Source organism: Rhopalosiphum padi, chromosome 2 (assembly GCF_020882245.1).
Source record: "Rhopalosiphum padi isolate XX-2018 chromosome 2, ASM2088224v1, whole genome shotgun sequence".
In the NCBI taxonomy this organism is placed as follows: domain Eukaryota; kingdom Metazoa; phylum Arthropoda; class Insecta; order Hemiptera; family Aphididae; genus Rhopalosiphum; species Rhopalosiphum padi.
Window position 1 is genome coordinate 86551469 of NC_083598.1, and position 127086 is coordinate 86678554.

At 30.9% G+C, this 127086-nt stretch overlaps 8 protein-coding genes across 9 annotated transcripts; 7 read left to right on the top strand and 1 right to left on the bottom strand.

Moving 5' to 3' along the window:
• Positions 1 to 5564: 5564 nt before the first annotated feature.
• Positions 5565 to 6550, top strand: LOC132919118 (trimethylguanosine synthase-like). Its single transcript, XM_060980465.1, has 4 exons — positions 5565 to 5616; positions 5873 to 6004; positions 6072 to 6376; positions 6440 to 6550. The coding sequence occupies exons 1-4, from the start codon at positions 5565 to 5567 to the stop codon at positions 6548 to 6550; spliced, it is 600 nt and encodes a 199-aa protein (XP_060836448.1).
• A 2613-nt stretch (positions 6551 to 9163) lies between these two features.
• Positions 9164 to 9601, top strand: LOC132919119 (major centromere autoantigen B-like). The gene has a single exon (XM_060980466.1). The coding sequence runs from the start codon at positions 9164 to 9166 to the stop codon at positions 9599 to 9601; it is 438 nt and encodes a 145-aa protein (XP_060836449.1).
• A 288-nt stretch (positions 9602 to 9889) lies between these two features.
• On the top strand, positions 9890 to 10651 carry LOC132919121 (tigger transposable element-derived protein 6-like). Its single transcript, XM_060980467.1, has one exon. The coding sequence runs from the start codon at positions 9890 to 9892 to the stop codon at positions 10649 to 10651; it is 762 nt and encodes a 253-aa protein (XP_060836450.1).
• A 3874-nt stretch (positions 10652 to 14525) lies between these two features.
• On the top strand, positions 14526 to 21124 carry LOC132919122 (trimethylguanosine synthase-like). Its single transcript, XM_060980468.1, has 9 exons — positions 14526 to 14577; positions 14834 to 14965; positions 15033 to 15337; positions 15401 to 15503; positions 17131 to 17233; positions 19306 to 19437; positions 19862 to 20039; positions 20904 to 20977; positions 21070 to 21124. Exons 1-9 carry the CDS (start codon positions 14526 to 14528, stop codon positions 21122 to 21124), a joined length of 1134 nt encoding a protein of 377 aa, XP_060836451.1.
• A 59-nt stretch (positions 21125 to 21183) lies between these two features.
• On the top strand, positions 21184 to 22167 carry LOC132919123 (trimethylguanosine synthase-like). Its single transcript, XM_060980469.1, has 4 exons — positions 21184 to 21235; positions 21490 to 21621; positions 21689 to 21993; positions 22057 to 22167. The coding sequence occupies exons 1-4, from the start codon at positions 21184 to 21186 to the stop codon at positions 22165 to 22167; spliced, it is 600 nt and encodes a 199-aa protein (XP_060836452.1).
• Positions 22168 to 28233: 6066 nt separating this feature from the next.
• Positions 28234 to 31103, top strand: LOC132919124 (tigger transposable element-derived protein 6-like). The gene has a single exon (XM_060980471.1). It carries the CDS (start codon positions 29916 to 29918, stop codon positions 31101 to 31103), a length of 1188 nt encoding a protein of 395 aa, XP_060836454.1. The 5' UTR covers positions 28234 to 29915.
• Positions 31104 to 32887: 1784 nt separating this feature from the next.
• On the top strand, positions 32888 to 35884 carry LOC132922989 (trimethylguanosine synthase-like). Its single transcript, XM_060986754.1, has 8 exons — positions 32888 to 33013; positions 33250 to 33427; positions 34007 to 34081; positions 34505 to 34600; positions 34672 to 34837; positions 35094 to 35225; positions 35293 to 35597; positions 35660 to 35884. Exons 5-8 carry the CDS (start codon positions 34786 to 34788, stop codon positions 35768 to 35770), a joined length of 600 nt encoding a protein of 199 aa, XP_060842737.1. The 5' UTR covers positions 32888 to 33013; positions 33250 to 33427; positions 34007 to 34081; positions 34505 to 34600; positions 34672 to 34785; the 3' UTR covers positions 35771 to 35884.
• Positions 35885 to 49565: 13681 nt separating this feature from the next.
• Positions 49566 to 114081, bottom strand: LOC132920172 (homeobox protein caupolican-like). Of its 2 annotated transcripts, none has more exons than XM_060982342.1 (8): positions 113169 to 114081; positions 69474 to 69797; positions 60162 to 60274; positions 58227 to 58570; positions 55376 to 55709; positions 54306 to 54803; positions 53694 to 53813; positions 49566 to 50490 (listed from the first exon to the last, which is right to left on the bottom strand). In XM_060982342.1, the coding sequence occupies exons 1-7, from the start codon at positions 113442 to 113444 to the stop codon at positions 53720 to 53722; spliced, it is 1983 nt and encodes a 660-aa protein (XP_060838325.1). In that variant the 5' UTR covers positions 113445 to 114081; the 3' UTR covers positions 49566 to 50490; positions 53694 to 53719. The 2 variants fall into 2 exon arrangements, with proteins under 2 accessions (XP_060838325.1, XP_060838327.1); XM_060982344.1 differs by lacking the exon at positions 113169 to 114081 and adding an exon at positions 80997 to 81566.
• Positions 114082 to 127086: the final 13005 nt, after the last annotated feature.

Genomic DNA, 127086 nt, shown 5'->3' on the forward strand with positions numbered 1-127086 from the left:
GTTCATTGTACACGTTATCCCACTACGTCATATATTCCGTTTTTCCGCCGTGTTAGTCAAAACACAGGAAAAGAAACGACGGGCCATATATAATACGACACAATGCGAAAAATATCGGGTGCCTACAGACTATACAGTATCTTAACAAAGCATTTGGCTAATTGCATAATACTTATACGAACGAATAGCGTGTGCAAGATATTATGACATAACATAGTTATAATATGTATCATCATTTATGTATTAAGAACATAATTATTTACTTATAAGTATACATAATATACGCTAAATACGTAATTTATCAAGTCGACGGTCGCTACTCAAGAGAACGACTTACAAGATAATTAAGTACAAATTTATATATACATAATACACAAATATTATACATCTATACACCGTCATGTATGATACTTTATATCGATATACAGGTAGAAATCCGTTCAAGACAAAACGTATATATTATAAAGACGAATAAATTAAAATATACTTATTTTCGATATAATACGAGTATCACGAACTTGGATAACATCTCGTATATTAGCCTTTAATAATGTCTTGGTGTACCTACTCATATAATGCACGAATATATATATCCACTATTATTTTAAGATGTTATCTTAAGCATATTATACACACTCTAAACAGTTTCAGATGACGGAAATCGCAGCAGATAATCGTTCGAACTACTGCGGAAGAATCAGCTTTAGGCGTCACACAATATTAATAGCTCGGTATTATACCTCTCTATATTTATACTGTTTTTTTTTTATATATATACCGTTTAGGTTATAAGAAATCGTATTTAGAAACCACCTTCACTATATTATCGTCGTTATTATCGTACATCATCTCCGCGGAGAAATATTTTGTCCAGTATATACGTATTTTATAAATTTATAATGCACATTGGTATACGCATAATTTAAATTCATTTTATATGAAATGTAAAAGATATTATATATATATATATATATAAAACAAAATTATAATAATATATATTAAAATATAATTATTTATCGCTAAACAAATTTATGGCGTTTTAGCATGCTTCGGTCGTATAAATATAACTGTTATTATATTATATTATATTATTATAAATGTGTACATCTGAACAACCGACTACCGAGTGCAGTTTATTACGAATCTATATTATATAACACAGTAAAGTAAACGTGATAAATATTAAATTTTGTCCTTTTCTGTGTATAATCTTATGATATGATTTTAATATAACATTTGCAGTCTATATACGATGAAATTTAAAACGACGGCCGCACAAATGTTGGCAAAGGAAATGTTAACAAATCATGTCGCGTGTGGGTGCCGCTGGTATAGAACGGTTGCCCGGTAGCCGTGTACGGCGTATTATTATATACGTTTCTGCTGTCCGAATCCGATTTTACCGTGCAAACACACGATAATAATAATTATATATATTAAAAATACGATTTACAATCGAACGGAATTGTCGTTGGAATGTTTCTCTGACGCGCAGAATTCGACGTGATATTTATTGCGCTAATATTTCTAAGAGTGGTTTCCCGCCGCGTATTATATATTATACGGCTAATAATGCGTTTATATATATACGGAAATTATTCGAATTTAATATGCGCGTCGCTGTAATAGACGTTTGCCCGAGAAAATCCGTTCGTGTAAACACTGTGAAAACCAAAATTAACAATATATAGCATATATTTATATATATATATATATATATATGCATACATTATCATTTGATATACTTGTATACACTGTACACTGTGTCACTGTATATATACCGTACACAGGCGATAAGTGTCATGCGTGAGTGCGCGACCTGCAAACTCTTGAAATCAATAAGTCTATAAAACAGGGTTGAGAAATCATTATAATATTGCGATTTCGATGTTCGCAGTGCGCGCGTTACCTGAGTAGCAATTTTAACGTTCAATGTCGGAGCCTGATAACAGTTAATTTTAAAACAGTCATCCATAAGTCACGGTTTAAGAACCGCAATGAAAGACCGGCATGGTCACTCTAAGTGTTTTGGTGAAAACTTTAACTGTAAATAATTTTACGGTTTATATAGTCGGTTTTTCTGACACTGGATAGGTAGTGCCGAGAACTCGAGAATGTATAGAGTATAGACTATAGACTCCGATATCAAACTAACAACGAATTGTAAATTATAATAACTATATTTACCATACTATTTATATAAATTAAAATTATTAAAATTTAAATAACAGACAATTTTATAATAATATGGTTAAAATGTTATTTTTTTATGGCGTAATTGACGTATAATTATCAGGTAGTGTACTAGTGTAGTAGTGTTACAAATTCGGCACAACTAACGAATACCGCACGAAGCAAGTATATGGTACTATTAAGTATAGACAGTATAGTAGAACACTAGATTATAAGTAAAATAATTATATTATTACAGGATTAAAATAAATAATAGATGATACTTGACTATATTGAATACAAGATTCCTCGTAAGTTATCCTTACAGAAATTGAAACATTTTGTTTTTTATGAAAAATAATATTGAACAGTAAATTTATTCATGAATCTCTTACCATAATTATTAATAACAAACATATATCAATATTATAATATACTGGCTGAACACTATAAACAATTAAAATTATATTTGGCTGAATGAACGGTTGTCAGGTTCTAATTATTAAAATATCGCCCATGACGACGACAACAAACAACATTATTAACGCAATTTATATTTTTGTTTCTCATTGTCACTTCATATTTTTTTTCAATTCATACTCATTTACATTTCATGTTTAATTTCATTTCAAATTTTTTTTCATTTCGTTAGTACTGAGATCGCAAACGAGTCTGTGCAAAAAGAACACATCTTTGTTTTCTATAGTCACAGATTATTTGTAAAGCGGATCCATACTAACAATGAATCGGAATTATCCGAAAGCGATGAACGACACACCGAAATGGACGTCCATCAAAAACACGAATTTATTAAAAAAACCTAATTATACTACTCGGTCCGGAAATATGGTAGAAGTTATATACGGCCGCAACCAAAGCAGATTTTTTGACAAAAAAATTACTTTAGCTTGCACCTTCTTTGTGGCCAATAAAAAGTAAATACCTATTGTTAACAATAATTAAAAAACAATTTTTAGTATTTTATCCAACACGAATGTCGTTTGTTTCCGCCGACAACTAACTTTCCGTTTTCCACCAATACCTTTTTCTGTCGAATTAGAAATTTTTTTCCAACTCAGATACAAGTTCTGAAAATAAAATAAATGTTTATATTGGATATTTTTATTTTTCTGTTGGTATAAATATTAAATTCTTACTAATTATTATTAGCCAGATAGAAATTATTTTAATGGGGATTTATTTAAAGTTAATAGGTTTGGACTTAGGAGGAGAGTCCCTCATTTACCCTATTTCCGTCGAAATATAAAATTGATTTTTAAATTTTGTATACGTTTTTATAGGCATAATAGACGTCCGATTAGAAACAAATCTGCAGTAGTTGAAAATAAAACATCTAATGATGACTTCTATTCGGATAAACTTAAATTTTGTACTACAGCTATTGGGGATGACGAAAAAATTAATTATACTACGTAAGTAAACTAAACTATTTCATTGAGCTAATTAAATGATTAAATATTGTTAAAAATTCATTGTATTCGATTTTTTAATCCATCAATATCAAAATTGAAAATTGAAAATATGCTAAAATAATCAAACTATAATTAAAAAAATTTTTTTTAAATAATATAATATTAACTGTTCAGCATAAATTATTCATGTTGAAAATTATCACATAAGTATACATATATATATAATATGAATATTGTTCTTACTATATTATTGTTATAAATAAGTATGCTACAAATCATAATTAAATAAATTTGTTGAATATACCTATACTATATAATTATTTATATTGTACTATTACAGAATAAAAATAAAAATAAAAATTTGAAATTTTGGGCAATAACATTCTTAAATAAATCAATAAATATTAAATTTTTTTTTTTGTCACAGGGGATTGGACTATAACTTGAGAAATATTAATTCGATTCTTGAGGATCTAGGTTTTCTGTCTACTTTTAATGATGCGTATACTCGAACAGTTCATCCATTAAAAATAAAATGTTTTAATGTCGATAAACAGTTTAATACCGGATATGGTTCAAATTTTTATACTGCGAATAAACCAGAAGTAAATATATATACTTGCTTGTTAAATAAAATATTTAAGCGAATAATTTTAGATTACATCACAAGTCTCGGGTTAATTGTGAATAAAATACTTAGATTAGTGATAGAAAAATTATGAGTGGTGAGTGTTAGGCACATAACTATAATCATTTAGTCTTTTTACATAGTTATATTGTTAGTCTTAAGAGTAGATGTTACATTTCAATAAATTTTTACATTTTAGCAATTTTTATTTGAATGGAAAATTAATAGTTTAGAACAAATTTAATATTTATAGTTATGCAGTTATTTTTTATGTTAAACAACATTTATAAGTGCAGTATAAAGCTTGCTCAGTGGGGCCGATTACAAGGGATATTATAATATATATATGTTAATTTGTAATATTACTCGCTGTATAAAATTAAAAATAATAAAATTATAATAGTTTATGAGACTTGATGTTCAATATTTATTTATATCTTAAATTACTATACAATAATCTATCTTACCAATATTATTATCTCTATATAATTTATTTTTAAATTTAAACCGTTTTTTGAGAATAATTGTTATTATTATTTTTTTTTTTATTTTAGAATAGATATAATCAAAACGGAAAATATCAGAAGCCGATAATCTTTGAAAAATTTCCAGAAACTTACAACTATAACGTATATAAAATATATTTTTAATTTAATAATAGTTTTAAACATTTATTTTTCTCGGTTGCACTCTCGGGTAAAATTTAATAATTCAATTATTTGACAACTATTTTGTGGATAAATTAAAGAATCATTTCAACTTTCTAAGTAATATTATGATATCCGAAATTTAATGCATATTATAAAATAATTTTTTTAAGGTTTATAATACTTAGAACTTTTTGATTTAAGTAACGAGATTAATAAGAAATTAAGAATATTATGTTTTGTTGTTTATATTTTGAATACAATTCTTTACAGACTTAAAAAATATAACATAATAATAACATATAATTAAAATTAGTTATGGAAAAAAAATGTTTGTAAATTATTTTTTTTTTATGATTTTGATTTTTAATTATAATTTTTAACGTTATTTGTTATATTTTAGAATTTAACAGGTAATCCAGATAATCAAAACGAAAGACATCAAAATTCAATACCATATCAAAAATTCCCAGAAAAACATTATTACAACAACAATTATGTACCTATAAAATATATTTTAAATTTAATAATAATAATTTTATAATTTTTTTTTTTATATTTTTCTCTTAGATTCATTATCAAAAGTCAACAATTACTAAAAACAACATTAACTCACAACCATTAATTTATACGAAAAAACCGAATTATTATCAACAAAAGCCAATCCCTTCAAAATATTGGGATATGAGATACATGCTGTTTTCTAACTTCGATCAAGGAATTGTGTTGGATGAGGGTAATTAAATTATATTATATGTAACACGTTGACTGCACATAATATGATATTTTCATGTAATTTTTTTTTTAAATAATATATGTATTTGTATTGAAATTATATAGAAACAATAATTGGGTAGGGCATATGCATTTATATTATTTAGAAATATTCCTTGACTATTTATTCGTCGCTAATATTTTAGCACTCACGAGCCACTAAATAGTGAATAGGATAAATGTGTTAAATTTTTTTTAAATCATATTTAATTTTACAGAGAGCTTTTATTCGGTTTGCCCCGAGATCTTAAGCTACCACATTGCAAAACGTTGCACTAATAATGTAGTGGTAGATCCCTTTTGTGGTGCTGGTGGCAATGTCATTCAATTAGCGAAAACCTGTAAAAAAGGTATTTTTATTAGTATTATTATTATGTAACATAATGTTTAGTAAATGTTTTAATAACTTGTGTTTAGTTATAGCGATTGACATCGACCCGGAGAAGATCAAGTTGGCACGGCATAATGCTAAGATATGCGGTGTTGAGGACAAAATCCACTTTATGGTCGGCGACTTTTTTTCGATTTATCATACGATAAAAGCTGATGTATTGTTTATGTCTCCGCCGTGGGGAGGACCCGGATATGCAATCAACAAAGTTTATAGCTTAAAGTCTATGTGTCATAGTCATTTTGGAGGAGGTTTTGATATTTTTAAACTCGCCAAAACTGTTGCACCAAATATTGCATTCCACATGCCAAAAAACACCGACATATCTGAAGTAAAACACGCACGATTATTGGTCTTAGGTATATACATTAAACTTTATATTATAATATTTCAGTGTTTGCGTTTGGCACAAGATTTCGGGAAAGTTGAAATTCAACAAAATATCATTAATGGTAAATTAAACTCAATCACAGCGTTTTACGGAAACTTTAATTGGAGTAACTGACAGTTGTCGTTACTCCAATTGAAAACATTGTTTTTATATTTCTCAATTATTATGCTTGTTCGTTAAAAATACCGTTTCTTCGTTTTTTCTTGGTAATTACCTTGTTTATTATTTTGGAGCAATTGCTTTTATATTTTATTAATTATTATTCTTGTTAAAAATTCAGTTTTTTCATTTTTTTCTTCGTTATTACTTTAACGTGTATTATATTGTATCAATGTCTTAAATATTTTATTAACTATTATGTTTGTTTTTTAAAAACGCAATTTTTCGTTTTTTCTTCATTATTATTTGAATGTGTTTATATATTTTATTTATAATTTTTTTTGTTAAAAATGCAGTTTTTCGTACTTTTTTATTATTATTTGAATGTTTTTATATTATTGTGACAATAACTGTTTGTATATTTTATTAATTATTATTCTTGTTAAAAATCCAGTTTTTTCATTTTTTTCTTCGTTATTACTTTAACGTGTACATATTGTTACAATTTCTTATATATTTTATTAACTATTATGTTTGTTTTTTAAACATGCAGTTTTTCGTATTTTCATCATTATTATTTGAGTGTGTTTATATTGTAACAATTGCTTATATACTTTATTTATTATTATTATTTTTTAAAAATGCAGTATTTTCGTAGTTTCTACATTATTATTTTAATATGTATATTATTGTAACAATAATTTTTTATATATTTTAATAATTATTATGTTTGTTAAAAATGCAGTTTTTTTATATTTTCTTCATTATTATTTGAATGTGTTTATATTATTGTAAAAGTAATTTTGTATATATTTTAATAATTATTATGTTTGTTAAAAATGAAGTTTTTCGTATTTTCTTCATTATTATTTTAATGTGTTTATATTATTGTAAAAATAATTTTGTATATATTTTAATAATTATTATGTTTGTTAAAAATACAGTTATTTTATATTTTTTTCATTATTTTAACGTGTATTTATTGTAACAAATTAATAGTATAATAATTTTATATTTATTTATTTAAAATATAAATATAAAATGTACCTATTGTTAAAAAAGTTATAGAAAATTAAAAATGATACCAGAGGTATACATGATGTAAATCAATTTGAAATGTAATTTTTCTCTTTCTGTAGGTATGTAAATATTAAGAATATAATACTGAAATAGAAGAATAAAATACTAAATAATATTATAGGTCATAAACTAATGTCTTTACTTAAATTATTTTGTTTTATTTAATAATTATAAAAAAAATTATAAATGAAAAGTAGTGCATTGGAGAGAAGCTTAATTTAAAAAAATATAAAATGTTAACTATAGTAGGGGCCAAATGTATGTGTTTTTGGTGTCACCGACGACAAATTAAAACTTGATATATACGTTATTTTAAAATATAACGTTTATTATAGAAATTTCTAAAGAACATATTGATTTTTTTCAATTATGGATCGACTGGGTTAAAATCTTTAAATCACGAATAGGTAATTAGTTTAACCTATCCAATGACGAATACACTTATGTCACTTAATTGGCACCTACTTGTTACTAGACAGCAAAGCGACTTCATTAGTTTTTTTTATATTGAATAGTATATAAAAGAAAATTACTATAAACAAATTTCATCCGATAACTAAATGCAAGTTTACTTTGAACATCGCTTATACAATATAATACATGATTTAATATGCGGAAAACTATATGCTAGTTAACGCCGCGTGTTCTATATAAATACAACACAATACGGTTTTACATTTATTTTGCACGTTTGTGCATAGTCGTATTGACGGTGTAATTATCACAATAGGTAATTATAATAAAGTATAATATGAAATAACAATTTATGATATTCAAGTTCATAAATAAATATATAATATTATATCGTTGTAGGCGTTATTCGCAACGGATAAATTTCATAGTCCGTAATAAAATTAAAGATAAATGTGTATCATTACGTCATGTTTATAAACGGAAGAAAAATATTTATCTTTATAAAAATGTATACAAAATTATTATTATTGATAAATCGATCAATTCAACTGTGATAACAATAAAAATTAATTGTCGGATGGTTCCGCGGGGCTTAATATTAGAATGCCTATGGCGGTAACTTTAGATTTTGATAACTGCGAATCTGTTTTTACGTGTTGTGTTACCTATAGTTGTACAGTCAACTCGCGATATAACGAAATTCGATACAACGAAAATCTCGATATAACGAATAAAACCACAGGTCCCTTGAAAATATCACGGTATAACGAACAAATGTAATGTATTTTGGTCACCTCGATGTAGCGAAGCGTTTTTGATCAAAACTCTTGCGATGTATTTAATTAATTAAGATAAGATACATGTCTCTAGTGTATAACTCCATGAAAAATATATAAAAATAAGTATGTTGCTATTACCACATAATAGATTACGAAGTTTTTCTGATGATTATTATGCGATAGTACACTTAAGTACAGTATCGCAATTAAGATAAGACTTATGTCGATTAGTGGCTCTATGCAAAATGTACGTAACATATCGGTACCGTTTTAGTTCTGTTCGTTGTGTGAAACGTGACCGTACGTTCAAAAATACGTCGCGTTTTACGAGTTATTACGATTTTTACGAATTATTATGAGTTCAAAACGAAAGTGTTTGTCAATTTCGGACAAGAAAACAATTATTGAAGAAATCGAGAGTGGTAAAAAGAAAAAAGAAGTCACAGATAGTTTTAAAATTCCGTTTTCGTCACTTTCTACAATTTTGAAACAGAAAGAAGCAATTCTTAATACAACTGACGCACAAAGTAGCCGGAAAAAGAGACGACTAAGTGAGTTTCCCCGTATAGAACAATGTTTATTCACTTGGTTCAATCAAGTTAGGCAGCAAAATATTCCCGTGAGTGGTATTTTAATCAAAGAAAAAGCTAAAAGTTATGCTGAAATGTTTGGAATCTCAGATTTTACTGCTAGTGACGGTTGGTTATCTAATTTTAAAAAGCGTCATAACTTGGTATTCAAAAAAAATTGTGGAGAAAGTGCAAGTGTCGATGAAGGTATCTGTAACGACTAGCAGATGATACTTCAAGACTTATTATGTGAGTACGATCCGAAAAATGTGTTCAATGCTGACGAGACAGGACTGTTTTTTAAATGTTTACCTGACCGAACACTAACGTTTAAAAATGAAAAGTGCCATGGAGGGAAACTTAGTAAGGAGCGAGTTACTTTACTTTTTGCGGTAAATATGGATGGATCGGGGAAGTTAAGGCCTTTATTTATAGGCAAGTCTGCTAAACCTAGGTGCTTTAAAAATGTCAAATCTTTGCCTGTGACGTATAGAAACAAAAAATAATCGTGGATGACAACCGAATTGTGGAACGAATGGCTTGAAACATTCAATAATGACATGCGAAAACAACATAGAAAAATTATAATTTTTGTTGATAATTGCACTGCACATAACAACCCCCCAACTCTCTCTAATGTACGAATTGAGTTTCTTCCAGCAAACACAACCTCGAAACTCCAACCTCTGGACCAAGGCATTATTAAAAACTTCAAACTTTCTTATCGAAAGGAAATTGTATTTGAATTTTTGGCTTGCTTGGATAATAATGATTCTCCGAAAGTAATCGTCTTGACTGCTATAATGATCAGCCACAAATCTTGGAACAATGTGACTACACAAACAATTCGTAACTGCTTTAGAAAATGTGGATTTGTGAAAACTATTGATAATGAAGAAGAAGAATTCCCTATCACTTTAGAAGTTGACACTCAACATAACACATTATCTACTGTTCTAGACGATCAATTGACGTTAGAAGATTATGTTGCTATCGACGATGATTTAGCTGTTTGTGTGTCTCTTACAGACGATGAGATTTTTGCCAGTTTTAATAACGAAGAAGGTAATGACGAAGAAAATGACGAAGAAGAATCTTTTGAAGACCCCATCGTAACATCGAAGGAAGCCAAATTAGGTCTTCGCGCCGTCTTAAGTTATTTACAGAGATATGATATTGACGATAGTGTGTTTTCTAGCATTTTAAATCTGGACAATACTATTGATAAGGTAAACTCAAGCAGTTGCAAACAATCAAAAATATCTGATTTTTAAAAAAAATAAATACACACATGTATAGCGATTTATTATAATATGTACATTTTAAAAGCAATATTATTATTAAAGCATATTTTTATTAGAAATATTATTACATACATATTTATATTGAAATTAAACAATAAATACATGCTTATATGACTCATATATTTTATACATATGTATATTGTATACGAATAATAAAATTATTAAATAAATATGTACATACATATGTATTTGTATTTTATTGATTTAAATTTTGAATTTTTGTTTTAAATCTCGTTATAACGAATTCAATTAGTATATTCTCTTGATATAACGAATTTCGATGTAACGAACTTACGATAAAACGGATTTTTTTCTCGGTCTCTTGAAATTCGTTATATCGCGAGTTGACTGTATTTAGTTTTTATAGTTAGGTACTAAAAGTTGATAATCAAGAATTTTTCAATGACATTTAGTACAATACAAATTGAAATGGCCATACAAATCGATAATATTTGTACCGTATTGACTCCGATATCAGACTAACAACGAATTGTAAATTATAATTACTATATAAACCATACTATTTATATAAACTAAAATTATTAAAATTAAATCAACTGACAATTTTATAATAATATGGTTTTATGGAGTAATTGATGTAGGTACTGTCCCAAATTAACGAATACCGCGCGGTAGCCAGTATGGGGTACTATTAAGTATATACAGTATATAGTAAAACACTAAATTATAAGTAAAAAAATTATATGATTACAGGATTAAAATAAATAATACATGATACTTGACTATATTGAATACAAGATTCCTCGTAAGTTATCCTTACAGAAATTGAAACATTTTGTTTTTTATGAAAAATAACTTTGAACAGTAAATTTATCCATGAATCTCTTACGATAATAATTAATAACAAATATATATTAATATTATAATATACTGGCTTAACACTATAAACAATTAAAATTATATTTGGCTGAATAAACGGTTGTCAGGTTCTAATTATTATAATATCGCCCATGACGACGACAACAAACAACATTATTAACGCAATTTATATTTTTGTTTCTCATTGTCACTTCATATTTTTTTTCAATTCATACTCATTTACATTTCATGTTTAATTTCATTTCAAATTTTTATTCATTTCGTTAGTACTGAGATCGCAAACGAGTCTGTGCAAAAAGAACACATCTTTGTTTTCTATAGTCACAGAATATTTGTAAAGCGGATCCATACTAACAATGAATCGGAATTATCCGAAAGCGATGAACGACACACCGAAATGGACGTCCATCAAAAACACGAATTTATTAAAAAAACCTAATTATACTACTCGGTCCGGAAATATGGTAGAAGTTATATACGGCCGCAACCAAAGCAGATTTTTTGACAAAAAAATTACTTTGGCTTGCACCTTCTTTGTGGCCAATAAAAAGTAAATACCTATTATTAACAATAATAAAAAAACAATTTTTAGTATTTTATCCAACACGAATTTCGTTTGTTTCCGGCGACAACTAACTTTCCGTTTTCCACCAATACCTTTTTCTGTCAAATTAGAAATTTTTTTCCAACTCAGATACAAGTTCTGAAAATAAAATAAATGTTTATATTGGATATTTTTATTTTTCTGTTGGTATAAATATTAAATTCTTACTAATTATTATTAGCCAGATAGAAATTATTTTAATGGGGATTTATTTAAAGTTAATAGGTTTGGACTTAGGAAGAGAGTCCATCATTTACCCTATTTCCGTCGAAATATAAAATTGATTTTTAAATTTTGTATACGTTTTTATAGGCATAATAGACGTCCGATTAGAAACAAATCTGCAGTAGTTGAAAATAAAACCTCTAATGATGACTTCTATTCGGATAAACTTAAATTTTGTACTACAGCTATTGGGGATGACGAAAAAATTAATTATACTACGTAAGTAAACTAAACTATTTCATTGAGCTAATTAAATGATTAAATATTGTTAAAAATTCATTGTATTCGATTTTTTAATCCATCAATATCAAAATTGAAAATTGAAAATATGCTAAAATAATCAAACTATAATAAAAATTTTTTTTTTTAATTAAATAATATTTACTATTCAGCATAAATTATTCATGTTGAAAATTATCACATAAGTATACATATATATATAATATGAATATTGTTCTTACTATATTATTGTTATAAATAAGTATGTTACAAATCATAATTAAATAAATTTGTTGAATATACCTATACTATATAATTATTTATATTGTACTATTACAGAATAAAAATAAAAATAAAAATTTGAAATTTTGGGCAATAACATTCTTAAATAAATCAATAAACATTAAAATTTTTATTTTGTTACAGGGGATTGGACGATAACTTGAGAAATATTAATTCGATTCTTGAGGATCTAGGTTTTCTGTCTACTTTTAATGATGCGTATACTCGAACAGTTCATCCATTAAAAATAAAATGTTTTAATGTCGATAAACAGTTTAATACCGGACATGGTTCAAATTTTTATACTGCGAAAAAACCAGAAGTAAATATATATACTTGCTTGTTAAATAAAATATTTAAGCGAATAATTTTAGATTACATCACAAGTCTCGGGTTAATTGTGAATAAAATACTTAGATTAGTGATAGAAAAATTATGAGTGGTGAGTGTTAGGCACATAAATATAATCATTTAGTCTTTTTACATAGTTATATTGTTAGTCTTAAGAGTAGATGTTACATTTCAATAAATTTTTACATTTTAGCAATTTTTATTTGAATGGAAAATTAATAGTTTAGAACAAATTTAATATTTATAGTTATGCAGTTATGTTTTATGTTAAACAACATTTATAAGTGCAGTATAAAGCTTGTCAGTGGGGCCGATTACAAGGGATATTATAATATATATATGTTTATTTGTAATATTACTCGTTGTATTAAATTAAAAATAATAAAATTATAATAGTTTATGAGACTTGATGTTCAATATTTATTTATATCTTAAATTACTATACAATAATATATCTTACCAATATTATTATCTCTATATAATTTATTTTTAAATTTAAACCGTTTTTTGAGAATAATTGTTATTATTATTTTTTTTTTTATTTTAGAATAGATATAATCAAAACGGAAAATATCAGAAGCCGATAATCTTTGAAAAATTTCCAGAAACTTACAACTATAACGTATATAAAATATATTTTTAATTTAATAATAGTTTTAAACATTTATTTTTCTCGGTTGCACTCTCGGGTAAAATTTAATAATTCAATTATTTGACAACTATTTTGTGGATAAATTAAAGAATCATTTCAACTTTCTAAGTAATATTATGATATCCGAAATTTAATGCATATTATAAAATAATTTTTTTAAGGTTTATAATACTTAGAACTTTTTGATTTAAGTAACGAGATTAATAAGAAATTAAGAATATTATGTTTTGTTGTTTATATTTTGAATACAATTCTTTACAGACTTAAAAAATATAACATAATAATAACATATAATTAAAATTAGTTATGGAAAAAAAATGTTTGTAAATTATTTTTTTTTTATGATTTTGATTTTTAATAATAATTTTTAACGTTATTTGTTATATTTTAGAATTTAACAGGTAATCCAGATAATCAAAACGAAAGACATCAAAATTCAATATCATATCAAAAATTCCCGGAAAAGCATTATTACAACAACAATTATGTACCTATAAAATATATTTTAAATTTAATAATAATAATTTTATAATTTTTTTTTTATATTTTTCTCTTAGATTCATTATCAAAAGTCAACAATTACTAAAAACAACACAAACTCACAACCATTAATTTATACGAAAAAACCGAATTATTATCAACAAAAGCCAATCCCTTCAAAATATTGGGATATGAGATACATGCTGTTTTCTAACTTCGATCAAGGAATTGTGTTGGATGAGGGTAATTAAATTATATTATATGTAACACGTTGACTGCACATAATATGATATTTTCATGTAATTTTTTTTTTAAATAATATATGTATTTGTATTGAAATTATATAGAAACAATAATTGGGTAGGGCATATGCATTTATATTATTTAGAAATATTCCTTGACTATTTATTCGTCGCTAATATTTTAGCACTCACGAGCCACTAAATAGTGAATAGGATAAATGTGTTAAATTTTTTTTAAATCATATTTAATTTTACAGAGAGCTTTTATTCGGTTTGCCCCGAGATCTTAAGCTACCACATTGCAAAACGTTGCACTAATAATGTAGTGGTAGATCCCTTTTGTGGTGCTGGTGGCAATGTCATTCAATTAGCGAAAACCTGTAAAAAAGGTATTTTTATTAGTATTATTATTATGTAACATAATGTTTAGTAAATGTTTTAATAACTTGTGTTTAGTTATAGCGATTGACATCGACCCGGAGAAGATCAAGTTGGCACGGCATAATGCTAAGATATGCGGTGTTGAGGACAAAATCCACTTTATGGTCGGCGACTTTTTTTCGATTTATCATACGATAAAAGCTGATGTATTGTTTATGTCTCCGCCGTGGGGAGGACCCGGATATGCAATCAACAAAGTTTATAGCTTAAAGTCTATGTGTCATAGTCATTTTGGAGGAGGTTTTGATATTTTTAAACTCGCCAAAACTGTTGCACCAAATATTGCATTCCACATGCCAAAAAACACCGACATATCTGAAGTAAAACACGCACGATTATTGGTCTTAGGTATATACATTAAACTTTATATTATAATATTTCAGTGTTTGCGTTTGGCACAAGATTTCGGGAAAGTTGAAATTCAACAAAATATCATTAATGGTAAATTAAACTCAATCACAGCGTTTTACGGAAACTTTAATTGGAGTAACTGACAGTTGTCGTTACTCCAATTGAAAACATTGTTTTTATATTTCTCAATTATTATGCTTGTTCGTTAAAAATACCGTTTCTTCGTTTTTTCTTGGTAATTACCTTGTTTATTATTTTGGAGCAATTGCTTTTATATTTTATTAATTATTATTCTTGTTAAAAATTCAGTTTTTTCATTTTTTTCTTCGTTATTACTTTAACGTGTATTATATTGTATCAATGTCTTAAATATTTTATTAACTATTATGTTTGTTTTTTAAAAACGCAATTTTTCGTTTTTTCTTCATTATTATTTGAATGTGTTTATATATTTTATTTATTATTTTTTTTGTTAAAAATGCAGTTTTCGTACTTTTTTATTATTATTTGAATGTTTTTATATTATTGTGACAATATCTGTTTATATATTTTATTAATTATTATTCTTGTTTAAAATTCAGTTTTTTCATTTTTTTCTTCGTTATTACTTTAACGTGTACAAATTGTTACAATTTCTTATATATTTTATTAACTATTATGTTTGTTTTTTAAATATGCAGTTTTTCGTATTTTCTTCATTATTATTTGAATGTGTTTATATTGTAACAATTGCTTACATATTTTAATTATTATTATTTTTGTTAAAAATGCAGTATTTTCGTATTTTTTTCATTATTATTTGAATGTTTTTATATTATTGTGACAATAATTGTTTATATATTTTATGAATTATTATGTTTGTTAAAAATGCAGTTTTTTTGTATTTTCTACATTATTATTTTAATATGTATATTATTGTAACAATAATTGTTTATATATTTTATGAATTATTATGTTTGTTAAAAATGCAGTTTTTTCGTATTTTCTACATTATTATTTTAATATGTATATTATTGTAACAATAATTTTGTATATATTTTAATAATTATTATGTTTGTTAAAAATGAAGTTTTTCGTATTTTCTTCATTATTATTTTAATGTGTTTATATTATTGTAAAAATAATTTTGTATATATTTTAATAATTATTATGTTTGTTAAAAATACAGTTATTTTATATTTTTTTCATTATTTTAACGTGTATTTATTGTAACAAATTAATAGTATAATAATTTTATATTTATTTTTTTAATATATAAATATAAAATGTATACACATCTAATATATTTGAATTTCGTGTTAAAAAGTTATAGAAAATTAAAAAGGATACTAGAGGTATCCATGATGATTTAAATCAATTTGAAATATTTGTCTAGGTCAGTGGTTCCCAAACTTTTTTTCCGCGGTGCCTTTTTTGGACCCAATTTTTACCCACGGTGCTCTGCTGTGAATAACTCGAAAGACAGAACAAAAAAAAATTTTCATTGATAACCAATTTTACGTAGACTACGGTGCCCCTAGGGGCACCGCGATGCACAGTTAGGGAACCGCTGGTATATAGTATTTGGATCTAATACATGTCGTATGTTGTATGTCAATATTGTCAATTGCACCGAAAAATATCAAGAAGAATTCCTAAAAATACATATTTTGTGTACAATATTAATGTCAATTGCCATTAATTTTAGAACTTATAGTGTTACAGATAAGTTGTGATGATCATATTTCGTAAATAAGTAATTTACAAATATGTTTGGTAACAGGGGTTGAACGTTTGGTCACATTGATCCAAAAGCCAACACGTTTTGGTACAAATAAACACAACGTTTGGGCACATAAAATAAAAGGTCTTTTCGTTTTTACCTGGTAAATTAGAGAACGTTTGGGTACACTTTATAAACACGTGATCTACAATAGTGGTACACTCATGTCTCATATACTTTATCTCCAAACCAGTTAATATCAAACTCATATTATTATGATTATTCTATGATTATTATCGTAGTATACTCGACTACGAATTTTGTCGGAAAATAAAGTAATTAATACAGATAAGTAAATAAATAAAATAAGATTAACCAAATATATTGACAAATATTTTAATAAAATATGGCAAAATAAAATAATTAAAATATTAACTATAACAAAAATAAATATAAACGTTTTTTGGAGACTAAGAGCCATCCTCCTCGCGGTATCTCCTGGATAACGCTATAATAATATAATAATAATAAAATTTAAAGTAAAAAAGTAAAAAAAGTGTAACTAAATGTGGAATTATTTAAAAAAATGTTATGTACCAAAACGTTTTATTGAATTTATGGGTCTGAAAAAATTTGTAACTAAACGTGTGTTCCCAATCGTTCTACAAAATACCAGGTAAAAATGTAATTTTATGTTCAAACGTGTTACGGCCATGGTAACTTTAGATTTTGATAACTGCGAATCTGTTTTTACATGTTAGATAACCTAGTTTTATCTAGTTTTTATAGTTATTAAAAATTGATACTCAAGACATTTTTCAATGACATTTAGTACAATCCAAATTGCAATGGACATACAACTCGATAATTTTTGTACAGTATAGAGTATAGACTATAGACTCCGATATCAAACTAACAACGAATTGTAAATTATAATAACTGTATTTACCATACTATTTATATAAATTAAAATTATTAAAATTTAAATAACAGACAATTTTATAATAATATAGTTAAAATGTTATTTTTTTATGGCGTAATTGACGTATAATTATCAGGTAGTGTACTAGTGTAGTAGTGTTACAAATTCGGCACAACTAATGAATACCGCACGAAGCAAGTATATGGTACTATTATGTATAGAAAGTATAGTAGAACACTAGATTATAAGTAAAAAAATTTTATTATTACAGGATTAAAATAACTAATAGATAATACTTGACTATATTAAATACAAGATTCCTCGTAAGTTATCCTTACAGAAATTGAAACATTTTGTTTTTTATGAAAAATAACATTGAACAGTAAATTTATTCATGAATCTCTTACCATAATTATTAATAACAAACATATATCAATATTATAATATACTGGCTGAACACTATAAACAATTAAAATTATATTTGGCTGAATGAACGGTTGTCAGGTTCTAATTATTATAATATCGCCCATGACGACGACAACAAACAACATTATTAACGCAATTTATATTTTTGTTTCTCATTGTCACTTCATATTTTTTTTCAATTTATACTCATTTACATTTCATGTTTAATTTCATTTCAAATTTTTTTTCATTTCGTTAGTACTGAGATCGCAAACGAGTCTGTGCAAAAAGAACACATCTTTGTTTTCTATAGTCACAGATTATTTGTAAAGCGGATCCATACAAACAATGAATCGGAATTATCCGAAAGCGATGAACGACACACCGAAATGGACGTCCATCAAAAACACGAATTTATTAAAAAAACCTAATTATACTACTCGGTCCGGAAATATGGTAGAAGTTATATACGGCCGCAACCAAAGCAGATTTTTTGACAAAAAAATTACTTTAGCTTGCACCTTCTTTGTGGCCAATAAAAAGTAAATACCTATTATTAACAATAATTAAAAAACAATTTTTAGTATTTTATCCAACACGAATGTCGTTTGTTTCCGCCGACAATGAACTTTCTGTTTTCCACCAATACCTTTTTCTGTCAAATTAGAAAATTTTTTCCAACTCAGATACAAGTTCTGAAAATAAAATAAATGTTTATATTGGATATTTTTATTTTTCTGTTGGTATAAATATTAAATTCTTACTAATTATTATTAGCCAGATAGAAATTATTTTAATGGGGATTTATTTAAAGTTAATAGGTTTGGACTTAGGAAGAGAGTCCATCATTTACCCTATTTCCGTCGAAATATAAAATTGATTTTTAAATTTTGTATACGTTTTTATAGGCATAATAGACGTCCGATTAGAAACAAATCTGCAGTAGTTGAAAATAAAACCTCTAATGATGACTTCTATTCGGATAAACTTAAATTTTGTACTACAGCTATTGGGGATGACGAAAAAATTAATTATACTACGTAAGTAAACTAAACTATTTCATTGATCTAATTAAATGATTAAATATTGTTAAAAATTCATTGTATTCGATTTTTTAATCCATCAATATCAAAATTGAAAATTGAAAATATGCTAAAATAATCAAACTATAATAAAATTTTTTTTTTTAAATTATATAATATTTACTGTTCAGCATAAATTATTCATTTTGAAAATTATCACATAATTATACATATATATAATATGAATATTGTTTATACTATATTATTGTTATAAATAAGTATGCTACAAATCAAAATTAAATAAATTTGTTGAATATACCTATACTATATAATTATTTATATTGTACTATTACAGAATAAAAATAAAAATAAAAATTAGAAATTTTGGGCAATAACATTCTTAAATAAATCAATAAACATTAAAATTTTTTTTTTGTTACAGGGGATTGGACGATAACTTGAGAAATATTAATTCGATTCTTGAGGATCTAGGTTTTCTGTCTACTTTTAATGATGCGTATACTCGAACAGTTCATCCATTAAAAATAAAATGTTTTAATGTCGATAAACAGTTTAATACTGGTCATGGTTCAAATTTTTATACTGCGAAAAAACCAGAAGTAAATATATATACTTGCTTGTTAAATAAAATATTTAAGCGAATAATTTTAGATTACATCACAAGTCTCAGGTTAATTGTGAATAAAATACTTAGATTAGTGATAGAAAAATTATGAGTGGTGAGTGTTAGGCACATAAATATAATCATTTAGTCTTTTTACATAGTTATATTGTTAGTCTTAAGAGTAGATGTTACATTTCAATAAATTTTTACATTTTAGCAATTTTTATTTGAATGGAAAATTAATAGTTTAGAACAAATTTAATATTTATAGTTATGCAGTTATTTTTTATGTTAAACTACATTTATAAGTGCAGTATAAAAGAATAATTGTTAACATTATTTATTTTTTCTTATTTTAGAATAGATATAATCAAAACGGAAAATATCAGAAGCCGATAATCTTTGAAAAATTTCCAGAAACTTACAACTATAACGTATATAAAATATATTTTTAATTTAATAATAGTTTTAAACATTTATTTTTCTCGGTTGCACTCTCGAGTAAAATTTAATAATTCAATTAATTGACAACTATTTTGTGGATAAATTTAAAAATCATTTCAACTTTCTAAATATTATTATGATATCCGAAATTTAATCCATATTATTAAATAATTTTTTTAAGGTTTATAATACTTAGAACTTTTTGATTTAAGTAACAAGATTAATAAGAAATTAAGAATATTATGTTTTGTTGTTTATATTTTGAATACAATTTTTTACAGACTTAAAAAATATAACATAATAATAATTAAAATTAGTTATGGGAAAAAAAATGTTTGTAAATAAATTGATAATTATTTTTTTTTTTGATTTTAATTTTTAATAATAATTTTTAACGTTATTTGTTATATTTTAGAATTTAACAGGTAATCCAGATAATCAAAACGAAAGACATCAAAATTCAATATCATATCAAAAATTCCCGGAAAAGCATTATTACAACAACAATTATGTACCTATAAAATATATTTTAAATTTAATAATAATAATTTTATAATTTTTTTTTTATATTTTTCTCTTAGATTCATTATCAAAAGTCAACAATTACTAAAAACAACACAAACTCACAACCATTAATTTATACGAAAAAACCGAATTATTATCAACAAAAGCCAATCCCTTCAAAATATTGGGATATGAGATACATGCTGTTTTCTAACTTCGATCAAGGAATTGTGTTGGATGAGGGTAATTAAATTATATTATATGTAACACGTTGACTGCACATAATATGATATTTTCATGTAATTTTTTTTTTAAATAATATATGTATTTGTATTGAAATTATATAGAAACAATAATTGGGTAGGGCATATGCATTTATATTATTTAGAAATATTCCTTGACTATTTATTCGTCGCTAATATTTTAGCACTCACGAGCCACTAAATAGTGAATAGGATAAATGTGTTAATTTTTTTAAATCATATTTAATTTTACAGAGAGCTTTTATTCGGTTTGCCCCGAGATCTTAAGCTACCACATTGCAAAACGTTGCACTAATAATGTAGTGGTAGATCCCTTTTGTGGTGCTGGTGGCAATGTCATTCAATTAGCGAAAACCTGTAAAAAAGGTATTATTATTAGTATTATTATTATGTAACATAATGTTTAGTAAATGTTTTAATAACTTGTGTTTAGTTATAGCGATTGACATCGACCCGGAAAAGATCAAGTTGGCACGGCATAATGCTAAGATATGCGGTGTTGAGGACAAAATCCAGTTTATGGTCGGCGACTTTTTTTCGATTTATCATACGATAAAAGCTGATGTATTGTTTATGTCTCCGCCGTGGGGAGGCCCCGGATATGCAATCAACAAAATTTATAGCTTAAAGTCGATGTGTCATAGTCATTTTGGAGGAGGTTTTGATATTTTTAAACTCGCCAAAACTGTTGCACCAAATATTGCATTCCACATGCCAAAAAACACCGACATATCTGAAGTAAAACACGCACGATTATTGGTCTTAGGTATATACATTAAACTTTATATTATAATATTTCAGTGTTTGCGTTTGGCACAAGATTTCGGGAAAGTTGAAATTCAACAAAATATCATTAATGGTAAATTGAACTCAATCACAGCGTTTTACGGAAACTTTAATTGGAGTAACTGACAGTTGTCGTTACTCCAATTGAAAACATTGTTTTTATATTTCTCAATTATTATGCTTGTTCGTTAAAAATACCGTTTCTTCGTTTTTTCTTCGTAATTATTATACCTTGTTTATTATTTTGGAGCAATTGCTTTTATATTTTATTAATTATTATTCTTGTTAAAAATTCAGTTTTTTCATTTTTTTCTTCGTTATTACTTTAACGTGTATTATATTGTATCAATGTCTTAAATATTTTATTAACTATTATGTTTGTTTTTTAAAAACGCAATTTTTCGTTTTTTCTTCATTATTATTTGAATGTGTTTATATATTTTATTTATTATTTTTTTTGTTAAAAATGCAGTTTTTCGTACTTTTTTATTATTATTTGAATGTTTTTATATTATTGTGACAATAACTGTTTGTATATTTTATTAATTATTATTCTTGTTAAAAATCCAGTTTTTTCATTTTTTTCTTCGTTATTACTTTAACGTGTACATATTGTTACAATTTCTTATATATTTTATTAACTATTATGTTTGTTTTTTAAATATGCAGTTTTTCGTATTTTCTTCATTATTATTTGAGTGTGTTTATATTGTAACAATTGCTTATATACTTTATTTATTATTATTTTTTTTAAAAATGCAGTATTTTCGTATTTTTTTCATTATTATTTGAATGTTTTTATATTATTGTGACAATAATTGTTTATATATTTTATTAATTATTATGTTTGTTAAAAATGCAGTTTTTTCGTATTTTCTACATTATTATTTTAATATGTATATTATTGTAACAATAATTTTTTATATATTTTAATAATTATTATGTTTGTTAAAAATGCAGTTTTTTTATATTTTCTTCATTATTATTTTAATGTGTTTATATTATTGTAAAAGTAATTTTGTATATATTTTAATAATTATTATGTTTGTTAAAAATGAAGTTTTTCGTATTTTCTTCATTATTATTTTAATGTGTTTATATTATTGTAAAAATAATTTTGTATATATTTTAATAATTATTATGTTTGTTAAAAATACAGTTATTTTATATTTTTTTCATTATTTTAACGTGTATTTATTGTAACAAATTAATAGTATAATAATTTTATATTTATTTATTTAAAATAGAAATATAAAATGTACCTATTGTTAAAAAAGTTATAGAAAATTAAAAATGATACCAGAGGTATACATGATGTAAATCAATTTGAAATGTAATTTTTCTCTTTCTGTAGGTATTTAAATATTAAGAATATAATACTGAAATAGAAGAATAAAATACTAAATAATATTATAGGTCATAAACTAATGTCTTTACTTAAATTATTTTGTCTTATTTAATAATTATAAAAAAAATTATAAATGAAAAGTAGTGCATTGGAGAGAAGCTTAATTTAAAAAAATATAAAATGTTAACTATAGTAGGGGCCAAATGTATGTGTTTTTGGTGTCACTGACGACAAATTAAAACTTGATATATACGTTATTTTAAAATATAACGTTTATTATAGAAATTTCTAAAGAACATATTGGTTTTTTTCAATTATGGATCGACTGGGTTAAAATCTTTAAATCACGAATAGGTAATTAGTTTAACCTATCCAATGACGAGTATACTTCTTGTCACTTATTTGGCACCTACTTGTTACTAGACAGCAAAGCGACTTCATTAGTTTTTTTTATATTGTATGGTATTTAAAAGAAAATTACTGTTCGAACGCGGATCTACTAAAGCGCATTATCGCGACTTATCAATTTCCCCCCTCCCTCTTCGAAGTTCGCCATCGTACCGAAGCCGTGAGTGCTAATTTTATATAAGCTGTGCCGCCATCGGCCAGCCTTTATATTAGATATTACACTTTTTTCCTGGCGTTCGGGCCTGACGCATCGTTGCGTCTGTTCGCCGCCTTGTGCCGGGTTGTGCGGCCAAACCGCGTGTGTGGTAAATGCGTTTGCATACATATTTTAAGCCGTTGTGGCATTTTGCGAACTTATACGCGTTCTTTTCCAGCGGTCGACCGCAACGGTCGATATACCTTTTTTGCCGGTCGTGGCATCGCGTATCGTCACCGCAGTTGTGCCTTTTTCGCGTCTTGTTCGGCCACGTGGTCGACGAGGTTTTTATTTTTTGTGCGTTGTTGCCATAAAATCACGCATAGTTGCGTTGCTGTGCTGGTATTCATACACCAAAATTAATTATTATATTACATTCGTGTGCGTCGTGTAACGTGCTGTCCGAGAAAACAACGTGTTTAGACGAGCTCTTCTGTGTGTTGTCGCCACAGAATCTAACACGGTGTTTTTCGTCACCTGGTGTGACGCGTGCATCTCAATATCATCATCATTGTTCCAGCGTTCCGGACCACTAGGCAGAGCTCGAGCGGTGTCGGTATCGTTAACCTATTTTTTTGTATTTTCATTAATTGTACTGTTTGATTTATTGTAATTGTCATATACACAAATTATTTATTTTATTATTATTTAATGGGCGCCAACATTTGGTAGCAGAGCGTGGTTCCGACCTCAGTGGGGGGTTCGGTAGCGGTGTGTTGGTCCGTGTTTTGCCTTGGTATTTTGGTGCTAAGTACAGTGCTTGGGTGTTCCCCGGACGTTGACATTTATTGTCTATACGTGTGTATTAGTTGACCGGCCTTCCCCGTGGGTGATTATTATTATTAGTACTATTTAGGTACTGTTAAATTAAATTAAGTTAATGTGTGATGCGCGCATAGTGCAGATAGTAGTATATGGCTGATATAGGCGTTTATTAACATTAAGTTAACCGCGCGTTGGTCGTGGTGTTTGCTATCAGCTGTACTGTAGATTAACGTTAGAGGTAATTCTACGCATCACCTGGATATCGTCGATATATTCAATAAGTTAATGCGTATACGCGATAGCCGTCAGTTTTGATATCGTCGATATATCTAAACTACACTTAATTAGTCGTGTCGGTTGCGACATTGATATCTCCGATATATCAATTGCACTAACGTCGTAGGTATACTACGTAATTTGCGCCTGTCGTTGAAGTGATATCGCCGATATATCATTATTATTATTTATTATTCGCGCCGGTCGCTGTGAAATATTTTATATAACATTTTGGGTATTGTCCGTTCACTCCGGTTGTTTATACCGTGTTGTGATTTAATTCGTAAGAATTCATTCGGTTGTAGTCTTCCATAGTAGCGTAGGGTGGGGTCCGCTACCATGGCCGAAGATGAAGAGCGTCTCCGTCGTTTTACAAGATTATTAAAATTGAATACTATAAAGCGCGCGACTGTGATTGCGCAAATTCGAAGCACACATGATGTGGCATTACGTGTCGTTACCGACAATAGCTTAGTCTCCCTGTACTCCTTTTACGTGGCTGACCTAGACTCTTTGTGGCACGAGTTCAAGTCTTTTGATCTGGTCGTATTAAACTGTTTGTTTGAGCTTAACAGGGCGGACGAGTATTCGTTAGACTTACATTCTACCATGCGCAAACTTGTCGACATGTCCAAAACCGTTTGGACACAAATATGTCATATGGGCACGGAGCGTATTATTAAAGCACATCCGACGACCTTTGAGTCAATTCCGCGAACGTCGAAGACTGTCCGCAGCCAATGTATTAGTTTTCCGAGTGGACATTTTTCGGAAGTGTTACCGACCCGTCCGTCTGCGTCCGATATAAATTCAGTCGTGTCCCGCCCAACCGCCACACCATTGTTGAATCGTGATTATGATATGTTAGATTGTAATTTGTTGACGTTCAGGTCACCATTGGCCAAGTTGGTTTTTACGCTCGGGCCTGTAATGAGATCGCCGAATTTCGTAAGGCCGTGTATTTATGATTTGTTTAGAAACGGGCCGCTCCTCCCCCCCGATATTATCTGTGCAGTCCGCGCTGCCAATGGAGCTCATAAGTGGTCATTGAACTTTGTTAAAGGTTCGGCCGTGTTAAAGCGCGTAGTCGCGCCGCCGCCGCCGCCTGTGTTCCCACTCCACCCCGTGGTATTCCGTAGGCCTACAATGTGCGTACAAAATCCGGAACGCTATCGCGATGCGTATCCGTCGTTATCGATATATTATTTACCTGCACGTCGCCGTCTTCAATACGTGATGGGATCGCCGTCGTCATTACGTCAATGGGCAGACGTGACAAGTATCGTGGTTTGGGTAATAGGCCTTCACAAATCGTTTAAAAAATATATGTTCAATCGCGGGTATCAGATCCGCACATTGTTAATGACCGGTTTCTTTGGACAGTATATTAAATCATCGAACGTCGATAGGGCGTTGCGTGGCATAATGCCGATTATTCCAGCCCGACTCCTCTTATACTGGTGTAACACACATGGAGCGAACGGCGATCCGTTGGAATGGGACGACTCATCTCCGTCGCTATCCTTATGTGATTTACCCAAATTTCTGTCGTCGTGTATCACGCGTATTGTTGATATGACCAACCAATTGTCTACGCGTACTTGTAATATTGACCACATGTTGCATACTGTGGTTCATAGGCGTCGTAAGAGTGCCACTCGTGGTCGACATAACTGTGACCCGTCGGTCCTTGTTGTCATTTGCGAAGCTTGGGTATCGTATATATTACCTCCAAGTAATTTGTTTCCGTATATAGTTTTTGACGGAGGCGGTCGACCGCGGCGCTTAGCCCGGTCTAAGCGCGAACGTACCATTTACGTAACGTCGATCTCTTGCGTCTCACAGCACTTCGGTCACCGATTGCACCGATTGTTGTGCTCCACCAATCCGTGTGTCAGTACCACGATGCGTTCCGCATCGTCATCGGGACAGGGGGCAGACCCGTTACATATGTACGAATTGCGGCTAATAATTGTCCGTCGAAAGGTAAGGAGTGATGTAATATGTCCATGGTGGCATTATTACCCACCAATAATTTGAAAATGATTTACTATCATTGTCGCGTCCTTTTGTGTCACCTATAAGCACTGTGCTCCTTGACACGACGCGTCTGGCTCACCAACCCAACCACCTGTTAATTATTTTATTGTATTGCACGTTATTTAACTATGTATAGACATATCGCTACTGGTTGGGTGTTGGAACGGGGGGAGTCCTCAGGTATAAAGCCGAAATATAATTTGATCGGTATTATTATTATTATTTTGTAATTTATATTATTTTGTTCAAGCGGCACTATTGTTTTGTGTCCATAATTGTGTACATTATTTTGATATCGTCTTACGACTGGTAAAATGATTGTTTAATTATAAATTTATAAATTATGTTTATTTCACTTTTACAAAATTATTAATTATTTTTTATAGTGCCTTTGCGACTTTCATTTTGTTGTACGGACATACGTCCTTAATATATTTTTTTTTGTATTTTTACAATTATTTATTACCTGAATCATATTCTGTTCATTGGATTGTTTTTTTTTTCTATTATATATGTGTTTAATGATTTTTTCTCTCCTTATAAAAAAAAAATAATGTGAGCCATTGGCACTACAATTTGTAACAGGTTATGAGACCGGCAGCTATTGACGTCGTACTTCCATCTTCATTGGACTTCCGATCCGGTTCTCTCGTCAACGCAAGTGATGCAAAGCCTCACGAGGGGAGGATGTTCGAACGCGGATCTACTAAAGCGCATTATCGCGACTTATCAATTTCCCCCCTCCCTCTTCGAAGTTCGCCATCGTACCGAAGCCGTGAGTGCTAATTTTATATAAGCTGTGCCGCCATCGGCCAGCCTTTATATTAGATATTACACTTTTTTCCTGGCGTTCGGGCCTGACGCATCGTTGCGTCTGTTCGCCGCCTTGTGCCGGGTTGTGCGGCCAAACCGCGTGTGTGGTAAATGCGTTTGCATACATATTTTAAGCCGTTGTGGCATTTTGCGAACTTATACGCGTTCTTTTCCAGCGGTCGACCGCAACGGTCGATATACCTTTTTTGCCGGTCGTGGCATCGCGTATCGTCACCGCAGTTGTGCCTTTTTCGCGTCTTGTTCGGCCACGTGGTCGACGAGGTTTTTATTTTTTGTGCGTTGTTGCCATAAAATCACGCATAGTTGCGTTGCTGTGCTGGTATTCATACACCAAAATTAATTATTATATTACATTCGTGTGCGTCGTGTAACGTGCTGTCCGAGAAAACAACGTGTTTAGACGAGCTCTTCTGTGTGTTGTCGCCACAGAATCTAACACGGTGTTTTTCGTCACCTGGTGTGACGCGTGCATCTCAATATCATCATCATTGTTCCAGCGTTCCGGACCACTAGGCAGAGCTCGAGCGGTGTCGGTATCGTTAACCTATTTTTTTGTATTTTCATTAATTGTACTGTTTGATTTATTGTAATTGTCATATACACAAATTATTTATTTTATTATTATTTAATGGGCGCCAACAATTACTATAGACAAATTTCATCCGATAACTAAATGCAAGTTTACTTTGAACATCGCTATAACAATATAATACATGATTTAATATGCGGAAAACTATACGCTAGTTAACGTCGCGTGTTCTATATAAATACAACACAATACGGTTATACATTTATTTTGCACGTTTGTGCATAGTCGTATTGACGGTGTAATTATCGCAATAGGTAATTATAATAAAGTATAATATGAAATAACAATTTATGATATTCAAGTTCATAAATAAATATATAATATTATATCGTTGTAGGCATTATTCGCAACGGATAAATTTCATAGTCCGTAATAAAATTAAAGATAAATGTGTATCATTACGTCATGTTTATAAACGGAAGAAAAATATTTATCTTTATAAAAATGTATACAAATTTATTATTATTGATAAATCGATCAATTCAACTGTGATAACAATAAAAATTAATTGTCGGACGGTTCCGCGGGGCTTAATATTAGAATGCCTACGGCGGTAACTTTAGATTTTGATAACTGCGAATCTGTTTTTACGTGTTGGGTTACCTATAGTTGTACAGTCAACTCGCGATATAACGAAATTCGATACAACGAAAATCTCGATTTAACGAATAAAACCACCGGTCCCTTGAAAATATCTCGGTATAACGAACAAATCTAATGTATTTTGGTCCCCTCGATGTAGCGAAGCGTTTTTGATCAAAACTCTCGCGATGTAACGAATTTTTATAAATTTGGAGCTTTCTATAACGAATTTTTAATTTTAATTAAGATAAGATACATGTCTCTAGTGTATAACTCCATGAAAAATATATAAAAATAAGTATGTTGCTATTACCACATAATAGATTACGAAGTTTTTCTGATGATTATTATGCGATAGTACACTTAAGTACATCGCAATTAAGATAAGACTTATGTCGATTAGTGGCTCTACGCAAAATGTACGTAACATATCGGTACCGTTTTAGTTCTGTTCGTTGTTTGAAACGTGACCGTACGTTCAAAAATACGTCGCGTTTTACGAGTTATTACGATTTTTACGAATTATTATGAGTTCAAAACGAAAGTGTTTGTCAATTTCGGACAAGAAAACAATTATTGAAGAAATCGAGAGTGGTAAAAAGAAAAAATAAGTCACAGATAGTTTTAAAATTCCGTTTTCGTCACTTTCTACAATTTTGAAACAGAAAGAAGCAATTCGTAATACAACTGACGCACAAAGTAGCCGGAAAAAGAGACGACTAAGTGAGTTTCCCCGTATAGAACAATGTTTATTCACTTGGTTCAATCAAGTTAGGCAGCAAAATATTCCCGTGAGTGGTATTTTAATCAAAGAAAAAGCTAAAAGTTATGCTGAAATGTTTGGAATCTCAGATTTTACTGCTAGTGACGGTTGGTTATCTAATTTTAAAAAGCGTCATAACTTGGTATTCAAAAAAAATTGTGGAGAAAGTGCAAGTGTCGATGAAGGTATCTGTAACGACTGGCAGATGATACTTCAAGACTTATTATGTGAGTACGATCCGAAAAATGTGTTCAATGCTGACGAAACAGGACTGTTTTTTAAATGTTTACCTGACCGAACACTAACGTTTAAAAATGAAAAGTGCCATGGAGGGAAACTTAGTAAGGAGCGAGTTACTTTACTTTTTGCGGTAAATATGGATGGACCGGAGAAGTTAAGGCCTTTATTTATAGGCAAGTCTGCTAAACCTAGGTGCTTTAAAAATGTCAAATCTTTGCCTGTGACGTATAGAAACAACAAAAAATCGTGGATGACAACCGAATTGTGGAACGAATGGCTTGAAACATTCAATAATGACATGCGAAAACAACATAGAAAAATTATAATTTTTGTTGATAATTGCACTGCACATAACAACCCCCCAACTCTCTCTAATGTACGAATTGAGTTTCTTCCAGCAAACACAACCTCGAAACTCCAATCTCTGGACCAAGGCATTATTAAAAACTTCAAACTTTCTTATCGAAAGGAAATTGTATTTGAATTTTTGGCTTGCTTGGATAATAATGATTCTCCGAAAGTAATCGTTTTGACTGCTATAATGATCAGCCACAAAGCTTGGAACAATGTGACTACACAAACAATTCGTAACTGCTTTAGAAAATGTGGATTTGTGAAAACTATTGATAATGAAGAAGAAGAATTCCCTATCACTTTAGAAGTTGACACTCAACATAACACATTATCTACTGTTCTAGACGATCAATTGACGTTAGAAGATTATGTTGCTATCGACGATGATTTGGCTGTTTGTGTGTCTCTTACAGACGATGAGATTTTTGCCAGTTTTAATAACGAAGAAGGTAATGACGAAGAAAATGACGAAGAAGAATCTTTTGAAGACCCCATCGTAACTTCGAAGGAAGCCAAATTAGGTCTTCGCGCCGTCTTAAGTTATTTACAGAGACATGATATTGACGATAGTGTGTTTTCTAGCATTTTAAATCTGTACAATACTATTGATAAGGTAAACTCAAGCAGTTGCAAACAATCAAAAATATCTGATTTTTTTAAAAAATAAATACACACATATATAGCGATTTATTATAATATGTACATATTAAAAGCAATATTATTATTATAGCATATTTTTATTAGAAATATTATTACATACATATTTATATTGAAATTAAACAATAAATACATACTTATATGACTCATATATTTTATACATATGTATATTGTATACGAATAATAAAATTATTAAATAAATATGTACATACATATGTATTTGTATTTTATTGATTTAAATTTTGAATTTTTGTTTTAAATCTCGTTATAACGAATTCAATTAGTATATTCTCTTGATATAACGAATTTCGATGTAACGAACTTACGATAAAACGGATTTTTTTCTCGGTCTCTTGAAATTCGTTATATCGCGAGTTGACTGTATTTAGTTTTTATAGTTAGGTACTAAAAGTTGATAATCAAGAATTTTTCAATGACATTTAGTACAATACAAATTGAAATGGCCATACAAATCGATAATATTTGTACCGTATTGACTCCGATATCAGACTAACAACGAATTGTAAATTATAATAACTATATTAACCATACTATTTATATAAACTAAAATTATTAAAATTAAATCAACTGATAATTTTATAATAATATGGTTTTATGGAGTAATTGATGTAGGTAGTGTCCCAAATTAACGAATACCGCGAAGGTAGCCAGTATAGGGTACTATTAAGTATAGACATTATATAGTAAAACACTAAATTATAAGTAAAATAATTATATTATTACAGGATTAAAATAAATAATAGATAATAATTGACTATATTGAATACAAGATTCCTCGTAAGTTATCCTTACAGAAATTGAAAACATTTTTTTTAAAGAAAAATAACTTTGAACAATAAATTTATCCATGAATCTCTTACGATAATAATTAATAACAAAAATATATTAAAATTATAATATACTGGCTTAAAACTATAAACAATTAAAATTATATTTGGCTGAATGAACGGTTGTCAGGTTCTGATTATTATAATATCGCCCATGACGACGACAACAAACAACATTATTAACGCAATTTATATTTTTGTTTCTCATTGTCACTACATATTTTTTTTCAATTCATACTCATTTACATTTCATGTTTAATTTCATTTCAAATTTTTTTTCATTTCGTTAGTACTGAGATCGCAAACGAGTCTGTGCAGTAAAGAACACATCTTTGTTTTCTATAGTCACAGAATATTTGTAAAGCGGATCCATACTAACAATGAATCGGAATTATCCGAAAGCGATGAACGACACTCCGAAATGGACGTCCATCAAAAACACGAATTTATTAAAAAAACCTAATTATACTACTCGGTCCGGAAATATAGTAGAAGTTATATACGGCCGCAACCAAAGCAGATTTTTTGACAAAAAAATTACTTTAGCTTGCACCTTCTTTGTGGCCAATAAAAAGTAAATACCTATTATTAACAATAATAAAAAAACAATTTTTAGTATTTTATCCAACACGAATGTCGTTTGTTTCCGCCGACAATGAACTTTCCGTTTTCCACCAATACCTTTTTCTGTCAAATTAGAAAATTTTTTCCAACTCAGATACAAGTTCTGAAAATAAAATAAATGTTTATATTGGATATTTTTATTTTTCTGTTGGTATAAATATTAAATTCTTACTAATTATTATTAGCCAGATAGAAATTATTTTAATGGGGATTTATTTAAAGTTAATAGGTTTGGACTTAGGAAGAGAGTCCATCATTTACCCTATTTCCGTCGAAATATAAAATTGATTTTTAAATTTTGTATACGTTCTTATAGGCATAATAGACGTCCGATTAGAAACAAATCTGCAGTAGTTGAAAATAAAACCTGTAATGATGACTTCTATTCAGATAAACTTAAATTTTGTACTACAGCTATTGGGGATGACGAAAAAATTAATTATACTACGTAAGTAAACTAAACTATTTCATTGAGCTAATTAAATGATTAAATATTGTTAAAAATTCATTGTATTCGATTTTTTAATCCATCAATATCAAAATTGAAAATTGAAAATATGCTAAAATAATCAAACTATAAAAAAAATTAATTTACAGAATAAAAATAAAAATAAAAATTTGAAATTTTGGGCAATAACATTCTTAAATAAATCAATAAACATTAAAATTTTTTTTTTGTTACAGGGGATTGGACGATAACTTGAGAAATATTAATTCGATTCTTGAGGATCTAGGTTTTCTGTCTACTTTTAATGATGCGTATACTCGAACAGTTCATCCATTAAAAATAAAATGTTTTAATGTCGATAAACAGTTTAATACCGGTCATGGTTCAAATTTTTATACTGCGAAAAAACCAGAAGTAAATATATATACTTGCTTGTTAAATAAAATATTTAAGCGAATAATTTTAGATTACATCACAAGTCTCGGGTTAATTGTGAATAAAATACTTAGATTAGTGATAGAAAAATTATGAGTGGTGAGTGTTAGGCACATAAATATAATCATTTAGTCTTTTTACATAGTTATATTGTTAGTCTTAAGAGTAGATGTTACATTTCAATAACTTTTTACATTTTAGCAATTTTTATTTGAATGGAAAATTAATAGTTTAGAACAAATTTAATATTTATAGTTATGCAGTTATTTTTTATGTTAAACAACATTTATAAGTGCAGTATAAAGCTTGCTCAGTGGGGCCGATTACAAGGAATATTATAATATATATATATGTTTATTTGTAATATTACTCGCTGTATTAAATTAAAAATAATAAAATTATAATAGTTTATGAGACTTGATGTTCAATATTTATTTATATCTTAAATTACTATACAATAATCTATCTTACCAATATTATTATCTCTATATAATTTATTTTTAAATTTAAACCGTTTTTTGAGAATAATTGTTATTATTATTTTTTTTTTTATTTTAGAATAGATATAATCAAAACGGAAAATATCAGAAGCCGATAATCTTTGAAAAATTTCCAGAAACTTACAACTATAACGTATATAAAATATATTTTTAATTTAATAATAGTTTTAAACATTTATTTTTCTCGGTTGCACTCTCGGGTAAAATTTAATAATTCAATTATTTGACAACTATTTTGTGGATAAATTAAAGAATCATTTCAACTTTCTAAGTAATATTATGATATCCGAAATTTAATGTATATCATAAAATAATTTTTTTAAGGTTTATAATACTTAGAACTTTTTGATTTAAGTAACGAGATTAATAAGAAATTAAGAATATTATATTTTGTTGTTTATATTTTGAATACAATTCTTTACAGACTTAAAAAATATAACATAATAATAATTAAAATTAGTTATGGGAAAAAAATGTTTGTAAATAAATTGATAATTATTTTTTTTTTGATTTTAATTTTTAATAATAATTTTTAACGTTATTTGTTCTATTTTAGAATTTAACAGGTAATCCAGATAATCAAAAAGAAAGACATCAAAATTCAATATCATATCAAAAATTCCCGGAAAAGCATTATTACAACAACAATTATGTACCTATAAAATAAATTTTAAATTTAATAATAATAATTTTATAAATTTTTTTTTTATATTTTTCTCTTAGATTCATTATCAAAAGTCAACAATTACTAAAAACAACATTAACTCACAACCACTAATTTATACGAAAAAACCGAATTATTATCAACAAAAGCCAATCCCTTCAAAATATTGGGATATGAGATATATGCTGTTTTCTAACTTCGATCAAGGAATTGTATTGGATGAGGGTAATTAAATTATATTATATGTAACACGTTGACTGCACATAATATGATATTTTCATGTAATTTTTTTTTTAAATAATATATGTATTTGTATTGAAATTATATAGAAACAATAATTGGGTAGGGCATATGCATTTATATTATTTAGAAATATTCCTTGACTATTTATTCGTCGCTAATATTTTAGCACTCACGAGCCACTAAATAGTGAATAGGATAAATGTGTTAAATTTTTTTTGAATCATATTTAATTTTTCAGAGAGCTTTTATTCGGTTTGCCCCGAGATCTTAAGCTACCACATTGCAAAACGTTGCACTAATAATGTAGTGGTAGATCCCTTTTGTGGTGCTGGTGGCAATGTCATTCAATTAGCGAAAACCTGTAAAAAAGGTATTATTATTAGTATTATTATTATGTAACATAATGTTTAGTAAATGTTTTAATAACTTGTGTTTAGTTATAGCGATTGACATCGACCCGGAGAAGATCAAGTTGGCACGGCATAATGCTAAGATATGCGGTGTTGAGGACAAAATCCAGTTTATGGTCGGCGACTTTTTTTCGATTTATCATACCATAAAAGCTGATGTATTGTTTATGTCTCCGCCGTGGGGAGGCCCCGGATATGCAATCAACAAAATTTATAGCTTAAAGTCGATGTGTCATAGTCATTTTGGAGGAGGTTTTGATATTTTTAAACTCGCCAAAACTGTTGCACCAAATATTGCATTCCACATGCCAAAAAACACCGACATATCTGAAGTAAAACACGCACGATTATCGTCTTAGGTATATACATTAAACTTTATATTATAATATTTCAGTGTTTGCGTTTGGCACAAGATTTCGGGAAAGTTGAAATCCAACAAAATCTCATTAATGGTAAATTGAACTCAATCACAGCGTTTTACGGAAACTTTAATTGGAGTAACTGACAGTTGTCGTTACTCCAATTGAAAACATTGTTTTTATACTTCTCAATTATTATGCTTGTTCGTTAAAAATACCGTTTCTTCGTTTTTTCTACGTAATTATTATACCTTGTTTATTATTTTGGAGCAATTGCTTTTATATTTTATTAATTATTATTCTTGTTAAAAATTCAGTTTTTTCATTTTTTTCTTCGTTATTACTTTAACGTGTATTATATTGTATCAATTTCTTAAATATTTTATTAACTATTATGTTTGTTTTTTGAAAATGCATTTTTTCGTTTTTTCTTCATTATTATTTGAATGTGTTTATATATTTTATTTATTATTTTTTTTGTTAAAAATGCAGTTTTTCGTACTTTTTTATTATTATTTGAATGTTTTTATATTATTGTGACAATAACTGTTTGTATATTTTATTAATTATTATTCTTGTTAAAAATTCAGTTTTTTCATTTTTTTCTTCGTTATTTCTTTAACGAGTACATATTGTTACAATTTCTTATATATTATAATATAAACTATTATGTTTGTTTTTTAAATATGCAGTATTTTCGTATTTTTTTCATTATTATTTGAATGTTTTTATATTATTGTGACAATAATTGTTTATATATTTTATTAATTATTATGTTTGTTAAAAATGCAGTTTTTTCGTATTTTCCACATTATTATTTTAATATGTATATTATTGTAACAATAATTTTTTATATATTTTAATAATTATTATGTTTGTTAAAAATGCAGTTTTTTTGTATTTTCTTCATTTTTATTTTAATGTGTTTATATTATTGTAAAAATAATTTTGTATATATTTTAATAATTATTATGTTTGTTAAAAATGAAGTTTTTCGTATTTTCTTCATTATTATTTTAATGTGTTTATATTATTGTAAAAATAATTTTGTATATATTTTAATAATTATTATGTTTGTTAAAAATACAGTTATTTTATATTTTTTTCATTATTTTAACGTGTATTTATTGTAACAAATTAATAGTATAATAATTTTATATTTATTTATTTAAAATATAAATATATAATGTACCTATTGTTAAAAAAGTTATAGAAAATTAAAAATGATACCAGAGGTATACATGATGTAAATCAATTTGAAATGTAATTTTTTTCTTTCTGTAGGTATGTAAATATTAAAAATATAATACTAAAATAGAAGAATAAAATACTAAATAATATTTTAGGTCATAAACTAATGTCTTTACTTAAATTATTTTGTCTTATTTAATAATTATAAAAAAAATTATAAATGAAAAGTAGTGCATTGGAGAGAAGCTTAATTTAAAAAAATATAAAATGTTAACTATAGTAGGGGCCAAATGTATGTGTTTTTGGTGTCACCGACGACAAATTAAAACTTGATATATACGTTATTTTAAAATATAACGTTTATTATAGAAATTTCTAAAGAACATATTGATTTTTTTCAATTATGGATCGACTTGGTTAAAATCTTTAAATCACGAATAGGTAATTAGTTTAACCTATCCAATGACGAGTATACTTCTTGTCACTTATTTGGCACCTACTTGTTACTAGACAGCAAAGCGACTTCATTAGTTTTTTTTATATTGTATGGTATTTAAAAGAAAATTACTATAGACAAATTTCATCCGATAACTAAATGCAAGTTTACTTTGAACATCGCTATAACAATATAATACATGATTTAATATGCGGAAAACTATACGCTAGTTAACGGAGCGTGTTCTATATAAATACAACACAATACGGTTATACGTTTATTTTACACGTTTGTGCATAGTCGTATTGACGGTGTAATTATCGCAATAGGTAATTATAATAAAGTATAATATGAAATAACAATTTATGATATTCAAGTTCATAAATAAATATATAATATTATATCGTTGTAGGCGTTATTCGCAACGGATAAATTTCATAGTCCGTAATAAAATTAAAGATAAATGTGTACACATTACGTCATGTTTATAAACGGAAGAAAAATATTTATCGTTATAAAAATATATACAAAATTATTATTTATTGATAAATCGATCAATTTAACGGTGATAACAATAAAAATTAATTGACGGACAGTTCCGCGGGGCTTAATATTAGAATGCCTACGGCCGTACTGGTAATGGTCAACATTCGCGCTTCAAGTCCAAAACATTCCACGATTTCAGAATGCATATATTTTCGCGAATTTATAATACGTATAGACGAGTGGCGGTAATCTTTTAGGTCGCGTCTCAGATTTATTATTATTTATATATATATATAATATTTAAGAGGTTTAGGTTTACAGGAACGTCTCGCGTTGCGTAGAAAAGCGTACAGTATTATATTATACATTATACATACGCGCACATTAAATGTACATTAAAACTGTGTACAAATTTACATAATCGGCGAAATAGACTCCGTGTTCTCCGAGAAAATAGTGAGATGTTTATAATGATAATATAATATGCGCGTACAAATGTCATTGGCCAAAGTCTTCAGAAATTCTTTATGCCAGAGAACACAGTTATTAAAAAATCTATAAATACTACAGAATTTTTCGGATATGTTTGAAAGCCATTTATTTGTTAAATGTATATTGATGGCCTAAACAGCTACAATAGATTTTGCCAAGTGAATAAATAATTCAGACGAATATGCGATTTCTACCGATATTTTCGGTTGATGACGAGTAGACTAAATGAAAAAATAGAAATATGTAGAGAAAATAAAACTTATATAACATTGACAGTTATATTTCATTAGTTATGACGGCGACGCCGCAGTAGCTATTTTTGTGTGCAATAGCAAACGACAAATAGACGAAAACAAGTTTATGTTCACTAGTTACAACCTTCCAAAGATGTTTGTCTAGATTATTATGAATAAAAAATAAATGGTTAAGTGTGTAATAGCAAAATTTACAAAAAAATAGATATTGCGGTGACGTATCAGTATACACGATGTACTAACGACAAATCGAAATAATTTGAGTATATTTATTGTATTGAAAACATAATCATATAATTATCACCGGTAAATATGGTTTTCTTTCAGTTATTAATTTTCAACGTTACGAATGAATTCATAGTAGATATACCCACAAATCAGATTCGCGTACTATACATAACATTTTATATACGAGTTCGATTTGTCGTATCGATACATTTAGAGCAGCGGTTCCCAAACTATCCTAACTATAGGAGCACTTCCTAAGGGCACCGTGGTCTACGTTAATTTGGTTATCAATGAGTATTTTTTTTTGTTCTGTCTTTCGTATTATTCACAGCAGGGCACCGTGACTAAATTGGGTCCAAAAAAAGGCACCGCGGAAAAAAAAGCTTGAGAACCGCTGATTTTATAGAGTATATAATATGTACGTATATAGCGTATAATAGTCGAACAGTTTTTAATTTTATAATCGATAAATACCGATCACTATACCAACGCGTAGTATATGCTTATATTTGTATATTATAAAGGAATGTATTTTATCGTAATGTCCACATATATACGAATGCTTAATCGTTACACGCGTAGTTTTTTGCGTTGTAACCGCGACAAATATACGAGATGTGTATATATATAGAAACTATTACCGTCGTAAAAAATAAAATTTGCATCCGTATACACACCACCACTGACGGTATATATATATATATATATACGTATATTCTATAATGCATAATATACGCGTAGCTTACACGCCACGCTGCAGCGTAATACCCCGTGTAATATATATATATATATATATATATATAAACGAGCAATAAAAATTTCATGGAACGCGGACGAAAAAGCGCCGGACTGCGGTTTTATTTCCGCGCCGAGGACGCGAAAATTATTGCGCGCCGCCTTCGTTCTTCGCCCGACGATTATCATCATTGTTGTAGTGCGCGGCGGACACGCCGACAATAATATACAATAATAATAATAATAAAAAACTCCGTCCGCCGGCGGCAGCATCGCAGCCGCCACACGGCTACTTGGAATATTTATACATCTATAGCGCGCGGTATATTATATACGACGGCGAGTGGGTATACGCGTATATATTGTTGTACTGCAGGACGCGTAGGAGTGAAATTAAAACTATACATAATATTGTTTATACGCACACACACACACACACACACACATAAATGTCACATTTGGTCGTTAAAACGGTCGCCGGCGTAATGTATATGTCGGTACCTATTATAATGTATATATATATATATATATATATACGCGCGTACGAGTACAAATTGTGAATTTTTCCGATAAATTCCGTTGGCGGCGGCTTAAAGTGCATTGCACAAACACATATATACCTACTTATATACTCACGTCGATACTTATGAATAAACGCGTATATATAGGTATATATATATTCTCGATAATGTATATACCGCATAAACGTTCGGTAAACATGGTATTACACGCACACACATATATATATATGTACCCAACATTTGTGCGGTGTAGACGGTTATTGAAACGATTGTATTAGTGCAGTATAATATTACGTATGTACAATATAAATTGTATGTTAAAGTTATTATTATTATTGTAATTTTTTTTTTTTTTTTTTACTGATTTACGAGCACAATTATCACTGCGGTGCGCGACCATCATGCTGCACAATGTCGGATGGATAAAGATCGATAGAGAGAGAGAGAGAGAGAGTGAGTGAGAGAACGCGTGAGAAATAGAAAGAAGAGACGATTGCATAATATTATATCATATTTACCTGTATACTCTTCATTACGTTACGAGTATGACTTTTTAAAATTTTGCGATTAGACAAAACCGTCAGAGAAACCACGTCGAAAATAACACTTTCAAATCTAGTGAATTATATGGATATTTATTACTTTCATTTAAAATGTAAAAACTTAAATTATAGCTGACTAATCGAATTTTCGTACTATATGCACTTGAAGTATTTTTATCTTGATACATAAAGGACATATTATACCCGATATTCCGATTAAAAATAAATGTTATCGAAGGATTTTTTTATTGTTTAAATTACAAGTTATTATAGTTCACTGATTTTAGTCAAAACTCAACGCTGCAGTAAAACCAAAACATCCCGCGCCACCTCGTAAACAAATGTTTATAATTCAACTGTTTTTTCTGTGCACAAGAAATATAATTTAGCTTCGTTAGGAGTGGTTAGGACATGAGTCATTACTACTTATCAATTATCGTATATGTCATTTATACAATAATATTATATTATTATTTTTCGTTGCTCATACAGAGTGTTATGGATGATAATATTTTCTATATATATATAGTATATACATTGTCGCAATTTTCGTAATGTGATCATCAAACATTTACGATATTACACTGCATATACTTAATATTTATAATACTTACTTTAATATATTATATTATATATATAAATATTAGTAATAACATAGTAATAGTAGATATAAGCAGTATATCGTCGTATATAGCAGTATGATACCCATAAGCAATAGACCTATATAGCTATTTAAACAAACGTACAGACTGGGAAAATGCATAAACGACAGTTAAAATCGACAAATTAATTTGTTTTCGTAAATTATAATAATTATTGTTATTGCTTTCCGTACATATTTTTATGTACATAATATACGCGTATATGGAACATAGACATGTGGTGTGCGTCTTGTGTGTATCCCAAGTAATTTGCTATATTCGGTCTGTGTTGTTTCTAAACTAAGATATAATACGTAGATATATCATCTATTATGCCTTATATGGATTATATACATTTCTTAACAACAAAATGTATATATGCTTCATGCATTTAAATGCCTAACTACCTAGACGTTGTGTGGATTCTGAACAGTTAAAAATGCAAAACGAGCTCTGGCCATTCACCTTATTGTTATATTGCCATAAGTTATGTTTAATCGTGATATGTGCACTTTAACTAATTAATATGTAAGTATTCTATAAAAGTATTAATAAATGTATATATTAATATAAAATCCATAATTTAAGATTAACATTTTTTTTTTTTTTTTATGAAATTACTAAAGTTCTATATAGCTATCGGTGGAGTGTCAGTCTTATAATAATAAATGCACTGATTAAATAAACTTTCTCTTAAATTGCGTACAAATTATGTTTCAATGATCATCAATGAGGCGCTTACCATAAAGTATTTCAAATTCTGAGTGGAATATTAATTGATTTTACAACGAAGACAAGTGTGTTTTTTCTTCAATATTTGGGTCAGTTAAAATGTTTTGATTTTCGAATTTCATGGTGATTTTGGTAGAAAATTGAATTCCATTGACATTTTGAAGAGAGGTCAAATATAATAAAACTCAGTAATAAAAATTAATTTTTTCAAAAAGTTTTTGTTTTGTGATTTTAAAAATCGTTATTTTTGTGAACATGCAAGTTCAGTAGCTATGGAAATTGTCTTACAAATTTTAATTATTTAAAATAGTAAATACCTTAATGGCAAATCGACGTTAATAATGTGATATCAGTATTTTTGTTTTGTTGTTGTTTTTGTTTTTCAAAAACCCAAGTTAAAAGTATTTAACCTTTCGCATACAAATATCTTGGCTACGCCTCTGTGCAAGTTTAATTTTGAAATTATCAACAATGGCCAACAGGTATATCCTGACATCACTTTCGATAGTAAAAATTAACCTTGCAATAGTACAATCATATACTTTTTTTTTTTATTATTTATCATCATCATAAGTTATAAAATAATTATGAAGGTGAACAAAAAATTGTTGAAAGAACGATATGGCTCTAGAGATGTTTTAATAATTTAAAAACCGTCGAAAGTCACAATCCTATTAGATGTAAATTGGCTATGGTCCGAATCAAATATTAAAGTTCTTTATATAGACACACCGAACTATAGTGGACACACCGTCGGCGTAATGCTTTTGCATTTAAACATAATAAGTACCTATTACACAGGTACATACTCGTATTTGATGCGCGCGTTTAAAATGTATAATGGAATGTTACGTATTTCAAAACATTATTTATATATATATCGGATACAATAATTAATCATTTGCATCTATTATATATATCGTACAATATACATAAATCGTGGTCATAACAGGCGGTCTTCCTGTCGTCCGATTCCAGAACAAAACCACGCTGATGATGGTTTCCAGTACCCGTTTAATGGGTTTTTTTTTCGGTAGTATATATAAAAAAAAAAAAATAAAATAAAATAAAATTCGCAACGTTTGTCGGCGGTGTCGTTTACGAAGTGTTATACAATACACGCAACGTATATTATAATAGCAATAAGAACATCATCATCATGTATCATCGTCGGCAAAGCCCCCCGAGGCCGTTACGAACACAATCATTGTGTACAATATACCCATAACCATATATATATGTATGTATACATATTAATATAATAATAATAATATATTGCGATATATTAAGTCGCGCTGATGCCCTTAATACGTAACAGTGCAGCTCGGCGGTATCTGCAGCAGTAGGTATATGATGTTATATACAATGTATATATATATATAACAATATACACATACCTGATGTGCGGTACCTATATATATAATATAATATATACTTTTATAGAGGTATGCCGCGAAAAACACTATTAGGTTAAAAAATTACCCGTTGACATCATACTATATCGTCCGCAGTCCGCCGCCATACCCCGTGTGTTATACACACATAATAATATCTGATATATTAATATTATATTATATACCTCTGCGGGTTACACGCGCGCACATAAATCACGCCATTCGAGCGAAATGGCCCGAGTACCTGCCTAACGATGCCGAAAAACCAAAGATAATTCGCCACATCATATATAATACGCACGTATGTATAATATACATGACTGTATATGTGTATATACTATACAAGACATTCGGTTTACGTTTCAATAAAGAATACAAAATATACACACGTGCACACGTCATATAGATTCGGTTGGTTTTGAACCGAATACGATATATGTATATGTTTATTGTTCGATCGCCGGCGATTTTTGTCATGTTTTTTTTTTCGGTTTCGAGCATCGTCATTTAGACATCACTAAATAACGATTTCAAAAGTATAAAAAATGTCTTATTCTTTTCGCGAATTATAATAGCCCGCGCGTATTGATCTATTTAATATTTATTTATTTTATCGATCTATACGGAGCAAATGATATTTTTTTCGAAACTTATATCCGTCGAATAATTCAATAGTACAGCTGGTATTGCAGGGAACGAAAAAAATCGTGTCCTATAAACAATAGTAAAATATTCCATTTTTTTTTTTTTTTATTGCGAAATCATTAGACTTGTTGACCAAGAGGAGGCTGTACAGACTATTTATATAGGTGCCTATAATGGATAACTACAATATTATGTTCGTACATAATACTATAGTGTACTTCTATTTAGTGCATTCCCATTAGTGCGTACGCGCTATGTATATTATAATAGCTTTATATGGAGTGTACTGAGTGTAAGTATATATATAGTCTGCTGTTGTTGGCGCTTTACTATACAGTATGTATAATTATGTTATGTAAGTATTATCTGTATAATAATAATGTGTGAGCACGTTACAATAATCATATACGCGCGTCAGTAGTAATATATAAGTAATGGTATAATAAGGAAAAAAAAGGGGACGATGATATAATAATAATATAATATAAGAATGAAAAAAAACCCGACTAAACGATTCGGTGACCGCTTTATGATCTATATAAACTCGTTTGTTCTGGTCCGGACGAGATCCTTATAACGATCTCTGTATGGCCCATCATGCATCATCGTCGTGAATATAGTTACATATTATCGTGTGCGTCTGGGTCTATAGGGTGAAGATTTACTTAATATATTAGACGCTACCTAAATTAGTAAATATACCTTACGAGTATTCCGCAAAGCAATAATTCTGAAGACAACATTTCTTTTTTTTTTAAATCAGGAAAATGCATTTTTAAAAGTGATTAGATTTACTTATGCACATCATATTTGTCTTATAAAAATTTCTATACAGTTCTCATCTTGTTTTTCTGATAAGGAACATACATTTGGTTGTTAATTACATTTTTATGATAATTACATAAAGTAACAATATTATTGTCTGTGTTACATTTAAAAAAAAAAAAAATTAAAAAATTGTTTGTGTGTTAATTACAGTGTTATATCAATATGTACAAGTCAATATTTTAAATGGATGTACGTAATTAAACTATACTAAAATCTTAAAAAAAGATTTTTACCAACTTATACTATGGTCTATGATGCCTTAACTCTTTATGAGCTTAATATAATATATAGTTAACTTGCTAATACGTTGTCTGAAAGAATTAAAAAGATACATTTAAAATAATGATTCCATATTATTATAATAAATTTTTATATTAGATACGAATATATGAAAAAAATTAAATTGTAAAAAAAAATGTCAACATATTTGTGTATATTTGTAGGTATTGAGAGATACTCAACAGGATTTTAACGAATTTCGGAAAATATATTAAATTCTATAGTTTTCAGTTATCATCTATCATGTATAGACAAAGGAATGGGATGTACAATGAATGCCAATGGCTTTGGGTGATATAATAGCTCAAAACCGAGTACACTGCAATTTAAATGACAGACTTGCAACCTGTAGGTGCGTTGTCATATACGCGAGTGTTCTTAATACGACTAGTACGACTAATACGAGTATACGCTGCAGCGCGAAGAGTTGTATTTTACCGAGCGATATCATAAAATCATTACTATATAATATGTATACAAATATTGTGTTAAAGTACGATGTATATAGGTGCTTAACTATAGTAACTACAGTCGGCGTTTGGACGAGATTTCTAAAAGAAATAATCCTAACTTTTTATTTTTATTTATAAATTACATAGGTAATAATGCTCGATAATTAAGTCATCAGCTATTTATCGCGTTATATAGACGGGCGCGCGCGCGCTTCCGCGGCGTAAGTACACTCTGTACGAGTATCCTTGTATAATATAATCACCACCGTCGTTATCCGAAATTATATAATTTCTCTGCTCCTCCTCCTTTTCCTTCTCCTCCTCCTCTTCCTAGTCGGGATGATTTCATTATTTTGTTATACATAGGTATCGCACTACACACGGCAGCGTCTTTAATAGGTAGTACTACGCGCGTCTATATTATTATATAGTAATAATACTCATGTGGGTATTATATTGTATATTATACACCTACCGCAAAGAAAACACGATAATAATAATATTATAATGCCCGCTATGGTGTTATTATAGGTATAGCTGATGTATATATAGACATGGGCGTTGAGGGTTCCTAGTCCTGATGTGCTTCAGCTAACGTTTTTACCGTCTTATTTGTCCATCAGTGCACTGTATAGGATTAGGTTGTTTAATTCATAATATCTATGTATAATATATTTGTTTACATTTTATAATATATGGTTAAACTATTATGATAATATATTATAGTGTATTACATTAATCTCATATAAGTATATTTCACTGATTTAATACTATTAATATATTGTGCTATATTAGGCACTATACAGATGATATACCATATGTATACCATGCAGTCTTTGATTTACCGACTTGTCGTTGGTCCAATTTAAAATTATATACCTTCAATTACCTATATATATTTTACTTAGATACTAGAATACTGCAATAGTGCAATGTATGATGAACACATCTAATTTTACGATTACACGGGGGATTGGGGTTGTTTTAATCAAAAAATAAAATATTTTCACCAACGTGACACTGCAGTGGATACAACTTTTTATTAGAAATTGTTGAAATCTATAGGGCAGCCCTATTTATAGTGTGTCGCGCATTAACGCGTGTATGTAAACAAAGAAGTATGCTGTTGCAGGTACACAGCTGCGGGTAGATTATATAGAAGTTTTTACAAGTATGCAGTAAAATATAAACATAACACAATCCATAATAAGTGCATTAAAAGTACCTAATACAATAATAGAGAGCACGGCGAGCGGTAATAATCTACGAGACGATTTATACCGCAAAACCCGTCGGATCGTCCATTATACGCTATATAGGGAGAGATGCGCACACGGACATCGTATATGTATACATATTATTATTATAATATATGTTAAAGATATTTACACGCGAGCACGTAAAATATTATAGATGCCTACGCGATTTTCTCGCGGCGAATCAACGCGTTTCAAAAACGTTTTTACGACAAATTCCAATCGCAGTGATATTGTTACACGCACACACACATATATATATATATAATAAACGTACATATAAGGTGTGACAAGACTGTTTGACAAATGTCCATTATAAATGTTACTATATTTGTTAAATAGTCCTGTTACACTCTGTATATACATATTTACCTATAATATTACTTGTAATATCGACTGTATATACGACGAAATACGTTTATATAGACATATTCAATAGTCGATCGGATTTTATAGCGATTCATATAGTGTGCAAATCAGTATTACATCATTTGCCATTGAAATCAAACAAAAAACAAAAACAATCATATATATATAATGTGTATATGTATTCGCAAGTTTATAGTATATCGCTATCAATTATATCATAGAAAACGCGACAGTAAAACGGTATAGGTAATTAAAAGTGTACACGCGCAATCTTATACACATCAACAGTTTTATAGGATGCCTGCGTGACGCCTACACCGCATAATATAATATATTATTGTGATGTACAGAATGTAATAAAATATTAAAATAAACAAAGCGGGAGCACGAGAACTAGAAAACGACGACAAAAAAAACCTACTGAAATACTCGTTTTTTGACGGGGAACGCCGAAACGAATGTTACAATAGTAAAAAAAAAAATAAAACCACTGGCTATGATGCCTTATTAATTATTATAAATTATAAATATTATGTTATAAAACGCACGACAAAGTGACGCGCCAGCCGTTTTCGACAACAACACATTGAGTGCCTACAATATCATATTATAATGCGTTTGCGTGCGTTACGATATTAATGACACATGCGACACGCGATAATGACGACGACGACGACGGCGGCGCCGTATACACTGCATATAAGGGTGACTGAAGTGCGTGTACTGGACAATTTTAGTTCGACGCACAAAGGGACTTTTTGTCAAACCTCCTCTCGACCCGTCGACGACACCCTATACGAATTTACCGAACTCAAAACACATAGAGTGTACCCATTTATAAATTATAAATCAACACATCACGCCGACGCCGAAAACCATCCGTTTTACATTATTCTTGTGATAAAACGAAAATAAGAATATTTTATATAAAAATTGATTTGAGTCAGGTCGAAATCAATTTGTTAATGATTATTTTGTACATTATATATTTTATTATAGAATAACCTTTATTGTTGAGAGCCAGTGACGAGGACCTTCTTTAAAGTCGGTTTTTGTCGAGTATATAATATTTTTTAAATTATTTATTTCACTTTTTTATGTAATGAATCGGTGGTGTCACTGATATCCCACGTGACTTCTATTATTTTCAAAATTTTTTGTATCACTTCATAGAAACTCGTGTCCCGAAATAACCGAACAATATCAATTTGTTGAATTTTTCAAAATGTCGAACATAAGTAGAATTATCTCGATGACGTTTTAGGTGACCAGTGAGTCTCTATCTTTTCAACGAACCCTCTCAACTCTGCGAAATTCTTATAAAATTCTTTTGGGTGCAGTTTTTGAGGTAAAAAGTGTACAGACTATACACACGCACACGATTAACTGTTGGTCGGTCAACATCGCGTACTATGTACGTATAGGATAATATGTATATTACATTATATTATATTATCCGTAATATATTACTGGACGGTGCGCGGCAACCGCGCGCGGTATGAACCCGGTTAACCACGTGGTACTCGCGGGGCTTCCGTTCACTCGCACACGTCGCGCGTCTCGTCGTCCGCGCTCGCCATATCGCTGCACGTCATCCGCTTACACGTACGTATACGAAATAACATATGAATCCCGAGAACTGTGACACGTCTTATTTTTCTCTCCTCCGGCGCGACCTTCTCACAATAATAATAAAAACGCTCGTCTCGTACACACCATATTATTATTACCGCCGTCGTACACGATTCCGGTGCACAGTGGTCGGGGGCTCCCCGTCGGGCGACTCTCCGCAGTCGTCGACGCACAGCACACTCGCACACACACACACACACACACACACACACACACACACACACACACACACTCACCCGCTGAGCCGAATCCTCTCGCCCGCGATACGATCCGCGGCGGTGGGCGTCTGCCGACGTCGCGCTTACACGTACAATATTATATAAATATATGTTGCCACCGACCGCACATCACTCGCATGCAGTGACGACGATAACTACAAACCCTCAGCCTTTTTATTCGTATACGCGTACACGTGCGTGCGCGACTATAATATAATATATTTTGTGCTCCGTACGCGCTCCCGTGCGAGTTACGTATTTGACATAATATTTGAGTTTACTATTCGACCCGATCCACATCGGCCGCTATCGACCCTTTAGAATGGTCGTCGCCGTCGGGGGTTGGCGATGCACAGCCGCCAAGACGTATCGCGGAACCTTATTAGGGGTGGGGGGGGGGTTACAGTTCGGTTCCCCCGGTAGAACAACGACGTCGGTTCCGGTTACTACGCGGTCAGGTCCGAAAAAACCAAAACTCTCGGAACAAAATCGAAATCGTCGGAGGTTCGGAGGAAAGATCTCATTTCTATGGTATATATTATTACAACCGTTAAGTTTTTCTCACAATTTCTGCGGGTACACGGGTCATCGATAGCCAATATAGTCTCCGTACCAATACTAAACGCAGAAGTCAGTATAATACTTATAATAACACGTATGCGAAGACAAAGATAAAACCGTGAATTACATATATAGGTAACAAGTGTTTAGGTACAATATGGTATACACGAACAATGCATTTTTTTCAGAGAGAAAATTAATCGATTTCTATTTCGTTTTTTTTTTTGTTTTTGTACACGGTAAATAATAATTATAATAATAATAATATTTTATATATTGTATATATAAAAAAAAAAAAAAACTAATTAAATAAACAACGAAAATCCATAACTAATAATAGACATATTATATAATATACTTTTTTATTCTTATATCCCCAAATTGCACTCAAAATCGATTTTTTAAAATATAAATTCATATTTACAAATTATTTATAATAGATAACATAATTTTCTTTCGATACATAAATGCGTGTAGAGCAATCCAACTTATTCACATCCCATAATATACATTTTATAATAATATTATTGTATTTCATGATGCGTACGAGGGGCTAATATAATATATTATTCTGAGAACACAAACATAGATAATTTTTTTAACAATATACAATTTCGATATTATAATATGTATAGGTAAAAATAATAATAATAATAATAATGATAATATAATAATAATAATAATAATAGTATATGTTAGCTTTTACAAATCTACAGAAGAATGTTAGAACGGTTAAAAATATTTCTTAATTCCCGCGCGGAGTCGTTTAATATAATTATATATTCAATATATAATAATATGTATATGCAGTAATAAGACGACCGGCGGCGGCGGCGGCAACGGCGACCAGCACAACAATCGTGAACGTGTGTACATATAGAGTAGTCGAAGAATTCCCGTGTCGGCGACTGCTATATTATATGACGATGGACTCGCGGAGCAGCAGTGTCCGGAGGTTCAGTCGTCCGGACGTCCTGTAAATTAAAAAGTGCAAAAAATACAATTAAAAAACCGCAGACTTTATGCAACACATATTATAATACAATAGGTAAAAAAAAATATCTTAAACGTCATGGTATACTGCGGCGGGGCGAAGCGTACGCGAATTTTGACCGCGCGAACGTCGTATAATATGTATACATATAGTAAATCCTAACACCCCATCTGCGACCACCCTCTTCCCAGACCACTCAAAGGCACGCAATAAAATGATATAATTTCTTCGCACATCTATCGCCGTGTCGTAACGGGTAAGCCGTAAAATCTACGCATATTGTGTAGGTAGGTAGTATACACTCGAACGATAATATAATAATAGCTCTGCACGGCGGCGTGGCGTGGGGCGTTTTCGGGCGATGTATTATCTAATATAATAATACATTGTCCGAGCGCGCCAAAGCATCACCACCGTGACCGGTCGTCGGTAGCGCGCTAACAATGCACCTATAAAATATTATATTATAAGACGCCGCGTGTTACTCGTAAGTCGTTTTTATTGTTGCAGTTGCAGTTGCACGCGGTCATACACCTCGTGTATAAATATCATATCACGCGTATACCGTTTGTATATATATATATAAGTATATATTTCAATAAAAATAATAATAATGTGTGTTGCGTGTTACGTCGCGCGTATGGTAAGCGAGTCCGAGCGCGATGCGATGAGAAACGGACGCATCTGTGTCATGACTCTCGGAAATGGCGAAAGCAGTCGCAGAGGCGAATAAAAAATAATCAAAAAGAAACCGAGCGAGCGAGCGGCGGCTTCGCTTTGCAGCGCGCTGACGCCGAGCGTTTTTTTTTTCTCGTTCCACAAAACTTTCGGTCCGCCAAGATAGTTTTAACAGCTGAGCAACTCGAGCCGAATTCGCACGGGCCTTTCGCGACGATTCTGCTCGGCCGCAACGGCGCGGAGACGAATGAAAAAAGAAAAAAAAACGTTTAATACGACGACGTCAGTTAGCCGACAAGACGGTACGAGTGTCGGGCGAAAACGAGAAGACGGATTATTATTACGCCGAGATGCGTACCGGTGGGTCTGACGCTATGGTCTGACGAGAATCTTGTCATCCGAGTATTACGTCGTGTAACCGGAACGATGTGGGACAGCCCCTGTCAGGTCAACTGGGACGTATTTCGTGTGACCCACCACCATATAAGAAGTTAAAACGTAAAAACGTCCCCGCGGTGAGAGACTATAAGAGATGATAATTCGTACACGTCAACGTTTAAATAAAATTAAAGATCGATGCTGACGATAGGTAATAATAATCTGTTTTATTTTTTTTTCGATATTATTTAAATGTAGAATATATATATATAATATGTTGTAGAACTTTAGGCCGTGCGCACTTATTGAACGTTTCAAAAAAGAGAAATATTAATTTATCCCACACATCGCGAAAACCTTAGGATCGGCCCTACGTGTACAACAGAGACGCGTTTAACGGGGGGCAATTGCCCCGGGGCGGCAAATTTTATGATGTTTGGTGGGGTGGCAAATTTTTTAAATTGTAATTTACTTAAGGGCGGCAACATAACTTAATACGGTACTGGTGTACAACACATTGCGTAACCAAAGTAAATCGCTGTACTTAATTATACTGCAGTATTGCGGGAACGCGCGGACGAAATTTCGTGACACGGAAATGCGACATTATACGATTACGACGGAATAATATCGAGAAATCGAAACGCGGTAACGCCGGTAATGCATATATATATACGTATTTAGCGGGCTGTACGACAATAATGATACCGCAGCAGGGTGCGTAATGGCCAATGGGCATGCCCACAACTGTCGTAATACGCGCACGGAAATACCTGAACGTCGACGGGGCGTGAGGTAATCGAGTAGACGCCTTATGTCTCCAGTGTGTATATATACGTATATACGGTGCACGAGTGTATATATGCATTTAAATGCGTTTATAATATGCAGTCTGACGCGCGTGCTTATTTATATAATGCATATACATATAAAGTAGTATACCTATATGGGTAACGTCTCTCTCCCTCTCTCTATGTATATAAGTATACACAGACAGACGGACGGACGGACGGAAACGCAGACGGAGGTAACCCATTCACCGATCTTAATCTCTGCTCATCTGTCAGTGTCAACACTTGCAGCGGCAGCAGCAGCAGCAGCAGCAGCAGCCGCAGCGGCAGAGCATTCGATACCGGCACTCTGTACTCGCCGGATTCTCCTCGCTCCCGCCCCTCTCTCAGACCAACACTTTTTATCTCACACGAGTACCTATATACGTATACACACACACAGACTTCTCCTCCGGCATCGCCATCACTCGTCCAACCCCTTCCCCTTCTCTTCACCGCCATCTCTTGCGCTTGTTCTATATCATACATACACACCATTTCTGTCCACAGATTATAATAGCACAGCAATACATGTATATATTTATACATATTATAGAGAGAGGGCGGTAGAGAGAGAGAGAGAGAGAGATAGATACGCGCGATATAATATATCATCCGAATAGATATCATACGCGGGGCCCGAGCAGGTGCTCGTAAACAATATAGGTGTATACATGGCAATAAACCGAGTGATCCATTTAGTCTTGTTTTATGCTTTTCCAAACAGTACCCATAATCATATAGTAATACTACCGAGCATGTATGAATGTAAAGTACGTGTACAAATAACTCTTCTATTTTGTTAAGGGTCATTTTCAAAGACGTTTAATGTGTTTATTTATTTTTTTGTCAGTCAAACACATTGATCTACAAATCATACAACGAATTTCGACCAAAAGGATTATTATTTTTTTTTTTACCGATAATTATAAACATAGGTATACCTATTTAAAGTGTCATGAACGGAGCTCATCAAGCGATTCAGAAATATAACCATCACAAAATACGGCGAAAACACCGAAGTGCTATTTTTGAAATTACCCCCGAACCAAATAAAACCTTTTTCTTGTCTCGAAATCACCACATAAAAAAATTGTGAGTCTATACAGTTAAATAACGGATTTTCAATATATACATATAATTATATATCATTATGACCGTCGTGAACGCGCACTAATGCGCCCGCACATTCGTCGCCAAACGTTTTTATCGACGTACATCAACGATAATATTATCGTTGTTCGCATATTTTTTTTTTCGCCTTCCGCCGCAGAAATACACTGCGCTGTCAACGTACCCGAAAACGAAAATCGGCGGCGTAAATTACACGGGCGACACGAAACCGTTCATCTGTCTGTGCTGCTGTTGTTGGTGTTGTTGCTGGTGCGGCGGCTGTTGATGCGGTTGTTGCGAAGGCCTGTAAAACGTATACGAACGTATAATATTATATTGAATTTTTACTCAATTCGATACGTCACATCCAGCGGATTATTATTGTTTTATAACGTACACCGTCGAGGTACACGCCTACACGTGCAGTGTCCGTCTTAACGACGCACGGCGAGTTTGCGTTCAGCAGAACCGATTTTGCGATGTCAGTCAACTCAATTTACGGTATTTAAAATACATTTCTAAGCGAGTCGTGAGCATTTTTGCGTTTTATTATTTCACACACACACACACACACGTAACTCGCTAAAAAAACCGTTAAAACGCCGTAAAAAACTGACGGTAAATACCATAAATCAATTGGACCGCATATTAATAAAGTTAACAACACAAAATCGGTCTTACTCAACGCTGACTAACACCGCGCAGTGGGTGTAACGTTTTCTCGTCCGCTGAGCCGATGTTTTTATAGTATTATTATTATTATTATTATTATTAGGTATGTGTTGCGGACACTCACGTCTTGTAAAACGGTTTGAACGCCGTGCTCGCGTCGTTGGCCGCGACCGCCATCTGATGGTTGTTGTTGTTAGTGTTCGTGTTGTTGTTGTTGTTGTGTTGGTTGAGCGCTACGTGCTGTTGATGATATTGCTGCTGCTGTTGCTGCTGCTGCACCTCTTGGGCCGACCTGACCACGTCGTGCTGCTGCTGCTGCTGCTGTTGCTGGAGCGGCGGCACGTGTTGCCGGTGGTGATAGTTGTTGTGCTGCTGTTGCTGCTGGTGCTGCTGCTGGTGATGGTACCCGTTGTAAGCGCCCTGATGGCCGCCGAACTGCTGTTGTTGTTGTTGCTGCTGTTGACCGGAAGAGGCGGACAGCGGTAACTTCATGTTGGGCGGGGTCTGCGGTGGCGTGTCGGTCTGCACGTCCGGATATCCGGCCATTTGCTGGGCCGACGACGACGACGAATTACTGTTGCCGCCATTGTAACCACTGCCGTAAAACCCGTTGGCGCCGTACCTGTGCACAGAAATACGGGTAAAACGGTCAAAGTCATAAAAAAATATAAATTTCAGTATATACATCGTAATAAATAACAGCATATAATATACTCTATGCACGCGGTTTCGGAATCGTGAATCGCATCACGTCTACCGCGATTCGTCGTAGTAATAATTATCGTTTATCCGACCTAAGTATAAAATGTAATGAAACCACCGCACAAGACATAATATGTTGTAATACGTCTCGTGCAGTGACGGAGAAAAGAGGTTTAAAACATTGAAAGTCATCGTCGTGGGTGACGAGACGGTCCCGTTAAATTCACAACAGATACGCTGATAATGTGATGTGCTCGAGCGTAAATCTATTAAATATACGTCGTATGGTAAGTACGCGTGGTCGAGTCACGTTAACTAGGGCTTCGAGGGGAATGAATTCGTATATATAATATGAAATCGAGCTCTAAATGCAGTGTTTAAGTGGCGTTTTCGATGGACGGGGGAAAAACGCCGAGTTTTGTGTGGGGGGGGGGGGGTATTTTGAGCTAGACTTCCGTTCAGACGTCCTATATGTCGTCGCGCTTCGCTTACCTGGAGTACGACGACCCGGACGGTGACAGCGACGAGCTGTTGGGCATGGTGAAACCGGGTGACGCCAGGCTCGGACTGATGACGTTCGGCCACTGGTGGCCGGGCGGCGGGGTCTTGGACGCGGCGGTGTCGGCCAGCGACCATATTTTCGGCTTGGTGGGCGGCAACGGTATACCGCAGTCCTGGTGGTGATCGTCTTGCATGACGTGGTGGTGGTGCACCTTCATGTGATGCATCTGATCGGGGTGGTACAGGTGCTGAAGCATCGGTTTGCGGTCGTCGTCGCCGTCAGACATGACGCCTTGGCCGCCCATCATGTGATCGCCGTGACCATCTGATATTTCGCACAAAAAAAAAATAAAATTATTTTATTGCGATCATTTCGTTGGGAGAGAAAGCCGGCAGATCGGGTTCCGGCGTTTCGACCGGCAACTCGATATCGCCGCGAGGCCGAGTCGCGGGAAACGACTCGATGTTAGTGTCGGAAGTACGGTGTCCAGTCGCAGGATTTAAAGCAAAACCTAAACATTCGATTTCCTACGATCATGTCGTTCATGTAATAACTCTCCGAGCAAGAATATTGGCTTTGAGATGATGTAATGATGATGTACACTTTACGGTCGCTCGAAATTATAGTTTACGAGATTTCGGATCACCCGACTCATCCCTCCTCCATCCACTGCGGGTTCGGTTAATATAATTAATTTGTTTTTAGTGATTACTTTATGTGTGTTATACATATTGAGATATTAGCGAAATGGTTTACGAAAGTTTAACTCACGTTTCGTCGTGATCGACGCCTCTTCTCTATATGTTCTGTACGGTCAGACACTCATCTCAACGACTCATGCACACACACACACACACACACACACACACACACACACCAACCGCAGCGCGTGAAATCGACGAGATCCTCACTGCGGGAAAATCCTACGCGAATAACGCGGTCACACCGTATAATATACATGTATAAGTCAACGGACACAATAATTCTAGTCGGAACACACGCGTACACCGTTGTCATAATAACATAATATTATGCAAAACACATAATATAGTCACCCCGTCCTAAATATATAACACGACGCGTAACGACTGTACCTACACTACGCGTCGTATTATTTGCTATGTGCCCGTGAGCGCGTAAAAGAAAATCTCGCGGATAAAAAACACCGTCGACTCGCACAATCGGCGGAGACAACTCACACACACACACACACACACACACGCACACATGTATATTGTAATATTGTACTATCGCGGTCGAAATAATAATAATAAAATATATATATATATATAATAGGAATTTTCACGACTCGCGTGTATTGTTTATACTATTACTACGTACTCTATTATCTCGGCAGACACACGTTTAGGGACGCGTATATAAACACACAACACACACACACATATATATTATTATTATATTTATATTGTGTGTGTTCGGCGTGTGAGCGGCGTGTAATTGCGCGGATATGCAAATTTCGTACACTGCACACGTATATATATATATATGTTACAATAATATACACATACGCGCTCACGAATCGACACCGGCCGGCAGCAGCAGCAGCAGCAGCATCCGCTCTGCCGGAATAGCTGATGCTGCAGCCGCGGCGGCGGTGGCGGCGCGCATAATATCTACCGTATTTTAATACGGTCGCGCGCGTCCAATTCACACGGCGCGGCCGCGTACGTTATTATATATTGTATGTATACATACTCGTATACGATATACGACTCATGACATCTTTATAAATAAATAAATATATATATATATATAATAACAACACACTGCGGGTACACGAGAAGAAACCTGGAATAAATTACCTTACGCGATCGCGTGTGCTTGTGTGCGAGGCGTATTTATTTTTTCAACACGCGGTCTCCTCCGGGTGTGAAACGGATCGCGCCGCCGCGACGATCGTGACCGGGAGATGGCCGAGATAAAGGCGAAAGCCCTACCGTTTCGAGTGTGTGCGCGCACAATACTCGTATACTGTACGTCCATGAATAAAATACGATATACATATTATTATTATTATTATTATTATATACACGCTGTGCGCGTACATATATATGTACGGCGGACAGCGGCGCGAGAGGGCTGTATACAAATGGGCACGTCCCGGAGGCGACAATGATTCATCCGTCCGGGGACGGCGAGTAAATGGCTCTACTCCGGAGTTCCCGCGAGAGACGACCCCGTCGCCACGGTTTTAAACGGAGCACACAACACAATAATATTATATATGGAATATTATTACAGTATATATACATATAATTGTTATATTACCATGTGGTCCCCTCGCAAACGCCCGCATTATATACGTATATTATTATGGGATTGTCGTTATATATGGAAAAAATAAAATAAAAATACTTTTCGTTAATAGCTCCGAAATGGTAATACGCCCGACCGCCGCACTTGGTCTCTCTTCCTCGCGTCCTCTCACGCTCTCTCTCTCTCTCTCTCGCACTTACCCTGTCCGCGCGCACACATTAACCGTTTAGGGTGCGCGACCGTATAAAAGCTCTTAGATAATTTTCGACGAATAAACGCGTATACGCAAAGGGTCGTCTGCACTCACACAAGTGTAATATTCCACAAGTGTCATCCCCGTCCGATTGCGTATACGCGTCGCGCCGCGAGGGGACGTTCGCCAATTACGTAAATGCAGTACGTCGTTTTGCAGAGTTTTTTTTCGCACACATAAATAAATAATAAGAAAACACTAACTCGACAATAATATATTCGGGAGTTTAAGCGCAGACACTGCAGGACGAATATTATATACACGTATAAAATGTAAAATAGGTTGAGCGCCTAAATATCGGCGATACCTACCTTTTCTGACGTCCTTGTTGCAGTGTTTCTCGTCGCCCATCAGCATGTCGTCCTTGTCCTTGTCCTCGCATTCGGACGACCCGGCGTCGTCGTCGTCATCGTCGTCCGTCTTGTTCTTGGGCTCCCACGTCATCTTGTTCTCCTTCTTCAGCCGTCTCCGGGCGTTGGCGAACCACGTGCTCACCTGCGTGAGCGTCATCTTTGTGATGATGGCCAGCATGATCTTCTCGCCCTTGGTCGGGTACGGATTCTTCTTGTGCTCGTTCAGCCACGACTTGAGCGTGGCCGTCGACTCCCGGGTGGCGTTCTTCCGCCTGGCCGCCAAGTCGTATCCCGCGCTGTACCTGCGTAACACACGGAAACGGACGTCCGGTCAGACACACGATGCAAAATATGGCACGCGCGTATATTATTATATGTGGGAAACGGACGTCGAGAGACAATATTATATTGTACGGACGGAGAGGACGCACCGTCCTGCGGTCGAGGGGACCTGGATCGCGCGCGCGCGCAACACAGAAGATTTATGATCAATACCGGTTAGATTTATGCATCTATACGCGCTTGACCCCGCACCGGGACATCTATACGCGTGTGTGTACGGGTAAGACGCGTAATTTATGCTCGTCGACGACGACGACCACTATACGACCACGACGGGCGCATATATGATATTCGTCTGTGCGCACACACGCGCGAGCGCTTTTATTATTATTATTATTATTATTATTATTGTTTCTCCGCTGTCTCTGCCTGCCTCTGCGCCGTCTTTTCGAATAAAAAAATAAATTATTTTTTTCGTGCGCCTCCCCGCCCCCGCCCCTTTCTCGAACTGCGCACCCGGTCCGACGAGTATCCCGCCGGGTTGTCACAACATGTCATCCGCGCGAGTGTATTATATCATATAATATAACGTTTTGAATAATAACAACGCCTAATTTGTATAATCTCGCCCGACAGAGACGCGGCGCCGTGTGCTGCGAGAGAAAAATACAGAGTGTGAGACGCACAGCGTATAGACTACTGCAGTGATGCTGTGAGAGATCCGTCGAGGGGCGCAGAAGAGACCTGTATACGGGAGAGCAGAAGTCCATTAAGTCTTCGCGCCTACAATCAATGACTGAAAGCTCGCTACGCGTGTACGATATATACGTATACGCAGCAACAAAAGCTCTGGGGATTATTATTGTCTTATATATATATATATATATATATGTACGATAACAATATATAATGACCAGAGAGGGGGAGAAGAGTATCAGAGATGATCGGTAAGCGCAAACAACACAACCCCGCGGTTCGGAATATATATATATATATATACATCTTCTGCTGCTGTTTATACCTGCGGATTTTATTATGTAATAGCAAAGTCTCCGCGTCGCTGACGACTAAAATGTTATACATATTGTATTATATATAATAATGTACAAACAATAAAAACGCGAAAACGGGTAAACGGAATAGAAATAATAATAATAATAATAATAAATCAATGCCCTTTGAGTTTAGTCGAGAATTCCGCGGCATCAGCGATCGTGTTTTCTCTCTATATATGGCCTCGGTATAACCGGTGCGTGACGGCGGTGGCGCCGGGTAATCGATATTATCGCCGACCGGCCATTTTGTCTTGGGTAGTAGTACGGTATTAGTAGTAGTAATAGTATAGTATTAGTACCATAACTATAGTAACTAGTAACCATACTATAACTCTATACGTATAATAAAAGTATTATTTTAGTGCCATTGCCTTTTATTGCTGCGCTCACATTATAATCGCCATGCAGAATACCATCATGATCAACTCGCGTATGTTCGACACCGAAATATTAGCAGTCGACGCCGATGTCATCGGGGAGGCGGTTTGAAACGAATTCAAGTCGAAGTGCGTAAAGGGGCGAATAATAAAATATGAAAATAAACACTACTGCTCACCCGTAAGCGGCCAGAGTGGAGTCGTAATGATAGTAGCCGGTGGACGGTTGCAGACTGGCGCTGGACCACATGTCCGACGATCCCGTAGAATCTTTCAGTCCGTACGGGTTGCTCTGCAAAAATAAAAAATAAAAATCAATAAAGCGAACGAAAAAAAGTTAGACGTACGAGCAATTTTTCTTTTTGCTCGGCACAATATATTTATTCATAATACGACGACGACGACGACAACGGCTATGACTATACGAAACGTGCGCGCAAGTTTTTTCAAACACGCGGACACGACAATCAGGTTAGGTCGAGTCTATAAATCGACGATTCCGTATATAAGGCGGCTTATAATAATGTATATGAAAAACTGGTCGAGAGGTAATCCCCCCGTTTGTGTATACACAATTTGCCCAGGAGGTCCGACCCATCAACGTCATAAGGTTGCTGCGTGCTGCATTATTATTATTATTATTGTCGTTGTTATATTGTCGTCTATATGTCAGAACGAGCGGGGTATGTGACTATGTGACAAGCGGCGGTGGCGTTTCGGGAGATCCAGCGATCAATCTATTTTAAATGTACCGAGTACCTACGTCATGTTATATAATAATATATATCGGAGCAAAGTCGAAACTTTATTTCGGCCGCGGTCTACTATCACGAGAATTATTAATCTAGAATACAATAAAAACCAGCCGTGGCGGAGTCGCGTAGACACACGACGCTATACGGATTCAAAATTGAAATTAAAAAAAAAAACAGGTTATTCGTAGATCAAAATTAGTTTGTAATTTTTTATTTAATAGAACGATATAATTGTATAATATGCTAAACCGCAGAAAACGTTTTTACGAATTCGGAACAGGTTTTGCCTCCTACTTCGTCCGTTAATAATATATTAGTTATATTTATTAATGTATTATATTATACGCGCATAGGCTGTGGCTCACAAGTTTATTTGTTTTACGATCATTTATTTTTTTAATTGATACACATCGATAACAATTTATATGCGTATCTATATAGATAGATGCCCGATCTAATTGTTTTTTACCTTTATCCTATACGTACATAATAAATAATGATCAATCACTGGCCTATAGTCTCCGGTTTTTACATTATATTATGGTTTTGTGCGCCACGTAGATCGCCGAAGTCAAGACGATAAAATATATATGTACTGTACACTCGATTAATAATATATTACGGCAAAGCTGTTAAAATATTAGTTGAACATTTTATTTTTTATTTATACAGATAGATCGTCGATATGATATAACCGTGAGTTTAATAGTTGAGGCACACATACATACATACACACGCGGACGTATTATTGAGTTTGACGTAACTTGATACACGGTCGTAAAGTGAATGATCTCGGAAAACGATTTCACGCCACACATATAAATCGACAAACTCGCAGACTAATAACGACATTATACGGATACTTGCCACTCGTATCGATTAATAATACTGCTGCGCCGCTGTGTTCGTATATTGTCTTATTGTGTACACAGCCATTCAGCCATACAGGAACCTACTCGTGATTTTTTATTCCCGTCCTCCTTATAACATTAATAATCGCGTTTAACGAATTCCTGTTAAACGTTTTTGTTTTGTTTTTTGTGTCTCCAACCGTATCATATGAAGGAAGTATATGCAGCTACTTATGTATAAACTATTGGTTAACGGCATATACAAATATATTAAAATACAATTTAACATATATATAGTTACTACTGTTATCAAAAAATTAGACTATTATTGTTTCTACAATTATCACACGTTAAAGTAGGTATAGGTCCGTATAATACATTTTAGTATTTTCGATGATTTGGAAGTAATAAATTCTGTATCGTCTGTGCCGGACTCCATAAGCAATTTTACACCTTTTAAACGTCACTCGAACGTCGAAATCGTCATATTATACAAATACAATACATTATTATGCATGATATAAGCACTAAATATATAGATCGAATAAATATTTGATTGAAACAACACGACGGCAACCTATCGTTGTCGTCAAAAGCTTTTCACGCGTGTACACAATAATATTGTACGCAATTTAATATATTATACATTATATTATAATATATATACGCGAGTATATATATATATATATACATAAACGAGCAAGTGCGTTCAGTCACGTAGTCAATAATAATATTTCGCGATTTTTTTTTCCCATCGACCGACCGTATTATATAGTATTATATTAAATATTATCTATATCATATTAATATAATCGCGTTTGGAATTTAATCGGAGGGAAGCTCGCGCGTAATACGTATATAACACTCACACACACGCGTATATTATATTCGCGGATGGAGACGCACAAGACACTGCAGCAGCGTGTGTACATATTATATTATTATTATACACAGTGTTTAATGAAGTAATACGATTTTAATAACCGGTTTAACGGGCGGGTGTATATACCGCGGTATATAGACGACGACACGGAGAGGGTGTGCGCGAGTGTGGGTGTGTGCAAATATTTGGTCTGGCAGCAGCAGCAGCTGGGTCAGGCGTGGTGAAGCTTATTCCTATCGTGCGCCGGGGTTAAGTGTTAGATACGGCTCCCCGGGGATCGGCGGCAGCGTCGGCGGCGGCGACGGCGGGGCGTTAAGAAGCCACCCTGTGGGATATACGCTTTTAATATTAAATATATATAGCGCCGCGATGTGCAGCACCCTCGGAGGAATTTCACGGCTTCCCGGTTTTAGCTGCGCGCGTATATATTATTATTAGATGTATATATACGCGCATATAATGTATAATGGCGGAGGGGGATGACGACCCGTCGGCGACGAGCCCCGCGCGCATGTATATATTGAAATTTATCGACGTCGACGATATAATATACAGTCATAATAAGTAGATAGGTATACGTTGTTACTGTAATGATATAACATTTATTTTTATAGAATATAAGTCTTGCGGCGCGTGATGATGTGAAATTTTGTTCGTCGACAACTGACCATCGCCATAGACAGTGTATATAGGAGGATTGATTCGGACGAAATGCATCAAAATGTACTTTACTGATGTCCGCGACGAATAACAAATGCATACTACCTAATCTGTACGGCAGTTCATGGGGGAAAACTTTTTAGCGCGAGTATAATCATTAAAAATTACTTTTTAATATTTTATCATAGTTCATAAATTTAATACATAATACATATTAAAATAATCATCCTTATTATCAGTAATCGGAGTTCACCTCGTTTAATGTAATGTATATCGTCATACATATAATAATAAAAAAGAAAATATTCTACAATAATAAAAACCTTATGTAGGTACACATATAATGCGTTTCATAATACATATATATATATTTAATTTAATGCAAAAGTACTACTAAAATTTATTTTAGTTTAGAATTAAATAGAAATATTTTACTTTAGTTTTAATAAAAACTCTAAGTAGAAAGTGGCATTAAAAAAAACGATTTATTCGAAAATATTGTAATGTCATTTTTGATGATATATTGGCATTGTTACAAACGAATTCGCTAAAAATTATAGGTATGCTACTTTATTCTAATATACTTGGATCAGGAAATCACTCTTTCTAAATAGTATTATTAAAACAAAACAATATAACGTTATTCGCATCGCTTATTCAAAAGAGTTGAGCGTTATTGCTATAACTTTCAACCGTGCTGACTATTGTATGTTTCTATATAAATAATACACACTCAATATATAGCTATATAGCTAATTCATCAGAAATTATGATGGGCACTTCAGTAGGTATTAACGATTGTTTTATGGCAACGAATAACAACGTTCAATATATGACATTATAATTTATAGGAACCGACGACGTTACGCATCGTTGTCGCGTTAAAACACGAAAAGAACAACAAAAAATAAAAAAATAAAATAAAATACAATATATCGAAACAAGGTTTATCTTACAGAAACATCGCTTCGTTTATGAGCGGTGGTGGCCGGAAATCCGGTGGGAAATTATGTCCGCCAGTTCCCATAAATATGGAATTTATTCGGGAAGAGTTTTTTTTTTATTTTATCTACGTCACATCTAGTCCTGCCGATTTTTACCAAACGTACGTCGTCGTACTCGGATAAATAGTCGTCTCAGTCCGCTAAACGAACGCCTGCAGCACTTTCATATAAACGCAAAATATAACAATGTATACATATATATAATGTAAAATATATATATCACATTGTATATACGATGAAAGCTCGGTCGGATGTCCAACGCCGCGCGCCACTATAAAAGAGACCCGTCGCGCGCGCCAAACACGGTTTAGCTTTATCCAAGTCGTTATTTTTCGACGTGCGCATACCCCTTTTTCAACCCCATCTCTGCGTGTCCCCCAAGAGCTCTGACGTCGGATTTTGCTCATACATACCTACTTTATATCCTCTCTCTCTCACACACACACACACATTATACACACCTATGTACATATATATATTATATAGACATTCTGAAAGCGTTCTCACGTCCTTCACTATAAATTTCGACGTTGTATATAATATATATGCGTGTATATATATCGGGAAACGCTTTGAATTTATGCGCGGTGGTGGGCTTTTAACGTTACCGCCACCGCCGCCGGGGAAATCGCTACACGAATTTATATACACACACACACATATATATATATCGGCACACGATGTGGTGTTTGGGAAATCGCACCTGTTTGTCGGTGGAGTGGTTTATCGCGTGGTGTTAATGGCCCCGCGCGTTTGTCCCGTGGGGTGATCAATCGCCGAGAGATTGGAAAATGTAAGCGGAAATAAAAACTATTCCCAAACACCACCAAAATCCACTTTTACGCTCAAAAAAAAAAAATTGAACGCCAATGTATCAATGTATACATAATATATGTATTATATCATAAAAGCATTGAGCGATTTGTATCATAAGACAGCTGACTTCAGTGCTCATATAAGATCGGCTCTTTTGAAGTATAAGTAAATGATCGCGTATATTTTATTTTATTTACAAAATATATATTGTGTATGGATACCATACATATTAACTATTAAATTGCGTGATTTCGGTGGAGGGTGCGCAAACGGCCTTGGAACACGACAACGAAATAAAATACTATGGGTACATAAAGTATAATATATTATGTACACGTTATGTATTTTCGACTGGAAAATATTTTACTCACATTTTATTAACACGAATATTGAATAATATAAAAATAGACGTATCAAATATGCACCGAAAATAAAACGAATGCGTAAATGTAATATGTATTATAGTAATGCGAACTGTTTCGATGCAAACGAGAGATCTCAGATCTTGTTCGAACGGATATTCGAGTAGGTCCACCGTCACACGCCACACACTAAATCGATCATTGACTGTAATAATAATAACGAGTAAAATTAGGAATAAATAAACAACAAAACGGTATACTATTATTCTATAAACCATAAATCATAGTATACCTGCGACTCGAACGATACGGCGACTGTATAAGTGATAATAATAATAAACCACACACGATACTGCGTGGTATCGGTATGGTATATTATAGTATACAATTTTATACATCCGATGCGTATGACATGGAACGAGTTTCGCGGCGTGTACTAATAATAAACCTATATATGTATATAAATTATGTGTAGATATTATATATAGAGGTACTACGTAAATGGAAATTCGTTTTGCGCGACGTGTTTTGACTGTTTAGAGCAAAAAAAAAAAAATTCTTTCCAGACAACTATATTATCTCTAGTACATATACACGAGTACGTCTATTAAACAGCGGCAGTATTACGCATCGTAGCCATTGCAGGCCGCGCGGAGAATGGCGAAGAAACTTTCCGCGAGTAATCACCGCTCGCTCCGCAGACATAAGATATAGTCATCCGTCGTTGCGTCTATTGTTTGTTTTCTCTCTCTCTCTCTCTCTCACTGTTTTTCTACCACTTTTTCATTACTGTTATTGTGTTGTTATCATTATTTTTGCACTCGTCTACAATTAGTGTCAGTTGTAAAACAAGAAATAATATAATATACCGACATTTAATACGCGATGTTATTATATTATTATGTAAAACACGGCCGCTACAATGGTCGACGTCGTCGCCGCCGCGCATGAGTTATGATGGTGGTGGAAGTAAGTAGAAACGAAGGGTTTGAACGGGGGGGGGGGCTGTTCGGTGAGGGTGTGTCAGGATTACGTTGGGGGGGAGGCACACCATTAAAGTCGACAACAGGTCAATACGTTGTGGGAACTCGTATTACGGCTTGTTATGTGTGTGCGTGCGTACACGATTGTCCCGTGCGTTGGAAGAAAACGAGAAGAAGAAGAAGAAGAAGAAGAAGAAAAAGATAGTAATACATTTATATATATTATATTGTGGCGCCAAACTTAGTCTGAACAATGTTACACTATGCGTGCGCGTGTGCGTGCGTATAAATGTATTTTTCCCGCTTTCAAATTCTCTCTCCGGGCCGTCAGCGCGCGCGACTAATACCTTTTATTCCTTCAGGATCGTGCCCGGCCGGTCAGTGCGTATAGTGCAGAGCGGCGCGGAGTGTATAAAAATATAAATCCCTTCTACGGCCGAGTGTAAATCCGTTGCCGTGTACGTGACTGGAAATCGTGACGAAGGGCGTGAGATCGTGTATGTATGCGTATGTGTGTGCGCGAGCGCTGCGGCCGTGTATATCGCATAATATGTATACCGCATATTTCCGGAAGACTCACCTACTACACTCAAAAGCTCTGCGCCCGGTCAACTCGAAAGGTCAATTCCATTTTTCCCCCTCATCACATAATTTATAGACGTTTTTCGCGGACACGGTCCTGTATGCCAGTCGTATATAATGTGAGGGTGCAAAATACGCGCTGTACATATTATTATACTCCATTCATAGTTATACTGCAAGGGCATAGTATAAATGCTCTCTATACCTTTATATATATTATATAATTGTGTTATTATTGTTGACCGACGTGACGTATTGAATACCAGACCACGAATGCAATAATAGATTTATAAATACGTATAGTCTTTTGAGAGACGCAAAACGTTTTCAATTAAAAGCTATTATGTCAACCTGATTTTTCATAACAATCGGTGAATAATATTTTACGGTAGTAAAAATCAATTTGTAATTTTTATTTAATTCGTTATAATTATTGCCAGTTCTATATTTAAATAAAAATATCGAACAAGAAATTATGTATACCCCACAGGAGGCAATGGTACCGCAATTATTGGAGTTTTGTCCTTCAAAAAAAAAAAAAAAAAATTAGTCCTTAAATTGCAGTAACCTAATTTAATTCCGTATAATATTTTACTAAAACGCATAATAATAAACAATTCCTACACAGTCTGAGACGAATAAAAAACATTCAATAACAATTTTCTACCTTGCATAGATAATTAGGGCTCGGCGTGTAAGTTACACAAAATATCCGTCGCGTCATCGCGCACACAACGGTTAAGTGTATTAGTGTATTATTATTTTCGACGTCATCGCACGCGTATAGACACGGTAGCGCATACAATAATAATACGTGTCAGTGGGATAACGTATCAATCAACTGCATACGAGCGCACGTTATATACACACCCATTACCGTCTCACTCGCGCTCTCTCGCTCACTCTCCCACCCATTCCCTCACACTGCGCGCGTGTGTGTATAAACTCATTGATATAAAAGATGCTCGTGTTTATATTCATCAATCCACCCCTCGTATATATACGGTTATTTTTCACGCGGCGGCGGCGGCGTTTACTACCCTCTTTATACTCGATCGCGTATATATATAAAGTCATAAGCTTCTCTCTTTATTTATTTTTTCGCTCCCCCAAAAAGGCTCTCTCGGTGCTGCCGCCGTCAATTTTCCGCTCGTTAATGAAGCCTCCGCCCAGGCAGTTGCGGTTCTCTCGTGCGCGCATACACACACGTTTGTGTGCGCGAACGAGTAGGGTGTATATATAGGGTAGTATCGTAGAAGTGGTGTATACATATACATACTGCGCGTATACAAAGAGAGAGGCGCACAGCACAACAGTTCGCGAAATCACCGCCACCGCACTCTCCTCCGCCCGTCGATAAATCACGTCCCACGCCGATTTCTACCCCCTGTAGTACCGGAGACGGCGGTAGATGGGCGTCATCCCTCTCTACGGTTAACCGGAGGCTGTGGCGGCAGCGGATTGATTTATGAACGTTGCACTTCGCGCGCGCCAAAGCTTCTTCTCTCGCCGCCGCCGCCGCCGTTGGAGTTTATATATACACGCGACCCAATCATATATATATAATATAGTAGCAGTAGACCTTTGCGCGTGTAAAGGCTTTTTATTTCTGAGCGCACCCCAAATAATCGAATATAATTGATACTGGATTATATGGGCGACTTGACTTATGGGCTCGCGTTAAAAGGGCCATTAAAGAAAAAAAAGATACTTCTGAAAAAACTGAGATCCATTGCATGAAATCACCGAACAATGACGTGTCTTTGTGCGACGCGGAGCATAACCATGACAAATTCAAAATACGTGAAACCTAATTCATATTAACTTAACAACGACGTTGTATGTATACATAAAAGATTGCTGATAATATACCTATAGTATTAGACTATTGAAATAGGTGCGAAAACATATTTTCTTTTTAAAAAGTTAATTTTAAAACACCTACATCTGCTCGTCCAAATTATAATCTTTAAAACGGGTGATGCTATATACAATTTCTGCAAGTCTGTGCATTGCTTAGTAGCAGATACAAAGTGGGTATCGGAAATAAAGGGCAACAACGCATCCCCCAAATATATTCCTCCGCAAAGATGTACCTATTCTTACAAAATACGACTCTCTTCACGAGTATTGCATTTCGGGAAAATTATAATTTGCATAAATAAACCTCTCTAAGAAAAATCGTATGTGCGTTAATGTCATTGTGACGGAGTCCATCACGTCATCGTATATAAAAGAAACGGATGAAATTAAATTCTCATTCGTTATACACTTTCCTGAAAATAAGTTTAGAAAGGATGTCAAATGATCGGTTTCTTTTCGGTACAGTTCTCACGATACTGTAGTTTATCATCACTTCGACGACGATCATTATCTATCTATTGCCTTTTACAACGATCAATGTTTTTGCGTTACAAACAATACAAACCGACATATTATTATCATAATAATGCATATTATAATATCTATATCATTATATTATCTGCATGATAATAATAATATCCGCGTACCTAATATAATATATTATACATTTAATAAATTCGCTTCCTTATTGACATTGCGTACACGCCATAATATTATAGTCGTAAAACTCACCAAGTGCGGGTAGAACGATGACGTGTCGATGCTCGGATACGGGTTCTGGTCGGTGGACGGGTACGGAGCGTACACAGCCGTTGTGGCCGGCGTGCTGCGGTGGCTGGCGTAATGCGGTGGCAATGACGCGGCCGCGGCCAGGTGGCACGAGCACACGGCCACGGCGGACTCGGAACCCGCGGTGCGGTCGCCCGACCCGCCGCCGATGGTGCCGGCGGTACAGCACGTGCCGCACCCGGCAGCGCCCATAACATCGGGCGATAAGCCGCCGCCCCCGCCACCGGCGGCCAACGGCGGTGATACCGACTCTGCCGTCATCGCGCTCTGCGAAAACAAAAACATAGATATTATATTGTTAGAATTACGTATAAAAAAAAAATAAAAATCGTAATACGCGTGATATTATAAATTATACCTAATACATAATATGCCCACCGGAGGTTTAGTTACTTGTACCTGTTATAATATTACTATCGATTTAAAAAATAAACAGGTACCTATTATATGTAATTTAATTACAAAAGAAACTTATAATAAAACTACTCGTATTAATATATAAACCAAAGTTCCTCTACTGAGAGCTGGTTTATTCATTCTGTGAATCGTGTCTTTTTTCTTTGCACACTTATTTTTCGATATTTATGAACAGATTATACGCAAATAAATATAAGAATAAAATTGATATAAAAACAATAATTAATACTACGAAACAAAATAATATGAAAAAGGCTACATAAATGATGCTATATATAATATATAACCTGCTATAACAACTTTAAAAATATCAAGACATCATTTTGGAACGTTATGTTAAGTAATTTAATTGAATAAACGGCATGTAATTAATTTTTGGAAATTTATAAAATTTGCCTAGTTGAAACGTAGTATAAATATATATTGCTGCAAATTACAGTACCACTTTATATTTATTAGGTATAGGTATATATTATATATTATATTATGATATGCACATATCGTGTGAGATATAGGTACCTAAAGAAGGGAATATGATAGACAAGGCGAGTCGCAGAGAAACAGCGATCGATTTTGAAAAGAGTATAGAAACTATCAGACGTATCTTCATTGTATACATATAAATATAAAATATACTAATAAACCACGTGACACAGAAAAAGCAACAGTGGTAATATTATAATGTATAGACGATGAGTATATAGTCTTAAAAGAATTATGGCGATACGCAAATGACTCTAGCAGACCCAAACGAAAAATATTTAACAACTTAAGCAACTAGATATTATCCTTTAGATTTGTGTAGGTACCTGTATCATTTCCATTTAAACGTAATTCCCATTTTACCTATACAATTTGATAATTATGATTATTTAATGAAAACGGTATACAAATGAAATGTTGAGAGAACAATATCGATAAGTATCTATACACAGTTCATGCTTTGATATTATACATAGCTTATGGGGAATATGAATTACGAAATACTCGTGACTTGATGAGGGGAGGTAAAAGTTGATTATGAGTTATGACAGCTGCAGGTTTTAATCAAGAACCGCGGGGGAAAAAACGAATGCAGGCATAATAAACATATTATTAAAAAATATTATATTATACGTGACGACCGATTTAAATTCGTCAGAGAAAAAAAAGCGCAACTCATAATAATAATAATGTAACGTATTGTTGTCGCAAAAACGAGTTTGTATATATACAAACACATAACAGCTATATACACTACTGCAGGTAGGTACACTGTCAGCAAGCTGTCAAACAAAACCATCGTAATACGCTCACACACATATATTATATATATATTTGCGCGTTATATAATTTCTGTACAGACGCAGTATGTATGCAGCGTACGGCCCGTCGTTTTTACGCAAAATCTACGCGCGCAAAGGAAATTGATACGTTTCGTAACATTAAACGCCATCGTCACCTCGGTTTAGGTGTGCGCACGCATAGTATTACGACGGGCGGACAGTCCCGTCTGCTGGCAGCGGGCGTCTGTCGTCGTATAATTATTTTAATTGGCCATTCGATACCAGAGTCCGAGTCCGCGTGTATGTGTGTGTGAGGACGGTGGCGAGTAGACCGGTTGTGAGGTGTGAACCCGAAAGCGCTTCGTCGGGTTTTCAAGAAAGGTTGTACAATACATATATATATATATATATATATATGCGTACTTACGTATATTAATATATTATATTATTATCTATATCTCGTCGTCGTCGTCGTCGACACCAACTCGACCGCAAAAACCAATAGACCGGAATGACCGGGCGGCAGCGGTAGACAATAATGAAAATATAACAATATATTATTATATATATTATGCAGTGTATAATATGAGAATAAACATACGCACACCTTTGGCTATTTATTATATATATACGCATAGATACCTTACTGTACGGGCCGCCATAATTTTTTTATATAATATGAATATAATATATAAATATTATTGCTTACTACGACGCGGAACAAACGCGATGCGACGTGTCGGTTCGATGGTAACCATCGGCAGGTGTCGGTGCCCGTGTTTTTTGAAACCTTTACACGATTATTTACGCGCATTAATATATTATAATTCACTATTATTATTTAACAATATTGTCATAGCACGCGAAATATTATCGGTTACCGATGCACTTCAAACACGCACGCCGGTAGAAGAGTATATTATCATTATAATAGAATCTATCTAGTATAGGTATCCAATATCCATATATCTATTATAATATTTAGGTATACGCGTATTAATTGTAGGTACATATACTTATCGGAAATTGGGATTTAAATTTCGTCTATACACACGCGCACACCGTATATGCGTAATCATCATTGAACGCTGGCATGTCGATAATCGATTGAGTCAGTCCGTTAAAATTGTTATATATTATACAATTATTACAAAATGGATAATATCGCGTATACCGGACTATGATTCGATGAGCATTTGCCCGCGTTTTATTTTTTATTTCTAGCGACATAATAACAACTCGCCGATCGTATTATTACTATTATTATTATTATAAACGCACAAAACTTTTACAATATACATATAATATTATATTATATTAATACACACACACACACACACATATATATATAATATAGATACATATATACACACGGACACCCGGCGTCAGGCTTGCCTATGTCCCGGACGCTATATATAATACTGTATGTAAACGGGTAGGAGGTCAATGGTGGGGTGTAGTAACGTAATAAAATTCTATATAATTTATACACGCAGTAACAATTCATAAATATTTATGAACCCGTTTTCGTGGGCTATATATGTGCGTATATACAACACACCACCACCGTGTGTATACGCGATGCGTTTGATCGTCGTACTGATAACAGCCATTATTACGGTTATATATTATAAATATATATTATACGCATACATAATATACATATAACATAAAATACCCACACGCGTATATTTTAATATATATGTTTTTTTGCACTCTACACTGCTGCTTGCGCTCTCTATTATGCGTACCTATATATTATTATAAGTGTGCTAAAATGCGCTTTTGTTAATTAACATTTTCAATAGTATATAAACTATACATAGAAATATATATATATATATATATATATATTCATACATATATAATAAATTAAGTGTACTTATGAGACTTATAAGTTGTATTACACACTTATACGAATATAATACGACATCGTTGAGGTTGTCATGCGGAACGCGTTTTAATTGCAACGCGGGCGATAGGCGAATTTCACCAGGTTATCAATCAACTACATTGTGGGTAAGGGAAAACTCGTGTTTTTGACTATATATATATATATATAATATGAATATAGTATAAGAAACATGTGTCATAACTCATAACCTAGTCGTGCAAGAATAGCCATCGCCCTCCCCCACCAATCTTCTTCATAATTTCCTAGCTCGAGAGTATATAAAATATAATATGATATTGTTTTTTTCGTGAAATATTTTGAGTTGGTTATTATATATAAAGATGGAAAGAGAAAGAAGAAATAGAAAGAGAAAAATATTCTCCCGTGTATTTTTTTCCGTCTCTTTCCGAGAGAGCTGTTGACACATTGTTTACATACTTAACGTCCCACACGACATGAACGAAATAATATACGAGCTTATTGTTGGAAAATAATAATATTAAAAAGTAGAAAAAAACGTTGACAAGATTATCGTATATTATATACATATATATATAAACACGGCGCTGCGACCGTTTTTTTACGATTATTTATTATATTAATATATTATACTTTTTTCTACTCTCCTGCAATATACGCATACGTTTACCTCACCGCCCCGATGGCTCTCTCCGCGGGTCACCACTACCATCCAAAATGATTAATTTGCGCCGAAATAATTGGTAACATTAAATTTATATATACATATTTTATAATATATCTATATTATATATCTAAATATTGTGTTCGACCACGGCGGCATATAATAGATAACATCGTGTTTAAATATACTGAAATAAAGAGTTTTCGAAATATATAATTTATACATTACATTATACATCATATTATAGTAATATAGATTGATATTATAATTGAATATTCGTTGGGTATATAAAATAAAAATATAACCAAAACTACGTGTGACACGTCGCGCGTCGCCCTTATTGTATTCTATTAACACGCGAAAAACAATAATAATTAAAAGTCGCATATCCTATTGCCACGAAAACAATGAAATAAAAAAAATATAGTATACACCTTGCTTTATATTATAAATATATGTATAATAAATTGTCGGTAGCCGATCGGTAGACCGTGAAGCTTTGGCTGCTGATTTTTGTACTTATATTTTATATAACCGCAACTGCGTACGTATAAAGTATATATATATATATATATATATATGCACAATGCAAACTTACGGTAGACATTGTGTGTAAAGTAGGAATGCAATTAGTTATAGGTAACTATTATACATTATACTGTGCCTGCAGCAGCTCGAATTGCAAGTCACGAGCGACCTCGTCGCATCAAATAGACTCGAGAAAAACGACTCTTTCAATATTGCCGGCTAAACGATGTCGTTGAAGTATTCTTATAATAGTTTAATGTATAATTTATTGTTCTATATGATTTATTACACAACAAAGAGACTAATAATTTTATATTTATTGAAACAGAAGAAAACAGAAAAACGTATAGCAATAACCACCACCAAGAGTGAAAATATATTTTTATATTGTATTTCCTATAATATAGTAATTTATTATTACAAAGTGATCCACCCACTTTTTATTCTTCAGTAACGTACAATTATTCAATTTTTTACAGAATTTAGGAATTTTAAAATTTACATAAAGAATCATATTTTCAAATTCTTGATATTTGGTGTACTATTACAAACTGACTCAAGAATTTAAAAATATGGTCATTCATTAAGAATATATATATAATAGCTATATATTAACATTCCAAAAATCAGAATTTGAATAAATTCATTATTAAATGAAAAATGGGTGTAAGTATGCTTGGTGAATCACTCTGTATATTATATATACAATGCGTATACATGAGCGGTTTGCCGTAACGAAGTTTCTATCATTTTTTTTTTTGGGTTTAATACTATTAATTGCCAAAAAAAAGTCCAAAAATTATCTCGAGCCGTTATTGCTTCAGTGAAAAGAAACCTACGACGATTCTAAATTGAGATAATTAGTAATTCCCACGCTAAGAATAAAAATGTTTTAATTAAAACCCATAACTTGTCAGTAACTGGCGCGCGCGTGTGATGTAAATACATGTACCTACTATATACCTATATGTGCCAATGCATGTTATTTTCGGTAATTAAAAAGATACGTAGCAGTTTATATTTATTTCTATATGTACAATATATAGGTATCTATATTACGCGAAAAACAAACCGTAACAAACTGTTTTACAACAATTTCCCATTAGAACTTCAACCCAGCGTAAAACCGGAAATCATACGAAAATCATATTTGTCAAAACAATATAATAATTAATTGTATATTTTTTACGCACAAAATATGTACATAGGCATTATGCACTTATATTAATAAATTCAATTTTTTGTATTCAGAATGACGGACAGTTTAGAGGTACCTATCCTTAATGTTTGAACATATATTTATTGTTTATACTACATAATATATCGACGTATCTAATAAAATATTGTATAATCGTAAAAAGTATAAAACCATCATTTGGGATCGTGTAAATCTTATTGGTTGTTGAGTTATTAGTATATAATTTCATTGCAGGTATACATCTCTACATTATGACATTCGTGGAAGTGGAAGCGTGATTTTATAACGTTGCATATCGTTACGATGAGTTCAAAAGATATGTATAATATATTTCAGCCTTGATGTCTGTTTTTCTTGTCAAAACCATATTACATTATACACATATCATTCACGTTCTATACAAGTGATGTACACGTATGTATCAATATAAACAATAACGTTTTATTTCAAACAAATTTAATAAAATATTTTATAATACCAAGAATCTACTTTTTAAAATTATTAAAACTTGCTTCTATATTAAAATATGAAAAAAGCTCAGTTCTCGCAGTGATAATTTCTCTCCTTTAAATTTGATTAATTAAATATAAATATTTATACATAATATATTATTTATTTTAATTATTTAATTAATTTCTATTTTGGTTAATATTTTACCCTAGAATATTATAAATGTATAGAGTAAAATCACTTACAAAAAAATCTTCAACGTATGAAATTTTCTTTATATAATTATGTATTAGTAATTTGTTAGAGAAAACATATATGAAGCTACGACGGCTCATACGAATTTCGTGGATTCAGTTAAAAACTTAATTACATTAACAAATATTATGTTAATTAATTACTTTTATAAATATCACTATTTTTAATTGAAGAGAAGCGACGGTTCCTCGGAAACACTCAAATAGGCATAGGTAAATGTATAACCATTAATTTATACTTTATTAGGTAATTGATTTAAAATTATTCACTTTATTGGTAATTTGTTAAAACAAGAGTTTTATCAATACGACCTGCATGCATTATAGTTGTATATACACTGTACATACATGTTTATATTATAGTATATTATATATATATATAAATGTAAGTGCGTAATTTAGTTTTTCTCGTGAGGTACATATTTCATATAAACATATAAAACGTCGATTATCACGAATCTTGTATAGACGGTTTATTCATGCTTGTCATAATATATTACATCCGATTTAAATGACGGTCGTGTAAAACATATAGTTCAGAGTCGTAAAAACGAATTTCAGACCTGCATATAACATAGTTTATTTTAATATTATATACGCTCTGTATGCACACGTACACACATACACATACATACTACAAATGAATTGGGAACATGAATTCCAATTAGAAAACCATAGTCCAAACCGATAACGGCCGACGTTTTATTAACACGGCGCAGCGGCGTTTGCGGTAAACAACAAATGTTCCTATCCGTATTAGTATATATATATATACATTGTACATATTATTAACTACTTGCCACTTGGCACTCATATAAATAGTATGTAATAGGTAATTTAATTAGACGGCACAGCCTTTGTGCATTACAAAACGTTGATAAAAAAATAAAACATAAAATAATAAAAACGAGCAGCAGCGCACCCGCGGAGAGTTTACAAACATTTTATTTTTTTTAAATTAATAAGGTCATTTTTATGCGGTAGCTGATATTAGTATAATGGTATAATAAGTTGTTTTTTTTTTTTTTTAACAATCGTCGTTATCTGCGTTCGTCTATCGCGACGGTGGCTGTGCCGTTGGCGCCACACATGGAACCCGCGTCAGTACAACCACTGCAGTCTACTTACAGTTGTGCCCAGTGTACCCATAGGTATACTGCAGTTATATTATTATAATGCCCATCGACGGCGGTAAAAATACGGATTTTGACGAAACAGACTCTAACTACACGATGAGCATGTATACGAAGAACACGGCAGTATCGGTGGGGGCACAGGAGCCGAGGAGGTACCTACCTATTTATATCATATATACCTATATATATACTTATAAACCTACCTTATATACGCGTCACGACGACGAAGACCGTGGCGCCGCGCGCGCACAATATCCGATTTCATCTGCTGCTGCACCCATTGTTGTCGTCGATTATAATAATATATACATGCAGGTATTATATATATATATATATATATAAATATATTATATATACGTATATGCGCGCACAAATAAGGGGGATAGGTACACTCTCGCAGTGGGTTTTCGCGCACTAATCTGTCCCAGTGTCCGCGTGCATTGTTTCAATCGTTGGCGCGCTAGCCGATGGACCAAGAGAGGTGGAAGTTAAGTTAAGTTAGGTTTGAACACTGTCGCCATACATACAATAATACAAATTTTAAATCTTGTTAGTGTCCCAACCTGACTTGGCTCAAAAAGTAGCTCCAAATCCTCAATCCTGTATACGTAAGACATATTTATAAATATATCTATAATAGGAATATCATGTACATATACTATATCATATTTATACATTTATATAATATTATTAATGGCAAACTTCGAATAAGCTCAAATTTACATTTAAAACACCATTTTAAAACGATATATTGTATCTTTTAAACCTGTCTTTACATTATAATGTTTCAAAAATAATAAAATTTAACCTAACCTACTTGACAATAACCTACATATTATATACTTATAAATGACAGTAACTGAAAATATACCGAAAAAACATATAATCTACAATAGTTATATTTACTGCTAAATTGTTCTGCTTTAAAACCCCCGAGACTTGTAAATCATGCATTTATCACTATTGATATAGTTTAATACCAATATATTCTATTATATATATATAGATGTATATAATATAAACATAATGTAATATAATTCAAGTTAAATTATTGAATTTTTCGATTATCTATATCAGCGTCCTATATATATTAATGAAATCACAATATTTTATTGTACGTAAATATACTATATTATATATTATGTTAAAAGCGGTACAATGAGTTTTTCGCAAACACTATTATAATGATTAACCACTTTGGTGTAGGTAAATAACAAGCAGTTTATTTATTGAGTTAATAAATAAATCGATTAGGGTGGGTTGACTGTTCGTATTAATAATAACGCTTGTTCAACCTCTGACGATCGTTAAGGAAACATTGCACTCCCCGAAAGTTACTTATACAATTTTTAACATTGTTGTTACAAGTTTTATAGATAAAAATAGGTGTACCGTTTTAACCATCCCTATTTTAATCATCGTTTATATTATCATTATTTTATTTAATTAGCATATTCTATACCTGCCCTTTCGAATATATTACAATTTACAAAGCTCGGGACTTCATTTATTCAACTCTATCCCTCTCTCTCTCTCTCTTTTTGTATACATGTAAAACTATATCTCGAATTAAAAATGCAATAAGCCTTTTCAGCTCACCCTCGCAATAAACCGACGTGGTGTATGTAACACACTAACATAATATATAGGATAGCGTTTGATAACTTTACGACACCTCAATATGCACGTGCGTCCTTATATAGACACACATTTTATTATACAGGAGTAAATATTATATATACATAATATTCTGTAACTTAATAGATGTATGTACATATTATTTATATAATTATATGTGAAAATATGTTTATAAATCAATGATAATATGGTTGATGAACTAGATGGATTTAACAAGTTAAAAAATCTTAATGAATATTTTCAAATTAAGACACGGAAATTTTAAGTATATATTAAACTATATTACAAAGTATCATGTAGGTACCTGTATATTTCATTAATTATTAAGTTTTAATTGATAATTATTAACTATAATAACGATTTAAATTTTATAAAAGTGAAAATATCAACCTATTTCTATTATAAGAATTTCAAACAAAAAAATATGATTGTCTATGATAAACGCGTATATAGGTATATTTAAAAAAAAATTAAACAGACTACCTATCAATAAACCTAACATTAATTAAGCTTTTTTGTTTAAGCAATGTGTTATAATGTAATTAGTCAAAGTTTTAATGTAGAGTCACCTTACGGCAACCTTGTGAGATAACATTTTCCGATATCAAATAAGAAATAACAAATTATTCATAATCGATAATTAGAAATAGGTATATATACTATATGTATATAATATATATAATATATATAGATTGATATTAAAAACCAACATTACATCTTATTAAATTAATGATCAAATTTGTATTTTTATTAGTCTGCAAACTATATATACATATCATAATATTATCATTATACTTATTATTTTATTTTATTTATAATTATAGGTGTACCTATTTATTAATTAATCAAGTCCATTAATTTACAATTATGTGTTTTAAATTCTCAATATACAGGTATAATGTTTATAATATAATATGTTTTTATATTTTCAAGTCCTATTTATACACGTTGTCTTGTAGTTAACATTGTATGCAGTATTATTAAGTCTATAGACTATACAGTAATTAATCCATTTAGGATTTGAGATATTAAATACCTTTGGACTTTTTTTATAATTTTATAGATTCCGAAATTCCGTAAATATTATGCTTATTTAATATTATTTGTTTTCGGATATGATTATAGCTTGTTATTAGCTTTGATAAAACAATGTAGAAACCGTGTAAATAAGATGTACTTATGTGAACAGTGATCAGTGATCACATTGATCAGAATAAGAGACATTTAAAATAAAATAATTTAATTAACACATTAGACCCAAAGTTATTAAGAATCAAACATTGAAAAATCATAAATATTTTATGTAAATAGTGTACAATCTTCTAACAGTAAATAGGTAGGTATAACCTAATAGTAGTAAGTATAATTCGAGAATTATTTAGTAAATAACATACTAAAACTCATTTTAATTTAAAATTAAATAAAAAGAATGCCGAATAGTTAAACGATATAGTTATACTATAACTGTTATATTCATAAATATTCAGGAATTTAAATTGACAAATTACTAATAAATAAAATAGTTAAATGTAATTTATCCTAACATAATATATGCCAACTAAAATAAATATTTTTAGTTTTTTACTATTTGAACTTATTATAAGAAACTTACTTTGTAAATTAAAATTGTGGGAATTAAAAATAAAAGATTGATATAATAATATTATATTATAGTTAAACAAAAATATGTATAAATACAATGAACGTATATTTTATATTTTGGTTTAGATACCTACACATATACATTATACACCTACCACGCGGGTGTCAGAAATTGTAATAATAATTTAAAGCAGTAACGGTTTACACATTAATATCTATATTAAATTTTTCACTAGGATACATGAAACGGTTTCAATCTTAAAAAGTACTAAAGTAATAAAGATTAATTTAAGTGCACGTGAAGAGAAAATATGACCATAAATTGTAAGCTGACTGTAAACATATTATGATATATATGATGAAGAATAATAAGAATACAAATATTAAAAAACTATAATAATATTATTACGATGGCACTATAATATATTTTGTATCTCTTACCTGTTGTCCGGGGGTTGGATACGCGTAACCGAACTGAGAATAAGCCGACATGGTAACCATTTGTGTTGAGTTGTATTTGTACCGGTTTGTGCAAATAACGCGTATAGGTAACAGATACTTCTGTATACAAATCGCGGAAGTATAAGTATATAATGCTATATTATACTGTTTTCGCACGCGAACTTAAACCGAGAGCGATGTATATTATTTACGACGGACCGAGTGATGGTATACTTGCAGGAAATCAAAATAAAAAACGACGTGCGAAAACGGATTTGAAAAATAAAACACGGTTCGTTATCTGATCTCCATTGCGTGGGCGAGAGGGTGGAAAAAAAATTCCGAAATCAAGCAATGTCACGACGACGACAACTACCCTCGCCGGCGTGGTCGAGGGGTGCGCGCGGGGTTGTATGCGACAATATTATAATGGTACACTGATGGTGATGATGTGTATGTGTATATGTATGTGTGTGCGTGTACGCGTTACAGAGTGTGAGTGTGACGGCGGGCGCACGCTCAATGGGACGCGCACGGTACGGTCTCTGGACGGCGACTGAACGACGGTTGCGGCGGCGGTGGCGACGGACCGCCACTCGGCCATCCCCACTCCGCACTCCACGTTCGGTCTTGCGACCCGCCCACCGGTGCCCGCGTGGACGTGGCCCGCGCCGGCCAATGGCTGAGCCGCGACCGCCCGCACCCCCACACTACCCCGATCACGATCACCAACGCCACAATGTTTGCGGTGTAGTTTTATTATTATGTGTGTGTGTGTGTGTTTTTTTTTTCATATACTTTTTTCCGATTTTATTTTATTGAAACACGGACGGACGTCGCCGAGTGCACGCGCCGTCTAAGCCGAGCGGCGGCGGCGACGGCGATCATCGCCAATAAATAAATTTGACAAACGCTTATAAATAGGTATTACATATATATATATATATTTACGTATACTTCTCGTATACATATCACGCTTTATACTTATAAATATACGTAAAGTAAAAAAAAAAAAAAAACCGCCACCGACGAAGACAATTTTCTGAAATATTTGTCTGCGCGCAGCTATATTTTATGTTATGTTTTATTTTAGCTATATTATATTAATTTAATACATTTCACGAAATATATAATGGCGTTAATTCTCCTACATATTAGAATAAATAAATAAATACTTACAGAAACGACTTGATGTTTATAGTTGTTTAGGTATATATAGTTTATTATCTGTGTAGTGTTTCCAATAATATATATTAATCTCTCCCACTCGCGGCAGTCTACTTCGATCATATACGTATATACAACATTTAAGTAGGTATATTCGATCGGTGGAAATTTATATTATTGTGTACGCGAGTACCTCCTATATACTTGCGCAGCGCTGTATTTATTTATATATACTCAATGAGCTGCACGACGACTACTATTTAATAGTATATATATATATATATATAGGTATACATAATATATATCTGCCGGCAAACGGTCGGGAAATTCCTTTGATCAGTGTGCAGGTATGTATATATAATATGAATATATGTGGTGAACACTGTACATATACTGCATGCTCGTGGGTGGGTGGTGGAGGTGAACTGATGAAGGTTCGCGAAGGGTTGTGAGGAGGAGAATACGACGACCTGCAGAGGAAATTATTATATTGTCAGACTCACGTATTTATCGCAGCCGACGTCTCCTTGTTGTCTTATTTATATATTATATAGCCCGCGCGTATATCTATAGGTGTGTGTGTATTATAGACGTATATTTTTATAATATTATTGCAGGCTGCAGCCTATTAAGTTAGATATACATATACACAATATTATATAGTTGATACATTATAAGTTATTTGAACCGGACTCTTCGAATGATGCGCATAAATTAAACTTTTCCGACGACGAAAAAAATATCAGCTATTATAAATAACAAAAAAAGTATTATGTACAGATATATATGTATATGTTTACCTAATATACCTAGTTAGGACATAACGATTAATATATAGTATATAATTGATATTCGATTTAACTAATTCTATTTTTAAATATATATAGGTGCAGCGTTAAATCCTATAATGTAGGATATATCATATACAACTGTAGTATTTTCTGTTATAAATAATATAGGTATAATTATATCACCATGGTCTTCTTTAACCAGAAAAAATACGTGGTCTCATCGAATGTCATCATCTGAATATAAATAAGTAAATTTATATAAATATAATCTAAAACTGCATAAATAGCTAGGAAACACTTATAGATATATCTAATATAATACACAGCTAAATATCCATTAAGAATATTTGGGCGTCCAAAATTAGATTCATACATCGATACATCGAACTTCTTTTTCCTAATATTTTAAAGACAAAAAAAATTGTTTAAGTTAATTTCATTTAGTTATAGCTCAGGTTAGATTATATAGGTATATATTGATATTTATATAATATATACATAGCAAATGACAAACAATGTTTAATATAAGTGTAAATAATATAGCAGCTATATATTAATAGCTGTACCTAAATCGAATCGTAATTATATATTTAATGGTTACTATAGTAACTATTATAACTGCTTTATATAAAAATGAAAATTAATATATTGTGTTTATAACTAATTAACCAACTTATAAACATTTCTAAATCATATATGTGCTAAAATGTCCTCATCAGTTATTAAAAATTATCTATTTGCAGTAGATAAATGGAGTTGTGTCAGTAATAAAGACTGTTATTATTATTATTATATAGTATATATAAACAAAAAATATTGAGAAATTCACAACAATATATAACTATACTTTTCGTATATTGTTCAACCAAATATAATAAATAGGGCTACCTATATCGAGTTTTTTCAGATTTTCTTAATGTTTATATAAATGCCACAGAAAAATGCAACTATATTTAAGTGATCTATAAATATTTATGATTATATATATATATGTTTCAAAACACCATTCATGAATTCTTTAATTTTTTATTTCATATAAATATTTTCTGTTTTAAAATTTGTTTATATATCTACATGTAAGGTAAATATATAGGTATATGCATATATTTATTTTAAATCATGAACATATAGAATTTGTTATTCAGACCATATTTTAAGTGAGTATTTTTGTCGCACAAAAGGATATTACATTTTATTTTGAGATTTTTAAGTGCCTACTTTAGAAGTCCCTTAGCCCTTAAAATACTAAACATGTATAGTATGCTATACTATTAAGGCATCACAATTAAAAACAATACCAAGTTATTAAATAATTTAATGACGATTTCGCAGAAAATATTAAAAACACCCATATTAGGTAGGTAAACATATAATAACTTCTATAAATATTAAACACAATATTATACTTATATTACTTCAGTGTAGCTGCTAATGATGTGTGTACCTAGCTATTATTAAATTAAATATTAATATGCCTGCTGTATATTGTATATAGACTATTAATAATAATAATAATAATACCCTATATAAATATTAAATAAGAAACTTAATTTAATTCTATCTATTTTTCATAACTTATTTACGTTAATTTAACTAAAACTCTTATTATCGGAGTATAATAATAAAATAATATCTATAAGAAAGTTGAATTAATTTTTTTAGTAATTAAATTACTTAGAATATAGGAGGTTAAATCATCATTATAGGAATAATTATCATAATTAGTGCAAATATTTGTAATAGAAACAATATAATATTATTAATATGTACCTATAGGTATAACTATAAATTACAAGTAGATATTGAGACATTGAGTTTATATCTATATAGATAGCACATCTAAAATTGATACCTATAAAATATTATAATTTCTCTGTATAATATAACTTTTACGCATGCACTATTATATAGTAAGACATATACCTACCTAAATTGAAATAATATTAATATAATAATTTCTGAAATTAAAACAATAGTTAGATCGAAGATATGTTGTTTTTGGAATAATAATAATATATTTATTTTTTTTTGTTTATCAGGTATATCGGTAATTTATTGAAAGTTTTTGATTTTGATGAGATACTATTTAATTTATGTTTTATTATATTATATTAGTTATTTATTTTGACAGTTAAATTCATATAATAAGGTATATCGGTATAAAATTTACATATATTTAAAAATATACAATTTTTTTTGTAATAATGCTAATTTTAATCAGAAACACAATTAAGTTTGTTTGCATAATTGCATAGTTAAATTTTTTATACAGCACTGTATAGAATATTATATTTCGACATGAGTAGGTTTATATCTAAATATTATCTAAATCGTATAACGAATAAGCAGCTTATGATAATACAATCGACCTGGAGATAGTAAGTATATATTATAACTACATTTTTGTGTACCTATTTAGTACAAAAAAATTATTTCATTAGCATTATTATTTATTATCGACCAGTATATGTATACTGATGATACAGCTGCGGTACCAAGTACAAATAAAATCTGAAATGGGGAAAGTGGGCTTAATGTTTTCAAAAAAATAGAATATTGTAATTTGAGTAAAAAATTAATATATTTTTAATAGTGGCAAATTACACTTTTATCCATATTTATTGCGTTTTTCTTACAAATCTATTGATTACTTTGTCAACATCAATAGGTAAAACATGTACATAATATATGTCCATAAAGGGGGGAAGGGTTAAAATCATTTAATTATTCTTAATTCATGCGCCTATTTATATATATATATATATATATATATATATACCAACGTAAGCTAAATATTATCATAGACGCACGGAACATTAACGTAATAACGTCCAGGACGACCATATTATATATATATTATATAGGAATGTCAATCATCTAGAAATATAGTTCACTAAAACTGAATCAGTTTGACAATAATCTAAGTATAACACTCATCGCGCAATAATTTATATACATTCTCAATTCAAATATGTAGGTATATATTAAAATAAACATCATCATCGTGGCGATATTTTTGGAGTAAAAAGGATACGATTGTGAGCATTTTTTCCGTCGTTATTGTATTATAACGCGCGTGTATTAAACCCGATTTCGCTCTAATATCGACAAGGGAAAATCTACCGTACACGGCGCTATTGTGTAAAAGGCTTTTATTGTGTTACACTTAATTTTTTTTTTTAACGCATCTAAAATTCGTGTCCCCTTTTACAACAATGGAAAATAACTCTATTGAACATCACCAAATAACCTGCACGGTGCTACGGCATAAAGAACCGCGTGTGGAATCGAAAAGGATTTTTGAACTCGCCATGTAGAGCCGCAATAAAGGGTAGGTATATATACTTAGGTACTTATTATAATACTTGTATCTACCTGCGAAACTATATATATATATTGATACCAGACCGCAACAGATATATAATATGGTTCCATCGCGTCACTATATATACAGACGTGCAGTGTATAGATACGTTTTTCGACGGCCACACATAAAATTAAGCATATATACTATAAATTAATATATTATTACCGTATAGTATACACATATAACAATATTGTGCATCACGCGAACATTTCCAATACGATGTACAAGTGTGTATAATTTTTATATAATGTTTCGTGCCTTTTATCGCAATTATGAACGTATTTGTAGTACAAACATATTAAACATGATGCCCGCAACAATATACGTCTATATGTATGTAATATGTATATAGGTACTCGACAGTATTAATATATTATTATCGGGTTATAGGTATACGTTAATATAATTAACGATGAATATCAGTTTAATATATCATAAAGTATATTGATGATATATACGTTTTATACTATACCCATATGGGTAATCGAAACGATGATTATATAGGTAAACAATGCGCGTATGTATATTATGCAACAATATTGTATATTTAAATGTATAAATACGAGTATATATATATATAGGTACATATTATTATTATATATGTCGAGACGTAACAAATAACGCGTAACATACCACATATAGTAATCTATTTGTCATTATATTATAATGTATCTAAATAGTCATATAACGATATATGTCGGATAAGTACATCGGTGTAAACCTATACTTATACTCATTTATACCAGGAAAAATAAATTATAAATTAGCATGTAGAACAATACGTTTTAATGTAAACACGTTTAACAGCAATCAGCGTTTATGCTTAACAATATAATATTTAGTTTTAGGGAAACACGGACGCGCTATACTATATAGGCAACAATAATATAGTTACTATTATTATTTTATGTACAGTTTAATTGTAGTTTAATTATTTTTGTTTTAATTTCAATGCGTGCCTAATGCGCGGTTACTTTTCGTCAAACTTGTACACAAATAAATCACAATAATCCGTTTACAATGATATACGTATAGTATTATGAAATAATATATTTACCAGCAATGTATTATAGTGTACACAGGTAGGTGCATTTTTAATTAGCCAAAATATCCGTGGTATGTTTATATTATGGTGTATACAAATATATTTTTACTTCGCGACCTCTGATGTCTACATTGTATAATAATTGCTAATTACGGGTCTACACGTCAAAAACAAGATCATACACACGAAGATAACAACGTTATATTATAAAATATTATAATATGTAGGTGCACCTTCATCTATACCAACATTTTTTGTAGACAAAATGCGAAAAGAATAACAGCCATATTTAATTATATACATGCGTACACACTTTAACTATGTAAAATGTATACTATATACATAAATATACCTACATATTGTATACTCGTATATAGTTTACGGACAGTTAAACAAACGTTTTCAAACATGTAGGTATATGTGTGCATATATACACTAGATGATATTCATAAATGTAAATTGTATATATATATATATACCTACGGCATACCTATAAATATTTGAAACAATACCGTGAAGATATCTTAAGACAGTGTGGAGTGTGTGTATATTATACCTACTAACTTTATTCCGGACTATATTATCATCATGAATATTACTAGTATTATATTATTACTTCATATATGTACATTGTACATCACTATAACACGAGTATAACGTGTATATAATTAATTAAGTTATATTTATATATATATCAGGTACCATAATATAAGGTATTGTATACAGTATATAATATACTGTAATATACAAAATACGTGTGAGCCTATTATAGTACGCATCGAATTTCGGCTTGTAAAATGATAGTTTCAAAAAACAAAAATATCCGATGAGAAAAACGCATCGCGTTTACATAGACAATACGACGTGTATAACGCGTACCCTACCTGCAATAATACTTATGTATGATATGTTATTATAATTATTATTATGTTCGTTTAAAAAAAATAATAGATGAAATTATAAGATGAAGTAGATAGCGGTGAATATACAAATTGAGTACGCATTTGAGAAAAGCATAATATATTAATACCAATAACTATAATACGGAGGCAACTACGTGATATCATTTTATCATTTGTACAATTTTTATTAGATGAAAATTAAGGTTTAATAACAATGTAAAAATTAGAAATACTCAAACAGTTAATAGAGAAATTATATCAAACGAAAGTAAGAAATGATAGAACAAATGAAGTTGTTAAATTCAAAACAGATAACAAGATTTGAATACCGATCTAGGTAGTTAGGTACAAAGTTAATTGCATAAGTTATTACATTAACATATTTTAAGACATTATAATTTTAATTGTTTTAATTATTTGTTATTGTAAACAACTGGATTTTACATATAACTATTACTCGTTACATTAAACTAATTTTCAAAATTAACATTTTTAACCATAGGTACCTAAAGAACTTTTTGTTCCATACAGTCTTAAATTTGTAAAAATGGGAACGAAGATGGTTTTTTAAAGTTTGATGGGACTAACATATAATTAACCAATTTATGTTTTTCATTTTCGATAACTGAAATCAATAATTTTAAATTTTTAAACCAGAACCGGAATTATTTTTTTGTTTTCTATAGGAATTGAACTGAATCGAGAATATTTTAAGACCAATAAAATTATGGTTCAATAAAAATTACTTTTATGAGGTGAATTTGGTAATTTTCACAATAGTATATTGTTCTGGACCCAAAAGAGTTTCACGCGTTATCTCTCGAGAATAGTTCTCACAATAATTTTATTCGCGAGATTCGTATTACGTAGGTACTATAAAGTATATATATAGTAAGTATAACTGTATAATACGCGTATTCGATATTTGATTTTGACATGATACCTGAGTATACGATACAATCAGTTCACGAGATGCATTAAATATGTTATGGTGGTGTATCGTATATATCTAATCTACTTTTATTTATATCATATAAATTGATACAATGGATGCTTTTGTTTAAATAGTCTACGAAACGTACACGGGAATTTCACAGGGAAGTTGCCACGTTTACTGCTGCACATAACTTATTATACAACTCAAATAGAAAATATATATACTTATACTAGGTATAGTTATACTTAAATTTGATCGGTGGAAATATTTCGATTAGTATTACATTATACCTACTCGTATTTTTGTAATTTTTATTTTACAAAATTGTATCGACTATTACTTATTAGTTATTACCTACTTATATTAAACTCGGTTACGTTATTGCAAGGAATACAGGTCAATGATATATTATATTAGTATTTTAATTTTTAAGACAATTTTTTAATCTATAGGTCTCGCCAACAAAATTGAAGCATAAAGATTATATAAAATTATCTAAAAAATATACAGCTGCTAATAAACTAATTCTCTGTAACCGCATTTTCGCTAGATCAAAAATATCCGATTAACCGTAAAAATAAATGTCGATTTGACACATATCCAATTTATACTTATAGGAGACAATATTACTTAGGAAATTAAATGTGAAAATATTAAATTTATTCGTTCATAAGTAGGTTAATTGTTACCAACATATACTATATGTAAGCATATTGTGATTTGTTTTAGGATTTATTGTATAGGTTGGTGGATGAGTGGTTCCCTAAAAGTTAGGTTAGTTAGATCATTTCAAGGGACATAATTATTTTCAAGTCTTTAAGCTCTTAGAGGTGTTCACTTATTTTGTATTTTATATTTGAATACTGCACTTTTACGTTTATATAAAATGTATTATAGTAATGTACGAAGACAACTGAATTATATTAATTGTCTTAAAAAAATTATCGTTATCATGGTATATACAAAATTCTTATTCATCTTTTTCGCAGATTATCACTTGTGCGCGCTAATTCGACAGTGCAGCGTATTACTTATATATAATTTATACTATGGCCATATATTTACACACATAAGCGTGTAAGGCATAGGACGTAGGTATATCTATAGTATGTATTAAATACAAACGTGAAGAATACTCTCAATTGTTTAATAACTATAGTGTTATGGTCGGATGGCATGTACCTACATCGTTTAATATATTTCACTAGAAACCGACGAAAAGCTAATAAATACAACGTTTGTTGCGCCCAAATTAATGTATATTCACCCATTTTCACGTACAGGTACAAATATAGGTCGTATAATATAAATACAATACATATACAATTATAGATATAGTGTTAAGTTTAATGTGTTTGGGACGTTTGGGTATCTGTTGGTTTATGAACATTGAACAGAACGATAATAAAAAGTTTGTATACGTATTATGTTTGACTGTTATTACCAGGTTGATGATGCAGATCTAACTAATAAACGATTTAAGTAGTAATGACTATATAGTAACATATATAATATATACATTATATATCACCCGAAAAAGGGGAGGAGACGCCGCTATATTTTCATTTTTTTTATATCCGCGACTAAACGTGCGAGCGATATATATATATTATTTTTAATGTTTTTATTTTTACAATATCATTCATTTCAATGAGCGTAAAAAAACAATTTAAACCCGAATTACACGTTTTTTTTTATTTTGTTAGTGTATTATTATTATACGTCTGCACTGTACACACTCGCATATACGCACACTATACACATATAATATGTATGAATTAAATGGCAATAATGTGACACTCCGACACTCGACATAATCTTCAAACCGATTAACCGGGTGAAAAAAAACAATATCATCGTAACAAATTATAGAGTACACGAATAAATAAATCGTTTTTTTGTTTGTTTGTTTGTTATAGTATCAAAATGTTAACGAACTATATAATATATACGGTTAAACGTTATTATATAGTATGTACGGTTATAGCAAGTGGATAAATGGCGATAATTCATTACAAAGAATCCTATTTTAGTATTTTCACGAAGGTTTTATATTAGATAACTTATTTATTACTATAGTATACCTTTATTTATAATAATATATTAATTATATTATTATTATTATTATTATTATGTTGTTGTCAAAATTATAGATACAATAATAATAATATAATATTTATGTAATTTATTATAGTTTATATATTATCAAGTTGTACCAATTATATGATTAAATATTGATTTTAATGTACAGTGGAAATGATCAAATTTGATCAAGAACGTGCATAAAAAAAATCATTGAAAGCGGAAGGGGTAAAGCTTATAAAAAATCGACAATAATCAATAATAACCATAGTACGATAACATTCTATTTTTTTAAATATATTTTTTCGGTGACTAGGGTCGTATACACACCTACACACCTTTTCAGTATCTATACTTATTCTATCTTTGATTATAGGGGATCAAAAGACCATTACGGATCTGTTTATACAGGTCAGCTATTATACTAAACAAGTATCTCTGTAAATTTTAACATTGCGTAGTATTAAACTTATATAATCCAAATTGTACATACATTTCCAAATTGAATTTTTAACTAAAATTATATTTCTATTATAATAGGTGAAATAATATACCTAAATATCTGTAGTAATTTGACAAATCTATAACCTCTTCGATCTTTAATTGTCATAATTTTGGTATATAAATAGTAGAATCAAAAAAATCAACCCATTGAGTAACTAGTGAGTGAGTCTATAACTTGTCTTATATTGTTCAGTAAATATGTCTTGGGAAATTGGGCTTCTTAAAGTTGAGAACGATCGTTCAACTGTGATAATTGTGACAGGTAATGTGGCTACAATTTAAATGAGTACCTATTTTATACGTATGTATGTTTGGAAAAATCACAGAATATTTATAAGACTATGTCTATCACTGATATATTTCTCCATTTATGCTATCCTTATTTTGAATTCTACTTTAAATAATAATGCATGATAATGCGGTAGAATATTTTAATAAACAATTTTATAAGCGCTACCTCTTAAATAACCGTTGTTGTGATTTTAAATAATTGACATAAATAAATTACACTACATTTCATTAAAAAAAAAAAAAAAATGTATTTTACACCACAACAATAAATAAATATTGTATATAAAATTTACAATTTTTGAAAAATCCTCAGGGATTTGAATTCCTAACCTCTCCCCCCCCCCCGCGCGACAGATAAGTGTCTGAATTTGATTAATTGTCATTTTATAGTGGTGACAAATAATATTCCATATGCATACAATATTATGTTTATAATTTTATGAAATATATGGTGTGATAACTTTAACAATCGCGATTTCGTACAACAATATGTGTGTTCATCCGACGTACCCATGTACAATATATATATATAATATTACCTGTCGTCGATATAACATGATTTTTGGGTCTTCACGACTGTCGAAAGATTTCGCGTGTTCCCTATTATTATATGCTCGCGTGTTGCAGAGACACAATATATAATATATACCTATTGCTCGCAAGTACATATACATATATATGAATATATGCACATCACGCACGTATTGTGTATATATATATATATATATATATATATATATGATGTTTACCCGATGTTATGTACTTATATATATGTAGATATATAGGCATATATCACACATAGATATGGGCGAACTGCTGTATATTGACGGGCCATAGACGGGTATAATATAATCGAAAAGTCCTCTTCGCACACTATAATATAATATAATATATATAAAATGTATACCTATATAATATGTACGATCCATACCCTAGCTGTCGAAAAGAAAAAGAACAACAACCACAACAACAACAACAACAAAAAAAAACGTAAATATACCGCCGCGACAGAGTCTGGCGCAGGTGAGTTGTGTGACAAATTTTTCGGGGACAGACGGGCGGAAACCGATACCGGTTTCCATCTGGACACACACATATACGCACACGCATAAAAAACACCACTCACACACTCACAAACGATGTGTATGTGTGCGTTATAATCCCGCGGCGGCACCGGTGACATATAATATACTTATGCGTTTATATACACTTATATATATATGTGTGTGTGTGTATTTAAATATATATATATTATAGGTATATAGGTACAAACACTCGTATACTCGCTGGCACTGTGCAAGGACACGGACAACAAGAGCTTGGAAACCGATATCTCTTATTCGGGGAGACAGCGCAGCAGCAACAGCAGCAGCAGCAGCAGCAGAGGTGCTGCACCGCGCGAGCGCAATACGGTCGATGTGTGTGTGTGTGTGTGTGTGTGTGTGTGTGTGTGTGTGTGTATGTGTGTGTGTGTGTGTGTGTCGTTCTATACGTTATAAATCCGCAGTTCGGCCGCACCTATATAATATGTCTGTGCGACGCCGTGGCCGTGTACCGCACGTACATATAATAATAATAATAATAATAATATACTCTTTCGATTTCCATTCAAAACCCGATCGGGCTTCTCTGATATATATTATATAAAACGAATGTGGAGAAAAAAAAAAAAAAAGGTAAAATTATTAACTGGTCGGGTCCTCGGCGGTGCACCGATCCGAGTGGGTAGTATTTCGTACCGCGTGCAGGCTATATAAGTATTATATTATACTATACTCGTATGTGTACAAAAAAAAAAAACCTATACCTATGTGTACGCGAGATATATAATATACCTATATACACCACAGTACGAGTAGTGTATATTAAAAATATTATTTTTCCCCGTCTATACCACTCTGCCCCTAGCGCGTCGTCGCCGCCGTCGCCACAGAAGTATACTCGTATATATATATATATAATATGCGCTTGCTACACACACACGCGCGCGCGCGCGCTCAGTACTTGCGCGTATATTATATATAGGTACGTGCGTATATACATATTATTATATCGGCGGTTGGGCGCGCTGATGTGTGCGTGTGCGGGTATGCGTGTAAGTAATATAAAATGGCGAAGTCGCTTTTGGCCACGTCCACACGGCCAATAAAACCGAAGACTTGCCGGTGTGTATATACTGATTGACTGCTGTTGTATATACGCGTACCTATATCTATATATATATATATATACGTATATGCAGTGGATGAGCTGCAGCCGCGCGCGACCTTGTCGGAAATTACATAATAAATACGGCGTGCTCGTTGCACGCACATAATATCATTATACTATATATATATATATGTGTACGGCGAGTATAGGCCTTAGCCCGCGCGCGCGCGCGTCTGTGTGTGTTTTTTAATTGCGGGAAAAAGCAGCGGAGGCTGGCAATTAAAAGAAGCGGTTTGTCGGCGTATTTTATAAATAAAAAAAATATATATAAATATAGAGGTACACATATATATACAGCTTGCAGGTAGTCTACGCACGCACATCATATTATTATTATATAGATGTATGCGCGCGATATAGACCAATTAACCACGAGGAATAATAATAAAAATCTTACAGTCCGCGGGGTGTGCATCATTGTATAATATATATATATGGGTATATATATGTGTATACAAATATATTACACACATATCGTCGTATTTTTCTAATTAGTTACGGTATTGTTTTCGTTTTTGTTTCTTTTAAACGTGTTCTATTATCATAAATTACACGTGTTCTTTTTATTATTATATACCGTTTTCACTACCGTGTGCACAGCAGTTAGACGCGGTGGCCGTCGTGCGAGACTGTACAACAGATATCCATATATATATATATATATACAATTATTATTAGGTATATGTTGTGTTCGTGTACACTTTTAAATCAATATATATATATATATATATATATATATATCGACGACGATATAGCTGTATTTCGGGCGTCGCCCAATAATAATAATAACAATTCGCATATTATGTATCGAGATCGATCGTCGTCGGACAATCGTCGGTTACAAATCCGCAACGCCATGTATGCCTACACGTTGACTTTATCATAATATATAAATGCAGAAACGCTGCACATTCTGCGTTTGTATATGATTTGTGCGAGCGACCGTTGCAATATGTACATATATACCACACGTGATAACGCGTACTGCTGTCATAATTCATATATAAAATACGATATTAATATTTATTGTATGTTTGTGTGTGTGTGTGTGTGTAAAATTCATGATCTATATACTATATCTATAGCCGTCGGACCTCCTATCGTCAACCGTATTGTAATATATTGGTATGCGACGCGGTATAACAGTACACGTTGTTCGATCGTGATTTGTACAGTATCCGTTTCACAATTATTATTGTATTGTAAACCATTCCACGACGGACGACTTAGACATATATACATACTCGGAGGTACGAGCTATAGTATTAAAGTATATAGCGTATGGACATAATATTATGACGCTGTGCCTGTACGAAGCATATATTGCAGTGTATAGTCGTATAGGTATAACTTATATTTCGAACGAGCCACATAATACAATTATCTGAGAACTGAACCCGTGATAAAAAGAACTTTAAAAATAAATGGAATCAGGATCTCGTTCGTGGAATTTTTATTTGAATATTTTATAAACCAATACCATTGTGAGTGCTTGCAAAGGTATTTCATCCCCATCTTAGATTTGTTATATATTTTCTTATCGAGTCATGCACTCGTGCGTATATGATAATTATTATATTGAAACTAGACAACTGGTTACAATTGGTATTATTGAAAGCAAACATTTTTATTTTTTTATAAACCGAAAATAAAAATTGTATTTTTGTAGAAACTAAACCTTAGCAGAAATCGTCATGAAGGTTCGCGTCCTCAGTCGAAACACATATAATATATAGATATTCACTATATTGTATTAACATGGAATAATAATTCGCCGATGAATTGGTTTATCCAAGAAATGTTCACAAAATTCAGAGAATCATACACGTTAATTCATTTATGCACATATAATACGCGATGATAATACAACCGTCCGTTCGTGAGATGGATTATTGTTTATTTAACAGCTATAGCTGCTCATCGGTGGATAAAGGTATAAGCCACCTATACCTTTATTAACGCGTTTGTCTGTTTAGTCTATGAAACGTAAATACAAGTATGTGATGCTGACGCACACGCTATTAATTATTTTAATAACGAACGGATAATATTTTGATTTTATCAGAGGAGATGATTTTCATTACATTCATTTATAGGTTTTGCGCGTGTCAGGTAATTAAACACAATGTATTGGTTTTTAAATAATTATAATATAATTTATATTTATTCTGTTGATATTTCTACTGATATAATTATACAAGAAACGGGACAAATATATCTATAGTGAGATAAATCAGGGACGTACAGCGTGTACAAAAGTTGATGTGGGGATCAGTGCCCTTCTGGCTTATTTTATAAAGATATTTTATGAAATAATATTTTTTAGAAGAAGATAAATTAAATATTATTCATATTCATATTCTTTTTTTTTTTTTTTAATAGTTTTTTTCATTATCATTCATTCGTCTTATATAATATAAATTATAATAGCTACACTCAGCGACAATTTAGGAGTTTTATATAGTGCATCTCTACTCTAAGCCGGGACCATACGATACTAGTAAAACGCGGTATAGTTGTAACGTGTAATCGTGATAGTTAATATCATATGAATCACGATATTTTAAAGAGGATATCACCTTGAGATATGATAGTTGCTGTCACAATGTCATATATGTAGATATACATTATATCGTTTATTTAAATTCAGCCGCGCGTCTTACCTGTATAATATACGATTTTTATATAAACTCAACAATCCATAGATAATTCATAAAATTGTAATATATACTACTGCGTTCATAGGCATAACTAGACTTTGAATTTAAGAAGTTTATTGAGTTTCACCTAAAATCATTTGTTCATAATATACACTAATGACATTTTTATGCGGCTAGCGTGGTGTATTAATTATTATTATTACTATAGTTTAATAATTATTATGACCGCATACTATTTAGTTATTATAATTTATATTACATTTCCCAGTATTTGTTATTTGTTTAAGGCGTGTATAATAAGATAACCGAAAACTGTATAGATGATAAACGTAAGACGTAAGCAACCTGTTAACTTGTATATAGGTAAAATATGTATAAATATTCTTCCGCTGTAAATCTATTTCCTCGTGGTTAGCAGTAAATACGAGGTAAAATGTACAAATGCACTTATATAATATCGCATTTGGGTATAAAAGTATATCTCGTTGGAAATATGATGTGGTTTATTATTGTATTCTTTAAAAACTATTTTCCACCGCATATTATATGTATTTTATATATGTATAATGTATATTATTATGTATATATATATATATATATATATATACAAAAACAGTTACTGAACAGCGCGTTTTATTGCAGGACAATAAACTTATATAACAATTGCATTAAGTCGCGAAAAATTTGAATGTGCACGTCGCTGTTGTTTTTTCGACGCGTAGTATTACTTAAATATAATATGTACATGGACTTATTTTATCTGTGGACCTACGAAATTGCTATACAAATACATAACATGTTAACTAAGTATATAGACAAATGCGTGCATTATTATATATACTTTGCGTACAAATGGGCAGAACTGATTGCGAAAAATCCGCACTTTATATTTTACTTATATGTAGGAAAAGAACACTCAAAACTACATGTACAATATAATTTTAACAATGATCGAAAAACTGTCTAAACCTATATTATAGGAACCCGGGGAATGTAAAAAAAATTAAATGTACAGTGAAAGAGAAAGAAAACTACGAACCTACTATAAATTAATATATTATAGGTACCTACTATATTATCTGTAAATGAATTTAAAAATATGTAGACACGTCGATCTTAAAGCATATTATTTTATTATTTGGACATGGAACGAAGCAGATACTAGAAAATTAGAAAATAGATGCATTTTATATTATTATACTTAATACTTGCATAATTTTATAACAATAACAATTTATTGATAAAACGTACAACTGATGTTTTAAATTTTAATTCGATTATATACAGTGTTTAATATACCTATAAATAGGTAGATATGTGTATTTAATATACTAACGAATAACTAACGTTGACTTTGTTCATAATTGCCAGATATTAGAAAGGCATAGCTGCAGTTTAAGTATATGAACTATATATATACTCGTAGAGGTACAATACGATAACCGAAGTCAAAATTGTGCTGGCAAAATATATAGATAGGTAGGCATTATGCCCAGGACCGTAGTGCAAAAATAAAAAACAAAAATATAAAAACGAAATTTTCGAATAATTTATACGGCGTTGAACACCACCCGTGACTCGCAGCAATTAAAACGATACGATATCGCGCTCGGCCGTTTGTCCGTCGCCACTACCGCCGCGGTAGCGTGCGCGTATACATGTATTACGTACAATAATAAATAATAATAATACATAATATTATAATATATAATATAATAATAAACGCGCATAATATACTCATGGTATACGTGTATTTGACACGGCCGGGCCACTATATATACCTGTATAGGTATAGGTGCCTACAATATAATATAAGCTTCAGGTAACACTCTATAGGTGTACCTACTGCTCCAGCTACGCGTTCTATACGTATATTATATACATATACTATTATACCTATACCTATACTATTACAACTGACCCAACACGCTACACCACTGTCCAGCACCGCGCAGAGCCGCATCAGTGTGAAACGCTATTATAATGTGACCTCTTAATGGTGTTTGAACAATGCGTTTATGTTATTCGTTTCACCAAAAAGGTGTTATTAGCCTGCCGTCGTAGGTATATATAGACGGCGTGTGTATGTACGAAATATACAATGCGGTTAACACATTTTCCGCTGCCTCCCGGCTGAAAGGTTTTATTTTTTCCGACGGTCCCGAGTAACCAAAAAACAAAAACGAAAAATAACATATAAACGCACATATATATATTATATATATATGTATAGACGTATGCAATAGGTATATACTATATGACATAGTGTGTGTGTCCGACACCGGAAAACAGTGTTGTGCAAAAGTGTCTGTCGGAACACTCGGAACGGTATGATATAGTAAATCGTGCACTATATATACATATAAATATACATTATGTGCATTAATATAATGCATAATGAAAATAGTTTTAAAAAAAAAAAACACGAGCGGCGGATGTCACTGGTTTTTTTTCGGCATAGTTTCGGACACAGGTGCAGCAGGGTTTCTGCGGCGACAGTGGTGTGCCGCGGCCGTGTCGGTCGCAGTCAGCTATATAACATCATTAATGCATTATTAATACCGTACCGCGTACGCTCACGGACATTAGAATATAATTATTATACAATATAATATATACAATATTTTGGATAGGGTTTTATTATATTATGATAGTGCACGCGCGCACATAGCTAACGATTTAATAATGTGCGGTCGCTCGTCCATTTGTCGTGTCCGCGGACAATACTACGATATTGTCATATTATACGATCGCCGCCGCCGCTGTTCGAGCGAATTTTTTCCAAATAGTGTAGTATAAGTAACAGTGCCGGACGGAGAAAATACTGCCGCACGCATCAGCGAATTTGTTATAGAAACCGATATAATTACTTTGCAGTCGCAACACCGGCGCAACTATAAACGAGGTTATATATTTATGTGATTTGTCGTTTCGCCGTGGACGCAGCATCGAATAATAAAACATTTTGCAATACGACAAAAAAAAACTGTTCATAAAATGTTTAGTAACATTTAGTATAGAATGAAATCCAGTATATCATATTTTCAATTGCGTTGCACTTGGTTAAATCGGTTTTATTTTTAACTAAAAACTTTATCAAATTTCGTGTTGAATAGATGTACCAAATATTATTATTGTCTAATAATATATAGTCACCATAGCTCTGAATTTAAAACTGATCGATAATTCATCAAATCGTCTTGAATATAAATGAAAATTGTATTTATATAGTGAATGTTATAAAAATGTATGAAGGTACATAGTTCAAAAAAAAAGTTTTAAATATTTAGCACAGTCGTCTGTATATAGTCGTATCAAAAAGACCCATCAAAAAAAAAAAAAAAATGTCATAGGATAAAAAAATATATAATCAAACATATAAAATAAGCACTTAATAAAAGATTAATTTGATCGTTAATACTAGTATTGATGGTTATTTTATTAAAGTTTTTTTTTCAAAAAGGTATGTTTGTATCAAAATAGCAATAAAGAATCAAAACTGTCAGTAAACCTACTGAAAATTGATATTAATGATGTATATCGTACACCGTATTGTATACATTATATAGGTATACTGCATACACCTATGACATATCGTTTGTTTATTAAAGTGTTATAGTGGTTAGGTACCTTACTTTGCTGTGAAGTCGTGAGAATTTATACAGGAATGACGTTTACAAAAACGTCCAAAATGAAAACGAAAACTAACAATATAATACAAACCATCGTATGTATACGATATGGGCTGTCTCACATTGTCCAAGAGACTCGTGTGATGGACATTTTCGTACTTGTTACTTCGAAGAATTTGAAAATACGTGACACGGATATTGTACACGGACAATAGTCGATAAATATTGACGTTTCAAATTCAATGTCGTGTAGGTATAACGTCATGTTCTCAAGTTTTGAACGGTTATATAGGTCGGCTTTTTGGCGTACACAATCAACGCCGGCAAAATGTGTGCAGTTCTGTGTTGTACGCCGTATTGTTCCTTTGCCACGGGTTGCATCTTAAACCCATACAGGTACATATTGTGAACGGCATGACGTTTTATTATGAGATCAACAGAGCGAAAAACGAAACGAATACAAATAATCGTAAAGACGAGACGCTTGGTGTGGTATCACGACAATGTTACGGTATTGGTCGATCACGATTCCATTACAGGCACGCGTATAACAAATGACTGAAATAGTATATAATATGCAGTGAAAGTATAACGATTCAATGTTTTTTATAAATATGTGTATAATATGCTTATGTTATTACTTATTATTATAATATTTGTGTTTTTATTTTTGTTTTTACTGCGACTGTGACCGGTAAAAACGTGCACAATATTATTATGTAGACCACGAATAGCTTATTAGCTTCGTACAGAATTCATGTAACTCCCGTATTAGTTGTATTATACGGTGTCTATAGAATATTATATTAGGCACTATTATATTGTGATATAATATTTAATGTGGCGAATTTGTGAAATACCGGCCATTATAACCGGAACCGATACATCACGTCGGTTTTCAATAATACATTTATGTGGTTCACTAAAAGTGAATTTACCCCGGAAACTTTCCTTTCGCCAAAATATTTGTTCAACACTCCCGGCACATTATATATGTGTTATGTTAATATGCAAATGTCCGGTCCGCGCGCATGATAGATCGCCAGAGAAAATGTAAAAGAGAACGTAATTGTTATTGTCATTATAAAAATATATATGTACAATATACATAACATTATGTGTATAATACACCAGTATATAACAATAATGCGTTAGGTAATGAAACACCATATACATTACGCTGCAGCACTGCACCGTATTTATACAAACAACACAGCACACGCATAATAATATTATAATATCCATTTTAATCACCCAAAAATGAACGAAACTTTTTTAACGTTCTCGCGAAAAACTATTTGCAATAAACGTTAGTATCTATCATAAATGTGTCTTATAATATTTTTCAACCAAAAAATTCATACTAATAATTAATAATGATTATTATAAGTAGTAATACTATAACGCGATATACCTACAATATAATTTATATTTATTGTGCGCACACAACATAAATATGCATCTAAGTATGAGTTTTAAGCCGCGGTTTAGACGTTGAAATTATATTTTATGAAGTAGATAGCTATAAACTGTGAAATTTAATATAATATATATATTATAAAACTTTTACTCCATAGTATATATTCTTAATTTAAAATACAAATCGTATTATTCAAAATATTATATTTAAACATTTAACGCATGTAAATTCAACCTTATTATATTATTTTATACGACATACGTTAAGTGGATTATTATTCCACACTGCACATGAGCCACCTAGAGGTATTAGTATAAAATATACAGTAGCTATTCAAGCGAATATTTGAAGAAAAATCAACTTAGACAGAAAATAATATATAATAATATTGTATACTCAAATTAAATCCTATTTTTGTGTAGAAATTGAATAAATTGAAATAATGGAATTATTATATAGAAAGATATAAGTTTGGCACTCATGAAACTCCTCTCTTCTTGTAACTTTTCAAAAATACCAAAAAACTGCAAATAATAACAATATTATTTTATTATCATAAAAATTTACATTATGATTACACATAAAAGGCCACGTGTGTGCATGGTTGTGGATTATTATAGACTCAAAAACTATTCGAATGAATTTGACGAGAATTTCAGGGATTTCTTTTAAGACTCGGAAGCTTGCAGGTAAGTTGATTCAATATAAACTACTACAGGCGCTAGTAACAATAATAACAAATACCGTATTTTAAAATTGTTGATTTTCGAGGGCGAAGGTGCCTAAACCGATTAACTCATGAAGTTATTATACTTCAAAATACAACAATCGTTGTATCCTAAGCGCCGAAGGCGGATTGTCCACATCAGCCGTATTTGTCCACAAAGCGAGGTATACCGACGTCGACATGCTAGTAAACTATATAGCATCATCAAACTTGCATAATTTTGATAATTTATGTTACCTCTTGGCGGTGTTGTCTCTCGTTTTATGATACTGACACACTTATAAACATAACAGTAAGCATTTATTTTATAAGTTTTATCCAATTTTAGTTATGTTATTATGTATTATTAAGTTATGAAATATTTAATGAATTACATTAAACTTACATTTACTTAGTATTAACAATATTTTTGACACATAATTTCGTAAAAATAGCATCGAATCCAATACAGAAATATATCTACATTTTCAAATTAAAACCTAATGTTTTATTTTTGATATTTTTAAGCAGTTGGTGCTTTTTAAATTTAAATATAGACAAGAATATAAAAACTTGAATATTGAAATGACATTAACCATTATTTTATTTGTCTTATAATGCGTAAAGTATAATTCGTTCACACATTTTATTTATGATTTTCTTGCGGAATTCTCAGGTGTTTCTAGGAATTTCGTGAAATTATTTCCCGGGATTCCATCTAAGTAGTATTTCCAGGAATTGACTATACCTATAGGTACATGCAATACACTTTTTGCAACCAAAGTGTTATGATTAATCAATTTCTATTATATAAATGTCATATACACACACTTAATGTTTACTTTTAATAAATAAATATTAATTTTTATCATATATCTATCATATATGCAATTTCATAAATTATACAGATAAATTATTATACAATTAATGAAGAATTTACATGGTATAAGCCAAAAGCTATTATATATTAAACAATGTAGATATTTATTTAAGTATATATATATAAATATTATTGTTATTTCAATTGTTACGTGTAGCAGCGTGTGAAGATTGTATATAAAATAGGAAATTTGGATTTCGGGAATCGCGTTCATACGAGATCGACAGAGATGACCTACCAAATTATTTTACTAAAAAGGAAAAAAAAACCAATAACCAAAAACCAAAATTATTGTTTAATGTTTTTTTATGTAGACGTGCGATATACTCTTAGTTAAATAATTTCGATCATAAATACGTATATAAATGTGGAATGGAGATGATTGATGATGGCATGTGTTACACACGTACACACAAACTACTCGCACACTTCACTCATAAATATATACACATACGGTGTGTATACATATAAGCACACCCGTGTCATCTATAGACGGTACTTCGTATAACTAAAAATAGCGATCGCGACAGTGACGAGGATGAGTGGGCGAGTATATACGGCAGACTGAGTCGCGAGAGGTGGTATATAGGGGGAGGGGTGTTGAGGGGGTCGACTGCAATTTCGGCGGTGGTAGCAGTGGTCACTCGCGGTGAAGGGTTGTGTGACATATTGACCGTTGTCCCCGTAGTGCGCGTACACACTCACACACACACACCACGCGAACCTCCGCCGCAACTATGCGCTGTTGCCCGTGTCCCTTTTCAAAACCCGTTAATTAATACCGTCCACTTGCTAATGATGGGCTACTGAATTGTTTCCCGCGCCCGCCGCCCACTCTGTTGCTAATGAATTATGAAGGGCTACACCATAAGTGGCACTGTGCCCCTAGGCCCGTAATATGTCACCACGCTGTACGCCCTCTTCAACCACGTCCAGTCCACCCATCGCCGTCCCTGCACACCGAACCCGACCCACTGTGTGCGACGACGACCATCACACAATGTATATTTTATTATTATTATTATATACACCTTAATGGGGTTTATTATTATTATGATTTTTATGATTTTTTTTTTATGCTCGTTGTTAGAATAGTTGTACACAAGGTGTACGAGATTGTAGCTGGGCGTTTTTATTCGAGTAAATAAAAAACCAAAACAAATAAATACTAATAAAAAAAATAAAAATAAAAATAAAAAAACCATAAACAACTAAACCATGCAATGGAAAAGTCTTCACATTATACACTAGAAAACCGCCAAATCGAATTCACGAGAATTTTAATGGTAGATGCGGAGCTATACAGATGAATCGCAGCGTAATTCATCAATGAAGCAATGAGACTTGGAAAAAATACGTGTGATACACGTTGACCAATCGTGTCTATTTGTCTCGGAAAGTCGGAACAGAGTGAGAATTGAACTAGTCGATCTCCCAATATGTTACTCTTAAACATCATATTCTACCCCTCAGTTCTACGAATACACAATGACATTGTTGATTATTTTATTTTTGTAACTTAATATTTTACGTGTAAATAATGTCTTCATTCGAATTTTTTATATTTTGGTACAGACGTACAGTAGAAATCAAAGTGATCACGACATAACGTAGTTTGGTCTCATTAAACCGGTGAGTTGTAAAAACCTATCCATAGAACGAATACCCGATGACGTAGCTAGTGTACTAAACGATTTCTATAGTGTATTTCAAAGCCCTATAGGAGGTTGATTGTTTCTTAACGTGCCTAAATATTTTTCATGTTTCCGGTTCCGTTTTCGGGAATACTATCATCATGCCCAAGTTGTCCATAATTTATTAATAAATATAGTTTTATAAGTGTTATAATTTAATGTATCGTCGTAAAAATGTGTAGATTGTCAATTGTCATGCTATACTTATAAAAATGTATATGGCGTCAGGTTATATGAGGATTTATAAGAACTGTGCTACACCAATAATAAAAATAAAACCTCTTTTGATCTGAATAATGATATCAATTGTAGGTACATATTATAATATGTATTTTAAATGTTTAATAACTTAACAGCACTTACATTTTAGTCAGGTAAAACGAATAGTGTATGAAACCCCTATACGAGAGAGATCCAATAAAACGACCATAATATTTTTTATGCGTTTTCTGATTGCGATCTAAAATCGCTTTCGAATTGAACAAAAAAACCCCAGCTCGTTTGAATGTTTTGTGTTTCTTATCTATGTATTGTAGGCACGATGAGAGTATTCGTTTGGGCGTTTGGCCATAAATTGTACGTAACGTAAAAACACTGAGACAGTATATAGGTACCTAAAATTTGACATTTTTTAAAACTATAAAAAGGACTTTTACCATATACTATATAGGAATATAATATGACGTATAATTGGATTGAACCAATCGCCTTCTTTTTTTTAGTATTTATTTTTATCGCGTTATTTTCTCAGGGTATGTGACGTAGGCTTAATATTTGCGTATTGTTCACATACATCCCTATATGTATATACTGTTGATATAACACTTTCAGTCTGAAATAGGGTGTGAGATTTAAATCCTCTGTGGATTAGCTGATAATACTTGTATATATGTATATAAAAAAAATATTTCATTTAATATAAGCGGATAATTATGTATCAGGTGCAGAGGTATTTATTAGGAAATAAACCTATATAATAATATGTGGATATGCAAATAATACCATCGCGTTTTACAACAAAACCATCAAAGTCCCTTATTATGAAGTATATGCGTTCATAAATTAAATTAAATTAAATAACAGAAATTAAAAGCGTACGTTTTTCATATTTTTCATCGGCTACCTATATAGATAGGTACGTTTTAGTCTTTCCTTTTAAGCCTTTATACGAGGTAGGTAAGTACTTAAATATTTAGTGTACGAAGTAGCGATAAGTAAAATTATTTATGAAACTTAAAAAAAAAATTTGATCGTAGACGCATAGTTCTGCTTTTTCTAAAAAAAATTGTCCATATAAAATATATTATACTCGTTTCTACAATAAATTAATAATTTTGTTTTTGAATAATTGGAAATAAAAATAGAACTTTTTGATTCTATTCAGGTTTCGTGTTAAATTAATATTATGAAGTGTATAACGAGAATTTTACTTTCATCCAAAGACTATCAAATATAATTTGCATATAACGTATAGCTATGTTAATAAATAACAATATAACTGTATTTTATTATTTTACGTTGTTATGTAAATTTACTTTTAAAATTTTCAGGAAGTTCTTAATTTGTTGTTTAATAATATTTTTTAGCATTGGGTATATACTTTTCCGAAATTTATGGCAGGTACCAATATTAAATGTTTAAATTACCTATGTATATTTTAAAGGTTTTTAATTTGAATTCTCGTATTTTGATCGTATACTGATAATTTGTTTTATGCCGTTGTCGTGTAATTTATAAGTAGCATAATTCTTTTCTTTATAATAATACTACATCTCGTGTTTAAAAAATTATAACGAAATATTTATTCAAGTATTATTATAATAATATATTCGATCATTTTTAATTTTACTATATATACAAGTATAATTAACATAATTTCTTTGAACAAAAATGTAAAATAACGATGTGTTATCCGTACACAGAAGAGACGATTAAAATTGTCAGATATAAATATCCGATTGAACAGGATCGATGCGCGCTTGTGAGTGTGTGTTGTTATGTGCGTGTGTGATTCCCACGGGTGCACGGAACGAACAAAATGGGGCGTAAACGCAAGCACATGAATATTAAGTAACCGTTTTTAATTATAAAATTTACCGTTTGCACGGACTTCCTGGGTCGGTGTCAAAAGTTAACTTCCCCGTTTGTGTGCGAACGTCGTCGTGTGTATGTGCCCCTATTGTTCATTTACCCCCGGGTGTAGCGTGGTATAATATATACACATTTATGTGTGAGCGTGAGTTTAAAGACACTATACCAAAGCCAAGCGTGTAAGTGCGCGCGCGCCCGCGTGTGTGTGCGTATAAAACGGCCATATAAACAGATCCCACTGCAGGTGGCCGGCACAAAACCCCCCGCGAGCACGATGGCCAAGGGAAAACCACCTGACCCCGAAGACCCCTATTAAGTTGACACAGGTACCGGCTATAAATTTCACCATAACACACACAAACACAAGCATATATGCATTTATATCGGGGCCCCATATGTATGTATGTGTATATATGTAATATAGATCTATATATTTGTATATATGTATTATGCGAGTATAATATTATTAAACCGTATATGTGTATTATGCTCGTATTACCGTTGAAATCGTCGCCCTTGTAAATTTATCGCAGTTTTTCACATACCTCTCACTCACTCCCTCACCGCTCTCTCAGTCACTCACTCTCTCTCACTCACTCTATCTCTCTCTCTCTTTCTATCACACACATACTCTTGTATTTCTCTCTTTCATTCTCATTGTGCTCTTGACAAGGAAACAAAACAAGTTTCCACCAAAAGTCAACATAAATAAGTACTTATATACGCCGGGGATTCGTGTAAGTCTATATGTGTTCTTATACTTACAAGAAACTATTGACAGTTTACATATGTATAGGAATATACAGGCATATATATATATGTAAAACTATCGGAAAACTTTGTATTTTATTTATCTAGTTTTTTTTTAACTATATAGGTAAATACAGTCAAAACAAAATATATATAAATATATAATACATAACTCGTGCGTAATTTTCGAAGAGTACCGTGAACTGCACGACTTACAAAAAGTGATGTAGTGTTCGTGCGCTTCACTTACTTTCAGAATCCACACGAGCCAGAGGAATAATATTATATAGTGTGTATAAATAATTATATAAGTACCTGTTAATTGTTATACATTTAAAATCAATTATAAATCATCACATTTTAAACATATTTTATTCCGAGAAAAAAATAAGTTTACTATATACGAGTATATACGAGTATATACGAGTACATATTCTTTTTTACTTAATTTTACATTTTATAATGTTTTATATTAACCACCTAAGTGATAATAAAAAAATGTCCGTCGTAAGAGTTAAGATTTCAAAAATAAGTTATTTAAATATTCAATGTAACGCCTATTTAATTAAAATATTAATTTTCTAATCAAATTTTAAGTCTCCATACCTAAAATAATTACAAATTTTAAACAGTAATAAAAAGTTACTTAATAACTTAATTCTAAAATAGATGAAATATATTATACAAAATTAAAATTAATATATTATATTTATATTTTAATAAGTTGTTATAGATTATAATTTATAGATAATATAAAATTAATGACCTATTTTTAAATCTACAAAATTAAAATCTTACACGTTGATAAAAATAAAATTAAACGATAATAAATTATATTATATATTTCACATTTAAGAAAAAATTTTTTTAATTATTTCTATTACTTATTGTTTTTGATTATGTGATTTTGAAAAAAAATATAATCGGTATTTAATACATAATATTATATTATTTAATTAATTGAAAATTGTACGTTTGCATAGAATATAATATACATGAATGCACTGTATTATGTTCCACTATTTTATATATTATATTTATCGTAACTGTTGTTATTGTTTCATGATTATTTGAAAAATTATAGAATAACCTATCTATGTTTAAGTAACGTATATAAACTAATACTATATTTTTGATTAATTTTTGATATTTCGTTAAATTTCAATACATAATAATTATAGAACTTTCTATGTAAAATACCGTAAAAGTGAATAAAAAAATTAGTATGTATAGATATTTAATACAGGTTAAAATCATCATGTTAAAACCGTAATAATATTATATAAATACAGCAAATAATGGTGATCGGTATATACGTAAAAAAATAAAACTTTTCTTCAGTATTATAGTTTGCTGTAGTGACACATACAAATATTGTTATTTATATTTTAACGCAAAGTGTAATTAAATATTATAAAAATCGTAGAAGAGCGAAATAATTATTATATTAAATGTTATTAAAAAATAATGCAATTTATTAAGTTCATTGTGTAGATACAACTCATGAAAATAAACGACAAGTATCATATAAATTAAGCTAATTAATAAATTCAAATACGAAAAATGAATTGATAAATTGTTTCGACGATAATTTATTTACATAAACCATTATAATATATACGTAGGTTATTCTATTATTTTCTTATTACAATTATTTGACTGAACAGTGAAATAAAAATACATTATAATTTAATGACAACAGTGATAGGTACCTCACGATTGAAAGAACATTTGTTTAATATATAGTTCCAATTAATATATACTTAGCCATTTAAGTAATATTAAATGTTAATATACGTGTTATATTCAGAATTAATTATTTATTTTTAATGTTGATATGATATTTTATAGTTAATTTAATTTTTATTTTATTATTTTGTTTTATATCTATACTTTCTTACTGTATATTTCTTCCTCCCTTTTATTCTCGTTTAAATTAAAAGGGCCGGTTTTTATATAATCTGGGTTGAAAACCATTATTCGGGGTTCCAAACTTTACGACTTATTCTTACAAAAAACTGGTGGTACTACATTATTTGTGTATAATACAATATAATATAGACAAATAGTGGCGCTACAATACTTGAAATACCGGATCTGCCTTTATTATACAGTTTAACATAAAAGTATCAGACATTGTATACAATGATATTTATATATATATATATGCAGCTATCTCACATTAAAAATGTTTTACAATGATGATTAAAAATAACAAAATAATTTTAAATAGGTACTTCCAAAAAGCAAAATTAACCGGATAATAATTTTGATTATTTTATGTGTAATAATATAAAATGGCTTACCAAACTACTTAATGGTTTATTTTATTATACGGAAATCCGATTACGAAAAAATGGTACAATAATGTATATATTGGATATTATGAGATAAATTATACTAGAAAACAATAAGATTTAATTAATACCTTAATTTATCATATACTTTGATTAATTAAAAACCCCTACGTTATACATAATATAATGTGTTTAAATTTGAAGAAACAAAATATCAAAATACTGCTGTACCTATACATTGAATTCATATTAAATACCTATTATCACAGAAATGGATTTAAAATTAAAATTTTCAAATACACAAATAATTTAGTGCAAACTATTTAAATCAGTCATTGATAACCTGCGTTATTTTACATTTTATTTATTGTTGTTATATGCCTATTATATAAGTTATAATTATACACTACAGCTAGTATGTCTGTAGATTATTAAAGTTGGAATGATTTTTTTTAATTCCATTATCCTATCAATCAACAGTGCAAATGTTTTGCATATTTCTTAGCAACGGAAACAAACTCATTTTATATATTTTGTCAGGTGTTAGTTAACAACAATTTTTTACACATAATATGACATTTTTATGGAAGTCCACGCAAAGTTCATGTATATTTGTAGTTTTAGAATAAAATTATAGTAATTTTGAACCCTATTTTTCTTAGAGTTGTTAATAATCTAGGTATAAAATGTTATTATTAAGTATACTAAAACGATGATGTATATTATACATAATAAAATGTATAATAAAACACAAATGCAATTATAATAGTTTTTTTTCTAATTGATGATTTCAGAGTACAGCTGCTAACTTTATTTACTTTAAACATTTTATAATTCATAATAATATATTCTTGAGCATAAATTAACACATAATGTTTGTACTATTTAATATAAATTATAATAACAAGCATATTACAAAGTACATATCTCATAAAATCCAATTCGCTACAAAAATATACTTTCATGATTTATTAATGTAATATATTTTATCAATTAACGATGTTGGTCCTGACTAATTTTAACCAATGTATGTAATAAATGCATTGAAAGGTATGTAATTACTAATTACAAATCGAAAATAATTATACGCTTGTATAATTGTATGGGTATAATTAAATTATTATAATACTTATGTGTATAATATTATTTTTAATAAGTTATAAGTTTACTTATAACTTTCGAGTCCTTTATTTTTATTTAAATATAAAATGTTTATCTTGATAATATTATTTAGTGAATATACTTTAATTATTTTAATGTTACTTATAGGTATATTAAGTTAACTAAATACTTAATAGATTTCAATCAAACGCCAACACTACAAAATGGTTTAATATAAGTGAATAAAATATAATATAGAAAATTGTTTAATAATACGTTTAAATACAAATCAACACGCCCATCCTTATTATAATAATATAGTGGTTGCGTGGGGTGAAAAATTGGAAAGTAATAACGATGGCTGATATTTATTTTTATTTTCAACCTATAATAAAAAAATAATAAAAAAAATAGGTAAATAAATATTCATTATTGACTAATTCTGATAATGATTAATTAACTAGAACAGTTGTTTGTAGTGTCATAATATTTTAGTTTAGTCTCGTAATATTGTGTAATATGATGATAATTTAATTATTTAACTTTATACTCGTTCTAATAATTGTATTTGTTATGTATTAAAAATGTGTGTCATTATATTAAATATAATACTCTATAATTAATTAAAACAATCGTATAATAATATCATTATTAAAAATACACTTTTAGCATTATTTGTACATAACTGTGATATTCGCGAAGACTTGATATTCGATACTTATATGGAGGGGAATAGCAATCCTATTATAAACATGCTGACAAAACATTTAAAAGCATCAAATTAGCGTAACGAATTGATTAGTAGTATAAGGGTAACAGACCTTTAAACTTAAATCCGTTTTAATATTACGTTTTAATACGTTTGGTTATAAACTTGTAGGTCTAATTTAGTATTTATACGCCGCGATTACTATAGGAGTATTAATATATCATACAAGTTTACCCAATCAGTATTAATATTAGTACCTATCGAAAGAATTAAATTCTAAGATTTGTGATTTATTTTAAATTTATCTAGAATGAAAAGCAATGAAAAAGTGTGATTTTTAATTCAAAACAAAAATTAAAATTTACAATTATAATATATTTTGTATTTAAATGTCAAAATATCACTGAAAATATTGTATTATGAATACCTAATACATTAGCATTCGATTACCTACCACAGAAGTGATAAAAATCTTAAATCATATTTATTTAAAAAGAGACAAAAGTTATCGGGTTTGATAAAAGTTTGATGTTGGTATTTAAAAACTATTTGATAGCGACTGGCGGAATACAAATAAACAAATACAAAACATAACGGAGTGTTACTAACTTTCGACGACGAGTGTATATAGATAGAACAAAAATGCGTTATTTTTAAACGAATGCCATTGCAGAAAAGGAATGCTCTTACTTGTCCACGCGTACTATAAAATGATGTATAATATGTATATATACTTATATGTGTATGACAATTGATAAATTCGAATATTTGGTCGTCGACAATCGGCAAAAATGCATAGGTAATAAACGAAACGCGCAATACTCGTATAATATATTTTACGCAGTTTGGTAATAATAATATAGTATTGAATGCACTCGGTGCGTCATATCGCGTATACTGTACAATATCATTAATATCATCGTGGTCGTACTCACGTGCGAAGACGTCAGGTACGAATCGTCGGACGCGTTATCAGCGTCATTTTGACGAGTATCGGTGGTGGCAGCGGTAATAGCGGTGACGGAAGCTCCGTCCTGTAATCTCTGCGGATGGTCCAGCTGCTGTTGCTGCTGCTGTTGCTGTTGCAGGTGAGGCTGTAACGGCAGCGGCGGCGGCGGTGGCACGGGCTGGTGATGCTGCTGGTGCAGATGATGGTGATAGTGGTGTGGCTGTTGCTGTTGGTGGTGATCCCAGTAGAAAGGGTCCATCATGGTGACGACGGTGACGGTCGGCGCGAAATATTATATATTATTATAGACTACGGTCGCCGTACTCACAAAATATCGCACTTCAGCACGGCCCGGCGTGGCACGTTTGTATGCAATCTATTATACACGGTCGGCCGGCGCGCGTCAGGCGGCGGCGGCGGCGGCGGCGTCGTCGTCGGTTATACGCGGTTAGACCATCTCGTGCACACGCGCGCACACACGTGAGCGCGATGTATTATAATATGCCCAAATGTATATATTTAATTCTTTTTGAGGGGGTGAGTAGGGGGTTGAGGGTTCTAAAACGCGACGACAGCGACGGATTTTGAGCTTTAAGTCTAGAATACGTATAGCGTATATACAGTGAAAGTACGAGGAAAAAATAAATATTTTGATATTATTATAATATAATATTCATTAATCGAATATATTTTTTTTAAACCCGGAAATACACGCAATAAGTGAAATAATAATAATAATAAAAAAAATCCCGCGAACGTATGTATAATATATTATTATGAACGAGTGAGAGAGATAGAGCGAGAGAGAGAGAGACACGGGAAACTTTGACGTCGGCGACGACTATATTATACACTATACGACGACAACGACGACGACGACGACGAGACGACGGGTAAGCACGACGCGCGCGACCGACGGACAACGTGCATGTGTGTTTGTGTATGTGTGTGTATGTGTGTATGTATCCGCATAACGTGCGAGACCGCGCGTGTGTGTATGTGTGTGTGTGTGTGTGTGGGAGCTGGCCCGGCCCCGTACAAGCGCGCGCGTTCCGCCCGTTGATAGGTTGATTACGTCACCGTTCGCCCCGATATATACGCGTGTTGACGGTGTGTGAGTGTGTGTGCGTGTGTGTCACGTGAGTGTTGGCGAGTGTGCGCGTGCGTGCGTGTGTGTGATACCCGTGTACGTTTGGATTAACGACAAATTGCCCCGGGCGCCACTTTCCGCATAAAACAACCCCTAAACACTAAATCCACTCCTTCCTTGCACCCCCCCCCTCCCCAACCACTCCGGGACAAGCTCTTCCAATATTAATACGGTCACTGTAACCACCGCACGCATTTCCTTTCGCCACAGATTTTTCACTATACGTTTAGGTACCTACATAAAATTACTCGTCGTCACCACCTCAAAATATAATATATGTAAAATATACGAGTATTATACGACTGGGGCAATATAGTATACATAATATATAGATATACAGAGTTACAATAAATAATGGTAATATTTTTGCCATATAATTTAATATGTTCTTCGTAATATCGTACATATATTTATGAATACATTCCAGATCGCTATTATTTATCGCTTCGGTTATATCATACTCGTGATGGTTATAATGTTATAAAATTATATCATAAGATATTATGTTGAAACGATTTTATAACACACGCGCCCATTAATCCACAGAACAATATTATATTTATTGAATTTCAACGATGTCAACTTTTTGACAAAACTTCTTATGATTTTGAACATAGATGTACTATAAACATTCTGTAACGAAATCAGAAAAATTATATTTTCTTTTTTCAGTTACCCAAATTAATTTATTTCAAATGTTAATTAAAATCGAAAATTTTTGATAATTAATAACTTTATATTAGCTGTGTATTAAGGTAATATATACAATTTAACTAATACTTATACAAAATATTATGCACAATAATTTACTATAATATTTTCATTTCTCGCATAGAGTAGTTTTTATGTTATATTCATGCACGTAGCACATACATTAATTTCTTAAATTTACTACAAATAGTATATCTGTAGCATGTTTGCAGTATTGTATCTATGGTTATTCTGTTTTTTAGTTTTTACGTTTTCAGCTCCAACTGTTTCAGACTTATAACCTCGACTAGAAGGGTCATTCTATACTCAGTTGTTACAAAAATATCAGCATCATCAGTTTTTCCCACTATTCGATACTTTTGGCTATGAGGGGAACAAACAATATTACGTACCACTTCCTTAAACAACACCATCAAATATATATTGTTGTTTTTCTGAATTACATACAACATAAAGAGATACTAAAAATACAAATCGAACTATTTTATTATCGTGAAAAACGTTTGAATTGATTTATAAAAAAAAGTTGTGGAGTATTTATAAAAACACAGTTATTTACAATCTGAATTTTGAATACAATACATAAGTTAATTTCAATTCATATTTTTTTTTATAGGTATCTAATTAAATTTTATAGCACATAATTTATAAAATAATAACGAACCCTAATTAAAATAGATCAAATTTCATTAATAATAAAAATCACTTTATTATATAATGTTTAAGAAAACAACTTTTGAACTATATATACATATATTGTTTTATAGGTAAATATTTCTATATTAACTAATTTATAGGTAGGTATACTACAATATGAAAATATTTCGAATTAAAATTATTAAATTTTTTATCCTACACTGTATACTTACTCAGAAGAAAATACCTATAGATAGTTTATATTTTAACTTATCTAGTAAAAGCATATAATCGAGTATCAATTGTCTGAAATATTACCTATTTAACAATATTATTTGGATGTTTTAATCATTTAACAATATAATATAATATTTTAAGTTTAATAATTTTGTAACCTATATTGAATGTCAATATATCTACAATCACTTTTTTCAAATAGTTAACTTGAGAACTGTTATATCTAAAAAAATGATTATTAAAAAATATTATGTATAAATATTTATTACGCATTAATAAATATTGAATTATACATAAAAACGATACATGAAAATTTAAAACTTAAAGTTTTTTTTTAATATGCTGCATATTTTAATCAAGAAATAATTTATACTCAAAATATATACATTTATGATTTAAAAATTAATTAACCGTAAACTGCTGTTAATATTGTTTAAATAAAACCATAATTAATGTTTGTATATTCTGTTGTGCATTATTGTACCTATAATTAGTAATTATTAATTACTACTTTGATTTTACAGTTGAGTTTTTTTTTCACGTGGACTCTTTTTTAGTATATATTAAAAAAATCTCCCGTTTTTACGTAATTTTTTCTATTAATTATAAATTTAAATTTATTTGTACTAATAGAGGTAATTTTTTTGAACATTTTTTTTAAATTCAACTACAATACAATACAAAAAAATGTAACTGGTTAGATTATATATTATTTACCATTAAACTTTTGAAGTGTTATTCATTAATATAGTAATAAATTAATGCAATTAGTATATAATCGCATTAAAAATATTACCTAAACATTTTAAGTAACAATGAATTGATAAAAAAACCCAAAATGATGTTTTTATATTCAAATATTAAACTGATCATTATAATTTATTTAGTATTAAAAAGAAATTCATTTTTTCGCTGATTTTATTTAATAACATTGTATTTACAAGCACAAATGCACTATATTATATTAAAATTTAATAATTTTGTGATTTACAAATATATATTAAAAATAAACATGACCAGAATGAAAATAAATAATCAAGATTATCGATTTTTATTGTAAGGTATTGTTACCAAGGACACATTATTTCGTCTAGACAATAAGAACGATAATTTTTAAAAGAAATAACGCCACTAGAAGGGTGGTTGACATTTTTAAAATATTTTTGTCGATCAGAAATCTAACCTTCGGGGTAGGTAGGTACTATTACGGTATCATATAAGTTTAACAACTGTCCAATGTTTCGTTTGTTACTTACGTAATTAACTCAATAAAAACCATTAAAATATACAAACAATTTATGAGAAATATAATATGCATTATGCATATTATATTGTGTAACATACATTTTATCTATTATATTTTTTATTTATTAAAGGAAATATATTTATAGTTCAGTATACTAAGTTAATAAGTCATAACATATTATTTAGTCATAATATTATATCCTTACACAACATAGATTAATACTTTTTATGTGACACAGGCGTAAGCAAGTGAAGAAATTTTACGATTTTTAACACCTCTTAAAATAGTTAATTTACAGAAAAACAATTTTAAATTGATAATTTTTATTCGAGTTATTAATTAATTAATCATAAATTTTTATTTTTAATAAGTATTTTAATGACATTTTTACTTATTTTCTCATCGCTTATTAGCTAGTACTTAATGTAAAAGTATTACTTTTATTTTACTTTAAAGTAAAATATGTAAGATTTAGATATATACAGAGTTTCCGAATAAGAAAAGAATTATTCAAAATGTACTTTATAAGGTTTGAACAATTTCAAATAATTTGATTTTTTTGTTTACGATAATTCACAAATACATTTATTATGATATAAATAAGACTCTATTGATCTTGCTTAAAATAAAAAAATACTTTACCCTATAGATATAAACGCTGTGATATACATATACATAGGTACGAAGCTATAAGTTACACATTATTGGTTATGACACATCCAAAAGGATTATAGGACTATATTAATAAATAAATGATATATTTAATGAAAATTGGACGTGAATAAGGTAAATAATGTATCATGAAAAATTCTTATAGGCACTTATAGGTACGTATTACAAAGTTGTGATTTATCTATTTAAGCGGTACAAATCAAAATAAATGATTAATATAATCGTATTTAATTACATTTTCACTAACAATTACTCACTAATTCTAACTAAACATAAATATTGTTTACTATATATACCATGTACCTCGTATTATCTTCATCTTTAATTATATACGTATAGATTTAACGTCTTGATATAGATGGCTAATATATGGTTCACATTTGAATGATGAAATAAAAATACGACGTCAATTTCTATGACCATTATTTGTTCGAAATTGTATTCAGAAAATAAATATTTCTTAATGTATTATAAATATAAAATATTAGACCCGTTTGAAATTATGATAATATTCAAGTAACCGAAATTTTGGTATAGGCTAAATATTCAAATATTATATTGTTCAAAATTATCCACATGTTACATATATATCGTATTTTCAGTTTTATTCATATTGTTCAACTGTATATATTCAGCCATAGATGTTTCACCGTATAACTTGTTAAACACTAAACATTCAATATTTAATTCAAAGCTATCTAATTAAAATAATTGAATTTAAAATAAATAAATACATTTCATAATAACCAATTTTATTAAATGAAAATACCATTCATGACATTACGTACCATATATTAAAGTGAAATTTCCGAAAAAAAGCTTGCCTAAATATACAATGACAAGTAATAATAATACGTATCAAGTAGGTATACTATCTAGTGCTAGTCGCTATAAGTATATTATTACTTCTAGGTATAAATATAGTGTATCTTTTATATCTATATTATTTACCCCACAAAGACTAATATGTTTTATGTAAGACTGTGTATTTGTATGTTATGTATTTCTTATTGAAATTACAGAATTTATGGTTTCTTTTTTCGTGAGTTAAAAAATTATCGTTTAAATAAATTATTTATCGTGATTATTGTTTAATATTGTTATGCTTGAAACTTTGAATAAATAAATTCATTTATATCTATTTAGTGAACACTAAATTATTATTTATTGCATTATGTATATAAAAGTATTAATAATAAAGCAATTAATGTTTGTTTTGCATACATTCTATATTATAATAATATTATATGTTAACACGTTTATAATACGTACGCCCGTACGCGATTACTCGTAATAAGATTTACAACTGTGAATTGTAATCGTGCGTGCGTGTGTAATACTTAGAATATTTGAACATATTATTATACAGTTGTAGTACCTATGCTTACCGTGTATATACGATAATAATATATTGTATTTCTTCGCTATTATTCGAGCAATCTACGTCATCGGTGTATCTTTCTGCCACCATAGGTATTACGCCGCACGCATTATAATAATATATTACATCCTCGAGTGTGCATTACTTCAAAAGCGTTTTGGAAAACGCACGAGACCTTAACGCACTGACTAACTCGTAGTATGTACACGGCAGCGGCTTCGTCAACAGTCTAAAACCGAAACCACATGCGAATGTTCAACAGTTTTCTGGTGTATATATTATATAATAATACTGACTATATATAATATTATATGGCATAGTTGCCGTTCTAATATTTCCGTGCAAATGTTTTGAACTCAGTGGTATATAATATCAACTCGCGAGACCACCGCGCCTCAAGGTGCAGTAGGAGGGCTAAAATCCTTTTAAAACTTTCTAGCCCTTTTCCACTTCGACCGGTCCTTGTCCTTTTTCTTCGTCTCCTTTGGCATCTCTTCCTCTCTCTCTGACTCTCCGATGTACCCCTCGACAACCATCATCATCGCGCTCCTCACGACCTTTCACTCTTACTTTCTCTCTCTCACTCCATCCCCCACGCTCTGTACCACGATATTTACCATTATCATTATTAGTTATTACTATTGTCATAATTAACCCAGTATACCTCGCGCTTAACTACAGTATAGTTATAACAGTATAATATATATATATATAGTGAATTGTGTATATATATTCGCCCCAGGTGTCTGGGTATATAGTGTAGTAATATTAGTAATGATACCCTTCACAGAGAGGGACCACATCTCGCGCATACACACATACACTTATATATATACCTAAACACAGACCCGCGCGCGCAAGCACGCCCGCGAAGTTCAATTTTACGGTGAACTTTCGCCGGGCCCCGTTGTGTTGTCGACTAATTAACATTTTATTTCTCCCGCCCGCACGTCCTCGGGCTATCAACGTTGCTGTTGTACTTTCCAACATTATAATATAGTATGTACGCGATGAAAATACACCGCACCACCGCCTGCAGTTACTATACCGCGCGCGCGTTATAACACAATATATATATACCGAAGTACCTATACGCGTGTTATATATATATAAATATGTGTGTGTGTGTGTGTATGACGAATACTTCCGTATGCGTATTATACATGCATACTTATATGTATGTATAATGTATATAAATATATAGGTACACGCTGGCGCGCTCGTAATATTATATTATACGAGTATAAGTATATTACTACGCGCGGTATCTAACTCTTAATAATAATAATAATACTTTACTCTCCATCTTGTCGCGGTGTCCTCATCTCCTTCGTCTACTCCATCCGACCCATAGTCACAGCCTCTGTTTCTATATATCGTGGACCAACGAGAACACTCTCACTCACTCTTTATTTCACCGTAGTTGTAAATATTCACCTCGAGCGACGCCGCCGCGACTGCCGGCTGTTAACGACTACTAATATTACTATTTCTACCTATACGGCTATACCTCCCGTATGCTTACTATATACGCGACGTATTATATCGTAAACATCAGATGAGAACCACGGAGTCGGTCTTAGGGGCGAAGACGAATATTGTGTTGTACGCGTGTATATATTATATACCCACTACGCTATGCCGAACTTGTTTTCAACTACGCGTCGTGTGATGCATAAAATGCTAGTATACGAATTATATATATATATATTAAATATTATGTTCTGCGATCCCAGTAGCCCTCGGAGAAAATCGTATAGAAATGTGTACAATGTGATATGCAATTTCTTATACTTCAAAAACGTTTTACCGAAAAGAACATCATCATACTGTGTTATTTAAATTTCTAAACGAGTGTAGTAACTTACTATAGAAATATAATATATGTATATATATCAGCAATACTTTCAACTATATGTGTGCATATCGTTTGTGATCTGTATGTATCTAAATATTACACGCAATATATGCATGTGATGTATAAATACTTTACTTCCTATAGAATTTTATAGGTTAAAGAACATTAATAGTAAATAATAGGCTATATTATGCCTGTTAGTATTATTTGATTATATAATTTATTATTTTAGATCATTTTTTTTTAAATATATAAGTACTTTAATAAACTATAAAATAGTATAAATATTAGATAACTTTTTCAATACATGTTTAATTATTTACTAATTACTATTTATGTCACAAATTTTTAATTTAGTTTTTATTTTATGATAAAAATACCTATGTATGTTAAATAAGATAATATACCTATACGAATCAATATACGGTATATATGCATACTATATCATTATTTTTATTTTTAAATAAAAGTAATTTTTTAACCATACCATTCTTTTTTTTTTTGAATTCTCTAGAGAACAACTTTACCTTACTGTGTTTTACTGACAATTTTATTTTAAACCAAATGAAATATCGTTTTCCGGACGTAAGACACTACTGAAATGGGTTACTCTATAGAGAACCATTGAAGTATTGCTCATGTCCCTCTTTCCTGTCAGAACTGTGTAGTTCGCCTTTTTTTTTGTTATTTCTTTTTAAAACGGCACCCCATTTTCACGGGCTATAGAACGTTATACATACGTATTACGTATAGGTACTCTCGGTAATCCGCACAAATTTCCGCCGATTGTCCATAAAACATAAAAAATGCGTTACACAGGTTAAACAACAAAACGAACAGGTTTTTCGAATTGAAACAAAACAAAACTGAAAAAAAAAATTAACAAACTACCGTATATCCATTATCCAAAAACACATAGATGATCGTAGGCACTCTGTTTAACAAGCCGGTCCATAAAAGCTTCTGTACGAAACGGTTTTTAATCGAATTGCTGTGTACCGTCATTTCCTGAGTGGAATGGGAAAAGCGGTCGAATTTCCTGAAAACGAGATTGTGTGTGTGTAACACCTGTTTTATATGTGTTCGTGTGTGTAGTGTTTTCCGCAATGCGTTTGTTTCACATACATACACACACACAAACATACAATATATATAATGTATATTATACGTTGGGGCGTTTAAACAGTGCGACTGACCGTTTTAATATTATTATACTGCTCTCCTATTGTTTGTTTAGCCTTAGGAGTTAGGACAATTATTAATATATTTTTGAATATTATATTGCAGTCACTAAATGTTTAAATAGATATACGGGAACCGAGAAAACGGACATACCTAATGCGTAGGTAAAGTACCTATAATAATTGTACACTGTACAAGCCACAAGCGGATACAATATGCATTAAATATGTATATATATATATATTATACATAATAGAATAAAAATAGGACTTTTGCGACATCAAAAACATTAATTGTATAACAACGTGTACTTATTCTTACCAGTTACCGTTTACGTTATTTTGCTACTATTGTCTATTATAATGCATAATATCTATGGGCCTACACCTGTGCAGCTATATATGCGACTATATATAGAAGTAAAAAATCAGTAAGGATTAAAGTAATTGTGAATATTATAACATATATTATAATTTATAATACATATATTAATGTTAATATTGTGACTGTATAATAAACTAATAGTCGTACATTAAAAATACAAACGATACGTTCAACTTCTTAAAATGTATAATAAATTGTAATCAAATTTGCCTTAAATAATTTTACAATTATTAACAACAATCTATATAATAGTAGTTATAAAAAATATAAAATAATTTTACTAAATATATATAATTAGATTAATAGTTATCAGCTGCACCTAACGTGAATCTTATTTCATTTAAGAATATTTCTAAACATTTGAAATACTTAACAAACCACAACCCACGCATAAATTGTACTACATTCTAAAAATAATTTAATTAATCTTCTTATATGTCACCATTTATGCCCATTCTCAATACTATACAGGATTCTATAGAGATATATTTCATAAATCATTTAAAGAGGTATTACCCAGTTACCTCGCCCGAGCCATATTTTACATGACGTGCATTTTATTAATGGTATAAGCTAATAAATTTAATTATTTTACAACCAATAAATACGTCATAAATATATTATAGATATACTCGCTTATACAATATTTAGTAATATTAGTATTTAATGGTATTGTTTTATATAAAATGTGGACAATTAAAATAAATTTAATGCTGCGTGTATTAATATATTATACATATACAATATTAAATAATATGTCGAAACTTATACATAAAATTATTAATTTTTTTGCTGAATATTATACTTATTAATTGAACAATTTTGTTTTAAGTAGATTTATTTTACTTTTTAGTTTCTGAAGTCTCTGAATGGAGTTTACATTGGTTTTAGAACAACTTTTTGTTGTTTTATTATTATTAATTTTTTTTTTGTATCAGTCTTTTTGAAGCAAAAAATATCCTTCAATTAATAACATTTTTTTTTCAAAGTTAAAAAATTTTCAAATTTCAATCAAGGTTTCTTGTATAAGTTGCTCTTATAGTAATTAAAAAAATATAAAAATACGTTGAAAAAATTTATTTTGGAGTCATTTGAATTTTTTTAAAAACCTGAAAAATTATTTTTAAGTTACTAAATATTTAATATATATATATATAGGGTTAGGGTATCGACTATATAGTTGACCCCTGATCATTATATATATTATATGCTGGACAACATTATTAAAATTAAAATTTTTCCAAACCCCAGAACATAATGTTATTGAATCTAAATTGATTTTTTATATATTTCAATGATCAGAACTGTCATTTGTATTTTTTTTTTATTATTATTATTTATTTATTGTATTTTTATAAAACAAAAATATTCATACAATTTTAAATACTTTACACTTTAAGAATGTAATTCAAGGTTCTTCGTAAATTATTGCCGTTACAGCAGTTGAAAAATATTTTAATTGCATATCTACAATATTTATATTTAGCCATTTAGTTATAAGAGTTTAAAATTCAAATTTTGACAAATTAGGATATTATAATTGAATAAAAATAATAAATTTTCTGTTAACGATATTTGTTGTATGTTTATAATTCAATTTTAAAAATACTATATAAATACTATTAACATTACTAATTTTATTATTTCTTATAATATATGGCTGCAACGTAATTTTTAAAATATTTAGACTTTAAAGTATTTAAACAATTTATAAAACGAACGGTGTGTCAGTTTTGATTAATAAGTTACACACGTTATATATTTTCGGAAAAAATATGTTAAACCTACCGAACTAAAAAATACCAATCATAATATAAAGTATAAATTATATAATACGTCATCATAAATACTATAATATCATCATTAAAAGATAAATCGTCTTTGTTCATAACAGTATTTTGTTTACCTACATATTTTAACCTATACAATTATTTATTATCGAATTCAATTTTAACATAATATCAATTATATATAGTGACCTCACCACCGCCGGATAAGAAAGCTATCGATCTACCGAGTTTTTGGATTTCTAAAGTTTACAGCAACAGCTACTGTACGGTTTATTAATCCGATTCAATTATAATTTCTATTAATGTTTTTATTAATTTATCATTATTATAAAAAATAAAATTACAACTATACACTCATAATTAGCCTATATTTTGAGCGGCCCAATCGAAACCTTAGTGCCCTAAAACCGATATTCAATGATGAGCCAAAAGGGTTTACTTAAAACCTACCATATTCAACAGAAGCGAGTTCCTTAGTTTTTTTACTGTCATGTTCATATAATGTTCTTAAATTATATTATAATATATGTATATGGATACTTTTGTTGGTACCTAATGCTCCGATTCCTTTACATGTACGAATATAATACCTACTGTTAGTACAACAATGAAAAGGATTATTATATCGTCTACATTTGGTTTTATAATACTTACTTATACTTACACACAATAATGCAGCAATATTTTTTAAATTATAGTTATTATTTTATTATTATGGTAATTTACAGCTAATTCGCTGACATATACCTGCCTTCCGTACCTCTATATTTTACATCCATTAAATCCAGTATTCAAGTTATAACATGCTACCTATTACATAAGTAGTTATCACATATAGGTACCCAGTGTTTACAACAGAAGCTATATAGGTTTTTTGATATTTAATTATCGTTTGCTTGTTTACAATAACACACCAGGTTAATACCAATGTACCATGATATAAATAAAAACAAAACAAGAAAAAAAATATATTGTACCTTTTATAATTATATTAGTATATATTAACAATAGCCAATATTTGTAAAACATTTATAAATAATTATGAATTAAGATAAATGTAATTATCACAATAGCAAAAATGAATTTTACTTATAATTTTGTAATACTGGTTGTTGAATAATTCTATACTATACAATATATGTCTAATGTGACAATAAAATAATATAAAAATCTGAGTATGGAATATGTTACTTAACACCTTAAGGTTTACGTATCTAGATTCGCGTGAAGTGATTATACAGAACCTACAAGCAAGTATCAGGTGTACACACACTGTTGTCTATCGTTCGTGTTATATAAATCTTATATAATAAATAATAATAAACAATTAAGTTTAGAATACTAGTCTAGAATACTTAAGTATAAAGTGGGTAATTTATGTTATATATTATATGGATGTTCGCAGAGAATTAGATCTGTATATAGGTGAGATAAATACTATTGAAGAAGTATTAATACAGTATAGGTAGGTCGTAAGTATATATAAGTGGGACCCGGATTTAAATAATTTTAAAATCATACAGATATACTCTAAAAAAATATCCAAAAATGCCCTATAATTTTTTTCATGCAATTTGGTAATTTATAAATAAGGTATAATTATTATTTTATCAAAAAAACTGACTAATTAACTATTTGTTATTTGTTCGAGTACCACAGACAATAGGTAATAAAGATATGATAAAAATTGAATTAAAATGAATCGAATAATTTATAATGTGCATGGAAAAACCCGATAACCTATTAAACGAAAACAACTTAAATGTCAATAAAACAATTCATCTTTAGATAATATTTTGAATAGGCTAAATTTATGTAGTAGGTATTTAAACAAATACGCATAAAAACCAATAAAATTACATAATAATTCAAAAAAAAAAAAAAATTCAACAATGAGCACCCGTTACATGAATTAAATTATGGACTAGGAAAACATTGTCTAAGATTAACCAAAAAAAAGATGCACTTTGCATTGAAATCCGGGCCCTATCTATAGATATATGAATCACTATTGAGTTACTTTTAGATGCTATTCATTAAACCCTAATGTACTTTGTACTTATACCTTATACGAGTACATTGACCAATAAAAAAAGGTATGTCACATATGGAGTTTAAAAAAAAAAATATATTCCACTATAACAAATATTGGCATATTTTTCACATCAATTAAAATTATCATCCTTTGCTTGGTTGTATAACGAGTGTCTATTTCATCTAAACCTAAGAAACTAAACTCACAATCTAAATTTAAAGTCTAGTTTAATGTATACAATAATAATAATCAAATAATATAAAATAGTCAAATATACAATATTTATTTGTATTCTATAGAAATCATAAAATGTTTATAAACATTTTTTAAATAATTACGTATAATTACTAACAAACATATCTAATTAGTTATCTAAATTATATGCGGGTCATTATAAATTATTAATTGTAGTTTAAGACAATTAGTTGTATTGAATAATATAGGTATATCCACAATTTAATTAAATAAAATTTAACTTACTTGATAGTTGGTTTGTGCTTATGGATTTGTAGGTAAAGCATTTTTTTTTATAATTTATATTGTTAGTTTGTGGAATGTTTTTTTTTTGTTTTCGATAGATATCAATTTAAAATTTTTATTTTGTTATTTTTTATATTTTCTG

Coding starts and splice junctions, on each gene's coding strand:
- LOC132919118 (XM_060980465.1), top strand. CDS start 5,565: ATGAGATACATGCTGTTTTCTAACTTCGATCAAGGAATTGTGTTGGAT. Junction 6,005..6,071: donor AGCGAAAACCTGTAAAAAAG/GTATTTTTATTA, acceptor ACTTGTGTTTAG/TTATAGCGATTGACATCGAC. Junction 6,377..6,439: donor AAAACACCGACATATCTGAA/GTAAAACACGCA, acceptor ATAATATTTCAG/TGTTTGCGTTTGGCACAAGA.
- LOC132919119 (XM_060980466.1), top strand. CDS start 9,164: ATGAGTTCAAAACGAAAGTGTTTGTCAATTTCGGACAAGAAAACAATT.
- LOC132919121 (XM_060980467.1), top strand. CDS start 9,890: ATGACAACCGAATTGTGGAACGAATGGCTTGAAACATTCAATAATGAC.
- LOC132919122 (XM_060980468.1), top strand. CDS start 14,526: ATGAGATACATGCTGTTTTCTAACTTCGATCAAGGAATTGTGTTGGAT. Junction 14,966..15,032: donor AGCGAAAACCTGTAAAAAAG/GTATTTTTATTA, acceptor ACTTGTGTTTAG/TTATAGCGATTGACATCGAC. Junction 15,504..17,130: donor TTACGGAAACTTTAATTGGA/GTAACTGACAGT, acceptor GTTTGGTAACAG/GGGTTGAACGTTTGGTCACA.
- LOC132919123 (XM_060980469.1), top strand. CDS start 21,184: ATGAGATACATGCTGTTTTCTAACTTCGATCAAGGAATTGTGTTGGAT. Junction 21,236..21,489: donor AGGAATTGTGTTGGATGAGG/GTAATTAAATTA, acceptor TTAATTTTACAG/AGAGCTTTTATTCGGTTTGC. Junction 21,622..21,688: donor AGCGAAAACCTGTAAAAAAG/GTATTATTATTA, acceptor ACTTGTGTTTAG/TTATAGCGATTGACATCGAC.
- LOC132919124 (XM_060980471.1), top strand. CDS start 29,916: ATGTTTGGAATCTCAGATTTTACTGCTAGTGACGGTTGGTTATCTAAT.
- LOC132922989 (XM_060986754.1), top strand. CDS start 34,786: ATGAGATATATGCTGTTTTCTAACTTCGATCAAGGAATTGTATTGGAT. Junction 34,838..35,093: donor AGGAATTGTATTGGATGAGG/GTAATTAAATTA, acceptor TTAATTTTTCAG/AGAGCTTTTATTCGGTTTGC. Junction 35,226..35,292: donor AGCGAAAACCTGTAAAAAAG/GTATTATTATTA, acceptor ACTTGTGTTTAG/TTATAGCGATTGACATCGAC.
- LOC132920172 (XM_060982342.1), bottom strand. CDS start 113,444: ATGATGGACCCTTTCTACTGGGATCACCACCAACAGCAACAGCCACAC. Junction 60,275..69,473: donor CATCGTTCTACCCGCACTTG/GTGAGTTTTACG, acceptor TTATTTTTGCAG/AGCAACCCGTACGGACTGAA. Junction 53,814..54,305: donor TTCAAACCGTTTTACAAGAC/GTGAGTGTCCGC, acceptor TACGTTTTACAG/GCCTTCGCAACAACCGCATC.